The sequence below is a fragment of the Vipera ursinii genome (assembly GCF_947247035.1).
Source record: "Vipera ursinii genome assembly, chromosome: 3".
Lineage (NCBI taxonomy): Eukaryota > Metazoa > Chordata > Lepidosauria > Squamata > Viperidae > Vipera > Vipera ursinii.
This window is the reverse complement of record NC_139516.1, coordinates 182604131-182748309: the sequence shown is the minus strand read 5'-3', so window position 1 is coordinate 182748309 and position 144179 is coordinate 182604131. Positions and strand designations below refer to the sequence as shown.

Here is a 144179-nt window from a genome sequence, read left to right as displayed (position 1 = left end):
GAAATTATTTTTAAAAAAACTTAATGCATACAAATCTCTAGTTGAAGAAAATTCAAGAACAGCAATGAACCGTGGTGGAGCAGAGGTTAGAGCAACAGATTAGCATTTTAAATTCCCACTAAATTTCATGTGTTTAAATCTTAGCTGGTAGTTGAACCCATCTTCCTTTTAATCTTATGCTCTAACAATAAAAGTTCTACCTAGACTTATTTATTTATTTATTTATTTATTTTTGGGACTTATATGCCGCCCTATCTCCCGAAGGACTCAGGGCGGCTTACAACAATAAAAAACAACAATACAAAAATTAAAAAAGAATTAAATAACAGCCCCAAAATAAATTAACTACAGTTAAAAATTAAAACATATTTAAAAACCCATCATCAATCCAGGTCAGCCTGATGGAAGAGAAAAGTTTTGAGGTCGCGGCGAAAGGACCGGAGGTCCGGGGCCATCCGAAGCTCAAGGGGAAGTTGGTTCCAAAGGGCTGGTGCTCCCACAGAGAAGGCCCTCCCCCTGGGGGTCGCCAGCCAACATTGTCTGGCCGACAGCACCCTGAGGAGGCCCTCTCTGTGTGAGCGCACTGGGCGATGGGGAGTCGTCCCCGGTAGCAGACGGTCCTGCAAATATCCCGGGCCTAAGCCATGTAGGGCTTTAAAGGTAAGTACCAGCACCTTAAATCTCGCCCGGAAGACAACCGGTAGCCAATGCAGCTCACGTAGGAGGACTTCAAAATTATTTTACATATAAAGGATGACATAAAAACTGAATTCTGTCAGTTTAGCAGTTAGAGTCATTTTCCAGGGGCTTTGGGCAGCAACATTATGCCAGAACAAACTCTTTTGTCACACTTAAGATCTACCCATTAAGTAACAGCATGTATTTTCCCTGGAAGAAATCTTAGAGGACCTGCATAATTATGGGAGATACTGCATAACAATTCTGTTGGCTGCCACTCTACTGAAATACTCATTTCATAAAATAATTTACTGTTTCACCCAACAACCCAAACCTTTAAGTAAAACTTTAAAAAAATTATTATACATTTATTGCATATTTATTTTTAAATATTTATTGCACACTTATAAATATGGCAGATTATGAAAGCCAGAAATGACTATTGCAAAAATGTTTACTATGGAACAGGTAGAGTAAACGTAAATGTTTGGAGTATATAAAAAGGTAAAAGGTAAAGGTTCCCCTGCACATGTGTGCTAGTCGTTTCCAACTCTAGGGGCTGGTGCTCATTTCCATTGCAAAGCCGAAGAGTCAGCACTTGTACGAGGACGTCTCCGTGGTCATGTGGCCAGCATGAATAGACAGACGCCAAAGGCGCACAGAACACTGTTACCTTCCCACCGTAGTGGTCCCTATTTTTCTACTTGCATTTTTACGTGCTTTCGAACTGCTAGGTTGGCAGAAGCTGGGACGAGTAACAAGTGCTCACTCTGCTACGTGGCACTCGGGATTCGACCCGCCAAACTGCTGACCTTCTGATCGACAAGCTCAGCACAAGAAATGTATGGCTTACTGTATTACTATATTTTATGTCTTCAAATCAGGAGGCTGGGAAAAATTGAGTCAAGATTTCTGTGGCTGGACAATACTGGAACTGGTGACCCCACTCTGATTTTGACAGACCCAGCAAGTTCATAAAACCCTTTGTTCACACCCACTGCAATAACTCAGATGCAAATGTTTTGGTTCTTAGTCTTAATGGGGACCCAAGACCTGCAAGCTGACCTTTGCAATCTTGATGAGTCTCAGCTGTGCATTCTATGAAATTCAGTATGACTTATTTACTGTGCTTACTTTTGCTTGACACATTAGGCCTAATACAGCTTTTGCAACTTTCTGCAGCACAGAATATTTTTCCCTTTCCACAGAAAGGAATCAGCAACTAGGTTGGTTAACCACACAATAGCAGGTGCTGTTTTCATTATTATATAAATATATGTTGCACCCTTTTGCATTGGGGAAGCAAGAAGCAAATTCAATTTTATTCCCATACTTTTAATGGTACTCCAAAGTATGTGGGTTGAAAATGTGGAAATGTACATAGAGAGATACTAATACTCTTTGGAAAGCAAATTTGGTTCAGTGTTTAAAACACCAGACTAGAAAATGGAAGACTGTGGATTCTTGTCCTGCCCTAGGCCAACTGGCTGATTTTGGACCAGTCAGTCTCTCTCAGCCCTAGGAAGAAGGCAGTGGCAAACCACTTCTGAAAAGCTTGCCAAGCAAACTTCAGGGATAGTCTCTAGGCAGTTGCCAGGAATCAAGGCTCACTAGAAGCTCTCTCCCCCTCAAAGATACTTATTTTTACTATAATTAAAAAATACTCATTATCTGACTGTGTCAGAAATATAGCAACAATGCAAAGAGTGGAAAGGCTGCTAGGAATAAGAACTAGTAGGAAATGTTACTTGCATACTTCACCAATGAAGTAATACCATGTGGCATTCTAAAAAGTTTCCCTGAGTGACATGAGCACCTTATATACACTTACTCCAGATATTAAAGTCACTTAGCTGCATCACTGCCTGTACATATGTTATACATGTGAAATAACATGCATTTTCAGCAAGATAGCAGAAAACCTGAATTTGCAACATAAGTTTACAAAGCTCCCAATGTTTAGGGATGCCTAGAGTAACTATGTAAATGCATGGATAGGATTGGAACCTTGCAGACATGATGCAATGCATAATGTATTCTCAAGACATTTTGTTGGGAGTCTGAAATTATTTTATAGCCCAGAGTCTTGGTTTATACAGTATATAATGGAGAGCGATAATAATGATAAATGAGTGATTTACCTAACAGGTAAATCCCCACTTCCTCTTAACTCACTGTGTAAGTCATGGGAAGCTTATAATAAGGAAATGAAATTATTCATTTATGACAACAGATTTTTAACAGAAAATCTTGCCATTTAAAAGGTAATTAAATATACTGAGATATGAAATTAAAATTGATGAATGCAAACCTTAAAGCTTTTTCCTTTACTTTATACTATATATTTTAAATTAAGCTGGTTAAGCCAGACTGATTTTAGCAGAACTGAGTAAACAAAGCATTGTGTGCATTCCTTTTTGTTTGGATTTACTGTATTATCTACCTAGGTGGTGTCAAAATAATTCCTAGATAATATAAGAAAGGGCAAAGAAAGGCAATTGGTATTTAATCAACCAAATATCACAGCAAACCTTTTAAAATCGGGAATACAAATTTGCAATCAATAATAAAAATCTAAAAAGGAAAAGTTTGAAAGACTCCAAGACCTATAATCTTTTATGGATTTTATTATTTCCTTTCTTTTTTTCTGGATTTATGTGAATAATATACTTTAAAAGTAGCCTTAATCCTTTGGTATTGTTGAACTCCTGTACCCATCAACCTTACGCAATATGTGCAACATTCAGAGAAGTTAGGAATTAATGTTTAATAATGTGGCACATATTTTACCTGAGGAGCCAAGTAAAGACTGTGAAGAAGCAACAGGAGCTAAGATCCAGAAGAAGAACTGATGTAGCACCCACTCTTTGGAACATCTTCTCCTCTAAAGTAAGATCTTCCCCCATCCTCCTATACTTACGCAGGAGCCTAAAGACTTGGCTCGACTGGTTAGCCCAGGGGTAGGCAACTTCAGCTCTTTTATGACTCATGGACTTCAGCTCCCAGAATTCCTAAGTCAGCATGACTCAGGAATTCTGGGAGTTGAAGTCCATGAGTCATGAAAGAGCCGAAGTTGCCTACCCCTGAGTTAGCCTGAGGTCTAGATGGGAAGATTTCATGCTGGAGGTGGATGCCAGATTGATGGCAAAATCCACCTCCCCCCCTACTCTGGCTCTCCTTTCATCCATCTTATTGCTTATCATATTGATGAATTATTCTTACTGTGCTCCTTTGTCTATGTTTATTTATCATTCTATTATTTTATAGTTTATAGTTTATAGTTTATTTGATTTATATACCGCCCTTCTCCTTGGTAGGGACTCAGGGCGGTTCACAGGGCATATATAAAAAGAAAGACAATACAAAAATTAAAAAAGGATTAAACCCATGCCCAATTAAAAACAGTAATACAAATTTAAAAAACAATTAAAAACCCATAATCCCCCATCAGGCCAGACCAGCTAATTCGAACAGGTGGGTCTTCAGGCCCCGACGGAAAGTTCGGAGGTCTGGTGCCATCCGGAGCTCCACCGGCAGTTGATTCCATAATGCCGGAGCACCCACAGAGAAGGCCCTCCCCCTGGGGGCTACCAGTCGACATTCCCTGACTGGCGGCACCCTGAGGAGGCCCTCTCTGTGGGAACGCACAGGGCGGAGGGGAGTCGATGCCGGCAGCAGGTGGTCCCTGAGGTATCCCGGACCCATGCCATGTAGGGCCTTAAAGATCGTAACCAACACCTTGAACCTCACCCGAAAGACAACTGGTAACCAATGCAGCTCGCGGAGCAAAGGTGTAACATGGGAGTACCGGGAAACTCCCAAGACAACTCTCGCGGCCGCATTCTGTACCAGTTGGAGCCTCCGAGTGGTCTTCAAGGGAAGCCCCATGTACAGAGCATTACAGTAGTCAAGGCGAAAGGTCACGAGCGCATGAGTGACCGTACACAGGGCATCCCGGTTCAGATAGGGCCGCAACTGGCGCACCAGGCGAACCTGGGCGAAAGCCCCCCTAGTCACGGCCACTATATGATCTTCCAGGGTAAGCCGTGAATCTAGGAGGACTCCCAAGTTGCAAACCCTATCCACGGGGGGTAAGAGCTCACCCCCCATAGAAAGAGATGGAACATTTTGAATGTCCCGGGATGCCGGAATGCACAGCCACTCAGTCTTGTCAGGGTTGAGTTGAAGTCTGTTCCTCCCCATCCAGACCCGAACCGCCTCCAGGCAACGGGACATCACGGCGAGGGCATCACTGGGGTGGTTTGGGGTCGAAAAGAAAAGTTGGGTATCATCGGCATACTGATGATACCCAACTCCAAAACCACGAATGATCTCACCCAGCGGTTTCATATAGATGTTGAACAGGAGAGGCGAGAGAACCGACCCCTGAGGAACTCCACAAACGAGAGACCCAGGGGCCGATCTCTGCCCCCCTGCCAACACCGACTGCGAGCGTCCCAGGAGATAGGAGGAGAACCACTGAAGAACTGTGCCTCCCACTCCCAATCCCCTGAGACGCCGCAGCAAGATACCATGGTCGATGGTATCGAAAGCCGCTGAGAGGTCTAATAGGACTAGGACAGAGGAATATCCCCTATCCCGCGCCCTCCAGAGATCATTCACCAGAGCGACCAATGCCGTCTCCGTGCTGTACCCGGGCCTGAAACCCGATTGGTAGGGGTCCAGATAATCCGCTTCATCCAGGACCAGAGGGAGCTGATGCGCCACCACACTCTCAACAACCTTCGCAAGAAAGCGAAGGTTGGAGACTGGACGAAAGTTGTTCAAAACGGCTGGGTCCAGGGCAGGCTTCTTGAGGAGAGGTCTCACCACCGCCTCCTTCAAGACGGTGGGGAAATAACCCTCACTCAGAGAAGCAGATATAACCGCCTGGAGCCAGCCTCGTGTCCTCTCCCTAGCTGCATAAACCAGCCAGGAAGGGCACGGGTCCAACAAACATGTGGAGGAGCTCAGCCTCCTCATAATCCTGTCCACTTCATCAGGGGTCACAGAATCAAACTCTTCCCAGATAACATTGACAAGACCGCCCGTGTCCTGATCGCCTGACTCTGCCCAGCTGGAGTCCAAACCGGTCCGAATCCGAGCGATTTTATCCGACAGATGTTGACTAAATTCCTCGGCACGACCTTGCAAGGGATCCTCCCTCACCTCCTGATTAAGAAGTGAGCGAGTCACCCTAAACAAGGCGGCCGGGCGATTATCTGTGGACGTGATGAGGGTGGAGAAGTAATTACACCTCGCCACCCTCATCGCTGCGAGATAAGACCTAATATAGGTTCTTAACCGCAACCGGTCGGGTTCGGATCGGCTAGACCTCCAGCAGCTCTCTAGGCCCCGTTTCCGACGCTTCATCTCCCGGAGCTCCGCGGAAAACCATGGAGCTCGCTGGGATCTGCGCCGGGTCAGGGGCCGCAAGGGTACAACCCGGTCAAGTGCCTCAGCGGCTGCCCTTTCCCAGGCTTCCACTAAGGCATCAGCCGAGCTGTGAGCAGTGGAGGCAGGTGGGGACTTTGCTTCTGTTCTGTTTATACTCCTTTCATTTTTCTTCCTTTTTATTATTGTTAAGTCACCTAGAGTAGCCTATGGCAAGACAGGCAGCAAATAAATTTAGCAAATAAGTAAATAATAGATTAGATGAGGATCAGGGGAGAGATGATTTTATTCAAAGTAATATGTGCAGAGTTGGACCATGGACTGAGAATGAGTCAGTGTGAAAATTCAAAGGACAACGAATCTATACCACAAGAGCAAATAAGACAGAGGACCATCAGAAAAACCCTCAGGGAGAATCTCCAAAGATTACTAATATTCTCCAAAGCACCTGAAAGCAGGACAAGAAGCAATGGATGGAAACTAGTCAAGGAGAGAAGCAACCTAGAACTAAGGAGAAACTTCCTGACAGTTAGAACAACTAACCAGTGGAACAACCTGCCTCCAGAGGTGGTGAATGCTCCAACACTGGAGGTTTTTAAGAAGAGACTGGACAGCCATTTGCCTGAAATGGTATAGGGTTTCCTGCCTGAGCAGGGGGTTGGACTAGATGACCTCCAAGGTCCCTTCCAACAACTACTTCTTCTTCTTCTTCTTCTTCTTCTTCTTCTTCTTCTTCTTCTTCTTCTTCTTCTTCTTCTTCTTCTTCTTCTTCTTCTTCTTCTTCTTCTTCTTATTATTATTATTATTATTATTATTATTGACAAAAGAGGGCAGGGTTAATGAGCTTTTTACAGTATATTTTATGTCTTTTACTCTGTTCTATTTTATTCTTGCTTTGGTTGCTTTACAATGGAAAGCCTCTTCTCATTCCCCCTTAACCCATTAATTGGCATTTTAGAAAAGGACAAACCTTCCTCCTATTTTCTTCCTTCTTGTTCTTTTAGTCTTCTACTCTTGAATCTCCTGGCATCCTCAGCATGACTGAATCTTTCACTAGTCACTGAAGACCTTAAGTCCCAAAAGAGAGCTCAACTAAGATTGATGTCTGCAAACTTATGGAAGTAAGAAAGTAGATGATAAGCGGGCACAAAGTTTGAAAAATTACAATCCTTTCTCAGATTACACTTAAAGGAGAAGAATGCTTAAATTTGACTAATGTAAAATGAAGCAAAATACTTTAACAATGGACATAAGGTTATTTCTGAAAAAATAGACCCAAAAGTTAATTTTAACAGTGTCTGCCATTATATACTGTGTTTAAAAGATCTTATGGAAGAACAAGTTATACTGGAGGAATATAAATCTGAAAGTGCATTTAAAAATTACAGGCTACAAGAATGATATGGAAAAAGTTGCTCTACGGGATAATTTAAAGAAATTGGATACACAAATAACAAACCAAAAGGTTGACCTGGATAATTTTCCTAAATTAGATTTACAAAAGAGATTGGAAGTTTGAAGAACTTTGTGAGAAGGGATAATTTTTTTTAAAGTGTTAGGATATTAATTAAAGATTGTTAAAAGAAATTAAAATGGGTTTATTTGATCAAGGTTAAACTAGATATGTTATTATCTCTGGTAATCTTTAATGGACTTTTGTTGACCAAGATTAAAGGATGTGTTTTAAAGGATTTGTTTGTAGACAAGTGATGGGATATTGAAGAAAGAGATGATTTGTGGCATTAAATAGAGAGTGATAACTTAGGAAAATTGTTTATATTGTAGTGATGAAGGAGAAAGATTTCTTAATATATTTATTTTCTTTTTCTTTACTATATTCTTATTTTTCTTTCTTTTCTATTTTTTCTTTTGTGCAGTTATTTTATATTATCTTTTTAAAGTTTGTTTTTTATTATTTAATTCTAATGTTGAATAAAATTATGATAAAAATAGGAAAAATAATTGGTGAGAACAAAGAGTTAAAACAAAAAAACAAAAAAGTATGAAGTAATTCAAATTGAGAAACATCATGTCAGCTTAGGAATAAAAGGAAGGAAATTCATTTTAATCATTATTTTATATTTATTACTGTTCATTTTTATTTGATACATTCTGCTCTAATCACCATGTGATTATTTATTTCATTCACTATAATACAAATGAAAAATACAATTTAAAAAATCATATAACCCAGCAATGCTTGCTGAAGTTGGTTAAAAAAAATTCAGGAACAGAGCAAAAAGGATATGTGTCAAAATATATAGTCATATGAATATCAATATTCCAAACTAAGTTGGGAATCCAAAGTTTTGTCATTTGGGTGGTTTAAAAAATCCAGCAAATAAATTTAAACTGCAGGGACATGATTCCAGTGTTTTTATAAGGCTCTCTCTCCCCCCCCCCTTCTTTCAGTTGTGTCTGATTCTCACACACTGCCTGGATAAGTCCCTGCAATTTTCTTGGCAAAATTGATTGGCCACTCTCTCCTTCCTAGGACTGAGACAGATCCAAAGTCACCACTAGCTTTGAACCTAAGGTGAGACTAGAACTTCCTGTCTCCTTGTTTCTAGCCTGGTGCCTTAACCATACAGCAAACTGACTGTTGGTTATTATCGTATGATGCAGGAAAACAAACAATTAATGAATCAAAGACTTGGGATTTATGAGATTTCTTTTTTGTAAGACTGTAGATTATTATGAATAGTGCAGTTCTGTTTTGTCTGGGAAATCAATCTTCATGTTAACTTCCAGCCATGTCTCTATCTGTCTTTAGGAAAGTCATTATCTCAACTTAGTTTAAATAGTATTGTTAAAAGAACATGTTGTGCTACTAACAACTGATGGAAAAATGTATATAACATTATAAAGAAATTATTATATGAATAATTTCACATAATGATTGAAAACTATGGAGAAATTATATAATATAAATACAACTGACATTAAACATTAAAACAGCAAGTGTTTTTAATTTCAGATCAAGTAATATTTGAAAAACAATGGGTTACAACCAATTGGATTGTACCAAATTAAAAACTGTTTGCATAGTGAAGTTCTCAATAATTTTTTTATGCCCTCACCATACCTTCTCAAAAAGCTCTCAGATCAACTGTACTATTTGGATTATTGTTGTATATATAAAACTACCAACTTCTTTAACAATGTCTACATCTCATTTAAGTACATGATTAAAACATATTTACCTATGATATAATCTTTGGGGAGTCATTGAAAAAATAAAGTGATGGATGCAAGGCAACCTAACAAAACATGTGTCCTCTTGTGTCCAGTGTGAATGCTTAATTAAACTTATTAATAAAGTTGATTAACTTTAGTGGGATGTAAATGCAACTGAGTTGCTAACCTAATGGCCTTGTTGTTACAGCATGCTTGAGTGGGTTAATCTGTGTAAATGTGCCTAATAAAACAAAAGGAACTACAGGTAGTCCTCAGCCTACAACCACAACTGAGCCTAATATTTATGTTGTTAAGAGAGACATTTGTTAAGTGAGTTTCCCCCCATTTTACGACCTTTCTTGCTACAGTTGTTAAGTGAATCACTGCATTTGTTAAATTAGTAACCCAGTTGTTAAGTGAATCCAGCTTCCCCATTGACTTTGCTTGTCAGAAGGTCAAAAAAGGTGATCACATGACCCCGGGATATTGCAACCGTCATAAATATGAATCAGTTGACAAGTGTCTTCATTTTGATCATATGATCATGGAGATTCTGCAATGGTCATAAGTGTGAAAAATGGTCATAAGTCACTTTTTCAGTGCCACTATAGGTTTGAACTGTCACTAAATGAATTGTTTTAAGTCAAGGACTACCTCTACTTCTTAATACAGTTAAACTATGAAATTTGTTAATACAAAGTATATAATCAACATCAAAGAAGCTGGTTTTAGAAGATTATTAGAGAAATGAGAAGACAATAAACTATCAGCATTTATACTTGATGGTATTCTGCTTGCATGTTTAAGGGCAGCATATTTATAAACTGAAGCTGATAGGGAACAATAGCTGGCTTTCCCATAGAAATCTAACGGCAATGTTATCTGCTAGTAAATGTAATTTCAGTATTATAATTTGCTATTTTCTAATTATTATGATTCAGAATGGATAAATATAAATTCAAAAGTGTATAGATTTGTTGACAGTCTTTCTATAAAGGCTTAAAGGAATAACAGTACTTTTACTTCTTTTTAAACTATATTTGCAAGCTAGATACCTCAAACTACATTCTATTTAGGATGCTATTCTATAGTTATAGTCCACATTCAGGTAGCTGGGATTAAATGCCTTAACTGAAGAATCTGGTTCCAAGCAGCTAAAGTTTATATCTGTTCAGAAGCAAGGGCTTAAGGCAAGATTAGCAGTTAATGGTTTGCCAGTTTTTAGTATGATATTTAAACATTACACCAATAAATATTAGAGTTTACTGAGACTTAATTACATATAAGATTATTACTTCAGTCTGCTAGGAAGTACTCAAGAGTAACCAGATTCTGGGACAAATGGAATCAGAAGAACCAAAAGAAGAACGTGGAGATAGAAAAAGAGTCAATAGCAAGAGTTCCTTAAAAGGAAGCTGCAGAAAATTACAAATAAGGAGGAAAAAAGAAAGAAAAACATTATAAAAAACCAGCATGATCGCACAAAACAAAAATCTGAAAACCAGAGAGTAGAGTACATAATATAGATGAAAAGCAAAACAGGTTAAGTATATATAGGTAATGTGGAAATGATATCAGAAAGGTTAAAAGTCAAAATTAGCTGACAAAGAATTCTAAGAAGAAACAAAAGGCTTCTTTGGATATATTATAAATAAAAGGATCACTATATCTGCTACTCAATGAAGACAGCAAAAGGCTAACAGATAACAATGAAAAAAACACCAAAATAAACTAATTCCACAGTTGGCAAATATCTTTCTTATTGAAGCCAAATATTCACTATTTTTCCTGTTAAGTTGACATTTATAATTTCTTCAACATCTATTATACATGACTAACATTCAGATGATTCTAGAAAAAAACAGGAAGCCAAAATTTGTGCTAAAATGCTTAATTTATGGGACTAGACTTATTTACAATGCATGTTTTTCTAAAATAATTTTTTTTGTAGCACTCAGACATCCACTTGCATGAGTCATAGACCATGACTCATGCAAGTAGAAGACCATAATCATGTTACCTCTGCTTCTTTTCAAATATAATTCTTTTATATTTACTATAGTTATGTTATTTTCTCATACCATCGTCAGTTAACAACAGTAATTGGGACTGGAATATCCATCGCTAAGCAAAGTGATAGAAAAATGCAATGTCACGTGACCTTATTGTTTAGCACCAGCTATCCCTGCAAACTCTATTATTATTATTAAGCAAGGTTCACAGTTTGTTAAGCGAGGACATCCTCAAGACTTCCTGCCTGCTTCTAGCAATCAAAGGGGAAGCCAGCAGATAGTTGCAAGTTCCAGGCGGCTTTTAGGCAGACCGTCAAGCTGGTAAGTTTCTGCATCTGGTGGAGAACGGGTGTGTGGGTAACTAATGAGGCATGGAGGGGATGACATGGCTGCTGCTGGGTGGCAGAGAGTGCATGATAGTGCATGGGTGACCCTCTAAGGAGAGCACAAGCTCAATGTAACTGAGGGAAGGTCCATGAAGATGTACAAGTAGCCAGTTAGCTGTGGTGTGAGCACGAGGGGGATGGTGGACAGTAAGCAAGTGTGTACGGATTGCCAGCAAGGCACAATATAAAACAGGACTAGGAGATGGTGTGTGGGTGGCTGTTGAGATGTCATGGGGATGGGTGTGGCTGCTGCCAGATGAAGGACAGTGCAGAAGGAATCTGGGTAAGTGGCAACAAATGGTGTGAGTACAGTGGAACCAAGGGAGGGTGTACAGGTGGTTGGCATGGCACAGTGAGGTTGGCTGCTGCAGCGTGGAAGAGGGTGCACAAAGTTGCAAGCATCCCCAGAGCCATGGTGGGACAAAAAAAAAACCCTCAGAGCCCCAATGCCTTCCTATGTATGGCCAGGATGGTAAGCTCAGGGGAGGAGAGTCTGACAAAGACAATCAAGATCAGCTGGGGAGCAGCAAGGTAGCCATCATAAATTTGAGCTGGCTCAAACTTTTATCACGTGACCATGGGAGTGCTGCAATGGTCAGTAAGTTCAAGGACTGGTCACAAGTCTATTTTTTTTCAGCACTGTCAGAACTGTGAATGGTTGCTGAACAAATGGACATTAAATAAGGACTACTTTATTCTTGAGTTGTCACAACATATAGTTTTTTACTTCTATGGAGTTTCAGGATATTGATTCAGATCAGACAACTTGGTAGCTATGAAAAGTAAACTAGTTGATACAAACTATCACAAATAAGCAATCAATGCTAAATATATTGAGGATCAGAAACACAGATGTTTCAAAATTTAATCTCTTTTGCTCTATGTTTTAGATTTTCAAAAATGAACGAAAAGAGTAAAAAGTAACCATAGATATGATAGAACAATGTACTTGAGTTCTATTAAGTTGACATTTATAATTTCATCAACATCTACTATACATGCCTAACATTCAGATGATTCTAGAAAAAAATAGGAAGTAAAAATTTGTGTTAAAATGCTTAATTTATGGGACTAGACCAGGGGTCGGCAACCCGAAAAAGGAAAAGAGCCACTGGGAACTGGTTCCATCAGAAATAAAAAAAGTGGGAGCCGCGTTGCGTCCATGCATGCGCAAAAAACGTTTCTTGCGCATGCGCGGACGCGCGCAGTTGCCTTTTTTTGTGTGTGTGATGGAACCGGTTCCCGGTTGCGCGACGGCGACGCCCCATCTGCAAAGCTGCCGAAAGTGTCAGCTTTGCAGACGGGCCGCGGCAGCTTTCGCAACAAGCGGGGCTGCTACCCATTCCGAGAGGTGCGCGCGCACCTCCCCAAACCTCCCCAAACGTCGGCAGGTCTCCGTACCTCCGCGCGAACCCGCGCGAAGCTTTTCATCAATCCTAGTAACAGCAACCCATGCATTATTTACAATGCATGTTTTTCTAAAATAAAAAATTTGTAGCACTCAGGCATCCACTTGCATGAGTTAAAGACTATTTAAAAAAAAAGACTCATATCCAAAGCTGTGGGAATATACTGGCATACACAAATGCAGCATGGGGTTGCTCAAAATATAATCCATTAGAAATTAAACAAATTAAGTGTCAACAAAGTTATTTATTATTAGCATTTGCTCATTAAAAATATTTTATTAAGTATTTAACATTATTCCTATTGCAACTATGGTATAGTAACTTGTAACAACTAAGAATTCACCCATCCTAGCCAATTATAATCTTGGATAAAACCACAGATAGGTTATGGAAGAATGTCCTAATAAATTTTCTGATTAGAATACAATTATCTTTGGAAAAGAGGGATGTGGTGGCTCAGTGGGTTAGGATGCTGAGCTTGTCAATCAGAAGGTCGGCTGTTTGGCGGGTCAAATCCCGAGTGCCACGTAACAGAGTGAGCACCTGTTACTTGTCCCAGCTTCTGCCAACCTAGCAGTTCGAAAGCACGTAAAAATGCAAGTAGAAAAATAGGGACCACTATGGTGGGAAGGTTACAGCGTTCCGTGCGCCTTTGGCGTCTAGTCATGCCGGACACAGGACCATGGAAACATCCTCAGACAAGCGCTGGCTCTTCGGCTTTGAAACGGAGATGGAAACAACTAGCACACATGTGCGGGGGAACCTTTACCTATCTTTGGAAATGATTTCATTTTTTTATTAAAGAAAAAAAGGGGGAAAAAGAAAGCAGGTGGAGCTGCTTTATTTCATCACTATTAATCAACTTCAGTTCTAAAGGCTGAGAGTCAGGCTATTGTTGACATTAGAAATAAAAGAGATGTACTACTGAAGGACAATCTTAAGAACTAGGTTTAGTCTGATGGTTGTAGCTCATTTTAGTTTTACATGCAAGTCAAACATTTATTCTCTAATATGTATTGTATGTTATATGCTTTCCATGTTGCTTTCCAGGAAGTAACACATTTGTTTTACATCAAGCTGTCATTCTTGGATAGATAGATGCTATGTAACAGCAAAAGGCGATCAGGATTCATAGATTAATAGATTCTAAACGTATTTTCAAATAGGATTCCAGCAAAGGCTTTTCTCTGAAAAAGTTACTTGTTCCAATTGCAATGTAAGAAACAACCTCTACATAATTATAGACCATGTCAAAGTTTTGTATAGTTCATTAAATAAATCTTTAATTTCCTTCATCCCGCTTGTTATGATTTTTGTTTTGGCAAATATAGTATTAATAATGCTTTAAAACATTTCCCTATTTGCCTTATTTCATCATTTTTTTCTTTAAACTCAGATAAGCAGTTAAGTTCAATTAAATTTCATGCAACAGTCTTTACTTCAGCAAAAGACAATGCATTTCACACAGTAAAATGTGCTAAAGGAAAAACATAGCCTATGCTTCACCAGAAAATAGCTGGTGTTCTATTTTATTTTTTTACTGCCACAAATTCATGAAATGCATGTCCAATTTTCTCTGAATCCTTTAGTCAACATTTAAAATGGTCCATGAACACATGATGCCATCCTGTTTACATCCTCGGCAAGGTACATCATCACACACTCTTAGACTTCTATATGGAGAGACCTGGCCAAGAGTCAGACATGACTGAATGGATAACATTATCATCAACTTTCATCTATATAGTTTCTTTCTACACTTGAATGCTTCTTACCTTTGTAATGTATTATGGACAGAGACATTATAGTAGTTTATACACAATGTCACATTGAAAAACAGTTGTTGGAGAATAGATTTTCACATGCTCTTCCTCTTTGCTGAAAATTTGGGCACACTCTTGAATACATTCTCTAGTAGCATGGGGATAAGAACTGACTGGAGAGAAGTGAATGCCTGGGAATAAATGCCACACCTTTTCTTTTTGCCAAGAATGAAGATACAAGAAGGGAGAGGGCTAAAGCATGAAAGTGCTTTAAGCGGAAGACACCTCTCTTTTTTTGGTAAATGGGGCAGTATGGTTTCACAGCAAAAACACCGTCAAGCAGACGGTGCTGATCCTTCCAAGTGAATTAAATTGTAAGTCCTTGAGCCAGCAGAAAGCTATTTCAAAATGTCATTTGCTGCCCTCACTAGTGATGCTTGTCCTTGTATTTCTTGATTTATAGACAACACATAAAAAAAGAGGATCGGTGGAGGCTGTGACTTCATTTTCTTCTTCTCCCACCAAATATCACCAACCATGGTAAAATTACCACCAATGATTGCTTTTCAAGATGGACAAGCTCAAGGAAGAGGAGCATTAGAGGTTTCACAAATTCTGTCTATTGTTGTAAGATTTATAATCTTGAAACATGTCAAAGTTTGTCTCTGTTATGTCCTACATCCAACAAAATCAGGGCAGGGTTATTTTGAATTTGTTTCTTGTATCCCAAGACTGAGTAATATTTCTGGATGTCCTCGCCTCTCCTCCTCCTTTAATAGTTCATTCATCCTTTCCCTATTCCCAGAGCCAAGTTTATATTCCTTCACCACCATTCTTCTGAATATAAGATGAGGCTGGGAAAGAAAGGACCATTGATATGTAAGTAGACTAATGGCTATGGATATAGGTTTAGTGCTTTTCTGCAATTGTGTTAGCCCCGTGTTGAAAAGCAGTGTAAAGAAAAACTGATAGGCTTGGGGAGAGTCGTTGCTGCTTGACTTTAAACTCCCCTGCTTCCTTGCTCATCAGCTACTGCTCAGGGTGAATCAAGTGTCTGACTAGGTTATGAGGGTGTCTGGTCTGAAAGACCTGGATTCTTCCAGTGCTGAAAGCAGAATGATCCCAGAAGATAGGATCTGGTTTTGGGGAGAGAGGAGTACTGCAAGTAGCCAAAAGATGTCAATTGGATCCTACCACGTGAGGAGGGGAGTCACTTGACTGTATCAGTGACCAAAGAGGACCAGATTCACAATCGAGCTGGAAGGGAACTTGAAGGTCTTCTAGTCCAGCCCCCTGCTCAAGAAGGAGATCCTACACCAACTGGCTGTCCAGTCTCTTCTTAAAAAGAGTGATGAAGAACCTACAACTTCTGAAGGCAAGCTGTTCCACTGGTTAATTGTCCTTACCGTTAGAAAATTTCTCCTTAATTCCAGGTTGCTTCTCTCCTTACTTAGTTTCCATCCATTGTTTCTTGTCTTGCCTTCTGGTGCTTTGGAAAATAAATTCACTTCTTCCTCATTGTGGCAGCCTCTCAAATACTGGAATACTGCTATCATGTCCCCCACTAGTTCTTCTTTACTCTAGACTGACCATACCCAAATCCTGCAACCGTTCTTTATATGTTTTAGTCTCTAGGCCTTTAATCATCTTAGTTACTCTTCTATGTACTTTTCCAAAGTCTCAGCATCTTTTTTGTAATGTGGTGACCAAAACTGGATGCAGTAGCCTTACTACAACTTTATAAAGCGCTACTAATACATGATTTTGATTCTGTGCTTCTGTTTATACAACCAACAATTGTATTAGCTTTTTTAGCTGGTGCCACACACTGCTGGCTCATATTTAAGTGCTCATCCACTAGGACTACAAGGTCCCTCTCACAGTTATTGTTTTTGAGCTAGGTTTTGCCTAATTTGTACTTGTTCCTTTGGTTTTTCCTGCTCAGGTGTAAAAACCTTGCTTTTCTCCACATTAGATTTCATTTAGTTGGATAGGGACCATTGTTCAAGTCTGTCAAGATCTTTTTGGATCCTGAGCTTGTCTTCTGGGGTATTGGCTATTTCTGCCAGCTTAGTATCATCTGCAAATCTGATGAGTTCCCCTTCAATTCCCACATCTAAGTCATTGATGACAATATTGAACAGTACTGGGCCTAAAACAACTCTCTCTCTCCTCTCTCTCCCTTTCTTCCCTCCCCCCCCCTCTCTCACACACACACAAACATACCACCCACCCCCCTCAAATTTCAAAACACAGCTGTAGTAAGGATGGGGCCAGAAGAGACCTGAAAGCTGTGGGATCGTCCTGCCGCCTATGGACATTCACGCCAAAGCAGATACGAACTGAGATTATTCCACAATCTTTTGTTTAGGATGCACAAAAGACAAAAGGTACTACGCTAACAGAATGTCAGGGATCAATTTGCGGGAGGGGGAGCGGGGGTGAGTAGAGAGGAGCCGATCACTTCCACATGTCTCGCGAAGCCTGAATACCGACTAGGACCTGAACTTGCCAGCCAATTCCCTTTGGGAGGACATTCCCCCCCCCCGCCGCCGCCCCGCCCCAGAGTTACACTTGCTCCCATTCTCTCTAATGGTTCTTTCCACTCCTTGACGGAGCCTTGGCAAACCCGCTGGTGGAGTGGAGACTCGAGGGCGATCCCACCTCCTCTGTCATCCAGCTATTTCATCCAGGAGAAAAGCTCCCAGCAGTTCCATCGACGCCCGTCAGCGAGCAAGGAAAATCGCGGGAGGCAGCGGAGGAGCGGTGCAAAGACCGCGCGGCGAGGCAGGACGAAAACGTCTGAGCCGCGCAGTAGATGCGCGCCTTTCGGCGCTTCCTTTAGTTGCAGGTGGAAAAATGCGCAACTCGACCGCAGCCGGGAGCCGAAGGCTTGAAACCCTCCGAAACTAGCGGCGCTCGTTCCAGCCGGAAAGCGAAACTAGTTCGGCCCAGACGGAAGTTCTCGGCGGCAAAAAGCAAGCGACAGGGGCGAATCTGGTTCGGCTCCAAGAGCGGCTCCGGCACGCTTTCCTCGCCCTCCGCTCAACTGATCCCCAAAATGGTCTAAAGACGAGGCTATAGGACGGCTCTCCGGCCAGCCTTTTTTTTTTATTTAATGTTAATTATTCCGGAAAGCTCGTTCAGCTGGCCATTCGCAGCCTCAGCACAAGACGCCGCCGCGGCCAGGATTTTGCACCAGGACCGTAGCGCCATGGACGTGACTCCGGCTCCATCATGAGCAACCGGCGTCCGGCTCGAGGACCATGTCCCATGGTAAGGCAACGGGGCGAATGGCGCGCCTCCAGCCGTCGGGAACGGCGTGCGCCCCGCGCTATTTTGGGCTGGCCAGGCGTCGGCTGACGGACGAGCGGAGCGCCTCTCCCGCCCCCTCAGCTTGTCACCCACCTCGCCTCTGGCCGGCCCGCGCCGTCTCGGGCTACTTCTCCTCAGCAGCTTCGCCGGGTGTGGTGTCAGGTTTTGCGGGCTTCTGCTGTGCTTTTATCCCTTAAGCCTCCGGCGGGACTTTCCCAATTTCTGAAAGAATGAAAGTGGAAGCGCCTTATTCCCAGCACCTCTGGGAACAGATACCCGGAATGTCCGGAGGGGAAGACAAGGGCAGAACAAGGCAGGTCGGAGCGAACCACCCTCGGGGTGGTTTCATTTGGCTCCTGTTAGGGAAGCCTCGGCGGCTGCACACCCACAATACCGAGAAAACCCACCTCTTTCCGACTTTGCCGGGCCAAGTTCCAGCTGCTCCAGCTGCTGCTGTGGGTTCCGCAGACCAAAACCTGAATCCGGGCTTGTATGCGCGAGGCGTTCGCGCTCTTTTTTCCCCCCGGCTTTTCCCTAGCCTTTTTCCCAGTAAACCTTTCCAAAGTAAAGAATTAAAAGGCAATAGCGATGGTAACATTTCTGAAGCGGTCGCGTTTGAGATTAAGTCCTGATAGTAAGCAGTAGATGAGAATTCTGATAAGTTTGAAACAGAGGCCTTTGATTTTCCGTAAATAAATAAAACAGCAACAACAACAGAGGTATAGAGGATCTATAGACATAATAGAGCTTGACCCAAGATCAAACTTCTGTAGATGTTTTGCAAGCAGGTAGCTTCAAATGTCAAATAGAAAACCGTTACAGGAACCGAATTGCCATTATCTCATATATAATCTCGGAAGTTTTCATTCCCTGGAATATTTCTTAAAGATAACATTTTTAAAAAGATGTTCATGTCCTATTAAACTAATATGATAGAAAATCATAGGCTTTGACTTTACTCACATTCTTTATTTTAGCAGAAGCTTAATCTCTGGCAAGGTAAGGGGGAAAAGAGGCTTCCAATGCCTGCTAAAATCTAGGGACTGCCTGTTATCTTCATTCTGCTAAGCTTTCTGGAAGTCATGTGTCTATAGTTTAAGTTTAAGTTTATTGAATTTATATACCGCCCTTTTCCCGTAGGACTCAGGGCGGTTTACAAAGTATCTAAAAACGTTAATACAATACAAAAGTTAAAAACAGTTAAAATAATTAAATTTAATCCCTGAAAAAATATAAAACCCCATTTAAAAACTCTCAGCCTGGGCCGGAAAGCTCAAAGAGCCAGGTCTTCAGGTCCCGGCAGAATGACTGAAGGTCGGGGGCAGTCCTAAGCTCTACGGGCAGCTGGTTCCAAAGGGCAGGCGCACCCACTGAGAAGGCCCTCCCCCTGGGTGTTATCCACCGGCAGTCTTTTACCGGCAGCACCCTGAGAAGGCCCTCCATGTGGGAGCGCACGGGACGAAGGGAACTTGATGCCGGCAGCAGGTGTTCCCTTAAATATCCCGGACCCAAGCCATTTAGGTCATTATAGGTCATCACCAGCACCTTGAATCTCACCCGGAGGGCATGAAGCATGTTTCAGTTTCATTGCATGAGGTTGAATGAGAATTATAAAACTGCCAAGCTCCAGTGTTTGCTTTTAGTTCCCAGAAATCATGTTTGGACTATGCCCACTGATTCAATAAAGTTGCCAGCTGAGGATCGGAGTACTGTATTGCAAAGGTATATATAAACTCTGACTCCCCATTCATTTCCCATTCATTGATGGGATTTCTGCCAGCTTTTTGCTCAATTGCATGTTTATTCATATGCTCATGAATCATATCTGAATTGTTGACTTGGCTCTAAAAAACAATGTGAGGTACTGCTTTGTAGCAGATTGAAATTAATTATTTCTGAATCAGCTGAGGATTGTGTTGATGATATATTTATTTATTTTATTTTTTTATTTTAATTCCATTTATATCCCGCCCTTCTCCGAAGACTCAGGGCGGCTTACAAGCTTAGCAGTAGCCTTCATTCTATGTATATGCCTGCTTATTAGGGCTTTCACACACCCCCTAAGCGGCATTATTACAAAGTCAGCTTAATTGCCCCCAACAATCTGGGTCCTCATTTTACCTACCTTGGAAGGATGGAAGGCTGAGTCAACCTTGAGCCTGGTGGGATGCGAACCTGCACTAATTGCAGGCAGCTGGTGTTACTTAAGGAGGCATTAGCCCACTGCTCCACCAAGGCTCTTAGTACTTACCAATGGATTACCCAGTCAGAGTGCTGTCTTCCTTAGTGTCTTCACTTTTTTATATGCAGGTAGTCTGATGTATGACCAGAATTGGGTCCAGAATTTCCATTGCTAATCAAGGTGATTGTTAAATGAGTCATGCCTGATTTTATAACTTTTTTGGCCACAGTTGTTCACTGCAGTTGTTAAGTGAATCACATGGTTGTTAAGTGACTCTGGATTCTCTCATATACATTGCTTGTCAAAATCTCTCTGAGAAGTTTGCAAATGGCGATCATCTGCTTCCAGGATGCTGCAATCACCATAAGTGCATACATACAAATACATACAAATAAAGACATGCTGGTTGCCAAGCATCTGAATTTTGATCAGATGACCATGGGGATGCTACGACAGTCATAAGTGTGAGGACCAGTTGTAGGTCACTTTTTTCATTGACATTGTAACTTCAAACAGTAGCTATGTCAGAAGAGTAAAAAACTCTATCAGAGGGGATGGATCGTGGTTCATTTTGATGCATGATAAACAAAGAAAACCCGAAGCATATATTCTACTATTTCACCTTTTAATTACAAAGAAACTTGTAAAAACACAGAAAGAACTCATGGCTACATGTCTATCTCACCAGAGAGCACAAAGAAGAGGAAAAAGAAAGTAACTTTTGCTTTGGACATGCGCACACAGTAGAAAACTGGCTGAACATGAGACACTCACCATGGTTACAATGATAAGATAACAAGACTGCTTGCAAAAATACAAACTATACCTTGCTTTACTGAGAAAACAGAAAAAACGCAGTGACATCCCCTTCTGTCAGTAAAGCAAAACTCAGATAAGACACATTTTCTTACGCAGATACTCATGCTGGGCTGCAGGAAGTAGCTTGTTCAGCATATCAGCAATTTGATCATGAGTAGGCACATACTGTAATTTTACAAAACCTTGTTTAACTGTTGTTGTTGTTAGTTGCAAAGTCATGTCCGACCCATCGCGACCCTGTGGACAATGTTCCTCTAGGCCTTCCTGTCCTCTACCATCTTCTGGAGTCCATTTAGGCTCACGCCTACTGCTTCAGTGACTCCATCCAGCCACCTCATTCTCTGTCGTCCCCTTCTTCTATTGCCCTCGATCTTTCCCAGCATTAGGCTCTTCTCCAGTGAGTCCTTCCTTCTCATTAGGTGGCCAAAGTATTTGAGTTTTAGCTTCAGGATCTGGCCTTCTAAAGAGCAGTCAGGGTTGATCTCCTCTAGGACTGACCGGTTTGATCGCCTTGCAGTCCAAGGGACTCGCAGGAGTCTTCTCCAGCACCATAGTTCAAAGGCTTCAATTCTTTGGCGCTCAGCCTTTCTTATGGTCCAACTTTCACTGCCATACATTGCAACTGGGAAGACCATAGCCTTGACTATACGCACTTTAGTTGACAGGGTGATGTCTCTGCTTTTTAGTGTGCTGTCTAGATTTGCCATGGCTTTCCTCCCCAGGAGCAAGCGTCTTTTAATTTCTTGGCTACACTCCCCATTTGCAGTGATCTTGGAGCCCGGGAAAATAAAATCTGTCACTACCTCCATTTCTTCCCCATCTATTTGCCAGGAATTGAGAGGGCCAGATACCATGATCTTAGTTTTCTTAATGTTAAGTTTCAACCCAAGTTTTGCACTCTCCTTCTTCACCCGCAACAAGAGGCTCTTTAGTTCTTCTTCACTTTCTGCCATTAGAGTGGTATCATCTGCGTATCTTAGGTTGTTGATATTTCTTCCGGCAATCGTAATTCCAACGTTTGATTCATCTAGCCCTGCCTTTCTCATGATGTGCTCTGCATATAAGTTAAATAGGCAGGGCGACAGTATACAGCCTTGCTGGACTCCTTTCCCAATTTTGAACCAATCAGTGGTTCCGTGTCCAGTTCTCACTGTTGCTTCTTGACCCACATATAGGTTTCTCAAGAGACAAATAAGATGGTCTGGTACTCCCATCTCTTTAAGAACTTGCCACAGTTTGTTATGATCCACACAATCAAAGGCTTTAGCATAGTCAATGAAGCAGAAGTAGATGTTTTTCTGGAACTCCCTAGCTTTCTCCATGATCCAGCGTATGTTGGCAATTTGATCTCTAGTTCCTCTGCCTCTTTGAAATCCTGCCTGTACTTCTGGTAGTTCTCGATCCACATACTGCTGAAGTCTAGCTTGTAGGATTTTAAGCATGACTTTACTAGCATGAGAAATGAGTGCAATGGTGCAATAGTTTGAACATTCTTTGGCACTGCCTTTCTTTGGAATTGGAATGTAAACTGATCTTTTCCAATCCTGTGGCCACTGTTGAGTTTTCCAAATTTGCTGGCAAATTGAGTGTAGCACTTTTACTGCATTGTCTTTTAAGATTTTGAATAGCTCAGCTGGAATACTGTCACCTCTACTAGCTTTGTTGTTGCTCAGCTTTTCTAAGGCCCACTTCACTTCACATTCTAGGATGTCTGGCTCGAGGTCAGTGACCACCTCATTGTGATTATCAGGGACATTAAGCTCATTCTTGTATAGTTCTTCTGTGTAATTTTGCCACCTCTTCTTAATCTCTTCTGCCTCTATTAGGTCCCTGCCATTTTGGTCCTTTATCATGCCCATTTTTGCATTAAACGTTCCCTTCATCTCTCCAATTTTCTTGAAAAGATCTCTGGTCCTCCCTATTCTATTGTTTTCTTCTATTTCTTTGCACTGTTCATTTAAGAAGGCATTCTTATCTCTTCTAGCTATTCTCTGGAATTCTGCATTCAATTGGGCATATCTATGTTTTTCTCCCTTGCCTTTCGCTTCCCTCCTTTCCTCAGCTATTTGCAAAGCTTCCTCAGACAGCCATTTTGCTTTCTTGCATTTCTTTTTCTTTGGGATGGTTTTGGTTGCTACCTGTTGTACAATGTCGCAAACCTCTGTCCATAGTTCTTCAGGCACTCTGTCTATCAGATCTAATTCCTTAAATCTATTTGTCACCTCTACTGTATATTCAACAGGGATATGATTTAATTCATACCTGAGTGGCCTAGTGCTTTTCCCTACTTTCTTCAGTTTAAGCCTAAACTTTGCAAGGAGAAGCTCATGGTCTGAGCCACAGTCAGCTCCTGGTCTTGTTTTTACTGACTGTATAGAGCTTCTCCATCTTTGGCTGCAGAGCATATAGTCAATCTGATTTCTGTGTTGACCGTCTGGTGATGTCCATGTGTAGAGCCGTCTCTTGGGTTGTTGGAAAAGAGTGTTTGCTATGACCATCGTATTCTCTTGACAAAATTCTATCAGCCTGTGCCCTGCTTCATTTTGTACTCCAAGGCCAAACTTGCCTGTTATTCCAGTTATCTTTTGGCTTCCTACTTTAGCATTCCAATCCCCCATGATGATAAGGACATCATTTTTGGGTGTTAGTTCTATAAGGTGCTGTAGGGCTTCATAGAACCGGTCAATTTCATCCTCTTCAGCACTGGTGGTTGGGGCATAGACTTGGACTACTGTGATATTGAATGGTTTGCCTTGGATTCGAACTGAGATCATTCTGTCATTTTGAGGATTGTATCCCAGTATTGCTTTTCCTACTCTTTTATTGACTATGAAGGCTAGTCTATTTCTTCTGAGGGATTCTTGGCCGCAGTAGTATACCTGATGGTCATCTGAATTAAATTCACCCATTCCTGTCCATTTTAGTTCGCTGATACCTAAGATGTCGATGTTCAGTCTTGTCATCTCTTGTTTAACCACGTCCAGCTTTCATTGATTCATGGATCTTACATTCCAGGTTCCTATGGAGAAAAAATCTTTACAGCATCGGACTTTCCTTTCACCACCAGACACATCCACAGCTGAGCGTCCTTTCGGCTTTGGCCCAGTCGCTTCATTCTTTTTGGCGCTACTAGTACTAGCCCTCTGCTCTTCCCCAGTAGCATATTGGACGCCTTCCGACCTGAGGGGCTCATCTTCCAGCGTCATATCATTTTTCCTTTTGGTACTGTCCATAGGGTTTTCATGGCAAAGATACTGGAGTGGGTTGCCATTTGCTTCTCCAGTGGATCACGTTTTGTCAGAACTCTCGGCTATGACCTGTCCGTCTTGGGTGGCCCTGCACGGCATAGCTCATAGTTTCATTGAATTACGCAAGCCCCTTCGCCACGACAAGGCAGTAATCCATGAAGGTGCTTGTTTAACTACTTGTCTTATATTTTGATAACGGATGTCAATGTGTCTAGACCTAGAACCTGTAAAGCGATTCTCAGATATATAAACCACAGATTCGTTGTCTTCCATTACAGTGATCGGTCGAATCGGCTGTGTCCAGATATCTGTGACTAAAGCATCAAACCACATTAGAGAATTACATGCATCTGAAACACAAGCATATTCAAGCTTCAGTAGATGAACAAGAAACAAAATTCTGTTTATGCAAATGCCAGTAAACAGGACATCCATTTAAAAACAACATATAACCTGAAGTACTTTTACGTGATTTCTTATCACTCGCCCAATCAGAATCTGCATAACAACATAACTCTGCATAGTCAGTATGTGTCGGTTCTAACAATAACTTCATGTTTTTAGTGTGCTTTAAGTATCTCAATAATTTCTTAACGCATGTCCAATGAAACTGTTTTGCCTTGCCTACGTGTCATGATAGATTAACACTAAGTGCAATGTCGGGTCTAGTCCAACTACTAATATACAGCAGCAACCCAATGACTGAGCGATAAAGTGTTTGATCTTCGAACTCAGGACTTGGTTCATGTGCCAAGTTGTGAAAATCGGTTTGGATGGGTATACTCACTGGTTTAGCATCCTCCATGTTGCAGTGATGCAATAGTTGTTCAATCTTATCTTCTTGTGTGAGACTGAACCCCTTCTGAGTTTTGACAACTTGAACACCCAAATAAGTGTTAATATATCCTAAAGACTTCAATGTGAAAAACCTTTGTAAAGCTTTAGTGAAAAACTCACTCATCTGCTTATTTGGACCAATATAAACAATATCATCAACATAAACAAGAACTATCTCATACCTATTATCAGATCTTTTAGTAAACACACATTCATCTGTTTTGGACTTAATAAAGCCCATTGAATTTAGTTTGTCAGAAAGACATAAGTACCACATTAAACCAGACTGTTTCAGACCATAAAGACTTTTGTGTAGAAACTAAGTATCCCCTTCTTGCTGTCAGAAACCTGGAGGGCCTTTCACATAGATTTCTTCATCAAGATCAGCGTGTAGATAAGCCGTTTCAACATCAAACTGGAAAACTTCTAGACCAAGGATAGTTGCAGTGGCTAAGGCAATTTTCACACTCTCAGTCCGCACGGTGGGTGAATAAATATTTGTATAGTCCTCAGGATAACGTTGAGAGAAACCCTGGGCTACAAGTCTGACCTTATACAATGACTCACCATTTGGCTTCTTTTTTAATTCTGTAGACCCATCGAGTGCCAATAACTTTCTTGTTTTCTTGGAGTGCTTGCAGTCGTAAACACTTGAAGTTTCTTTAGACTGTCCATTTCTGCCTGCATTGCCTCAAACCATTTATCTTGCTCTGATTCAGGAAGATGTTTGATTTGTGTGAACTTCTCAGGAGGAAGTGTAATATTACAAATCAAAGGTAAAGGTGCTTTCGTTACTTGCCACGAATACCATTTTGGAGGGATTCCCTTTGTGGTCCTCTTGGAACGTCTCGGAACAACCGTCAATTCTTCTTCCATTTCGTCCTCGTCTTCATCATCGTCGCCAGCGGCAGCATCGGCACCTTGCAAAGACGGAACAGTAGGTTGAGAAGAACTTGTGGAAGGAACATTCGCCTGTGAATCTTGACCATCAGGCTGCGTGGCATTAGCAGCATCATCTCTAGGAAAATAAACTCCAGGATCGTTAGAATGAATCCTGGACCACTCAGCATCTTCCTCAAAAGTAGTGGATTGTAAAATCACTATTACATGATGAGAGTCAATATATTTGCTCCATTTTGAATTATCATCAATACCCATAAATCTCATTCTTTCTGCTGCAGGACCCCCTTTCCTTCTTTGCGCTAAAGGAATATTCACCATAGTGTATGAACCAAAAATATGGACATGCGTGAGATCAGGCTTGTGTCCATATAACATGAAATAAGGGGTCTGATTTATTACGCTACTCCAAGTACGGTTGATGACATGATTAGCATATTTAATAGCCTCACTCCAGTATGGGAGACTGAGGTTAGCATTTTCAAGTAGGCAACGCATCATGGTTTGCAGAAACCCGTTTCTATGTTCTGCCACTCCATTCTCAGCCGGAGTGTAAGGAGCTGAGGTCTGGTGTAGTATGCCATTCTTATGCATCCAGTCCTGAAACCGCTGAGACATGAATTCAGCACCGCGATCACTCTGAATTCTGGCGATGTTAACTTCGTATTGGGTATATACAAGAGCGGCAAAGTCTTTAAAGATCTGAAAGGTCTCAGATTTTTCTCATAGGAAATACATATCCATATCTAGAGTAATTATCAACAATTGTCAAGAAATATCTTTTACCACCAATTGTTGGTGTAAAAGGACCCATTATGTCAGTGTGTACCAAATCAAAAATGCGTGTTGACGGGCGTGTAGCGCGCTTTGGAATTGCTGCTGCTTTGGATTTGGATTTTTTGCAGACAGCACAATCCAAGAACACCTTACACCCCTTTAGATCCAAACCTCTTGCGAACTCTGGCATCTTCTTCAGAACACCGAAACTGTCATGACCCAATCTTCTATGCCACTTATGAATACACCTGTAATGCAAAGATTTACCTGTTAGTGAATTCTCAACATTAGCATATTTATTAGGAACCTCAGGCTTGCCGTGAGCAACCTGTGTCTTATTTGTCTTCCTGTTAGCTTTCAGAGCCTTTGACATAGCAACAGGATCTCTCTCTGGGACATCTCTCACTGGGCCTGCTCTCCCCCTTTTTGTAGCTTGTATACTTGCCTGCTCTTGCTTCTTAGACTTTGGCTTTAAGTAATAAACACCACCAATCAACATGGTTTCATCAACAATATCTCTATCTTTAACTACATAACTTGCCTTTTCAAGATGATGAACCTGGAATTTTGATACCCTAGACAAGTAACTCTGACTAAGCAAATTACTATTAGCTTAGGGTACATAATAAACATCAGAAATATATGCATCGAGCTCTTCAATATAAACAGTTCCTTTTCTTTTGACCTGAATAGGATGATTTGAAAAAGAGTAAAGTTCACGAAGTTCAGGTTCAGGCTCGTGCATCTCTGTATAAAGCTCTTTTCTATAGGTAACATGTAAAGCTGCTCCACTGTCGAAAGTCCAAAGAAGTTGTCTGTCGTACTCTGGTTGAGGTTGTGGATCGTTGGTTAAAGCCAATGTGGCAAGTGGAGCTTGCAGATCATGCCTGAGACCACGACCATGACCACGACCTTGTCGTCCGCCTCTATCTCTGCCTCCTCTGGAATCTGTTCCTCTGGGCTGGTACGTGGCGGGTGCTGGAAATCATTGGGGACAATCCTGGGTGGCATGTCCCACACGATTGCAGATGTAACATCTTGGCATCCTTGGAACGTAGGCTCTTTCACGGAAGGGACGCCTCACTGGAGCTCTTGATGCAGGTGGTCCTCTCAAATGTGGCGCGGCTTGCATAAGTGCCTTTTCTTCAGTTAAAATTCTGCATACATGATCCACTGTGTGTTGAGCAATGGGCACTTGATTAATCTTGGTAATAGCATCTTTCCATTCATAGTTCAATGAGTTAATAATAATGCTGATCATTTGAAAGTCATCAATAGGATAGCCATTTTCACCCAGTTCTCTTCTTATTCCTTTCATTTTAGTTAAGTGTTCTCCAATATGTTCACCAGGTTTTAATTTAGAGCCATGGAACTGGGACAAAAGCAAACATGTAGACTCAATTGACGTAGGCCGATAACATGCTTCTAATTGAGTCCAAATTTGTTGAGCAGTTGCATCTTGTGAAAAGGTAAGCTGCAATTCAGTGTTCATTGACATCAATAATGTGCATGCTCTCTTATTTAAGTCCCATATGTCAGGAGTCCATGGCTGGTTAGGAGGATTAAATACTATGCCATGAGTACCATCTCTACGTAGCAAAAGTCCAACTTCATTGACCCATGCCCTGTAATTTTGTCCTGACTGCTTCAATTTTGAATCACCAGCCAGTGGTACAATAGGAGATGCCTGTTGAGGAACATGCATTTGAGGTACTGGCTGTGCAGGTTGTGCCATCCGGACTTGACCTGCAGGAGGCACCGGTGGCACCTGTGCCAAGAATTGGGGCAGATGCATTGGAACTGCCGCTGGTACTGGTGCTGGCTGTGGCTGCATTTGAGCCGCAATTCAACCCTGGCCAGCAGGAGGTGCTTGCGCTTGAGCTGCTACATTAAGTTGGCCTGCAGTTGGCACTGACCTTTGTATTTGAGAACCCAGTGGTAACTGCACTGGGGCTGACTTGCTGTACTCTGTCTGGGACAGGAACCTGGCTAGTAGCAGTATTAACAGGAATTCTAGCATCATCAGCTTGGAGCAATGATTGATGAACAGACATCTGGCAGACAAAATCGCTCAGATCCGGGCTGGTCTGGACTCTGACTGGGCAGAGTCTGACATAGAGGAATCGGACAGCATGTTATCTGGACTGAGTTTGATCCTGTTTCCCCTGATGATGTGGACAGGATCATGGGGAGGCTGAGCACCACCGCCTGTTTGTTGGATCCGTGCCCCTTCTGGCTAGTTTATGCGGCCTGGGAGGAGACACAAGGCTGATTCCAGGCAGTAATAACTGCTTCTTTGAAGGAGGGTGTCTTCCCTGCCGCCTTGAAGGAGGCGGTGGTGAGACCCCTCCTCAAAAAGCCTGTCCTGGACCCGGCTGTTTTAAATAACTATCGTCCAATCTCCAAACTTCGCTTTTTGGCGAAGGTTGTTGACAGTGTGGTGGCGCATCAGCTTCCTCTGTTGCTGGAGGAAACTGATTATCTGGACCTGTACCAATCGGGTTTCAGGCCCGGATACAGCACGGAGACGGCATTGGTTGCGCTGGTGAATGATCTCTGGCGGGCTCGGGACAGGGGTTGTTCCTCTGTCCTGGTCCTATTAGATCTTTCAGCGGCTTTTGATACCATCGACCATGGTATCCTACTGCGGCGTCTCAGGGGGCTGGGAGTGGAGGCACCGTTTTACGGTGGTTCTCCTCCTATCTCCTGGGCCGCTCGCAGTCGGTGTTGACAGGAGGGCAGAGATCTACCCCGAGGCCTCTTGTTTGTGGAGTTCCTCAGGGGTCGGTTCTCTCACCCCCTACTGTTCAACATCTATATGAAGCCGCTGGGTGAGATCATTTGTGGTTTTCTTTCCACCCCGAACCAACCCAGCGATGCCCTCGCCGTGATGTCCCGTTGCCTGGAGGCGGTCCAGGTCTGGATGGGGAGAAACAGGCTTCGTCTCAATCCTGCCAAGACTGAGTGGCTGTGCATATCGGCATCTCGGGTTAACCAGACCATTCCACCTTTAACGATGGGGGGGTGAGGTGTTACCCCCCGTTGATAGGGCTCGCAACTTGGGTGTCCTCCTTGACTCCCGGCTCAACTTTGAAGATCATATAGGAGCCGTGACCAGGGGGGCTTTTCCCCAGGTTCACCTGGTGCGCCAGTTGCGACCCTATCTGGACCGAGATGCCCTACGCACAGTCACTCATGCGCTCGTGACCTCCCGTTTAGACTACTGCAACACTCTCTACATGGGGCTGCCCTTGAGGACCACTCGGAGGCTTCAGCTGGTGCAGAATGTGGCCGCGCGAGTTGTGATGGGGGTTTCCAGATACTCCCATGTAACACCTCTACTTCGCGAGCTGCATTGGCTCCCAGTTGCCCTCTGGGTGAGATTCAAGGTGCTGGTGATGACCTATAAAGCCCTAAATGGTGAGGGTCCGGGATATTTGAGGGAACACCTGCTGCCAGCATCAAGCTCCCTTCGTCCAGTGCGCTCCCACAGGGAGGGTCTTCTCAGGGTTCCGCCGGTAAAAGATTACCGGCGGATAACACCCAGGGGGAGGGCCTTCTCAGTGGGTGCGCCTGCCCTTTGGAACCAGCTGCCAGTGGAGCTTAGGACTGCCCCTGACCTCCGTTCATTCCGCCAGGACCTGAAGACCTGGCTCTTCGAGCTCTCTGGCCCAGGCTGAGAATTTTAATTTTAATTGGGGTTTTTATTTGTTCAGGGATTGATATATATTTTTTAATTGTTCTTAACTCTTGTATTTTTCGTTTTAATCACCCTGTAAACCGTCCTGAGTCCTTCGGGAAAGGGCGGTATATAAATATAATAAAATAAATAAATAAATCTGTGAAAATGCATTTTGCATTCTCTTAATTTGGTCTTGCATTCCATATAATAAGTCATTTCTATCTTGTAAAACAAATTCACCAGCAGATGGTGCTATAACATTAGATTGAGGCAGCACTGTAGCCTTGCATGCCATTCGAACCTTCTGTTTCCCTTCTTCTAACATAACACCTATTGGTGGTTGTGGCTTAGAAGGCTTGGAAGAAAAAAGCAATATGGCTGACTGGGCTTTGCATAACAGTAGAGTCCCTCTCATGTTGTTTAATCATTGAGGCATATGCTTTAGCCTGTTGTAGCCTTTGCTCGAAAACGTCAATTTGTTCAAAAAAAGTTTTCTCAGAGGTACAAGGAGAATAAAACATTACATTCTGCCCATATTCAGCATGAGCTCTGTGAGTGTGAAAACTTTCCGAGACGGCTGTATTAGAGCTTGTAAAAATAGAAGACGGTGTAACTGACCTTAAATCTTCTTCTCCAAGACGCGTGGCAGAAGCAAGTAAAATCTGTTCTTCGTCAGACTCCTCTCTGTCTGACTCCTTTCTGTCTTCCTTTGGCATCGGCATTTTCAGTAAATTGAGGACAGCAGTAAATCAGCTGAACTAACTAACTAAGTTATCAGCATCAAAAATAAACAAACCAACCTCTGCTACCATGTCAGAAGAGTAAAAAACTCAGAGGGGATGGATCGTGGTTCATTTTGATGCATGATAAACAAAGAAAACCCGAAGCTCAAATAGTGTTTTTGTTTGATGTAGGTTTATAGGAGTTCAAAATGGTACACTAACCCAATAAGAACCATCTTTTAGGTTTATTCTAATCAGCGCAAATACATACAGTTTTCCTCATTAAATCTGGTTTCTATATTGTGTTAAGCCATTATGTGTCATTTGATTTGTTTGGGGTCGGCCATTTGTGGTTTATTTAACAAAAGTTGATTAAATAATGTTTAGTATGCTGAATTTTAATCAGTAGAAGAAAAACAAAAACTATTTGTACTGATCGTACTGTCATTTTTTATTGAATCTTATTGTTGTATTCCCTTTCAATAAATATTGTGTATTCAGATATTCACAGAAATACAATTTGAAGGGGCCAGGATGCTATTATCCAATCAACTATTCAGAGTAGGAATCACCTTAGAGAATCCCTGACATGTGGCTGGCTGAGTAACTGGCTTTTGCTTCAAGACACCTCCTTCAATAATTGTTTCAACTATTAATTTGTTCTAATTATTATCAGCTGACATTTATCTTTTTTAAGGAGATAGGAAGAGAGCATTATTTTATGTCCTGCACTCTGATGCAGCAGAAGCTGACTTTGATTTTCTGTTGTGTGTTCCTGTTAGTAGGAATCTTAGTAATCTTTTCTCAAAACTGAAAAATCTCAGTTCCCATATTCTTTCCATGCAAGATTTAATGTCCAGTTCCTGATCATCTGTTTTGCTTTTGGCTGGATTTTTTTCCAGTTGCCCTGATTATTTCTTAAAATATGGTCTCAGAACAGAAGCAGACTAAAATGGAACTATTACTTCCTGTGATTTGGAAATTGAACTTCTTTGGAAGCAGCCTAAAATTATGTTTGCCTTTTAGCAGTTATGCCATATTGCTGATTCATATTCAGCATGTTATCATGTATAATTCTAATATACTTTCACACATACTGCTCCAAAAGCTATTACTATATGCTTTTCTCAGCAAAATTTATCTCTATTTAATTTCATTTTGTTCTTTTTAGTCTATTTCTTTAACTTTTCAAGATAATTTTGCTTGCTGTTTCTCTGTTATAATATATAAGCTTTGTGATAACATCTGCAGTTCTAATTAATACATGTTCCCTTTCTCTCTTCATCCAAGTCATTCATGAAAATGTGGAAGAATACCGGACAGAGGATCTGAATCCTCTGGTACCCTGCCTGATACCTCATTCTGGTTTGTATATTTGTTTTCAAGTCCATTAATTGTATTAATCAGGAGCACTTTATCAAATGCTTTGCCCATCGGGTTAGGGTTACTAATATACTAGGATGAAACAAAATTAAAAAAACAAATTTAACATGGTATGTTTTGATAGGTATGCTGAATATTAGTAATAATTCCATTAATTTTATTATACTTAAAGAGCAGACAATTTATTGTCTCATCTAAAATCTTCCCATCTGTTGTATGTAGATCCTGCATTTTTTTCACTTTCTCAAGAAAAAGAGATGGTGTTTGGCTAGACAACCAGCAGTGCCTGTGGCTGATTTGGCACTGTAAATTTGAAAATCAAGGTCCTAACCCTAACTGTCAATGCTGTAAATGTTGGATGTTTCCGCTCTGACAACTGATTAAAGTCGCAGCCATTTTCTCTTTTTCCATTTAACATGCCTTTTCTTCTATTTAAAGATCAAGTGCAGAAGGGGTGGGGGGTGGGATTAATGCTGAGCTCAGCGAGCCATAATAATAAACACTGCTTTGTGGGAACCCAAGGACAAATTGATAACATTTTGGCGGGCTGAGGACCTGAGGAGAAAGCCCATGTTTCAGGCTAATTGGAGAAAGTGATTTGTGACTGCTTGTTGGTGGGAATTGCAATTTGTTACTTTGTATCCTGGGGAAGGGAAACTAATTTTGGGTTCAACTATGTAGTGCCGATACTATGTTTCCTGAATAAAATGTTCTTTAAGGAAGAATTCTTGCCTTGAAGTTCTTTGATGGGTTTCTTCTATTGGAACCACGACATTAATCTTATGTTTCTGTCAGGCCTGAGTTGGAATCTTTCTCCGTCCACCAGCTTCTCATAATGGCTTAGTGAAACATATATTTTATTTTCAGAGAAAAGTGTACCTTAGTAGAAATGGAATATTGCTATCTTTTTGCTGTATTTACTGGCCAGCTGATATACTGACCTTTTTTAAATTTGAATTGTGCTTGGCAAAAGTGAGTATGATATGTGATAGCAAAGGACATTAATTTTATTCTATGTTTGTCTGATTTCTATCTCTAACACCCAAGAATTCATTTTCAAAGCTTCTGATGACATTTAATATGCTTTAGCCAAGGACTTTGTTTCCAGTTTATGAAATATAATTTATATTGTGGTAGCACTGGCTTTGCCATCCAGGTAATAAAGAAGCCAAATCTCGCCCATATTTTGCACATGGTCATTTACTTGCAGTCCTTCTCCATAACCTGGATCACATTTCCTGAGACAAAGATGAAAGTCAGCAGAGATTAGTTTCAGTTTCTTGTAGTAAGGAGTCATGGTTATAGGTGGACTACACGTAGCCCTTGACTTACAACATTTCATTTAGTGACTGTTCAAAGTTACAATGGCATTGACTAACTTGATGTTGAACATGTTAACGGCAGCACGGTTACTGGTGGGACAATATTGGAAGAAGGATAGTTTGCCCACTGTAGAAGAATGAGTGTTTAAAGTTTCGAATCTTGCAGAAATGTCTAAGATTTCTGCTTATCTGAAGGATCATTCACAGGAAAGATATATTTCAGTTTGGAGGAGATGGATAAATTATATTCAAAACAAATATGGGACTAAAAAGTACCATTTAGCTTATGAGTAGATTTTAGTGGGATATTGTTATTGGTACGTTGTTTGTAGTTATGTTAAAAGGGAGTTAAAGCGCATTATGAATTTGGTTAATTGTATATTATGCATAATTTTTATTTAGAATATGATTATTGTAACTATAATCCTGTATTTAGCTCTGGGAAGTGGGGGGGAAGTGGGTGGGTTTGGGGTGGGAGGGATTTGGGGATATATTGTAAAATTTTGTTTTTGTAAAACTCTTTAATAAAAAAAAGTTACAATGGCATTGAAAAAAGTGACTTCTGACTGTTTTTCATACTTACAACCGTTGCAGCATCCCCATGGTCATGTGATCAAAATTCAGACTTGGCAACTACTTGAGAACTGATTTGTATTTATGACAGTTGCAGTGTTCTTGGGTCTTGTGATCCATCTTTTGCGGCTCTCTGACAAGCATAGTCAATGGAGAAGCCGGATTCATTTAATAACCACATTGCTAACTTAACAACTACAGTGACAGAATGGTGGTAAAATGGGGCAAAGCTCACTTAAAATGCTTATCAACAGAAATTTGTGTATGGTTCTCCATTCCCTCTATGGCTCTTTGAAACTCAATTGTGTGCTAGAAAGTATTAGTATAGAATTAAGAATTAATTTAGCAGTTCGGGCATAGTTAAGCTGCCAAGTGGGCTTTGGCCTAACCAGATGATTATGAAGGCCTGTAGGGAGATGGAACAGATGTAGAGATTGAGCTTCTCTTACCTGACAGTGCATATGTAAAGGTGTGTTTGAAGCTCTCAGCAGGCACTGGCTGACTGTCGAAGATCCCCCTCCACATGTATTGAGTGCTGGCCAACTAATCATTAAATTAGAGTGACTAGTGTGGGGAGGCTGCAGGTTGCTACCAAATCAACATCCATGGACTCTCTCAGTAGAATGAATCCTAAAAGATGGTTGTAAACCATCTGCTGCAAGAATCCAAATTAAAGCATCTCAGATATTTATCATGTTGAACATGTTAAATTAAGAGATATGTCTAGTTTAATGAAGAGAAGGATGAGGGGTGACATGATAGCAGTGTTCCAGTATGTCAGGGGTTGCCACAAAGAAGAGGAAGTCAAGCTTTTTTCCAAAGCACCTGAAGACAAGAAGCAATGGATGGAAACTAATCAAAGAGAAAGCAACCTAGACCTAAGGAGAAATTTCCTGACAGAACAATTAATCAGTGGAACAACCTGCCTTCAGAAGTTGTGAATGCTCCAACACTGGAAGTTTTTAAGAAGAAACTGGACAACTACTATTGGTACTACCCTTGCTTGCCTTTGCCACAGTCATTCTATTTCTATTTGTAGGTCTTTGTATTTTGTTATCTTCATCAGTTCTTTCTCTTCTATTCTGCTGTCTCCAGGCACTGCCACATCCAGGGTGTTATGTGGCAGGTGCTTATCTGTTAAAATTCTAAAGTCACAGAGCAATTTAACATTTTCATTCTCTATGACTTTCTCTATTTTATGGTCTCACCAATTCTTGCTTGCAGACAAATGATATTTCTTGCAGATCTTCCAATGCATCATTGTTGCTACTTTGTCATGCCTCTTCTTGTAGTCAGTCTGTGCGATCTTCTTGCAGCAGCTAACCAGATGGTCCACTGTTTCTTCAGCTTCTTTGCATAGATAGCACTTGCTGTCTGTTGCTGTCTTCTCAATTTTGACTTTGTATGCATTTGTCCTTAAGGCTTGGTCTTGTGCAGCCAGAATTAGTCCCTCGGTCTCTTTCTTCAACTTTCCTGCTCTTAGCCATTGCCAGGTCTTGTTATTATCTGCTTTCCCAGCTATTTTTTTTAATGTACTGGCCGTGTAGTGCTTTGTCTTCCCATGCCTCCATTCTGTTCTTCATTTGGGCTTTCTTGTAGACCAGTTTGGTTTCTCCAGTAGTCAGTAAGCCTTCCTGATATACTAACTTCATTGCATCATCACCATCACCACCACCACCACCATCATGATTGAATTTATTGTTCATAATGCTAGTAACCTTGCTTAATATTTAAGCAGAATTGACATACCTGTAATTTAAATTCATGTCTAAGTTTCTCGGGCAATTGAAAACAAGTCTTTCTTGCATCTTTTAAAATATTTGAAAAGTGCTACCATAACCCCGTTTTCTCTATTGTCTTTTCTTCAGGGTAGAAGTTCCTTTAGTTTCAATCCTAATAACTGATCATCTTTGATAACTTTTTCTGTACTTGTCCCAAATTTTAAGAATACTTTTAAAAGTGCTACCTAGAACTGGATACAGATCTGTATTTTCTTCTATATATTGAAGATAATTTTTCATTCAAATATACACTTACCTTATTACTTCATTTATATCATTCTAGATACGACAGTTAACTTTATTGATATATTTATTTGAATTTATATAGCTGTCCATTTGCAACAGTGACTGTGAACAGTTAACAAATAATTAAAGCTAAATCATCATCATCACCATCATCATCATCATCATCATCATCATCATCGATAGATGGACAAAAATGCTAAATACAATTTAAAAATCTTGCTAACTTCAACCACCCATAATATAATGGCAACTAATATTCATCTCACAGGACTTCTGTGCTCAGGAAAACAGCTTAAATAAACCTTAAAACTTTCACTCAATCTTTTGATAGGCAAATACTGAATTGAACTTTTTGTGTGTCATGGTGGATTGGGCCACATTATAAATCAGCAAAGGATGAGGAAATGGTACCTTTATTCTTAGTTTTAGGAGAAATTTTGAAAAATAGTGATCTTGGTTTTTAGTTGTCCTGATCACAACAGATTCTGGGGACTGCAAAACAATCTTTGGTGCTGTATATTATACATTTAATTTATTGTGTATTTCCAGTGTAGGTAATCCTCAATTTACAACCATTCGTTTAGCAACTACTGAAGTTACAACACTGGAAAACTTTTTTATAATTAGTCCTCGTACTTATACCCATTGCAACATTCCCATGGTCACACAATCAAAATCCAAGTGCTTGGCAATTAGCATGTATTTGCAACACTTGCAGCATCCTGGGTCATGTGATCACCATTTGTGACCTTCCCAACAAGCTTTTGACAAGCAAAGTCAATGGGGAAAGCCAGATTTGCTAAATGACTACATGGTTCACTTGACAACTTCAGCAATTATCTCTGGCATAAAAGTCATAAAATTGGGTGCATCTTACCTAACAACCACCTTGTTTGACAATGGAATTGTGGCCCTGATTGTGGTTGTAAGTTGTTGATTATCTGTAGCATTGAATATTATGGCATGTTAGCATGTATGATACTGATGCTCATGGTAATATAATGTAATTCTGATTTAGCTTCTTTAAGGTATGTCTTCATGATTCTGCCATTGTTCTTAGTTCTGCTACCAGAAGCCTCATCTTGTAATATGACTGAAATCCGAAATGATTATGAGAATTTTCTAGTCAACCTCATTATTCATCTGGTGGGTATCATTTTTTTTGCATTTTAAACAAAGCTACAATATTTCTTTACAAGACAGTTTTAACATAGATATCTAAAGAAGTGACATGGGAAAGAATTCATATGGAACTTACAGCCATAAATGTCATACTAGTCAAGGAAAAAAGAATACTTAATAAGTGATATGAGGTGATGGGACTTCAGCCTGTCTTCCAGTGCTTATAAATACAGCGATGGAAATGTATATCCTATTGCAGCAGTTCATTAGAATCAATTATTGCCTGATCTAGAAAAAATTACTTGTACTGTCATTTTCCCCCCTCTCTCAAGGCAAATATATGGGCTCCCAAAGTCAGTCTGTATTTCATGTAAATCAAGCTTTGGCCTGATGAGTTTTTATATATGGATTACAATCATCTGAATTCCTAGTATGATATGAAAAAAGGGGCATCAAACAGGAAACCTTGGCATGAACAATGGAATGTACTGAACACTTGTTCAATAAATTGGACCATCTGGCTCATCCTCTCCCTCCTTGCTGTTTTATAAGACCTAAGACTTGATTTCCAAAGTGAACCAAATTCTTAGATTTATAGGACAGAGTAACTTTTTTTTAAATGCACTTGGATTGTGCAATGATCCGGCATTAGTTCTTAGTCCTTTTTCTACAGCAGGGGTGTCAAACTCAATTTCATTGAGGGCCGCATCAGCATTGCGGTTGCCCTCAGGGGGCCGGGTGGGTGTGGCCTGGGTGGGCATGGCCTACTGGGTGGGCATGGCTAGAGTGCATATGGCCTACTGGGTGGGCATGGCCAGCTCTACATCGTTTGCATTTAGGGTGCCTATGGGGGCCTGGGCAGGAGCGGGACAGATCTGAGGGTCTCTGGCAGGAGGAGGGTCTCTGGGCCAGGGCCAAGGCAGTGGGGGCCGTTCCCTCATTGTTTCCAGGATGGCTTCACGGGTCACATGAAACCACTTCGCAGGCCGGATCTGGCCCCCGGGCCTTGTGTTTGACATGTCTGTTCTACAGGATTGAGACTAGACTGAGTAACCAGTCTGCTCCTTATAGTTAGTAAGTAAATAAGTTAATATAGTAAATTAATAAATTAATATAGTACATTTTAAAAAAATCTAGAAATTGCACATTCATCCAAATGAAAATGAGGGAGTTAGTGCAAAGAAACATAAGGTGTCCCCTGAGCTAGTAATTGAATAGTGCTTTATTCCAATCCCAACCAGTTAGTCCTTATTTAGTGACCACCGTTGGGACTGGCAACTTGGTTCTTAAAGCGAAGTGATTGCTAAATGAAAAATAATGTGACCACAACAGTGCTTAGGGTTTTATTTCAGTGTATCTTTCTTTTACCATTCCTGGGAAGTTGCAAATGCGGACATAGGCTGCAAAATTACTTTTTCATTACTGTTATAACTGCAAATGGTCTGTGTCTGAGGCATTTGCTAAGTAAGAATTATTTGTATGATCTTTGCTCATACTGTGTATATGTTATATGCAAAACAAACCCTAAACTACTCCCCATAAGAAATATTTCTCTTTGAAAGACCCATGAAATAATGCATCTATAAATTTATGGGCATTGTTTTGGATATTTAATGTAATCTACAGACCAGCATGCAATGGAAAAGCTTTCTTTGTGTGTGCAGCTTTTTTATTTCAAATATTTATATGTGATTTTTGGCAACTTTGGAGCAGTATTACTTGGTATTGTACATCAAATTAAAACCTCTTCACTTTCTAAGTGCTGGCTCATAAAATTAAGATTCCTACTTTTAATTTTTTCATACTGTTAAGATAGCCTTCCCAGTATGCTGTTTTCTAAAATTGCTGAACAAAGGCAAGTTAACCAGCATTTCTGTGAGTAGAAATAGTGTATTTGCAGGGCATCAGGAATAGAGGATATACTCACAGTAAAGACCTTTATGTTTTTCCATTTTTTAAAATCTATAAATTTTTTGTTTATCTTTTTAGTGCTAATATGTGAGATTTTTAATATGTTTTAAAGCATTTTTATTGGATTAATATGTAGTGATTTTGATACATTGTGCTAAGATTTGTTTTATGTTGCTGCCTGAGAATTGGACACTGGAGTTAAATGTATATATAAGATGCTTTGGAACCTTTCCCTGCTTCACGAGGTTGGGAGATTTTCACAGCAATCTGAGTCATGGTGCAGGGAGATATATAGTAAGAAGAACTGGGGAAAATGTGTTCCTCTTCAGCTCCAGTGATAGCTGGACCAAAGAGCATCCCATTAGCAGGAGGAGATCCACAGCACACTGTCCGTTGTTTTCAAATTTTCAACTTAACTAACAGAATCTATTATTAAAATTTATATGTGTGTGTGTGTGTGTTAGCAAGCCAAAAAATTTACACACACACACAAAACACACACACACACACATATATACACACACACAAACACACACACACAAACACACACACACACACACACACAAACACCCCTCTCTTTTGATCTACAATTAGTATAGAGATTAAAGTACTAGACTATAAATCATGAAACCCCGGATCATAATCTTCCCTTAGACATAGAAGTCAGCTGGGTGACTTTAGGCTAGGCATTTTCTTGTGAGAAAAAATAGTGGAGGAAGCATTGTGCACACTGCCTTAAGTTGTATAATATTAAGGCAGGAAAAACAATCTACTGAATAAATAATAAATTTTAAATTTTATTTCTGCATATTTGGTGCATTCCAAAATATCTGTGTATAATTACTTATTGATAACTTCACTGTTCATATAAAGCAATTTAAATATTTAGAAACAAACTAAAAAATTAATAACACTAAGTTAATATGTTAGTAACACTACATAATTTAAAACTAAAGAGTAGTGTTCAGTTCTCAGACGTAAAATAATTAACATACTGCTTCTTACATCTGATTTTTTTAATAGGAGAGACTCATTAGTCAGAAGATCATATCCAGCTGTAACCAGAACCCCACCAAATGTTACTTTTTACCTGAGGTAATGTTGATACCTCTTGAAGTAATTTTTCTCTAATTTGATAAGCCAATTTATGTAGCAATATGTAATAGGTGGAGGTTGAATCTGAATTTTCAAAATGTAAGGAAAGGATATTTTTGTAACATTTTTCCTAATAATGCATTTTGGAGCATTCATTTGGCATCATTTTGGCTAGTCATGAAAAGATATAGTGCAACTATGAAATATATATATATATATATATATATATATATATATATATATATATATATATATATATATATATATATATATAATATATGTGTGTGTGTGTGTGTGTGTGTGTGTGTATAAACTCATAGTTGCACTATATATATGTAAATAAAGGGACGCGGTGGTTCAGTGGGTTAGGACACTGAGCTTGTCGATCAGAAGGTCGGCAGTTTGGCAGGTCGAATCCCGAGTGCTGTGTAATAGAGTGAGCGCCTGTTACTCGTCCCAGCTTCTGCCAACCTAGCAGTTCGAAAGCACGTAAAAATGTAAGTAGAAAAATAGGGACCACTACAGTGGGAAGGTAACAGCGTTCCATGCGCCTTTGGCGTCTAGTTATGCCGGCCACATGACCACAGAGATGGCTTTGAAACGGAGATGAGCACCGGCCCCTAGAGTTGGAAACGACTAGCATGCATGTGCGGGGGAACCTTTACCTTTACCTTATATATGTAAATAACTTGTACTGGACAAAATATGCCAATGGTTTTACATTCTTTGAAGAATGATGTTTTAGCCACCTGAATCTTTTCAGAAAGGATAATTTTGTAAATCCTGAAGAGGTACCTTATGTTTTGAGAATTATATTCTTTCCAAAAATTAGATAGTGTTCAAATGTGTGGTTTAATTGCTTTTTATTTAATACATTAACCAAAATTTATTTATTTATTTATTTTATTAAACTTACTTTCAGGCTTTGCATAGATAGAAATTTTAATCTTTCTTCATTGCTGCTTCTGTGCAGGATATTCCACATTTCCATACAAAAACGTAATTTTGTTTTGTTTAGAATTTGAAGTGAAAAATTTCTACTTTTTTCTGCTTTGAATTTTAATTGGTAAATAAACAAAATATTAAACCTAAAAGTACTCACTGATTTCTAACTTTAAAATGGATTCCTGCAGTCTTCCACTTATTGTTGAAGCAGTTTTTCACATAGAAGACTAAAGCAGGTAGGTAATGGGACTGGGAAGACTTGATCCAAATCATCACGTGACTACAGAGTTCATTATGTGGCTCTGAGTTAATCTTTCTCAGCCTAAAGCTTCTTTGTTAGTAGAAAACCACAGAGAACAATTAATCATGAATCATTTTTGATAATGAGAATGCCACCATGCCAGACTGAACTGGCCGGGCGGGTACTATGGAAAGCAAGCAGTCCTTCAAGTAACCTAGCCCTATGCCATGTAGGACTTGATAAATAGCAGCCTATAGGTAGGTAAATGCAATGAAGGAAGAGCTTAGCTGAAATAAAGGAAATAGCGGTGTTGTGGTCCTCATTCCTTAAAAAGGCTATACGTCTTAGGCCAGAATAGACTTCCTCGCAGTAGGAGACATAGCAGCAAAACAAAAACAAAAAACAATGGTAACTTAAATTTCATTGTGACAGTACACATGTGCATCGGGGCAAACTTCTGATTAGTTGTCTTAAAATTATGTAGACGTCAATATATTACCTCTATGCCCGTCATTTATTTAAGAAACAATCTCTTGCTATTTTAGGTAGTTTGTAAAAGGTGCTTTGAATAGAATGAAATGCTCTAATACTGGTGTTCATCAGTGGACTCTTGGATAGTTTTAGTTGAAAGAAACTTGTTATACTGCATTTCATAGGAAGCATTCCAGATTAAAATGCCCAGGTAGCTTGACAAAATATTGTATGTTAGCATCAGTATATGTAAATAGTGTGCATCGTGCTGTGTTAACATTTACAGTCTCACTGTATTGGAGAGAGAGCGCTATTTTTTGTCCTTTATTGCCTTCTAATTTGAAGAATAGCTAACTTGGTCATATATAGAACAGATACCCAATTTAATAGAATATATTTCTTTACAGAATACAACCATAACTAGCCTGACATCGTGTCTGAAGATAGAGTCAAATTGTACTGGAATTACTTCTGCTTTAAAGAGCATTATGGGAAAAGTATTTAATTTGACATTACAGATATTAAATAAGGTATGTGTTCAGGAGAGTTTGATTCCTGCCTTGTTCTATAGCTTGATAGTTTAAAAAAATCCAGAATAATTAGAATTCTTGGTACTGACTGATCTCATTGTATATTCTATGGGAAGAAAAGGTATAACTATAATGCAGAAAAGATGCTTATAGTGAGATATATAACTATAATTAGCTGAAATTCATTATACTGAGACATGGCAAAGTTTAGAATACCCAGTGCATTCAAAACTAATTCAAGATATTTAGATTGTAGGATTTCAAGTCCAAACCAAATATTCAAGAGGTTAATAATCACAGGAAGAGAAAACCTGATGGTATATTTTAAAATTCTTACTTGCAAAATATTGGAATAAATGCATTGTAGTAATATGATCTCATATGGCTACCTAAAAAAATACAAAAGAAAACAAAATAGCATATTTTCTTTAAAATTTTCTCATGTGTAAACACTAATTGCCCTCATTCACCTATGAATCCAATATAATAGGTCTGATTTTCCAATGTGTTTTCATCAGAAACTGTCCTAGTCAAATTCTGTCAGTATCTTTAAACTGGCAACAAGGGTTTAATCTTTCTTTTTTTACAGCCATGTCTAACTACTGTTATAAATATTAATTATAAACAGCTTATACATTTATGTTTTAATCTAGAATTATTGCACCTTACAACCCCTCAACCACAGCCGGTATTGTCAGAAATGCAAGAAAATCATCAGAAAATCTAATTGTACCCAAACTTTTTGTTACCTAAAGAATGTTGTTTCAGCCTTGAGTTCCTGGTGGAAGAAGTTTCTTTATCATGATTATCCCCAAAGAGAATAAAGAGTGCAGCTTTTATAATCAAGATGAAACTGTGATATACATCAGACTTTTTCTACAGAAAATTATGCAAATATCCTCTGCTAATGCCTTGGCAAGACTGTTGAATTTGTTCCATGAGTCCTACAATGGGAAATGTTAGAAGAAGCAGGCTGCCAACATATCAAAGCTCTCAAGTGCTAATGACAGTTAAAAAAAATTAAGACAATAGAATGAATGAAATGTTCCATATTTATTGCTTTCTGTTTTACGATATATACATGTGCTGTATATATTTTGCATCCTAAGAAATCTTCACTAACATAAGGATTCCTGAACACATTGTTTTCATGTGGTAGTTAATAGAGAGCAAGGCAGTAGTTTGGGAAATGGTTATGACAAAGGTACAAATAGCTTGTAGGAATTAGAACAATGTATTTAAAATAGTATAATTTCTTTGTTATACAGAAGTTAGAAAGATTTTTGCTGAGGTACTTTGCAAAAATGAATAAATATTAAGGTTTTTTAAAATAAAGCATCAGCCCTGTACAAATGTTTATTTAATACAATACCATTATGCTTGTCTATAATTTGCAATTTTATGCAACTGATTTTTATAGTATTGTTAGCTATAATTATGTACTCTACATATTGCAGTAAGTATTTAACAATGCTTCATTGCAGAGCCTTGGTGGAGCAGTGGGCTAATGCCTCCTTAAGTAACACCAGCTGCCTGCAATTAGTGCAGGTTCGCATCCCACCAGGCTCAAGGTTGACTCATCCTTCCATCCTTCCGAAGTAGGTAAAATGAGGACCCAGATTGTTGGGGGCAATAAGCTGACTTTGTAATAATGCCACTTGGGGGTGTGTGTGAAAGCCCTAATAAGCAGGCATATACATAGAATGAAGGCTACTGCTAAGCTTGTAAGCCGCCCTGAGTCTTCGGAGAAGGGCGGGATATAAATGGAATTAAAATAAAAAAATAAAATAAATAAATTGCAGTGTGTGCTAATTTTTTTAGTTATGGGAGAATATTAGAGGTTGAGGAAAGGTATTTGCTTTATGGTAGAATGCCCCTTATTGACATTTAACAACATAAATGGTAGGGATGTTCAAATGTTTCAATTTCAGAAAACTGTAAATTGAAACATCTGTTTTATGTTCAGGCATGCTGCTCTTAACTTTGTTGGATATATGCTGACCCTGAATCATTCTGACAAATGTTTCATGCCTCTCAAAATAGGACTATATCCTGCATGCAACTCTTAAGAGTCACAGTGTTGAAATAGTTCAAAATATTAAGTCTGCTGTTAATAAAATCAGCTTAAGATCTCATGTTTAGAGATTGAGTGCATTCAGGATTGCATAGTCCTAACCAATTTCAAGAGAAGGCAGAGATACTGGACATGTGTGCACAGATACAGGAAGTACAGAAATCAAAGTAGGGCTCTTCCAAAGCAACTCCAAACTGACAATTCTAAACTTGTTAAATGATTCAAAATGGAATAAATAGCGTCTACATGATTTAATCTTAGAATGTGTGAACCCAAGTGCTGTGTTTGCAAAAATAGACTGAAAAATGAAAGCTCCTTCAGGTCATCTATTGGTGCCTTTATGGACATGTTCTTGTAATTGTCTTGCAAATAATATGAAAATAGCTTGTCATTTCCTTCTCCCAGGATGTTTTCTATGAAGATTTTCAATCATCCAGGTCATGGTTGTCCAAAAGGCAACTGGACTTTCTTGGTTCTTTTTTCTTTGAAAAATGTTTCGTTTCTGAAGAACTAAACTGAAGAAGCTTCTTGGATAAGAAACAAAATGTTTTCAAAGGAAAAAAAGAAAGCTTTGTTTTGGGACTTCTAAGATGTTTTGACTTCTCAGTCAACTTTATGAGTTTCTGGTGTTCTTGCTTAATAGTATTAACTTGTTGGCCCTGCTTAGCTTTTTTCACTTGCCAAGATTCAAAAGAAGATGCATAGCTCTATATAAAGTCAACACTTGAACAGAAAGATTAGGATAAGTGAAGTTATAACTCACAGTTCTCGTTTCTAATTACAATGAATGGACAGTCTTAATTAAACCAATCATAATATTTGAGAGGGAGCAGGGGAATTTGAGAAAATATGTTGGCAGAATTCCCTCTCAGTCTGACAACATCCCTGCAGGATCCAAAAGAAATCCATTTTCTCAAGTTTCTTACTTCCTAACACTTTATTTCCAGAAAGTTTATATGCAGAAAATTTATGCTTTTTTCTCTTACCTCCATTCTATATTTGGGTATGTCTGAAACCTAACATTTGGCTGTTGAACCTTTTTCGGGGAAAAAACCTAATTGATCTGTACAACCTGCAAAGAACTATGTTCTCAAGCATGGCAAGCTACCCTCTTTCTATTCTAAAGTGTACACATTCCTCGTTTATCCTCCTTCACTCATTTAGTATACTCATTCACCAATGAAATAACTAATTTGACTGAAGCCTCAGCCTGTAAACACCATTATCCTTGGAAACAGTGTTGGTTTCAACTCAAACATTTAATGAAAAAAGACGAGGTAATTTGTACCAGTTCTCACATTCAGATAGCCTGCCAAAATATGTTCAGTTCCAAAGAAAAGTACCTAAAATTTTCCATTTTTGCCAACTCTCCTTGACATATCAGGGAAAAGTAAATATTTATTTATTTATTTATTATTGGGACTTATATGCCGCCCTATCTCTCGAAGGACTCAGGGCGGCTAACAACAATAACATACAATAAATACAGAAATTAAGATAAAATTAAAATTAAAGGCCTCTGTATAATAAATTAAAATTAAAAATTAAAATAAATTAAAAATTAGAGTTAAAAATTGTAAACATAATTAAAATCCTTCTCAGTCCAGGTCAGCCAGGTGGAAAAGGAGTGTTTTGAGGCCGCGGCGAAAGGACTGGAGATCTTGGGCCATCCGAAGCTCAGGGGGGAGCTGGTTCCACAGGGCTGGCGCTCCCACAGAGAAGGCTCTTCCCCTGGGGGTCGCAAGCCGACATTGTCTAGCCGACAGTACCCTGAGGAGGCCTTCTCTGTGTGAGCGTACTGGGCGATGGGAATTCGTTCCCGGCAGCAGATGGTCCTGCAAGTATCCCGGGCCTAAGCCATGTAGGGCTTTAAAGGTAAGTACCAGCACCTTAAATCTCACCCGGAGGGCAGCCGGTAGCCAATGCAGCTCACGCAGGAGGGGAGTAATATTGGAGTATTGGGGTGCTCCCATCACTACCCATGCAGCCGCACTCTGCACCAGCTGAAGCCTCCGGGTGGTCTTCAAGGGCAGCCCCATGTAGAGAGCATTGCAGTAGTCTATACGGGAGGTAACGAGTGTGTGGGTGACTGTACGTAGGGCATCTCGGTCCAGAAAGGGGCGCAACTGGTGTACCAGGCGAATCTGGGCAAATGCCCCTCTAGCCACGACTCCAATATGATCTTCAAAACTGAGTCGTGAATCCAGGAGGACGCCTAGACTGCGTGCTCTATCAACAGGAGGTAACATCTTCCTCCTATAATCAAAGATGGAACCTCTTGGACTAAACGAGATGTCGGTACATAAAGCCACTCAGTCTTGGCCGGGTTGAGCCGGAGCCTGTTCTTTCCCATCCAAATCTGTACCGCTTCCAGGCAACAGGACATCACTGGGTTGGTTCGGGGTGGAGATAAAAAGCTGGGTATCATCAGCATATTGATGATACCTCACCCCGAAGCCACAGATGATCTCTCCCAGCGGCTTCATATAGATGTTGAACAGGAGGGGCGAGAGCACTGACCCCTGAGGCACCCCACAACTAAGGAGCCTAGGGGTTGACCTCTGCCCCCCTGCCAACACCATCTGCAAATGGCCCGAGAGGTAGGAGAACCACCACAGAATGGTGCCTCCCAGTCCCAACTCCTCAAGACGACGCAGCAAGATACCATGGTCGATGGTATCAAAAGCCGCTGAGAGATCTAATAGGACCAGGACAGAGGAATAACCCCTATCTTGGGCCTGCCAGAGATCATTCACCAGCGCGACCAATGCCGTCTCCGTGCTATACCCGGGCCTGAAACCCGATTGGTATGGATCCAGATACTCAGTTTCCTCCAGGACCAAAGGGAGCTGCCGTGCCACCACGCTCTCAACGACCTTTGCAAGAAAGCAAAGGTTGGAGACAGGACGAAAGTTGTTTAAAATAGCTGGATCCAATGCAGGTTTCTTAAGGAGGGGCCTTACCACCGTCTCTTTCAAGGCGGCAGGGAAGTACCCTTCACTCAGTGAGGCATTGATAACTGCTAGGAGCCAGCCTCGTGTAACCTCCCGAGATGCATAGACCAGCCAGGAGGGACACGGGTCCAACAAACACGTGGCGGCACTTAATTTCCCCATGATCCTGTCCACTTCATCTGGAGTCACAGGATCAAACTCTTCCCAAATGTTCTCGGCCAAACTCATTGTTTTCCTCTGTCAGATACTGCCCAGTCAGAGTCCAGCCCAGCCCGAATCTGAGCAATTTTGTCCACCACATATTTACTAAATTCCTTGGCCCGTCCTTGTAAGGGGTCCTCTCCCGTCCCTTGATTTAAAAGGGAGCGGACCACTCTAAACAGGGCGGCCGGGCGGTTATCTGCGGACGCAATGAGGGTGGTGAAGTAAGCGCGCTTTGCCACCTCCATTGCCACAAGATAAGATCTAGAAAAGGATCTTAACTGTGTTCGGTCAGACTCGGACCGACTGGTTCTCCAAATGCTCTCTAGGCCTCTTCTCCGGCGTTTCATCTCCCGCAGGTCCTTGGAGAACGAAGGAGCGAGTCGGGACCTGCGCCGGGTCAGAGGCCGCAAAGGCCCAACGCGGTCGAGAGCCTCCGAAGCAGCCTGTTGCCAGGCATTAACTAAGGACTCGACCGGGCTGTGGGAGAGGGAGGTAGGAATCAATCCAAGCGCCATCTGGAACTTATCTGGGTCCATCAGGCGCCTGGGGTGGAACCATCTGGTCGGTTCCGCCTCCTGACAGCAGGGGGTGACGTGACAGAGGCCCAACCGCAGGAGATAATGGTCTGTCCATGAAAGGGGTTGAGATGTTGGAGTAACCCCACCCAGCCCATTAAGCCACTGCCCAGAGATAAAAATAAGATCATCCGTGTTTCCCCCCTCGTGAGTCGGGTCCTGAATAATTTGGGTCAGGTCCATGGCCGTCATGGAAGCCATGAACTCTCGGGCCACCTCCGATGCACTGCCCAGGGAAGGCAGATTAAAGTCTCCTAGAACCATAAGTCTGGGAAATTCAACCGCAAATCCTGAGAGGGTGTCAAGCTGCCGTTGCTATGCAGCTTGGAGAGAGGTATACCAGCAGTAGGCCCAACTGACCACCAGGACCCCACCTTAAGAGGAGGGATTCACATCCGTCTGTCTGAGGGACAGTGGCCTCCCGTGGACGGATGGTCTCTCTGATAACGACCGCCACGCCACCTCCCCTACCCTGAGCCCGAGGTTGATGCAGCATACGGAAACCTGGAGGGCATAAATCAGAGGGACCCCTCCCTCCGGGGCCAACCAAGTTTCCGTGATGCACGCCAGGTCTGCATCTTCCTCCTTGATTAAATCATGTATGAGGGGAGATTTATTCACAACAGACCTGGCATTAAAATAGATCAGCCTGAGCTCAGGTGTCTGCCCTCCCCCTTCCCCAGGACAGCAGGTGAGAGCCAGAGGGTCGGAGCGCGCCACAGCTCGAAAATAGCGGGGACATGATCTCAGATTACGATATGGCCCTCTGCTCATCCATCTGCCGCCATTCCCAATCACCGTGGGGATCAGTATCCCTACCCCATCCCCCTGGGTCCCAAGACTCTCCCCAGCCCCCATATTGCCGCAGCCATCGGCCAACCTAGACTGAGAAAGGTCCGGTAGAATCGTCCTCTCATTCTGCCGGGCCTGACCCTCCCCCCTCCCTAACCCTTCAAATTTTTTTAAAAGAAAACCCAAAAGCCTCTTTTTAGCGCCATGCCACCTCTCGGGGTCCCAAGACCCGTCATTAAGGAAACGGCGGCGCAGGTTGGAAGGCCACATCTGAGAGAGGGAGGAAGTTCTCAGGGTAAGTAGCTCATTTCTGGTGTAAGCCATCAAAAGGTAGAAATAAGAGCAAAGAACGAGTTGGCTGGAACAAACTGCATATTAAATCCACAGAGCTGAAACAGTGGTTCCTGAAAACATGGTCACCCTCTTACAGTGACCAGGATCTCAGGAAACCACTATCCAGCCCTGGGTAGGTCGCAGGAGGAGAGAAATTCTGATGGCTGCTAGAATAGTCTATTGGTGGTGAACTTCGCAGCTCTGGTGATGAACTGTGATAATTCATCCATCTCCATGTCCTAGATATCATCGCGACCAAGGGGCTGTAATAAGTCTCCGGATAAAGAAAATGGAGGAGGGTTATCTCAGATTTCAAGTATGACCCCCGAGATAACCACTATCCCGGGCGCCATCCGGCACGTCCCACCTCCATTTTTAGCTTCAAGTGGTCTCAGATGTTCCCACCCTCCAGACCAGTCCAGGAGGGTTCTAAATGGCGCTCAAACCATATTTACTGTTAAATATTCTCACCACCACCCCAAAAGAGCCATGGCTATGGCTAGAGTCATACTCTAATAAACAAGAATTTATCTCTAACTAGTATATTTTTATATTCCTCCTCTACCTGTCAGATAGCGTTTTAAGTCAATGGGTAATAAAGCTACTCAGCTGCCAGAGTTGGGCAGCATATACATTTAATTAATATCTAATATTAGTAACTCCAAAGACTCATGTTTTCTGAAACAAAAGTAAATCAATTAGAACCAATTAGTCCAGGAAAAAAACCTATTAGGCAATTTCATACATCAGCAAGCTACATTCCATGGAAAGATCAGCTTGTTCTTTGGTCTTAGATTGGCACTCTGTAGATCAAATTAAGATATAGTTTTATACATAAAATCCAGCAAAACAATTTGGAACATTATTATACATATTCACAATCTATTATTATGTTTTCTAGAATTGTTTCAGATAATTGTTGAGGGTTATCTGATAAATCAATATATTCTGAAACTCATTTTTACATGTAAACACATCTGATTCCAGTCAAATAGAATCATATATTATCTCCATTTCAACTTTGTACATTTCCCTTATGGTCTTATGCACTATGTGTATAAATCTTTGATTTGATTGATGATGGAAGAACTGTCTTTTGTTTTGAAGACCAGGATGACATTTTTCCCTGAGGGCCTTGCATTTGTGTGCAAGAAAACAGTAAGTGAATCTGTTGTCTTTTAATGTTGTTATTCTTTAAACTAGCACATATATCCTGATCCAGTCTACACTGGACTATGGATATATATTTGTGCTGTATTCAATGTGATGCATTTAGAAAAGAATGCACAAGCTTATTGCTAGCAATTTCAGTTTATTATATTATGTAGTATTAATTAGATGTCAAATCTTGGTGACCCCGTCAGATGTTCTTCAGGATGATTTATCCTCAATCTGCTGCTTTGTATCTCCTACTTCTGGATAGACCCAAGTAAATATTTTTGTCAGAATCCATTTATATCACATTTCATAAATGTATAGGTAGAATATTGTGCTTATTCTGGGGATTCTGCCATCTCTCCGAGGGGGGGGGGGAAGGATGGTTACTTAGATTGAAATAGGCTATCTTCAAACACCAGGGAAACGTTTGATCTGGGGGAGAGATCTGGATCGCATCTTCATTTACAACTGAAAAGGAAGAAGCAATAACAATAAAAACAAGGAGAGTTCCCTTTCCCACGGAAGGGCCTGACACCTAAGTAAATGATGGGAGCCTGACCAAATGGATGAGGGGAGGGGGTTGAAATGGGAATGCTTTATATATATTAGATTCCGTCTTGTATTGCCACAATCGATTCCATCCTAGTAAACATTTCCTTTTTGGACTAAACTTGCATCCAAGAGTTCTTATTTCCTAAGATGTGGATTGAGGTGGGTCCTGACAATTTTATTGTTGATCACCTATATTAGAAGAATCTCACCAGACTATCTGCCTCCCCTTGGGAAATGGCAGATATAGACCTAAGGATTTGACCTTTGACATTTTGTCCTTCAAACAGACTCTAAAATGTCTCTATTCTTCGTAGAGCCCCTTCCTCTTCAACTAGTGCTTCTACCACAGATTCAAAGTGTGGCAAGATGGCAGTGGTTGTTCAATGAAAGTAATGCCGGCAATAAAGGAAGAAGCTATAAGAAAGCACGAGGAAAAAGAAAATGTAAAAGAAGCATTCATGGCAGACTGGATGAAAGCAATCCGAGGGATTAGGATGGGACAAGGATGATGAAGGGAAAAAAAAGATAATCTCTCCTTTCTTCTCACCATATCCCACCACCTAAAGTGCCAGCCGACCAGCAGCTTCTCAATTATATTTTCAGCCAGTGGCTGGAAAAACAGCTCCAGTTCTGGAAGAGCAATTGTATCCAGAGCAACTATATTTATGGCCAACAAGACTTCAGCTGTCAGTCTTGGGAGATAAAGGGGAAATGAGATGGCAGCCACTTAGGAGAGCCCAATAAAAAACGGGCTGGAACCTCTACCTATATTATGAATAGAGAATAAAAAATGGATAATGTTTTAATATTAAAAATGCATAGATAAAGAATATAATTAATGATTGGTTAGGTTAGGAAGGTTAGTTAAAGTTCGGCTACAACAGAGATGATAAAATTTTCCTGCCAATTGAACAGAAAGAATCCAGGGTGAAATAAATACTGAGTTTTCATAACCAGTGGAAGTGGAAAGAGAGTCAGATAAGTGTCCTGCTTGGAAATGACAAATGGTTATTCTAAAGCATTAATTACTTATGAGAATTTCTTATCTAATAAAGCTCAAATATGTCTAATGTCTTTAACATTGGAAATAATTGAGATTTGCAAGATTGATGTCAGCAGATCAAACTCGGAAACTGAAGACATGCAAGCAAACACTATGGTTTATTACCAGGCTATAGTAACAATCTTCCAGGTCTGAATGCCCTCCCCTTCTTCCTTGCTTTATCTTAATGGGATCTGGGTAGGATCATATCTGAAATTCTTTCTCAACTTACAGTTCTGGGGCAGATTCAGATTTCTTTGATATGTTAGCTTGATTACAGCATTTCCTCCTGCTCCTCAGCACTATTCCTTCTATCCATTATGCTGACAAATTAAACATTCAAAAATTGGAACATTATTGCCAAATTGGAAGATAAATCTGAACAAGAATAGCTCTCTCACCAAATAATGTAATGGAATATCAGTCAGAGCCCTGGGTTCTTGTTCAAAAAAATATCATTTGATGCCCCAATCTCCAGCTCTGCAGATGTTTCTTCAGAAAGTGGAACTAGGACAGGCTGTTCAGCAGAGGTATGTTGTTCCATGTGGGAAGGAGAAAGTAGTTTCTTCAGACAATTTCCCTTCCCCCATTCTACAAGTAGATACAATTCATTTAGTACTAATACTTACCAATTGTTTCTTACAGAGAGTTCAAGTACTTTCAACAAAGTTCAACTTGCGGGAGTAAACAGCTTGCATCTTAACACATTACTATCTTACTAGATGTCTAACCAATACTGAATAAAATTATTATTCTCAAGTTTGGAAATTATTTTACATTGATGAAAATTAAAATTAGTTTTTAATTTTGACATTTTAGCAGCCCCATCATATTCTCAAGTTCTGTTTAGTAAGGCTGTGCAATGTTTCAGATTTCTGCTTCTCTTAAAAGAACTGCAAAATATGAGGGAGCATAAAAGTAGCATAAAGGTCTATAGCACCTTAAATCAGCCACATGTTTTCGATGAAGAGATTGGTGACTTGGAGGTATTGCAGTCAGGGGCAACATTTGTACTTCAAAGTGCCAAAAATAGGTCATATGCTTATTAATATTTAATATTACTGCTTATTAATATTTAGCTTATAATTAGAATTCCAATATTTTTAACATTTTAATAAATGTACTATACATGTGCTTTTTCCTTAAGTAAAAATAAATTTGTTCAGTTTCATTGCTATTTTCAGCCACTTTTCTAACCTTTCCAAATAAGTTTTTTTTTTACTAATTGTCTCATCCATCTGATGATCATTTCCTTTACCTCATCCAAGTCAAAAATCTTGAAGAGGAGGAGGACCAAAAACAACTCTGTAGTATTCTACTTATTACTGTACTTCACTCTGATGAGGAACTGTTTCAATGTTCTCTAACTATGGTTTCTATGTCCACTCAATAGACATGCCATAGTTAATTAACTTCCTACTCAGGATGCTATGATGCTTCTGTGAGGATGAACAAATATGGCCAATCTTTCACAATCAAAAGTTAATTAAAAAATTAAAGAGTGTTGGTTTACTGGTTCTTTTCACGTCTTCTAGGATTTCTTAAAGATGAGAAATTTGGCCAGACGGTTAGCAGTTTTCTTATTACTCTTAACAAGGAATCTATCTGGCATTCAATATGTGAACACATTCAAGGCCAACAGATATTTCCTGTTTCTACCAAACCTGACGCAGTATCCTGTTCCTTCAGTCTGCTCTTCATAATTGCCTATTGAGACACACATTATTTAGTTATTTATATCCTACCTTTATTTTTATAAGTAACTCAAGAAGGTGAACATACCTAATGCTGCTTCCTCCTCCTATTTTCCCCATAACAATAATTTTGAGACGTGAGTTGGATTGAGAGTGTGACTGACCCAGGACACCCAGCTGGCTTTCATATCTGAGGCAGGGTTAGAACTCACAGGTTCCTGGTTTCTAGGCCAGCACCTGGCCACATCCTCTTCTCAGCAAAACTTAAGTTAATATAGGAGTTACTTGATTCTGCCTTTGTTTCCCACTCGCATTTTCACTGAGCAGCCAAAACACTTTTTCTGTTCCTTGAACATACCTGGGAAAGTTAATTGTTGTTTTAATACTTTCAGCTCATTTTATGGGTAATATTTCCCAATACAATCTGAGTTATTTCTACATACTTTTCCTCGGACATTTTTCTTTATTCCTATAGTTTTGTGCAAAGATTTATAATTATGTTTTATTTTCAATTTTTAGGAAATCTCACCTAATAACTTTATTTCCTAATAGCTTTTACTACCAATAGAGACATTCTTTAAGATATAACAATTATATACACAATAAAAGTTTTATTAACAAAATTCTAGGTAACATAGAACAAGCATTTATATAATGCTTTTGTTCTTAAAAGAACATTTAGGAAAACAAAATGTACCTAATCAGAATAATGCTCACGTAACTATTTAGTAGAAATTAGAGTATTGCTTTGTTACAAAGACCGGATTCATTATATTAAGCATATCAAACAGATGCAATAATAAGATGTAATAAAGCACCTGCAGGAACATGTGAAAAGTTTTATAGAAAAAATGTGGGTTCTTTAGTGATTAAGACGCATATTAAGTTACACTAACAGTTAATAGGCAAAGCAGAGTAGAATCCACAAAGTTCCAATAGACCAAGGAAGAACTGAAGTGCATTCTGAATTTTTATAATGTAAGCTCCACCATACCAGCGTATGTTTAAAAAAACAAAAATGCTAATCGACATTAAGATATTAAAAATTGATTTTCACTAATACACATAAAATTAGGTAACAATACAAAATTAGACTACATTTATGAATGCTTTTTAAAGAGAATTCTAAGATATAAATACAATTCTATACCAATTAACCTGTTGTTTTCTTTAAAAATTGCAGTTTGCCATTAGCCAATATACTGAAAAATGGGGACAAATCTTGTTCAAATGCATGTTTAATTGTCATCTGTCATAGCAAGCAGGTTTTGACTAGAATAAAGATACTGTAGCATTTAAAATAAAGCAACAATCCTACATCACTAAGGTAAAAATTGCAAATTGACATGTTTCACTTATATTGTTACTAAATTTAGAAAATTAGAGACATAGAAATAGCGATATTAAATAAAAAATGGATTTGGGGAAATGCACAAATAAATGTTTTTGTGATAAAAAATTACTCTGAAAATGGAGACTTACTAAAAATAGTAACTTAATACTAATGTAGTTGAGTGTTTTGAGAAGACTGTAAGAAATTATAATAGTAAAGACACTCTCAAACCAAAGTAATAGGAAGAAGAAAATTCATGATTGAGTTATCATTTTTCTGAAACTATAGTGTGTCATAATTATTATAAAATATCCAATGTTTTTTTTGTTGATACATTACAGTCAATCAAGTGGGAAATTAACTTAGGCCATGTTGGCCAAGCTCTTAAAATTTAACACAGCCCTGTTTTTCAGGAAAAGAAGTTGATCCTAAAAACATGATTAAATTATATTTGGTAATTTATTAGCAACTCAGTCTTTTTGTATGAAACACGTGAGACGTTTTTCACATAGAAAAATATCTGTGCACAAAAACTTGTTATAACTTTTTGGAACAAGAAAAAGGGTAAAATGCCAATTAGTTAACATACATATGAAACTAGTAATTTCAACTTGCATTAAAAGTATTCAAACAATAAAATTTATGACTGTCAACCAACAAGCTATTACCTAGGTTATCAACCAAGTATCAATATTTCCATATATAACATATTTTCTACTGGAACATGTTCTTTAGACCAAATGATTCAGGGCAAATACTGCAAATGAATAAGAACATTAATATATATATAATACAAAAACCCTTAGCGCTTGAGTTAAACTTTTGATCCATTAAATATTCTCCAACAATATTTCAAGTACACTATCTTGAATGCCACAGTTTTAGGTATCATACCATTTATATACAATATATTTATATATCTATATATATTATTTCACAACAAAAAATAACTGCCCAGAACATTAGTATAGTATCTTAGCGCACATCCTGGTGGGAGTGTAGCAGAGATATTCATACAGCCTTAGCAAGAAATCTATCATTTTACATTACAAGTGTATTCACAAAACCATTCTTCGAACGCCACATTCACAGCAGTATTTTGCAGATTCAATTGGATATTTGGTACCACATTCATAACAGAATTTTGGTAACTGTGTAAGAGAATTTCCCTCGCTGCTTTTTGAACTTCCTCCATTGACAGATGAACAGTCTCCACTGTCGAATCCAGCTCTACAGTATGTCAAGCATTAAAAATTAAAAATAATAAACACAGCAAAGATTAGGCAAAGAAACATATATTTCAGTGATCTCTAAAATATTACTTCCTTTTTTAGTAATAGAGAATGAATATATGGATTTTTAATCCAAGTGAACAATTTCCCCAAAATAAGCTTACACTATAATCCCAATTCTCCTGTGGGATGTCTAGTTTGACCATTAGGAACATGAACACCTTTAATTTCAGTAAGGCTCTGAAGCTATGGGGGGGAAAATGACTTTCCAAAAAACTTGACTAGTTTAAGTCTGGTTCCACATCTATGTGGAGTAGATTAGAATTTTTTACTTGCAGTGCAAGATGTTCATTTCACCAAGAAATGGTTCAATTTCATTATTTTAAACAACAAAAAAAACCTGACCCCTTTATGCCTTTCTCTGTATTTTCACTTTTACCCTTTTCTTTCATCTGCCAATTACTTCATTTTAATTAAAGTCAAAATGTTCAAATATAATTTACCTGGTTGAATAGGTTTCAGTACCAAATGCTTTTCTTTTGTTTGCCATCATACCTGGACCAGTGCTTCGTGTCATATTAGTAGATGCTCCCATCCGTGGTTTCATGGGCCCCCTTAAAAGATATTATTATTAAATGAATTATGCAAATTTAAAATTATCCAGAATTTAGGTTTATACTAAACCTAACAAGTATGGCAAACCTTGATTAGATGCATTCATTTTCCTGTATCAAATTCTGGCACAGCATATTCCATTGATCTGCCTAATTACTCCAGTGATCTTTTCAGTGTCTCCCAATATATAGCTGCTGTAGATATTACAGCATAGCAAATCCCCTTGTCCTGTCCATCCCATTCTTTCCAGTCTTCCCTTCCTTCTCTCTTTTTGCCTTCTCTCAGCTGCTTCTAATGTCCCAGCATACATCCCTGTTCACCAGCAGATTTTGTCCATTAAATCAAGAGTTTATCATCACAATGACAAAATGTAAAGTGCCTGGCACTAATTGATAATGTTTAAGAAACAATCACTGTTGCTAGTATTAATGCAATAGTTTGCTAAATAAAATTTGCAGAATCGCTATCCACTTTTCTGGCATTGTCATTTTATATCATTGCAATGTAATTGTTCATTTAGTGCAGAGGTGTCAAACTGCTTGCCCACGGGCCGGTTGCATCATACAGATGCCGTGCCCACCCCAGCTCCGGCAGTGCAAAAAAAGTTAGGACACGTCACGACATGTCACGTGACACGGTGAGTTTGACACCCATGAGTTAAGTCTTTTTCAAAAATGAAGAATCATACTCTTATGCTATTTAATATAAATCAAGTTCTTTGCTTATCAACACTTTTAGTTGTAGCATAAAAATATTAAGTATCAAATTACTCAAGAAACACAGAAAACCCAAAACAAAGTTTGAGAGATTAAAAAAATAGTTGAGCATTAAAAGCATCATCTGTCTCACTCAACAATCTATCTCAACAAGACAGAACAACTGGAATTTATCCAAACTAAAATTATTTATCACCATCTTCAAATTTCCTGTTTTGATAGCATTAACCACTTGTTGTACAGAAGCTAAATGTTGCCATCTAGAGGATAAGGAGAAACTATTTTACTATTCAATTTATTATCCAGTAGTTTAACACAATCAAATATTTTATTTCAAAGGAGAAAACACCACCAAGCTGGTAAAAGAAATAGGAGGACAATCAAGAGGCTCAAAATTTCTTTATTCAAAAAGTTCAAAACTATAATACCACCACAGGTGAGAAAGCATTAAAAAGATACTGCAAGGGTTACCAAGCAGAGCCAAGCAAAATATCAGAGCTCAATCTGTTTTAAAATGATAGCTGCACTTATAAATGAAATATTTGGGGCTGTAACCTGAAAAAGTGGATAGGCTTTCTCCTCTACCTGCCCCTCACAACAGATAGATGGAGATCTTCTCTTGCCCTGAAAATGTTATGTTGCTGAAAAATTGCACAAGCTATAATATGGAATGGTACAAGAAATAGCAGGAATTACGGTAATTTAAAATTTAATCACTCCTAAGGTGTGCTGCAGGTGCCTAAAAGACAGGTGATACCAAACAACTGACACCATTAAATCTCTTAAAATCATTTCATCCAACTTGTAATGAAAATCACTTGTAATTTTATATGCATTAACACAGCCAATGGTGTCACAGAGAAATGTTATCTCAGGCTTATAAAGAATATTCAATAGCAAACCATTTACAAATTATTCATAGTTGGAATCCATTTACAACCTTAATTCATTAGAACTGATACATTTATAAGACATTTAACAACAACAACAATAATAAAAAGTTGGAAACGACCTTTGAGGTCTTCTAGTTCAAACCACCACCCCCCCGCTCAGGCAGGAAACCTAATACCATTTCAGACAAATGGTTGTCCAGTCTCGTCTTAAAAACTTCCAGTGTTGGAGCATTCACAACTTCTGGAGGCAAGTTGTTCCACTGATCAATTGTTCTGTCATTTTGATATAGTCTATTTAAATAAAAATTTAAATAAGATAATAATAAATAATAAAATATAGACTATTTAAATAAAAACAGGCTTGGTTGCAAACCACAGAAATACAGCAGAGTGGATGACCCAATAAATAAAATACTTTCTATTTACTTTAAAGGTTGCAGAATTCCTAAGAGGTAGAGGGCTACAATTCAGCTTCCCCAGGTTCTGAAGGAAACCAAATAGTGACTGATGATATCATTAGAAGTGGTGTGACCAATTTTTGGCTCTGAGGGAGAGAGCTTAAGAATGGAATAAGAGTAGGAGACCTTTCTAAGGGTAAGATATTTAATTATCTATAACCCAAAACAGCTTTAAGTCATATTTTGAGATATGGAAAATGTGGTTAAGACAACCACATGGACTCATCAAGCCATATCCTGAGTCACTTTTGCTTTCAGAATTCTCACTGCCACTTAAATGGCAACTATCATTTAATGTATGACTATAATTCATTGAAAGGAACACTCAACATTCCATTTCCTCTAATATTCTCATCAAGGAATGCAGACTAGTTGGACTTTGATTACATTATCAGATTTCCATGGAAATGAGAGCAGGTCAAGTATAGTTCTAGAAACTTTCAGCAACTAATTGGCACATTTCTTTTAAGAATATACTTACCCTATTTGTGGACTCGCTTTCATTACATTTTTATGAGCTGGAGAATTCTGGATTTTGTTTCCCACTTGTCCACCTGGAGACAGTGTTTTATTTGCAGAGGAACCTTGTCATGAAAATATGAAAAACAGTGTTTCTTTCACTACAAGACTGACTTTTCACATTTCCATATTTTTATGCAGTCAAAGACCTCAGTGCAAAGCCTAATACAAAAATTGCCAACAGACTAACACGTATAATACAATCATACCTCAAAAAGTTGAGAAGGAGTCCAAGAAAATCAAGTTGATACTCAGGATAATGCCAAATCTGATCTAACTTAATTGTAATTTAATCAAAAGTATTTCCTCTCAATCTATAGATGTTTTAATGCTCTATTTGTTTCACATGAAGAATTACAATTTAGCAGTAGTCTTTAGATGGATCTGGATTTCAGACCACCACTGTTCCCCCACTGTGACTCACTTTATTCAGAAATAAAAAGCAATATTAAGTCATAAGTCTTATTTTAAAATATTTTAAATGGCATTGAAAAATAAGACTCTTGTCTTACTCTTTTATACAAGATTAGAAATAAGATTTCAATGGCTATCTATTTTCTTCTATAGTATTAACAAGCCAGAAGAAGCAATGAAAGATAAGGAGGTAATCAAGACATCAATGTAGCAGTGACTATTCATGTCACTTGTTAATTCATCTCCTAAGAATCTTATGGAGCAAGACACTGAAAACAGCACAATTGCTTTTGAAATTATTCATCTCAGTTTTTAAAAATACATCTTGAAATTGTCATTTTAATTGTTAAGTTGTGGTTGCAGAGAAGAACTTAAAAGGTTTATTATGGCATATAATTACCTCATACATATGATCAGAACTTCATCCACATTCTGCATATTATTTATTTATTTTATTTTATTGCATTTATATACCGCCCTTTCCCGCAGGACTCAGGGCGGTTTACAGGGTATTTAAAACAAGAAATACAAAAGTTAAAAACAATTAAAAATAATTACAACAGTCCCTGAAAAAGTAAAAACCCCCGATTAAAATTAAAATTCTCAGCCTGAGCCAGAGAGCTCGAAGAGACAGGTCTTCAGGTCCCGGCGGAATGAATGGAGGTCGGGGGCAGTCCTAAGCTCCATGGGCAGCTGGTTCCAGAGGGCAGGCGCACCCACTGAGAAGGGCCTCCCCCTGGGTGTTACCCACCGGCAATCTTTTACCGGCGGCACCCTGAGAAGTCCCTCCCTGTGGGAGCGCACTGGACGAAGGGAACTTGATGCCGGCAGCAGGTGTTCCCTCAGATATCCTGGACCCAAGCCATTTAGGGCTTTATAGGTCATTACCAGCACCTTGAATCTCACCCGGAGGGCAGCCGGAAGCCAATGCAGCTTGCGGAGTAGAGGTGTTGCATGGAAGTATCGGGAAACCCCCATCACAACTCGCGCGGCCGCATTCTGCACCAGCTGAAGCCTCCGAGTGGTCCTCAAGGGCAGCCCCATGTAGAGAGCATTGCAGTAGTCTAAACGGGAGGTCACGAGCACATGAGTGACTGTGCGTAGGGCATCTCGGTCCAGGTAGGGTCGCAACTGGCGCACCAGGTGAACCTGAGCAAAAGCCCCCCTGGTCACAGCTCCTATTATAGGTTCATCTGGATCAGCACCATCTATCCTAACTTCTAGCAGCTTAGGCTAAATCTGTCTTAAGTTTTAAATTCCCTCTGCTTAATGAGCTACAAGTGAATGCCTAATTATAAAATTCCAGACAAAGAAAACACACACACACACATGCACACATGTCCATTACTTGGTTGTGGTAAGCGTGATAAGGCTGGTGATGTTATCCCTGCAGAAGGTATCTTCTTAACTGTTGGTGTCTTGTACTGAAATAACAAATATGATATCCATTAAGCTAGTAATTTAACAGGTTAAATAACCTTCCACAATCATGCCGATTCAGTGTTACTTTTCTAGTGCCTCATATTTAAGGCAGACTGCCTATCCTTTTTATATATTACAATTAAAGCATGTTACTTTGTTTTAAATAAGCATGATCACTTCCAACAAAGAGGAAGAAGGTACTGCAATATAACAAGAATAAACCAGTATGACCTGTGCATTATTTGCTGCTAAAACATATCAATTGAACCACAGAACAATGGTCATAGTGTCCAGGAGTTAAGTTCAACACATATAGAGAACCATAGACTCTAATGGTTGTAGAACACTGTGGCAGTAGTTCCACAAGATCTCAAAAAAGAGTAGCCCTTCCTTCCTTCCCTCCCAAATGACAAATATGTAAAGCGTGAGCACTAACACTGAACAATGGGCTTCCACACTAAATTTATATTAATTCTATGTAATAGAATTAAGCGTAAAGTAAAATTGATATTGGACTACATATTGAATGTATGGATTGGATTGGCTAACCTTTGTTTCTTACTATCCCCCTCTGAAGGATGGAAATAACTTTAAACTTAGTGCAAGTATAGGTATTGATGAAATTAAAAAATTCTCCTGATTAAATTATGGAGTCTTCTACTGTAAGGATGCTGTGACAGCCATGAACATGGATAACAACAAATGAGAATTTGTATAAATTCATGGAAAATAAGACTACTTGTAGGTAAATTATTTATGTGACTAAATACTCTGACATAATCTACATAATAAAGAGGACCCTGAAAGTACTTCACAGCAAACAGGGTACCTTTGGAAAATGATTTGAGACAAAGTGATTACACTTTAAAATTTGTTTGCCTTTTTATTTCTTCAATGAAACAGCTAACATAGATTAAAATAATAGCCTATCTGTAATGTTCAACTTCTCACAAAGGCTTATAAAAAGCAATGTGTATGAGTTCTGTATTAATTAGTCCTGGTTTCTTAGCTCCTTCCCAGATTTTGTCAGATTGTTGTTGTTTCTTAAATATTCAAAAGAAATAGAACTTTCAAGTTTTGACTTATTTTAAAACAAGTCTGTTTTTAAAGCATGCTAAATTTAGTAAAGCAGTAAAATGAAAAGAATGAAATGATGGATAGTAAATTTATTTACCTGTTGTCTAGCAGGAGGCTTCCCTTTAACTTCACTAACCACTTTCCCTTTATTGGCAATACGTGCTGCCTGTTCTTTGCAGAAATTGATATGTCGATCAGCTGCATTTTCATTAAATCGTCTCTGGCAGTATGGGCACTGAATATAATCTATATTCAACAGAAATTTATGCAATACAGATATATAACAAATGGGTATTCATTACTTCATTCTCTCAATTCCAACACAATTTTGGTCTCATGATAAACTTAGAATTAATGCCCTCATGTCAATAACATTTATGACAGTTATTTCCATATGTATGTATGTACATCAATCTCTAGAATATATATAAATTATCAAGTTACTGGAGCACTCCATTATTTTCTCTTAACCACCTAGGTTAAAAAAATGTTTTCACTGTATTTTTGTCTACCGTCACAATTTCCAGATCTATGAATCTTATTTCAAAATGCTGAGACTAAGCAGGGAACCAATCAGTTCTCTTCCAAGCAACAGAACTCTTTAAAAGAACAGATTCTAACTACATCCCACCCACTGAGATATCCATTCACCTCTATTCCATGTATGCTAACAACTTTCCACATACGGTACATACATATATACATACACACATACATATATTAATACAACCTGTGTCCATCTATCTGTTTGCAAAGAAATAAAAAGTTCTTGGTAGTTCAGTTTCCTCTGTTCCAATTACAGAAATGCCTGCAAAGTGTTGTGAGGGAATGGTACCAATATTTTTGCAACCACATAATTTTTACAACAGCTTTAGTTTCATACAATATAGGACTCCCATGTGTGTATGGGACGAGGGAAAACGTATTGGCTGATGGCTGGCTTTAGCTCAATGGAACAGTTAGCTGCCTGAATTCCTTTCCTAGGACAATTAATTTGAATAAGGCCTTATTTGTGATCACACATGGGGAAGTGTGGTAAAGCAAGTTAAATCGTTCCTATTAACTGTTGGTTCCTTTCCAATTCCAGGTCTAAAAGGTTTTAGTACGAAACCTCTGCAAAATAATCAATGACAAATAATCAAGGCATCAGTGACTCAGGACACTTTCTGCTGATGTAAATGTGCATTTCCTATATAATAATTTAGAAATGATTCAGTAATGGAACTTTGTGTGAAGATAAAAAAAGAATCATGGTATCAGATATATTATATATAATTAAAGTTTTGTACATAAATAAGACAGATATACAGAACAGACATGATGGGTAGAATTTAATATTTTCCCCAATTATCTAGTAATACTTAAGACTTACTCTCTGAATAAAAAAAAATCAGATATAAAGTATTTCAGATATAGATACCTGTCCTAAACAAGCACGGTGATCAAGTAAGATTGATAGAGCTATGTAATTATTCAAAAATAATACTGCACGAACATATGCTAAAATGTATACATATCTCAAATTCAAGTTACATACCAGGATCATAAGAAGGAGGTGGTGGTGGTGGCAATTTTCCACCTTCTTTAAGAACCTGATCTACTCCTTTGGCTGCTCTTATAGCTGCTATAAGCTCCTCATGCTTTCGTCTCCAGTTTGATGGTTTCTTTGGAGGTTCTGGCTAAGGAGACAACACAGACAGCAGACATAGTTTTGCAAAGTAAAGCGTGTGATTTCTCTTGTACTCAGTACCTGTGCAATAATCTAAATGATACCAGCTAAATAAAAATAATGTATTATTTTTAAGGAGGCTATTTGCAAAACTACACTTACTCTTTGAGAAAAGTACTGTGATAGCAGTTATGAAAGAAAAGTAGGCAAATAAAAAGTAAATTTAATATTCCATGCAAGCTGAACTCCAGGTAAGAACAATGTCTGCTTATAATCACTTCCTTTTCTTAATCACTTCCTATTCTTCTGAATGCTTGTTGTATTTTCCCTGTTGTCATTAAGAGACATTATATAACTGCTGATATAGGAATACACAACTATATTAAATTAAAGCATTAGATCTGCCCAACACCAACAAAATATATCTAGTAGAATTATGTGTTTTGTATCTTTCTCTTACAGAGAAAGTTAAGTTTCTGAGAGGCAGCATTATTCAATAGAACACAATTATATTATCTGCTTTTTTTCAATTATCTTTAAAAAAAACCTTATCACAGAAAATCAAATGCCAAAGTCTTGCATTGTTCATAGCGTCATATAACCCTGTTCTAATTTTCATTATTGGCTGCAATTCTTCACGACTGTCAGCTCATATAATAGCTTCTGTAGTGTGGAAAATAGTACAATCTCCTTCTAGTCAAGCTTGTCATCTCGTTAAGTCAATGAACACATCATGTGTTTTTAATTTTCTTGCAAGTACTTTATAAATTTGCTTCTACCTTCTAAATCTAGCCTATTGCCATGGTATTCCTAATAATATACATTTTCAAACCCATACAATATGAAATCTGAAATCAGCGTTTTGATTTGATGATAAAGATAAGGCCAAGACAAAAGAAGTATTATACAAGCAGTATTCTTAAAACAATTAAGAGTTGATTTGATTTGATTTTGAGTTCCTTAATCAAAGAAAAAATAAATGAGTACACCACTTTGAATAAGTTCCTAAATGCTCATAACATATTTGCAACCAATATTACATATATTTTTTAAAAAATAATAACTACATTTCAGTATTTATGTACTTACCCGTGGTTTCATGGGTTTTACTGTGGAAATATCAGTTCCCTCTGCTCTCTGTCTGCTAGAGTCAAATGCTTTTCTTCTTTTAGCAGCAGTTTTTTGGCAAATGGGAGCATGCTTTTTCTGTGAAATGAAAGTTTTTAAAAGTTGAATATTTATATTTGGATTTTTTAAATTCATTATTAGCTCCCTGTCGTGAAAGAGAAGCAAAGACCCCAGGAGATAAAGCTTACAGGAAGTCCTTAACTTACATCCTTAATTGGACCAGAATTTTGGTTGATAAGCAATGTGGTCATTAAGCAAATCATCATATGATCAGACCTGATTCTATTACCGTTTTTACCATGATCAATAAGCAAATCACCATAGTTGTTAAGTAGATCCAGCTTTCCTGCGTTGACATTGCTTGTCAGAAACCAGCTTGAAAGGTCCTAAGCCACAATCATATGATTGTGGGACGCTGCGTCATAAACACAAGCTAGTTGTCAAGTGCCCAAATCATAACCATATGACAGCAAGGATAATGTGATGATTCTAATTTTAAGGACCGGTCATAACTTTTTTCAGCACCGTTGTAACTCCAAACTACGATTAAACATATGTGTTGTGACTCAGGGCCAGCCTGTGGGTCCGACAGCCGGGTCCGATGTATCGGAGGACTCAGATGTGGGGGAGGAGGGAAACGAACCGGCTGATGATGATTTGGAGACTTTGCAGAGTCCTCAGCCGGGAACCTCTTCTCAGCTGTGTGAGCCCGAGAGTGCGGAGGATGATGACCCACAGCTGGCCCTGTTCAAGGACGCCCGACGCAGGAGGCAGACGAGCAGGGACAAACAAAGAAAGGCTATGGGACTCCTCGGGAGGAGGCACAGGGAGACCACGCCCTGAGCTCTCTATAAAAGAAGTGTTTGGGGAGGGGCTGGTTGCTGAAAGCAACTTTTCCGTTTGAGAAGTCAAGCTCTTGTATTCTTGTAACAGTGTAATTAAAACTTGGCAGAAGCCTTTTGGTCTTGGACGCTTTCCAGACTCTTCTTTTGATTAGGGGTGCGAGAAGAGGGCTGGTTCAGAACAGTTTGCTTTCAGCCACCCACCCCTTAATACTACGATGGAGCAGCTTCTTGCCGAGAATGCCCAGCTCAACCAGCAACTCACCTTGCTGGCCACTCAGGTGGCACAACTGCAGGCTCAGGTACATGCTGCCCCCCCACCCAGGAGGAAATGTCAGATAGCTATGCCGGATAAATTTGCTGGTAAACCAGAACTGTTTCCTGCCTTCCTGGGACAATGCCAGCTTTATATCAGCGTGAGAGCAGCTGATTTCCCCACTGACCGAGATAAGGTGGGATTCGTATTGAGCCTTCTGTCGGGAGATGCAGCTCGTTGGGGCACGCCTCTGTTGGCACAGCCTAGCCCTTTGTTGGATAACTTTGGGGGGTTTTGTGACCATATGCGCCTCATGTACGAGGACCCGATTAAGGCGCAGACGGCCACCCGACGCCTGAAAGCTTTGAGGCAGGGTCAGCGCCCTCTACAGGCCTATATCAGCGATTTCCGGCTGCTTAGCCAGGATTCCGCCTGGAATGAGGCTGCGCTCGTGGATGCCTTTCAGGATGGCTTGTCAGAGGAGATGTTGGATGAGCTGGCCCGCGTGGACATTCCCTCAGACCTGAATGGGCTGATCCATCTTTGTCTGCGGATCGATGCCCGGCTGCAGCAGCGTAAGAGTCGCCGTGCCACCCCACAGACCCCTGCCGCCCCTGTTGTGCGTGAGCCCCCAGTCCAGAGGGAGGAGCCAATGGAGCTGGGTGCCGCCAGGTCCCGTCTATCGGTGACGGAAATGGACAGACGACGATCGGAGGGGTTGTGTTTTTACTGTGGGGACCCTGGACATTTGGCTGCTTCTTGCCCGAAGAAGCGTCAGCGGGCGTCAGTGACCAAGCCTGCCCCGAGAAAGTCCCCTGCTTTGCTATCGGGAAACGGCCCGAGCCCGATCTAGACGGTGTGAAAGATCGGGCGACCCACAACATCCACACCGAGCGACGTTGTTCCGACGGTGCCTGTGAACCTCCACGGCATTTGATTTTGGAGGCACGTCTGATCCTTCCTGGCAAGCCAGAGGGGATTCCGGTCCATGCCTTAATTGACTCTGGGGCTACCACTAACTTTATGGATTCGGCCTTTGTGGCCAAATGGGCTGTTCCCCAGTGTCCAGTGGATCCGCCCATGCTTGTGGAGACCATCGATGGTCGAGTGCTCCTGTCCGGGCCTATCACGGCCGCCACGCAACCCGTGTGTATGGCCATCAGTACCCATGTGGAGGCCATTCAGTTCTACGTCACTTCGGATCTGCACTTCCCCGTGGTCTTGGGACTGGCGTGGCTCCGGGCGCATGATCCACAGATCTATTGGTCTCAGAACTTGGTCACCTTCCCAAGTTTGCAGTGCGTGGACCATACCTGCCATATCTGTGCCGGCCAGGTGGAGGGTTCCCCAGGGGTTTCCTTGCCTCCCGAACTGTCCGACTTTGCTGACGTGTTCAGCGAGTCAGAGGCGGACCAATTACCCCCGCACAGGCCCTACGACTGCTCCATTGACCTAGTCCCTGATGCGCCTCTCCCAGTGGGGCGTTTGTACTCCATGTCGGAGCCCGAGTTGGCTGCATTGCGGGACTTCCTGACGAAGAACTTGGCTCGTGGTTTCATCCGGCCCTCGTCCTCGCCAGTGTCTGCGCCCGTGCTCTTCGTCAAAAAGAAGTCGGGCGAGTTACGGCTTTGCTGTGACTACCGGAAACTCAACGCTATCACGGTGCGTAACCGCTACCCGCTGCCCCTCATCCCCGAGCTCTTGGACCGACTCCGGGAGGCTAAGATCTTCACGAAACTGGACCTGCGTGGAGCTTACAACCTCGTCAGGGTTCGGCCGGGTGATGAGTGGAAGACGGCGTTTGGTACTCGCTATGGACATTTCGAGTACACGGTGATGCCGTTTGGCCTGACCAACGCCCCCGCTGTGTTTCAGCATTTTATGAATGACATCTTTCGGGATCTGTTGGACCAGTTTGTTGTGATTTACCTGGACGACATCCTGATTTACTCCCCGTCGCGTGAAGCGCATCATCAGCATCTCCGTCAGGTCCTGCAGCGCCTCCGGAAACATCGGCTGTTTGCCAAGTTGGAGAAGTGCCAGTTCTACCAGGTGACCATTGATTTCTTGGGTCACTGCATTTCTCCTGAGGGCATCGCCATGGAACCGAGTAAAGTTGAGTCGTTGCAGAGTTGGCAACCCCCGCGTCGCGTGAAGGATATTCAGCGACTTCTTGGATTTGCCAACTACTATCGAACATTCATCCCTGGCTTTGCTGCCTTGACAGCCCCCCTCACCCGGCTCCTGCAGAAGAAGACTCGGTTCCAGTGGAACGCCCCCGAACAACAGGCGTTCCAAGCTTTGAAGGACGCCTTCATGAAGGAGCCCATCTTGAAGCATCCTGACCCGCAACGGCCGTTTGTCGTGGAGGCGGACGCCTCCGACATTGCCATTGGGGCCGTGTTACTCCAGGCAGCGACGCCCAACGGTACCCTTTTCCCTTGCGCGTATCACTCACGGAAATTGAATCCCTCGGAGCGCAACTATACCATCTGGGAGAAGGAGCTGCTGGCCATCAAGGCGGCGTTCGAGGCTTGGAGGCATCATCTGGAGGGGGCGCGGCATCAAATCGAGGTCCGGACGGACCACAAGAATCTGGAAAGCCTGCAGACCGCTCGGAATTTGAACCAACGCCAGATCCGGTGGTCCCTCTTCTTTGCGAGGTTTGACTTCCGGGTGCGGTACATACCAAGCGGGCACAACCAGAGAGCGGATGCTCTGTCCAGGAAGCCCGAGTACACCCGAGTGGAAGACAAGCTTCCGCCCAGGACCGTGATCCCCGTCGAGTCTTTTGCTGCGGTGCGGGAGCCGGTGGATATACGGGCTCGGATCCGGGAGGCGCAGCAGCAGGAGGCGTGGGTGGCTCAGCGGAAGGAAGAGGTGGGGCCAGATTCGCCTTGGTCGGTCACGGATGGACTCCTGTATTATCGTGACCGGCTCTATGTTCCAGGAGGGCCACTCAGGGGACTCGTCCTCAGCCAATGTCATGATAACCCGGCTGCGGGGCATTTTGGCCTGTTCAAGACTCTGAACCTGGTCTCCCGTACATTCTGATGGCCCCGAGTCCGACACGATGTCCAGTCTTATGTCACCTCCTGCGTCCCATGCAGGCAGGCCAAGTCAGCGACAGGGGCCCCGCCTGGTTTACTGCAGCCTTTGCCAACGCCCAAGAGACCCTGGGGGGCTGTGTCCATGGACTTTCTGACGGATCTACCCCCATCCTCCGGCTTCACGACAGTGTTTGTGGTGGTGGACATGTTGACCAAGATGGCGCACTTCATCCCCTGTCGCGGCTTACCGTCAGCTCGCGCCACTAGTCGCATGTTCATCCAACAGGTGTTCCGGCTGCACGGCCTTCCCGATAGAGTCGTCTCCGATAGGGGGGCCCAGTTTACAGCCCGCTTCTGGCAGGAGTTGATGCGGGCGTTGGACATTAAGGTTTGCCTCTCGTCCGCGCATCATCCTCAGACCGACGGGGGTACCGAGAAGGTCATCGGCATTTTGGAGCAGTATCTGCGCTGCTACGTTAACCTGCAGCAGGACAATTGGGTGGACTATTTGGCCATAGCCGAGTTTGCCTTTAACAACTCGCAGCACACCTCCACGCAGATGACACCGTTCTTGGCCAATGTGGGTTATCACCCTCGGTTTTTCCCCCTTTCTCCCGTGGACTCACCGGAGCCGGCAGCGAACGAATTCATGGCGGAGTTACAGGCGATCCATCGGTTGGTGCGACGGCAGCTGGAGAAGGCCAAGGCCGACTACAAGAGGTTCGCCGATCGGTCGAGAAGGGATACGCCTCCATTATCGGTGGGGGATCGGGTCTGGCTGTCCACCAGGAACCTACCATCCACTCGGCCGGCGAGGAAGTTGGACCACCGTTACCTTGGACCGTTCCCAGTCGAGGCCGTCATCAACCCGGTCGCCTATCGTTTAACTCTGCCACGTTCCCTGCGCGTGCCCCCCGTCTTCCATCGGTCCTTGTTGGTCCCCGAACAACCGGCTTGTCCACTTCGCCAAGCGGAACCTCCCCCATCAGGACCTCGTGATGGCGACAGCACCCCCGAGTACGAGGTCGCCAGCATCAGGGATTCCCGCTGGCTGAAAGGTCGCTTCCAGTACCTGATCGAGTGGAAAGGGTACGGGCCGGAGGACTTCACATGGGAAGACGCGACCGCCGTTCATGCCCCTGCGTTGGTGACTGCGTTTCACGAACAGTTCCCATCCCGACCGCATCCGGATCGGCAGACCCGGGGGAAGGGCCCTGCGGTGCGGGATAGTGTTGTGACTCAGGGCCAGCCTGTGGGTCCGACAGCCGGGTCCGATGTATCGGAGGACTCAGATGTGGGGGAGGAGGGAAACGAACCGGCTGATGATGATTTGGAGACTTTGCAGAGTCCTCAGCCGGGAACCTCTTCTCAGCTGTGTGAGCCCGAGAGTGCGGAGGATGATGACCCACAGCTGGCCCTGTTCAAGGACGCCCGACGCAGGAGGCAGACGAGCAGGGACAAACAAAGAAAGGCTATGGGACTCCTCGGGAGGAGGCACAGGGAGACCACGCCCTGAGCTCTCTATAAAAGAAGTGTTTGGGGAGGGGCTGGTTGCTGAAAGCAACTTTTCCGTTTGAGAAGTCAAGCTCTTGTATTCTTGTAACAGTGTAATTAAAACTTGGCAGAAGCCTTTTGGTCTTGGACGCTTTCCAGACTCTTCTTTTGATTAGGGGTGCGAGAAGAGGGCTGGTTCAGAACAATATGGTCCTAAGTCAAGGACTACTTGTGTATTTATTATATTAATTTACTTTATATAAGGTACCCCCAAGGTAATGTGCCTCTGTCGGAGCCTCAAGCCAGTTGGCATAGCCAGGTTTTCAGGCTCTTCTGGAAGAGTAGGAGTGTGGGGCAGATCTCACCTCTGGTGAGAGAATATCTAGAAGGTGATGGCCAGAGCAGAAAACAGTTATACTTTAATTTGGCTACATCTTAAGCACCATTGCTATTCCAAAATATCCTCAGCTCTTGCCCAAGAGAATGTTTAGTGCCATATGACCCAAGTGGCCCAGCATCTGGCACTGTATCGACAATCTCTCTGCCTTTTCTATTCCTGTGATTTCCTTGATAAAACACAGAAGTGGTTTACTCCTGTGCAACATGAAATACCTTCATCGTCACTAAAAGAGATCATTTGTTTCCAGAATCTTCCTATGGGCTATAACCTGTATAAGCTCTTGGTTGCTATAGGTGGGGAGCTGAGATGACTTCATACCTTTGGGTGACTCTGCTAGTAGTACATGTTCTTAGAATATAATATAATGCTCATTCCTCCTGATATCACATTCAAACTGTCTTTAGGGAAGAAGCCAAGATACATACTAGCAGCTTCTGAAATAAGCTCCTGACTTGCAACAGGCCTTACCAATTTGGGTGTAACCCAACTCCCCAAAATGTCAGCTAGGAGCAAGAAAATAACCCAGAACAGCCCCAATAAGAATACCCGAACCACAAAATCTAACAAGGCAACCTGCCATTATAAGGCTGCTGTAAGACTTGAGGGGCTAATAATATATATAGTACTTTCTGCCTTGATCATTGGGTTTATAAATAAGCTATTTGAACACTTACTTCCATATGATTCAGAAAGACCCTGAAAACCCAACATTTATTTATTTTTAATCAGTTCTGTAGTCAGGAATAAGCTGGGTCATTAAAATAATGAATCTATTGGTCCTATAAAAAGATGGGCAAAAAATAGGGATCCAATTCTAAATTACTCTATATAAATAGAAAATCCAATGTTTCACTTGATTGAAAGTTACCACCTCTTCTTCTACACACCTGGCCAGGGTCACCATTATTAAGAACCCTATCTTCCATGTCAAGTTCCTGATAGGAATTCAACAAATGACACCAAGAAGAGCTTCTACAAAGGTCTGTAATAGTAGCATAAATCACAAATACAGATATGATGAACCATAGAGGGAGAAAGGAGGGACAAACCTTTAAGGAAATATTTCAGTGAAATGGATGTTTCATTGTCTGGAAAAACAGAGACTTACCAAGATATTTGCTTGTGAATTTTGATACATGGCAATTTCTCAGTTATCACCACGAGGATGGTGGTTTAATTTTAAACAATATTATAGAGATTATTTTCAACTTAAACAATGCTGAACTATGTATCAGTATAATAAGCCTCTCCCTCATGCTGTCATGATGTTTACTTCTATACCTGCTGCTCTTATGGAAACATGAAAAAGAAGAAGGAAGCTGATGAGAGCAGTGAGGATCAAGGTAAGAGAAGGGGAAATTCACTAAGGAAGAACATTCTTTTAGGGTCTCGTGAGAGGTTGATTATGCCTATATAATGCAATATTCGAAGGCCAAAAAACTGACCAAATAAATGAAAGAGAAAGCATTAGCTTGCTTGGGCCTTCAAATTACACAAAAGAATTGGTAGAAAATACCAGAGCTTCTACTAAAATACAGAATCAGACAAGACTTGGCACTTTCCCCACAAATAAGCTCGCAGCCCCCCTTTAGAGATGCCTTGGATCAGGTCCCTGATGATATGGCTGGAGCAATAACGACTGTCTTGGAGTCTTTCGTTTGGGAAAGGATTTGATTATTTGTGATGTTCCCTGCACTTTTGCAATATCATGTATGGAGTAGCCCTTGTGAAAAAGATCACAAAGGAGGAATTGAAATAACTTTGCTCAACAAGGTTCTGCACAAGTGCAGTTTTTGTCTCCTGGAGACTTTTCTGCAGATTGAAGTGAACAAGCAGTCTTCCTGCTATTGAGGGAATGCTGCAAAGCATAAATTGGCAGCTCAAAGGCTTTTGCATTATTGGGCCTCTTGACAAGGCCAGAGGTAACCAGTTGCTTAACCTTTCCACTCGTCTATACCTAACAGGAAAAAGAAGGGAGAACTTCTACAGCTTCTTCTTAATAAAAAATGGGCCTAAGGTTGGCAGGAAAAAAAGCTCTGCTCTTCTATAAAAAGATGATGGGGACATGTCCTGCCTTTTACATAACAGCATATAACCGCAATAAGATTTAGGACTTATATACCATCCCACAGTGCTTTACAGCATCTCTAACTGGTTTACAAATGTTATATTACAGTTTGGGTCCTCATTTTATCAACCTCAGAAGGATAGAAGGCTGAGTCAACCTTGAGCTCTGTTAGGATCAAACTCCAGGCTGTGGGCAGTTAGCCTGCAATACTGCATTCAAACCACTGTGCCACCAGGTCTCCTATCATTTCTCATCTTGATTTAAATAAATTCATTATACTCATATACTCATACTTACTAATGCAGTTGGAAAAAAAGTCCTTCCACAAATCCGACATGGTAATAATTCTTCAGGCTGTTGTGCATTTCCAGAATCTGGAAAAGAAAGATACATACAATTGTTGTGGCAATAAGAATCCTACTTAATATTTCTTAGCCAACAACAATATGTTGGCCTACTTAAAATAAGCTGTGAACTTGTAGATTTAATTCAGAAAATGGTCTTTAAACATGGGAATACTCTGCATTTCTCACTTGGAAGCATAATACATTTCCTTTTCCAAGCTTTGTCTATAGTAATGATAAATTTATAGTCCTTGGGAAGATTCCCTGAATGTAGGAGGTAGATCAATAATAAATAGATGTGTATAAATAATTTGAAGGACTTATATGATAAAATTAAGGAATTCAAAAATAATAATCTGGAAAGAGACACTCTTTTATTGTATTGTATTCTGCTTGCCAACTTTCCATTTAAAAAAAGAACAATGTCATATGTTTTCTTTTTCTAAAAATTTAGTGATGATTCAATTATGGAGTAGATAGTACTCCATATAATTTTTTTATATAAAACAAAGCATAGCACAGCATTCAGAATGTTTTGGTAATTTTAAATAAACTCAGCAAGAAAATGAAATTATTCTGGAAGCACAAAGTGCTGAAGTCTTTCTGGTCATACTGCGAACAGATATAATAAATGTATTAATATTCATGCATTAAATAATCAACAAAACAAAGGATGAGAAAGTAACTCATTCACATATAATGTTTTGGATTCTATATTGGGATTACTGGAAAATCCATAAAAATAAAAGAGAAAAGAAAAACCACCATTTCCAAGCAATGTTAATAATATCAATATCCAAACCTTCCTGTGGGAGATTTAAAATGACTGTTTCATTATCAAATGAAATTCTTCTATTAAACTTATTTGACTAGAAAACAAAGCTTCCCAGGCAATGCAAAGAAGCTGTGAGTCACAGCTGATTTCCAGAGAAATTTGTTATTTCCCCAAAAAGAAAGTGGAACTGAGCAGATATTACTCAGTTCTGCCAGGGTGCACTACATTCCTAAAAAAAAAAATTTAACAAATAGCTCATACAGTTATTGCTCATATTCAGGGGATCTTGAGTATATGCTTTTTTCTTAGATTTTGAAAATAACATTAAGGAAATAATAATTGTTTATAAACTTATGTTTTACAATGTTAACCACTTATGCAAATAAAAATCACTATTCTTTTAAGAAACTAATTGATACTAATGATTTTCAACCAACCTAGGGGCATCTATTATGTTCTTTTGGCATAATGGTAACAGATAGTACTACAGAATATTCAACAATTTCCATGTGATTGAAGAACAGCAGTACTGTATTTGCTTTCAACAATCTCCTATCTCTGACCTACTGCTGTTGGCATATTTCCAACTGACTGCAGTTTTATTTGCCAAAAACATGTAATCTATTAGGAAGCTAAATATTTCCTTTGTTTTTCAATGATGTAATACAAAGAATGAAATCATGAATGGTCTTATAAGCACAATCTTTCCATATATAGTGATATATGTGCATAAATATAAAAGACACAATTATATTACCTGCATGTAACCACATACATTTTTAAAATGCTATTAGAAATGAAGCTAGAACATTTGCGAAGTTAGATTTTCAGCCATAGATTTCTGCATGTACATATAGAAAAGGAAGCAGGCAAATATTTATATTCATAATGCACAACATAACATGTCTGCCAGCACTTTGAAGTAGTTCAAGGCAGAGATAATAGGAATTATCTTTGGGGACCACACAATTCTTGGCTTATAAGATCTAAGAATACCCTCCCTCACCCTCATAAAAAATGGAAGTGGGAAAAAGAATACCCATTAAAGAATCTTAGGTAATGTTTTAAATGAACCTCAAATTAGAATATATATCCTCAGATTAGAACAAACCTAAGACACCTAATAACAGGTATCTTTAATTGGACAACTGTTATTACACAATAGTTTGGTTTTATGAATTGAACTGAAGTTTGTGGGAACAAACTCAGAAGCTACTATTCTAAATATCTTTTTCCAAAGAAAATAAAGCAGTGACTCAGTTAGAAATCAATCAGATACACTTTTGACCGAAAGGAAAAAATGGTGTTTCAGTAGACAAATAGATCCTGTTCCTCCCCCACTTTCTCAAAGGCCTTCATCCATATGCATCTCTATCTGCACATTCTCAAGGGCAGATAAACTATGAGCTTAGCCATAAACAATTAGACATAAAGAAAGCTGATTCAGAAAAGGAGAGGTAAGCAAGGCCACTTGAAAAAGTAACAGCTCAACAAAACGAATTCTAAGGCCTCTTTGTTTAATTCAAGTAACGTAAATGTATTCACCCCATTACCTCATCAATCCTAAGCTCAAAACCACACATTTTGTCATAACTCAATTTGTTTTCTACACTGATGCTCATCTCCATTTCTTGGCTGAGGGAGCCAGAGTTGTCTGAAGACATTTTCCATGGTCATGTGGTCAGCATGGCTTATATGCCAACTTCAGGATGTTGTAAAACTTGAGAGTTAAATGAGGAAATATAACTTCAAATTTGAATCAAGCCATCCTGTTCAGGAAGTCACACTGGCCTTTTAACAAATATAAGACAGGCTGTCATAGGTACCACAAAGTAATAAATGATGAGTCTTATAAGACTTTGCATATGAATACCAAAATCTCTTACAATTTTGGAAATCTTGCATACATTCTCATTTAATCCCCTCAATATAGTCATCATGCAAACACATACAATGACATAGGCAGGCCAGAAAGCATTAGTGGCCATCAATATATGGAAAAGTGATACGAATACAGAGCCATACTTTATTCAGAAACACACAATCAACTGAAACTCTGACTATGTAATGTGACTGAACATTTCTTAATTAAATGAATCTAACATTTTAATGGTAATACTGTAGTCTGTGTAACAAAAACCCATTCACTGCCTTTTCTCTCCCTTCTACTTCAATTCTCTTCGTCTGAAGATTGGGACCCCCCTCCCCGCTTGGAGTAGAACTGAAAGAAATCTGCATGGTGCAGAAATCTTGAATCAATTCCTTCTATTCCACCATGAAAACTCTTAATATACCATTGGATTCCATGTATTATTATTATTTACAGCAGGGATGTGCAACACATAGCCAACTGTTGATAGAGATCCACAGTACGTGAAACTTAAAACAGATGCTTCTTTTAGGACATTTCCAGATTAATGATAATTTTTCCCAGACAGTTGTGATCATCCCAGCATCACATCCTTTTGCTCTCAGAATTCTATATAATCTGTAATTGGGAATGTCTAGTCTAATGAAGAGAAGGGTGAGGGGTGACATGATAGCTGTGTTCCAATATCTCAGGGATTGCCACAAAGAAGAGGAAGTCAAGCTATTATCCAAAGCAACTGAAGGCAGGACAAGAAGCAACGGATGGAAACTAGTCAAGGAGACAAGCAACCTAGAACTCAGGAGAAATTTTCTGATGGTTAGAACAATTAATCAGTGGAACAACAGCCTCCCGAAGTTGTGAATGCTTCAACACTGGAAGTTTTTAAGAACCATTTGTCTGAAATGGTATAAGGTTTCCTGCCTGAGCAGGGGGTTGGACTAGATAACCTCCAAGATCCCTTCCAACTTCTTCTTCTTCTTATTACTATTATTATCATCATTATCATTATTATGTAGTTTGACCCCACACTATATTTGCTGTACTGTAGTACAATCTTTTTCTGTGCATCACCATAAGAATACAGAGATGACAGGACAAGTTGAACATGAGCAATAGTTTTGTGAACACTAATTTAACCTCATCACATGGCTTCTTTTGCCTACATTTCCATTGTAGTAAGATGCAAGCCCTCAGGTTTCAGGTTCAAGTTTCACCAATTTCAACATAAGATACTCAATGGACCATCTTACATCCCAGAGTTGTGGGTGCTCCTTCATTGGAGGTTTTCAAGAAAAGACTGGACAAGCATTTGACCTGGATGGTATAAGGACTCCTGCTTTGGGCAGTGGGTTGGACTAGAAGACCCTCAAGGTCCCTTACAGCTCTATGGTTTATAATTCTACTTTAAAAGTATACAGTTGAAGCTACAAATACTTAGAAATACAAAATAACATGCATTACTATGCAAACAGTCTTTGTGTTATGTATTAATTTGTTGTATAGAGAGACTGAGTACCACTTATAGCCTTGTAAGTCTCTGGAAGCAAGACTGCATGCAGCCCTGAAGTATCATGTTTGCAGCTCTCCAAGTTTTCTGACAGTACAGTTTCTTGCCATTTTGAAGTGGGAAATTATAGAATAAGTCTTAATATATGTAACTGACTCTCAAAATATGGAAAGAAAACCCTCGACTCCTCCACTCCATTTCTAGCCCACAGATGTGATGTGGTCACACCTTTTTTAAAACTCTTTAAAACCCAAAATGTTAAGTGCAACAATTGCTACACAGATAGAATCATGTATCACAGAGGGATGGAACAAAGGTGGAAGTTTGGCTGCTTTTTTTAACATAAAGACATTTCCTTGAGCAGTGTAGAGTCTGGGCTGCCATTTGCATCCCTGCAGAAAGTTTGGTGAAATTTTACTGGCAGTCGAGCCTTATTTCAACAGGCAGTATGTAGAGGCAATGCAGTGGAACCAGGGTAAAGGCTGCAAAACACTGTTCCAACTGTTTATATGTGTGGAGAAATGGGAAAGCTCTGTATCTTACATTTACTCCAAGTACTGACTAGTTTCTAATCGGAATAAAGAAAAGACAACAGAGGAAACCTGCACAGACAGCTGACAGAAAGATCACCACATCCAAAAGTGACTAAGAATTTTTATTCTGCCTCCAACCTTCCATTTTCAGACAAGGCTGTTGAGAAGGTAGTTGGGTGGCACTATTATCAGAATTTGGAAATTATACTTTTATTGACAGTAAATAAAACCTTTTTTAGCAACTATGTTATAGTGGTTATATGTATTCAAGTTCTAAAGTGTCAAGCTAGATTTCCCTAATTTTATAACTGTGCATCTGATTTAATGTTCCTAAGTAAATAACTTTGTTCAAACTTTATCAGCAGCCTTTTAAACAAATATAAAGAAATGATTGGGGCTTAGAATTTACTAAGATATGAACATTTTAGACCAGACACTTTGGGCACTGAACATTTTTGTTTTTGTATAAATACCTGTATAATCCACAGGATAAACTCTGACAGAGAAGTCTGGAGCTAGACCAAAACTCTGTGGGTGGCCATAAAGAAATAAATAAACAATATAGTTATCATTGACTGAAAAAAATATTTAAAGTTTTTTCAATGCGGGAAGGAGCGTTGTGCACTGAACACTACTGTATACAAAAAAATTAGATTCAAGTATGGTATCTTGAGTTTGGTTTCCAGCTTGCTTGGCTTCGTAGTCTTTGTAGACAGGATTTTCTGAAAACATCACACTAGAATCTGTTCTTGTCCAGCAATAAAAACAATTGTGAAACCAAAAATACCTATTCTATGTTCTTGACTTAGGTTTATATTAATAGTACTTATGGTAATTTGGTCACCTTCAACTGTTCTAATACATTCAAACTCTTCCATTTTTAAATATTAGAAATCTAAAACTTCATTAATACCGAATTTTATTTCACAAAGACACCAAAGGTTAAGTTATGATAGATGTCCCAATGAAAGGAAGCAGGAAACTATCTTCCTTTTAATGCTGGGATTTACGCATGGTTTTAACAGTTGGCAAGTTCATGGTTTTAACCATTTTCCAAACAAAATAGGAGAAAGTACACTCAAAGGTGACACATCTTCTGAGTGTACAAGACATCAGGCCTGCATATGCAAAGCTGTATCTCTGGCCAGTTGTTTTGGCTGTCACACAGTAGCTATTCTTTAGGACAGGACAGGGCCTGGGCTTCCCAGATCACTTGGGTGTGCTTCTGCCCACTCTATTTACCCATCCTGTTTGATGGTATCTTCTTTTTTTCTTATCTGCCTTCTTATTCTCTCCTCTGGCACAACATGAGATAAGGGTCCTAGACTACAATGTTTCATGACATCCATGGTCTTGTGGACACAAAAACTTATACTGAACCCAAGCTCAGCTTTCTGTTTCTTCTGCTGTAATTACTATTATATATATATTCTTCACAATCACAGCAATAATTTCAGGAAGAAACAGAACATATTACAATAACTATCTTGTAATACAATTCATACATTCCACTGTCATCAGCCCTGCTGGGCAGTTAATGGGCACAGTACAAAACATCTGGATGGCATAATATGGTTTAGAGGTGCACTGCTAATCAACTACTTTACATACAGTGGCATATAGTTAATATCAACAGTTCTGAAGAGAACTGAAGAGAAGGCTATTAAAAATATAAATGGGATATAAATGGGATTAAAAAAATGAAAACTCTGATTTAAATTAGTCCCAAATTAAATTCATAGACTTGCAGCATTGTTAGATATACCTGGTGTAATGCCATGATGGGATCAGTTTAACATTCCTTTTCCTTGTCAAACTCAATACTTTAAAAAACAGTTCAAAGCCCAGAAATACTGAAATTAGATCTGACTTGACTCTCTGATATTGAATCAACGTAAAACATGCCAGATTCATAAAAAATGCATTTCTGCTTTTAGTACAAATATTTTAACATCCATGCACACTTAGACTGAAGATACACATTTGGGATTCATTTTATCGCTCAAAGAACTAGATATAAGCATAAATGTCCACATAGTTTTAAACACAAATTTATCTAAAAAGTAATCCTGTGTATCAAAATAACGATTTAAAAGAAGTTTATACAGACTGCTTTTTTTCTGAGTAAGAACACTTTCTTCTGCACTACATATAAAATAAAGAAAACATTATTAACAAGAAAAGCATTGCTGATTTTCATTTAGGAAATAAAAGAGGTAGAAAATCAGTTCAAGCCAATCCACACAAAGAACAACAGAGATGCCAAGGCACTTCAAATAGTGCTGTCATCATCTTCAGCAAGATTAAATGAGGATTCTGTTGACTAAATGTGGTAAGAAAGCTTTGCTAAACCCAATTCCACTATATAGGGTAGGTTTTTAAAACTAACAAAGGGCTCTTTCCAAGAGTAAACCTTAGGCCTTTTCCACAAATGACAATAAAATCTCCTCCTCCCCCCCTTTTTTTTAACTTTGCATCCCTAATTGAATACAAAACCTCAACTGGCTCAAATACGTACTCACATTAAAAACAAGCTTCTCAGGATTTCCATGCTAATATTCATCATACGAGGCGTTCTAGCCCCAACTTTCCCTAGCATCACTTCTGAAAATACATTACAAATAGGCAAAGAAAGAAAAAAAAAAGCGAATTCACAGACCAACCACTTACCATTTTCACGCGGTTCCCTAACCCCCCCACCCCCACCCCGTGACTACCTTGTGCCCCGAGTGCAGTAGCTCAGCGTTTCCCAACCTTAGGAACTTGAAGATGCGTGGACTTCAATTCTGGCTGGGGAATTCTGGGAGTTGAAGTCCACGCATCTTCAAGTTCCTAAGGTTGGGAAACGCTGCAGTAGCTAACAAACTGCGTTAATCATCCAATTAGCACACTCGGGAGTTCAAAACCTGACCTCGGGCTTCATTCAGCGTGACTGACTTGCAGAGTTCAGAAAAAAAGATACGGAATGAATGACATTCATTGGTGGAAAGGCCCGTTTTGGAACTCACCAGCCATCCCTCCAACCCGTCTTCACAAACGACCGCAGGGCTCCCAAACGCCCCGGCATTAACCGATCCTCCGCAGGAGGGACGGGGCAGCGGCTGGAATAGACACCCAGCCGACACGCCCAGGAACAAACGGGCGGGCCCGCCTTGGCGGGGGGGGGGTGGAAATGCAAATCCCTCGGGAGAGCCCCCCCCTCCCCTCCCCTCCCCCCAGTCTTTCCTCTTCAGCCCCTTCCCGGGAGAAGAGAGGCTCCTCCCGCCTTCTGGGAAGGGACTTCGGCATCGAAAGTCCTCCCGCCTTCTAACCTTTCCCCACGTCGCCCCTGCCCCCCCCCCACCCCCGTTCCCGAGGGCCTCGCGTCTCTCTCTTTTCCCGGCAGCCTGGAGCAGCGAAGGGTCCGCGTCTCTTCTCGCAGTCCCCGCCCTTACCCTCCTGCTCTTCCATGGCGCTCCCTGCCAGAGACTCCGGCTCAAGGCCGCTGCTGTAGCAACCCGGCCACCTCCCAGCCGCTAACATCCCCGGCGTCTATTGGTTTCCCAGCACAAGGAGGGGGGTGGGAGGCGGTGCGGCGCCTCACGCAGTGCGGATGGGCCGGACTAGGCTGCGGCTCCCGTCTCCGTTGCCACAGGCAGGGCTTCTTTCTTCTCCGCCGTTGCCGCCCTTTACTTGGCCGTATCTCCCAGGGAACTTTTTTCCCCCCTTATCTTCTGACAGAGTCTTTTTTTTTCCTTTCGCATCGCGCCCAGCAGAAATACGAGACGTTTTATTTTATTTTATTTTATTTGCTTTTCCGCAGGGAGGGGAGGATTCGTAACCGTAGTTAGACGCGATGGCGTGGTGACTGCAGGAGTGTCTTTTGGATCTACTAATGATGTATGGAACGTGAATGGCTTACAGATCAGATGAAGTTAAAGCTGGTCACATTAAAGCAGGGGTAGGCAACCTCGGCTCTTTTATGACTCATGGACTTCAACTCCCAGAATTCCTGAGCCAGCCAAACTTGCTCAGGAATTCTGGGAGTTGAAGTCCATGAGTCATAAAAGAGCCGAGGTTGCCTACCCCTGCATTAGAGCAAGGTTGTCCAACCTTGGCATCTTTAAGACTTGGGAACTTCAACTCCCAGAATTGCCCAGGCAACATGGCTGACAGGGGAATTCTGGGAGTTGAAGTCCACAAGACTTTAAAGTTGGACACCTGTATTGGAGGCTCAGTAAAAACAACCAAGAAGCAAAAAAATAAACATTTTCAGTGAAGGGAAGAACATTACAAAAATATATAGCTTACACCATCATTCAGCAGTGGTCATAGAGTCATTTGGGTCTATGGCCTGCTTGAAAAGGGAAATGTTCAATGCCTTTCTAAAGTGGAGGAGGGATGGAGATGAATGGACCTGGGGAATGCTATTTTGGAGGGCAGTAGTAGTAATAGGCACATTTCTGCAGTCCCACAAGTTGCCACTTTAACTGAGGGGAACTGAAATGTGTCCATCTTGTCAAGAGTTGATGGGACAGGCAGAAACAACTGGAGACAGGCAGAACTTTGTACCGCTTTATTGAGTGACCATATTTTCTTGAATAAAAATAATGGGCAAGTTCTCTAAATTTGATTTTTGACCCAAATTTAAGCTGAAACAAACCTGGTGGGGGGATCTCACAGGGAAACGAGTGAAATGGGTATGCCTAGCTAGCCTCTTTTTCCTTATTCTCTACATTGCTTATCCACTGGCCTCTCTACCAGTCTTCTGAAATAATTCCTTTCCTATTCTTTGTTTATCTCTTGTGTTTTCAAACCTCTACCCTCTGTCAATAAATAGCATTTTAATGCTTGCATATATTGTGAACTGCCAACATTTTTTTAAAAAAAAAATGAGCTTAAAGACAAGAGGTCTGTTGACTTACTTGGATGTGAGAGCTTTGCTTTTCTCCTTGAAAAGGGAAAAATGAAATACAGTGGATAGATATAGTAGAATGATATAGATGAATTGGTTCTATCACTTGAACTCGAATTTCTTCATAATGCAAGTTCAAGGTTAAACCATTCATTATACCAGTGATACAGACATTTGTTATTTATGGGATTAGCAAAAAAAATACACTCGAGTGCCTCGTAGCAGAGTGAGCACGTTACTCATCCCAGGTTCTGCCCACCTAGCAGTTCGAAAGCACGTAAAAATGCAAGTAGAAAAATAGGGACCACTACGGTGGGAAGGTAACAGCGTTCCGTGCGCCTTTAGCGTCTAGTCATGCCGGCCACATGACCACGGAGACATCCTCGGACAAGCGCTGGCTCTTCGGCTTTGAAACAGAGATGAGCACCGGCCCCTAGAGTCGGAAACGACTAGCACGCATGTGCGGGGGAACCTAGGTAATGGCATCATTACCATTTTTGATATTAAAGAGTTACTAGTTGATAGTTAAGATTTAAAAACCATTGGAAACTTACTTGGTAGCATCTGAAAATGGAAACCAAAGACAGTATCTGCCTGCTAACTCTGCATCAGTATTTTGTTGCATTTTTATTACTGTTTGTTTTTTGTCCTTCACTTTAAAGGAGTATCAGAACTGATGAGTTTTTCTCACAGTTCAGTTCTTGTACTTATTCTTAAAGTTGGTAGCAAGGGACAGTATTTGTGAGGGTTTGATCTGTTATTGTATAGTCATCTCTTTTCCCATCTTTTGGTTAAATCCCAGGAAATACATAATGAAAAAACTGCTTTGAGATTTTGTTCCAGAGGAAGCATCTTCTGTCATTTTGCCTGGTATAGTAATCTTGTAAATATCACCAAAAGACATTTGCAAGAAATTTTAATACACTGTATGTAAATGGCATTCAAAACCAGGATTATCTTTTGCAGGGAAAAGAAACATTTTGAAAATTAAAAAAATACACAATGCAAATATCATTTTAAGTATGGAATGCTAATACAGTAAAATGTGAAGTAAAATAAAATATATACAAATATGTCATTGATTTTTTTTTACTGTTTGTTGCACATTGTAAGTTCACCTTTCAACAGAATACACATGAAGGATATTTTAATGTTTACAGCTCAGCATGGGTACACAATACTTACTGTAATAAAAGAACAGATGAATTATTGTTAAGAATGGTCAGAATGAATATTAGGTAAAGGAGTATCTGTTAAGGGGACAGTTGAAAGTGTAGTATATCCTGAAACTACCTTCTGCATGATGGCATCTGTAGTGTCACAATCCAAGCCCTGTGTCGTTTGTACATGCCATTTGATTTTGACCACCATCTGAAAATGGTCCTGGGCTAAAGATAAAGTTGTATTATGGATGTCAACAATTTATTAGTATAGAAGTACAGTTTTTTGGATCATGTTGAAAAGGTGCTTCAAAGCCTTATGAAAGCTGTACTTTTTCATGGCTTCATTCGGCAGTGTTTGAATTACAGGTAAGGAGATACCAAAAGTACATAATTTTGGTTAAAAAAAAGTTGGGGGTAAGCGGCTTTAAAACCCAAGCATTGCACATTCCTAATTATTATCAGTAATTATAATTTTTCTCCCTTCACCTCCCTGCCTTTCTTTACTGATGTTCTCCTCTGTATACGTATAAGTCATTACATCTCCCATGTGCCAACTTGTAAGATCATGGCAATGAACTGAAGTAATGAGGCTTGATGCTCTTTATAATTCAAAAGGTGAATAACAGAATATAGAAGAAAATCTAGACCTAGTATTCCCTAAGGCAGTGATGGTAAACCCTTGACAAATATATCAAAGATGATACCCCCATACTGTTCTAGGTGAGACACCAACATTCATCAACACCCAACCACAACTCCCAACCACAACCCTTCACCTCCCTGCCTTTCTTTACCTGATGTTCTCCTCTGTATACGTATAAGTCATTACATCTCCCATGTGCCAACTTGTAAGATCATGGCAATGAACTGAAGTAATGAGGCTTGATGCTCTTTATAATTCAAAAGGTGAATAACAGAATATAGAAGAAAATCTAGACCTAGTATTCCCTAAGGCAGTGATGGTAAACCCTTGACAAATATATCAAAGATGATACCCCCATACTGTTCTAGGTGAGACACCAACATTCATCAACACCCAACCACAACTATTCTCTAAAGAATTGCCCATTCTCACACAATTTTTTAGGAATGCGAAGACTGCAAGAGAATGGAGTGTCCTCTTATGCACCCTCTGGATCCTCTAGAAGTCATGTGGGAGGGTTGTGTTCTCGTGGTCTGCAGAGCCCCCAAAGATCACAAGCGAACAGGCCCGAACAGGGCGTGTTTTCATGTGATTTTTGGAGGCTGCAGAGGCCAAAGAGCAGTCTCCCAAGTTGCTTCATGAATGAAGGCCTTGTGTGATGTGGAGCTGCCATGGGTAGGCTGCGGGGGCCTACCAACGGTAAGAGAACATCACCTGAAGATAAAGGGTGCAAATCAGTTCTGGGGATCATATACATGAGTGGACTATATTTTTTAAAATAAATGAATATGTAAAGATTGTTTTTCTTTTGTTTGGGGGTGATGGAGGCAGGAGGTGACATATGAGCAGAGCCATGTGAGGCATTTTCTGATTTTTTGACATGCTGAGCCCAAAAAGTTCACCATCACTGGTTCAATGTGTTGTGCAACCCCAGAAAATGTTTAAGCAAACTATATTTGTTTAATCATGAACAAATACATTATGTGCTATGAACATAGATAGCCACAATGACAACAGTCAAAAGTTCAGTGCGTCATCAGATTTGCAGATTTGCAAGATTATGAACAAATAAGCAAATTCTTCTCATTAAATCACAAAAACAAAAAATTGTCAATAAGATGTCTTTCTAGAATATGTTTTTAAAAATAATTTATAATGGTGAAAACATAGTGTTAGAACTCCCCCTGCTGGCTCTGAAAAATAATTCTGCAATTTTTTTTCAGAAATACAGAAAGTTGGAAGTTATATTACTGAACTTCTGATTGTTGTGGCTGTTGTAGCATCCCTGAGATCACACGATCACAATTTGGTTGCTTGCCTGCCAGCCAGCTCAGAATTATCATGGTGAGAGTATCCCCTAATCATGATTGCTATTTGCAACCTTTACTGGTAGCTTCCAACAAGCAAAGTAATGGACTGCCGGCAGGAGGTTGCAAATGGTGATCCCATGATGTGGTACCTAATAACTACATGGGGTTCATTTAACAACAGCAACTGGAACTGCCACAAGTGTCATAAGTTGGTGTGGTTATGGGACATTACCACTGTCCTGATTAGTGGGGTTGCAATTACAATTGCAATCACAATTACTGCCATTAAGCGAGAACTACCTGTTTGTTTTATAGGTTGTTTCACTAAATGCACAAACTATTGCACAAAATGCTGTAATCTGCTGCAGCAGTCTCCAACATTTCCGGCTTTGTGGACTGGTGGGTGGGGAGAAGAGGGGATAAATCTCCATGAGCAGGTGAGCACGTGCAGCTTCCTTTGTGCAAATGACAGGCCCAGCTACCCACTGCTCACACTAATGGAGCTGCCTATGCGTGCTTGCTCATCAACTGAACAGGACGCAGTCCAGTGGTTGGGGACCTCTGATCTATTGCACAATTATTTACAATTTTATTATGAACCTGGCAATGTGTATGTTTATTAAAGTGGCCAATTTTGAGGACCCCTGATTTAAGGCAGCTTGAAATGTGACATGCTTTTACGTGTTTGTCCAAGACTCTCATCCTGTTTTGATGTCACTGATGTCCCTTGGTAGCAAAGGAAATATTGTTAGAAACATACACGTTGCCAGGTTTGGAATTTGTGATCAATCTGTAATTGTTAGGATGTAGTGGTATCAGACGTATGCTTTGTTTTCTGTAACCACTATATGGTTTATACAAAATTGCCTTGCATTCATGAGATATTTAGACCAAGATGGATTTCTGTACACTTCTGTAGCTTTGCTAACAGTGTCTTAAGATCATGTCCAAACTGTGGTACTGACTAGCATTTCTGCTCAATAAATTTTTGGCACTGTGGGTATTCCAAAAAGGACAGCATCCCTGAACTTCATCTTTTTTTTTACAATTACAAATTCATTCATTAAAACCTCTCTTTGGATGGCAAGATTTATAATAAGTTGGAAGAGACCTTGAAGGTCATCTAGTCCAACCCCCTGCTCAGGCAGGAAACCCTATACCATTTCAGACAAATGGCTGGCCAGTCTCTTCTTAAAAACTTCCAGTGTTGGAGCATTCACCACTTCTGGAGGCAGGTTGTTCCACTAGTTAATTGTTCTAACTGTCAGGAAGTTTCTCCTTAGTTCTAGGTTGCTTCTCTCCTTGACTAGTTTCCATTCGTTGCTTCTTGTCCTGCACACTTAACACATTGGCAAACCTTGTAATTTCCTGGCCCTCTAAAATGATAAATAAATTTATAAACCTTTTCCCTTCATGAATAAATCTAACAAGCTCTTCCTTGGTAGCAGTGAATGTGCCATCGGTTTAACATTAAATGGGTTCTTCACTATCAATTATTATCCCATTTATGAATGCAGAGTTTCAGGACTTGTCCTGTTGTTGCCTTCTCAGAACACAGTAAAAAATTTGCATGTGCAAAACAAGAATTCTTACAGGGCTTTGACTCTGCAAGCAGATATACTTTTTGCTCTGGACAGCAAAACATCCATTCACTATTGATTTGATGTGTTTGCTGTTGACTAGTTGATGGCTGCCACGTAAGAGATCCAGCCTTGCAACTCCTGTATGCCAAACAAGTGGGGCAATGTGACTGCTGGTGTCTTCTGGTCTTCAGCTTTATGCATGCAAAGGTGAGTCATACCAGAACTTGGTTCTGTACTTGCTAGACAGTTTGTCTAGGGCAAAACAGATCTGAGTTCTCTCAGGACTCTCTGATCACTACCAAGATTTCCTAAATTATAGATGTATATAAAACCATACATGGAATGAATACTGAAGTTTTTCTTCCTTTTTCTTCATAATGCTAGTACTTGAGATTGTGTACTAAACTAGATACAGGGGACCAGCAGGAGAAAAGTTATTTTCACATAGCGCATAGTTAAATTGCATATATTGCTAGCAACTTGCATGATTTTAAATATACCTGGAAAAGTTCACGAAGAATACTATTTACTGGAAGATGACAGGAAGGAGCTATTTCTTGTTAGTCTTGAAAATGCACATAGTTGGCCACTTAATAATACAGACGTCCGGGACTGATGGAAGTAGAGGTGCAGCTCATACATTTTTATGAGACAAAAGGATGCTGATGACTTCTGGTGGGAGGCAGATCAACCCCCCCCCCAACAACCATTCAAAGAAAACCTGAAAAGAAAACTCTATTTTCTAAGCAATAAGGAGGAAATAAAACAAAGTTAATTACAGTTAACAAAACTAGGGTTTCTGCATTTTAAATTTAGGCCGTGGTGAGAAATTGTTTTTAAAATGCTGCATTTTATTTACCTATTAGATTTTTATTCCATCTTTACTGTTTTTATAAATAACTTTTTATAACTTTTAAAATGCTTGATTCTTTCCTTTTTTCCATATGTTATTTGACAGCTCTCGTTCCATTTTTTTACTTTATTATTCTCTCAGATACATGGTGTATCTTGTTATGGAAAAAGTGCTATTCAAGATAGAACTGAGGCTGTAAGGTCTGTCAAGGAGATAAACGTGCTGTGTAATTAGAAAGACTATCATGCTTAACTTGTTCCCTAGAGGAAGTGGAGGATGCCTGTCTCCAAGCTAGCTGAGAATTCTGGGAACCAAACTACAAAGAACATCCTATTGATGCGACTGCTTTAACAGATGTCATAGATATGCTAGGGGTGGCTTAGTGAGCATACTGCTTAAGTATACAAGTGACAGGCATGCACTATTTCCCAAAAGTGACCCATTCCTGCATGACATATCTCCAAAGTCTAGAAGAGACAAAACTGATGAATCAGTGTTAGATGGGTTAAACATACAGTGCTTGCTGTAGAAGACAAGGCCACTGTCAAGAGCTAAACATTAAATGATGAAGGTCATCAGAATAGAAACCTCAAGTCAACTTTTTGAAAGCAGAAGGTTCTTCAGTCAAAATATGCATATAACTAATGAAATGAGCGTCTATACAAGCAAAGGCATGGAGGAGAAAACTATGCTAATGAGCCATAAATATTCTGCTGGCTGTTATTTATTAACACTAATTACCAAATTCAATGCCAATAAAAGTATTTACAGACCTCACACCAACAATGTCCATGTGACAACTGTAAAATAGTAATATTGTAAAAACAGCCTTGGTCACAACAGTAATGTATGTTTTGTTAACCAATGTTTAGATTTACTAGAAAGCAAGGTTATACTAATATTTTAATAAAATTACAAGTATCTGAAAAGTGCATGGTATTTGAAACAAAGTTGAAAATATGTCCACTTTTTAAATAAAGAAACAAACATTAGGACTTGGGACAAATTGTGATTGATATCCATTTGATTGCCACAACAAAATAACTTTTTACTTTAATATTGATTGAAAAGTGAGAAGACTCCAATTCTAAAAGCTATAATAAATTCTTCATTTTAGGAAGTAGGTCTTTACTAAAGTATTGGAGATTTTATCTCTCACCAGCTAAGAGCTCATTTCTCTTATTTCTCACCTGCTATAAGCTCTTATCTTTTAATATATACTGTGCTTACTCTTATACTTTAGTAGTTACGTAGTTGCCTGAACAACAAAAATACTCCTTAAAGAATTAAATATTCTTGGATTTCCAACTACCCACAAGCAAAGAACTGTACTGAAAAAACACAAGACACACCTGACTATACATTACTTATGTTAAAGGTTTCTCTTGTAAATGAAAGAATGCTGATTCCTAACTAAATGAGCAATTTCATCAGTTTAGTAATTGATTTGATGATCATATGCCCACAACACACGGTGCAGAAAAGAAAAACAAAACCCTAGCCCTTTCAAAACAAGTTGTAGAAAAATTCATTGTCACAGTTGCTTTCATAAGCATTTCAAGAAAGGGCAGTGTGGAGCCTCTAAATTGTACAATATAAAACATTGTAAGTAATGTGGCTGAAAACAGAGAAGCAGAGTTCTTTAAAAACAAACAGTGCTTCCTTTACAAGTGATTTTTTAAATAGGTGAATACTCTAGCCAGACAATTTCAGAAGATCACTGAAGTCATTGTGATACAATCCAATTCAAGCTTCTGTTCAGCTGAATGCTATTTGCTACAAGATCTACATCATTTTTATTTTGTATTTCAATGTGGGCATTTGTTTATGAGATCCATCTGTCAACAAAGTCTCCTAATCAGTAACCAGGTCTCAACCATTACTAACAAAGTTAGAAAAAGTTCTGTCTACTGTTACCACCTGCATTCCCTCTTTTTGTACTGCATTTTGCAGGTTCTGGTAACAAGATTTGTCCATTTTAAATTTATTTTTTGTTCAAGTGGCTTGCTCACAAGATGCAAGCTTTTTTTCAACAGGCTTTTGCAGTTGGAAAATATTTGTACAGTTTTAACTGTTAGTCAGCCTAAAATGTCAGCTTTCTTCTTTTGCTGCTTCCCCCTGGGCTTCCCCAGTTTGTTCAGTGGGGTTTCTCTGTGCATCTTGTTCCCCTTCTGAAAGAAACAAAGATAATTTTTAGTAAAAATAGTATGAACAATGCAGCTGAAATTTGCATATTCCATTATGGCAGATATAGAGGTCTGGGCTGCTTTTAAACAACACTAACTGGTTACCTAAATTTTATATAATGAACCTAAATTATATAAAATGAGAATGAGATTCAAACTATAAAATCAGCCTGCCACTTAAGTAATGCAAAAATGCTGCAGAAGACATTAAATGGGACTTCATTATGTTAGAAATGACTGGATAGCATTCTATAGCCAAAGAACATGCCATTCCTAATGTTCTATCTAAGGAAACTGATTTTAATATTTACTTATTTTATTAGATTTATTTTTTTTATTTTTTATTTTATTTATTATATTTTTATACCGCCCTTCTCCCGAAGGACTCAGGGCGGTGTACAGGGCAATAAATATAAAAACAGAATACAAAAGTTAAAAAACGATTAAATATAATGCCCAAATTTAAAACAATAATTAAAAACATATTAAAACCCCTGCCCTAACCCATCAAACCAGGTCAGATTGCTCAAATAAATACATTTTTAGATCGCGCCGGAAGGAGCGAAGGTCCGGGGCCATCCGGAGCTCAACCGGCAAGCGGTTCCACAGGTCTGGTGCGCCCACAGAGAATGCCCTCCCCCTGGGGGCCACCAATCGGCATTCTTTGATCGGAGGCACCCTGAGGAGGCCCTCTCTGTGGGAGCGCACTGGACGGAGGGAATTTGACGCCGGCCACAGGTGTTGCCGTAGGTAATCCGGACCCATGCCATGTAGGGCTTTGTAAGTCATTACCAACACCTTGAATCTCACCCGGAGGACAACCGGCAGCCAATGCAGCTCGCGGAGCAAAGGTGTAACATGGGAGTATCGGAAAACTCCCAGTACAACTCGCACGGCTGCATTCTGCACCAGTTGGAACCTCTGAGTGGACTTCAAGGGCAGCTCCATGTAGAGAGCATTACAGTAGTCTAGACGAGAGGTCACAAGCGCATGAGTGACTGTACGCAAGGCATCCTGGTCCAGATAGGGTCGCAACTGGCGCACCAGGCAAACCTGGGCAAAGGCCCCCCTAGTCACAGCTCCAATATGCTCTTCTAAAGAGAGCTGTGAGTCTAGAAGGACCCCCAAGTTGCGTGCCCTATCTATGGGGGGTAATAGCTCACCCCCCATTGCAAGAGATGGAATAATTGGAATTTCCCGGGATGCCGGCATGAACAGCCACTCAGTCTTGTCAGGGTTGAGCCGAAGCCTGTTCCTCCCCATCCAGACCCGGACCGCCTCCAGGCAATGGGACATCACGTCGAGGGCATCACTGGGGTGGTTTGGGGTCGAAATAAAAAGCTGGATATCATCAGCATACTGATGATACCCAACTCCAAAACCACGAATGATCTCACCCAGTGGCTTCATGTAGATGTTGAACAGGAGAGGCGAGAGGACCGATCCCTGAGGGACTCCACAAATGAGAGGCCTCAAGGTCGACCTCTGCCCCCCTGCCAACACTGACTGTGAACGTCCCAGAAGGTAGGAGGAGAACCACTGGAGAACTGTGCCTCCCACTCCCAACCCCCTGAGACGTCGCAGCAAGATACCATGGTCGATGGTATCAAAAGCCGCTGAGAGGTCTAAAAGGACTAGGACAGAGGAGCAACCCCTGTCCCGAGTCCGCCAGAGATCATTCACCAGCGCGACCAATGCCATCTCCGTGCTGTACCCGGGCCTGAAGCCCGATTGGTACGGGTCTAGATAATTTTATTTTATTTTATTAGATTTATATACCACCCTTTCCCGAAGGACTCAGGGCAGTTTACAGGGTATTTAAAACCAAACCAATACAAAAGTTAAAAACAATTAAAAAAAGATTAAATCATCCCTAAAAAATAAAAACCCCAGTTAAAAATTCTCAGCCTGGGCCAGAGAGCTCAAAGAGCCAGGTCTTCAGGTCCCGGCAAAATGAACGAAGGTCGGGGGCAGTCCTAAGCTCCACGGGCAGCTGATTCCAGAGGGCAGGCGCACCCACAGAAAAGGCCCTCCCCCTGGGTGTTATCCGTCGGCAGTCTTTTCAGAGGAGCAAATTTAATAACAGACATAAAATATGTGGTGTAGGATGTATGTATTGTTTTCGACATTCATTCTCCCACACTTCATAATTATCGAATGTACCTCAGCATATTAGTCAGTTTAATGGCTGACTTTGAGACATACGAAGGGGATAGATTATCATCTGTACCACTGTTCTTACCTTAGCTGTGTATGTCTATATATACATGTACGTACGTACGTACATACATACATACATACATACATACATACACACACATACAGTTCAGAAGCATTTTATAAGATGTATCTACAAGGAGTTAGTAAAACTCTTATGCAGGGAGAATTTATCTATCACAACTATTAAATCAAATTGTCTCCTGAATTAACCTTGGCTTATGATCATTGCCTTTTGACCCTACGTAGGTTATAAGTAAATTGGCCTATGATCTCCACTGTGGCCATGAATCCTAGTATTTTATATGAGATACTTACTTCCCTGTTCTGGAAATATGGGCTATTCTTATAACAGCTGAGAAAAATTGCATTAATTCATCTCCTGGAAGTGATTTTTTTTTTAAAAAAAATTAGTAGTAATCCTATTTATTCTAATATTGGCCTAATAGCTTATGACTCATCATATCAGCTAAAACTCACCACTAATATAATAGGCTTAACAAACCCTTCTAAGTAGTTTATCCTTCATCTCCCTCTACAACCATAGAAACAAAGGGGCTCCTAATCCTGACGGATCATAGGTACACCAAACGTGCTACCATTTCTAAGCTATGAAGTGTTTATATGTCTGTCTATATGCGTATTCAAATTATACTTGATCAGTATATACAGAGTGTGTGTATGAATGTGTGCTTATCTGTGAGTGTACACTAAGTATAAATTTAATAGTGCATACATATCAAAACCTAAAACACTGTTTTCTAGAATGATGCCGCTTGCATAATTTTCTTTGGATCCTTACCAGTTTTATTTATATCAAGTTCAGATAATTTCAGGGATAGTTCACTAGAATTCCCACTTGTTGAAGACACAAGTATATCATGAAGAGCATTTCTTCTTCCAGTTCTTCCTGAAGCAATGAAATCTGCATATGTAGATTCCACATCAGTCATTGCTAACAAGTATCCTCATAGCAATATCTTAAAGAAAACAGAGAAACACAGTCTCTTTACTACAAAGAAGGACAACCATTTGCAAATGTAATAATAATAATAATAATAATAATAATAATAATAATAGTAGTAGTAGTAGTAGTAGTAGTAGTAGTAGTAGTAGTAATAGAGTTGGAAGGGACCTTGGATGTCTTCTAGTCTAATCCCCTGCTCAAACAGGAAACCCTATACCATTTCAGACAAATGGCCATGCAGTCTCTTCTTATAAAGTTCCAGTGATGGAGTATTCACAACTTCTGGAGGCAGTTGTTCTACTGATTAATTGTTCTGTCAGGAAATTTATCCTTAGTTCTAGGTTGCTTCTTTCTTTGATTATTTCCCACCCATTGCTTCTTGTTTTGTCTTCAGGTGCTTTGGAGAATAGCTTGACTCCCTCTTCTTTATGGCAACCCCTGAGATTTTAGAACACCACTATTATGTCACCCCTGTCCTTCCCTTCATTAAACTAGACTGGAGGTCTTCAAACTTGGCCCTTTTATGACTTGTGGACTTCAGCTCTCAGAATTCCTCAGCCAGACCCCTGAACTAGACAGCAACTATTCTTTGTATGTTTTAGCCTCCAGTCCCCTAGTCATCTTTGTTGCTCTTCTCTGTACTCTTTCTAGAGTCTCAATGTCTTTTTTACATCGTGATGACCAAAACTGGATGCAGCATTCCAAGTGGTATTAACATTTCATGTGATCTTGATTCTATACCTCTGTTAATGCAGCCTAGCACTATGTTGGCTTTTTTTGGCAGATACTGTTGGCTTTTTTGGCAATATACTTGATTTACAGTGAAATTTCATATGAGATGAAGGGTTTGGAGGAGTTTATCCAATAGGATACTGGACATAAAATCCCTAAGCAGTACTAATAATAATTCTTATTGTACCATATACAATTATACTCAATGCTTAATTATACTCAATAGTGACTCTTCTATATACCCTGTCTCCAAAATAAGGGTTGAGACCAGGGCTTTTTTTCTCATAGAATGCTCAGAACGGCGTTCCAGCACCTTTTTTTTGGGGAAAAAAACCTTTTCAACAAGCTGTGTAGCAAAAGAGCCTTGGTGGAGCAGTGGGCTAATGCCTCCTTAAGTAACACCAGCTGCCTGCAATTAGTGCAGGTTCGCATCCCACCAGGCTCAAGGTTGACTCAGCCTTCCATCCTTCCGAGGTAGGTAAAATGAGGACCCAGATTGTTGGGGGCAATTAAGCTGACTTTGTAATAATGCCGCTTGGGGGGTGTATGAAAGCCCTAATAAGCAGGCATATACATAGAATGAAGGCTACTGCTAAGTTTGTAAGCCGCCCTGAGTCTTCGGAGAAGGGCGGGATATAAATGGAATTAAAATAAATAAATAAATAAATTCCTATTGGCTTTCAAAATCCAATAGAGGAAGCTCTATTGGATTTTGAAAGCCAATTGCTGCTGAGCCCGCCAAAAAACCTGGCCAACAAACTTTGCACAAAGAAGTTGTCTGCAGCGAAGGCTAGTTGTCAGGAACTTTGTACCATCTCAACTGAGTAAATAAGAAAGGGCAAGGAGTGGGAGGTGGGTTTTGCAGAGTGCATGTGCACTTCTTCCTTATGCTCATCTGTCAGCCAGCTGGTGGCCTACCCGGTGCTGGACCTAGGGGGTAGTTAGCGTGTGTCTCTGAACCATATCCACGTTGGTCTTTCCCGGCTGTGCGTTCCTTGTGTGATGAAACCCAGACACGGAGCTGCAGCTGGCATTGTTCCTAGAGGGGGACCAAATGGGCAGCGCAGCTGAATCCCAGCGGCTGGGGAGGGAGCTCAGGGAGGCAGCCCGGGGTGTCTGTGTCAGACACCTCACAATCCTGCAGCCCATAAATAGCCACAATGTCCAGGAAGTCCCCCAGCGGGTGTCCAGCTTCCTTGGCATGGTGGGGAAGGCAGGGGGCTTGGCTTGCTGTAGACCAGGCTGCTGCAGGGCGCCGCCGCAGCCCCTATCATGCAGCCGCTGCCCAGGGCCAGCCCCGGCCGGCCGGCGGTATCATGGAGTGTGTTGGCCTAGCCGGCACAGGCGGGCGTCCATCTGGGAGGCGCCGACGGCCCTGGCAGGCAAGTGGAGCAGTGTCCGCCAGGCTCCCGGCTGCCCCGGCTCTTCTGCCATGGCCACTATTTGTAGTCTGGGAAGATGTTTGCGGGCTTCTACACCCTGGAGGCGCCCGCCAGCGGCTGAGCGGTGGGCCGTTCTCGCCGCCGCCCTGGACAGCCTAGCCGGAGGTGAAGCGGGCGGCCCATGGAACGCCATCATGTCTGGTTGTGCGTGCAGCGGCGGCAGATCGCGCAAGAGCAGCTCCAGCTGCACAACTCAGAGCTCTCCAAGCAGCTGAGCGCTGCTTGGCAGCGCCTCGATGCTGCCCAAAAGCAGCCCTTGGGTGGTGGTGAGGTGATGCCAAGCAGTGCTCAGCCGCTTGGAGAGCTCTGAGTTGTGCAGCCGGAGCTGCTCTTGCACGATCCCTTGCTACAAGAGAAAGCAGGCTGAAACGGAGTGAGGGAGATTGCCAGGAATGTAAATCGGCTGATCTGGCGCTGCTGCAATCTCCCTTGTTTCAGCCTGCTTTCTCTTGTAGCAAGGGAAGCTGAAACCGAGTGAGGGAGATTGCAGGAGCGCGAGATCAGCCGATTCGCGTTCCTGGCAATCTCCCTTGCTCCATTTTAGCTTGCTTTCTGCAAGAGAAAGCCGGGCTGCAGGGCCGCCTCCGCAGGTACTGCTCTAACGTGGAGAGGGAAGGACAAAGAGGGAGGGAAGGAAGAAAGGAAGGAATGAAAGAAGGAAGGGACAATGGGAGAGGGAGGGAGAGAGAGAAATAGAGAGAGAGAAAGAGGGAGAGAGAGAGAGGAGAAAGGGAGGGAGAGAGAAGGAGAAAGAAAGGGAGAGAAATAGAGGGAGAGAGAGAAAGGGAGAGGGAAAGAGAGGGAGAGAAAGAAAGAAAGAAAGGGAGAGAGAGACAAGGAGAAAGGAAGAGGGAGGGAAATAGAGGGAGAGAGAGAAAGGGTGAAATAGAGGGAAAGAAAAATAGGGAGAGAAAGGGAGAGAGAGGAGAAAGGAAGGGAGGAAACTAGAGATAGAAAGAGGGAGAAATAGAGGGAAAGAGAAAAATAGGGAGAGAGAGAGAAAGAGGGACAGAGAGGAGAGAGAAAGAAAGAGGGAGGGGGAGAGAGGGAGAGAAAGAGAAGGGGAGAGAGAGAAATTAAATTAGTAACATGATTGTTAAGTGAATCTGGTTTCCCCACTAACTTTGCTTGTCAGAAGGTTGCAAAAGGCAATCACATGACCCTGGAACAATGTGACCATCATAAATATGAATTGATTGCCAAGCATCCGAATGTAAATCACATGACCCTGGGGATGCTGCAACGGTCATAAGTGTGAAAAATGGTCATAAGTCACTTTTTTCAGTGCCGTCGTAACTGAACAGTCACTGGGCGACTGGTGGTACTCGGACATTGCCTTGTCCTAAAAGTGGTGCAATGGATGAAAAGGTTGAAAAGCCCTGTTTTAGTATACCGGTACTATTTGGTTCAGAATATTTTTTTTCTTGTTTTCCTGCTCTAAAAACTGGGTGTGTCTTATGGTCAGGTGCGTCTTATGGTCCGAAAAATAGGGTAGTTCTTGCCTTGCTCAGCAGTGCAGGTTGATCCCTTTCCATCATCCCACCCTTCCTTTCCTCACACAGCCTGTTACTTGACCACAAAGAGCTGCTGCCCAGCACATTAGATTACAATAAATTACTGGTTGACCTCTACCTTCTGGAGTGTTCAGTTTCTAATTTTATGGCCTGCATCAATCAGATTATTGAATGGTGTCTGAAATGCAGCCATCTAACACAGAAATCCAAGCCACATGGAGTGGAGCCTTAAGAGCCAGACTAGAGTTTACAGATGCTCATTTTTCATAATCCTTGGCCAGGAGGCAGAATCATGCATCTCCTTCCTTGTGATCAGAGTTACTGATAAAACACACTATACAAATACACAGATCTGGGTCAGTAAAGAATCCATATAGATAGTCTGACAGTATTTCTTATTTCTTTGAATCCACAACTAATCTTTGAATTGGACAGCATATCACATACCTGTGTCTGATATTACATTTACAGAGTTATAAAATAGACTGCTGTCACTAAATAATTATATGAGATTCTAGATCTATCAGCCCAGTTCATCGCAGGTCTGAACTCCCATGCAGTGAAAAGGAGAGGGGTTGCAACTTCTGTTTGTAGTTATCCACGTTTCTGCACACTGAGATAATCGGCCATCATACAAATACAGAGCCTATCATGCTTTTATATTTATATATGGAACAAAATGTATATTAAGAATTGAATATATAATTGTTTAATTATATAAATAAATATATAAATAAAATTATATAAATAAATAACAAGATGAGAGTTCCGGCACCTTTTTTTTTTTTTTTTAGAAAAAAAGCCCTGGTTGAGACTATCATAAAATGAGGGTCAAATTAAACAATAGATAAATAGTACCAAAGCACACCAAAATAGGAGGAAACTATGTAGCCTACAATTTCATTGCCCAATTGCTTTTTTTAAAAAAAATCTTTATTATTTATGTTATTTATTTTTTACAGTAAACTGTCCAGTCTCACGTAGTTGAGATAGTAAAAAAGATAAAGGAGTCCCTGCTGATTTTTGTCCATTAGTCATTCCCACTATAGGGGGAGGTAATCTCTGTTTCAAGGCCATTGAGCCAGCGCTGTCCAAACACATTTTTGTGGCCATCCTGACATCATGAAGTGCTGTTTCCTTCCCATTGAACTAGTACCTATTCATCTACTCACATTTGCATGCTTTTGAACTGCTAGATTGGCAGGAACTGGGGCAAGGACGGGAGCTATTCTGACTCCAACTGTTGTTTAACGATGTATCCCCTTGCTGAGACCCTGTGCCTGGCCTGTATAAGTGGATACTATCACTGCTGACAGCCTTTGCCAGATAGCAGAAGTTCTCTGGACAGTCATCAAACCTTGAGAGGCTAGTGGTGATGAGCTCTCGGCAAATCATGTATCTGGCGAAGTCAGAGAGGTCTGATCTCTCACTCCTTGGTGCCAAAGAAACTTGTGGGACCCCTTGGGTATGAAAGTTGTCTGGTGAATAAGGGTGAGGTGTACCAGGATAGAATGATGTTGCAAGAGCATTCAGCTGTGGTTTAGTCTCTAAGGCTTGTACTGGCTGTTGATTAAACTGTTGCTTATTGCTGGAAGTTACCTTGTCATTGGCAGGAGGTGGTGCGGTTTGAAGTGTTGATGCACTTGTGTTGTGGATTCGAAGAGGCTCAGGCTTTTGCAGGTTTGGGGTCTCTGTGTTGAGAGTCAGAACAGTGTTGTTCGTAGGAGGTACAGAAGATGGCACTGTATCGTTGCAAATGTTATGCTTTAGCACATATTTACTGGTGCGTTCAACTGGATCTTCCATTTCTGTTGGGATAGAACAATCTGAATTAGTGCTTTCCTTCATTGCTTGTTCAAAGACCTTTAACCTTTCTAGGGCAGCTGCTTCTTCCCTTTCTATTCAAAGAATCTTTATTTGGGATTCCGTCTCTGCTTGGCAGGCCTTGTTCTGAGCTTCTACCTCTGCTTGGCGGGCCTTGCTCTGAGCTTCCACCTCTGCTTGGCGGGCCTTGCTCTGAGCTTCCACCTCTGCTTGATGGGCCTTGCTCTGAGCTTCCATCTCTGCTTGGCGGGCTTTGCTCTGAGCTTCTATTTCAGCTTCCTTTCTGGCAAAGGAAACTTGCACTTTCTTTGCTTCTATATGTGCACAGGCCTCTAACAGCTTGTCACTTAATGTTGAAGTCCTGGAGCGAGAGGATCTAGAAGAACGTGCTGTGAGTTTAGTTGATGTGGATCTATGAGAACTGGTCTCCTGCAGTTGAGCAATACAGAGTTCTGCCTTATCCTTTGCATCTTGCACTAGGAGATCTCTTTGGTGGTTTAGTGCATCAGTCTTGGTTAGTTCTGCTGAGGAGTCATCTATATTAGAGTCCTTTAAGAAGGCTGTGTATTTTGCAGACAGCCGCTGGTAACGTTCATAGGCTGCAGATAGCCGATCTATAGTCTCTCTTAATTCAGCAGGATTATCATTAAAGCACGGCAAAACTGACATGCAGTGTGCAATTCTGTCCCATAGGTCTGACAGATTACTGGAAAATTCATCTCTAATTGTCTCATAGTTTTCTCTGAGTTTCCGTGTTGGTATTATTGTGCGTTTGGGTGTGTGGTCAGAAGCATGATGTATCTGTGTTGATTCAGTAATAAAAGAGTGTTCAGAGCCTTGTCAAGATATTTTTCATGTTTTGCAAAAAATGGGTACTGTCTCTTTAAGAAGACGAATTGCAGCTTAGACAGGGTTTATAACACAGTCCAATGTACAGAAACAGTTTTCAGCATACACAGGAGATGTGCAGTAAGCTTGTGCGACCGTGTGCTTTCACAAGATGGCAGATTGCACTGAGCTTGCTTGTAGATATGACACACATATGGATTGCAGGCTGTAGAAATTCTACTGTCTTGAACTATTCTGACTCCAACTGTTGTTTAATGATGTATCCACTTGCTGAGACCCCTGTGCCTGGCCTGTATAAATGGATACTATTACCTCTGACAGCCTTTGCCAGATAGAACTCATGAAATTACTTTTTTATCATCCACGAGTACCTTTATTTGCATGCAAAGAAGATTACAGCACACAAGATGTAGTAGATGATGAAATGGACAGTATTTCAAGGTCACAGACAGTAATGGTCCTACCATGAGAGCAGACCACATGTAAAAAATGGTGCCAGGGAGTGAAAGAACATTCAGGGTTAAGAAGAAGGAGGAAGTCCGTCACAAATGGGAGGGATTGGCTGAACAAATTAACATAAATGTTGTAGTTCCCAAACAACCACATGGTGGCAGCACAATATGCACTGCATAATACTTTATGGCTGATGTAACAGCACAGGAGCTCACCCTGTTACATGGTGCTGGGTCCTGAAGGTGGGCCTCCAGCTTTTTAGCCCGACAAGTCCAGTGTCTTAACTGCTGAGCTACTGCATCAGCTTAGAGTGGGGCAGAAATTGTATTAAATAAATAAGGTTTTATGATGTGGAGGATTTTGGTAGACCTTCATTGGAAAAGTTCCATATCAATGATGCTATAGCTGAGAAGACTGTCAGCCTCACTTCACAGATCTCACCCCAGGTGAGCAGACATGGAAACTAAATCCCCTGTGCATACTTCAATGACAGCATGTAGTTGTCTATATCAGTGCTTTTCAACATGTGAGCACTGGGCTGGTGGTACATGGCATCGCCTTCCTTCCCCCCATCGTGCTCATGCACCAGCCTTGCTGCGTTGACCCGCTGGAACCTCTCCGTGGACTGGAGCCTGTCAGTGGAGGTTGGGGCCGGCTGTACGCGCCGATCAGCTGACGACTCTGTACGGCCGGCCTTGACCTCCACCGAGGAGTTCCAGTCCACAGAGAGCTCCTGGCAGGTCGATGGCTTCCCGGTGGCAGCCCTGGCCAGTGAGGAGGCTGGGAGGGAGGTGGTGACCCTTTGCTGGGGCTGCCAGGGCTCAAGCACCAGGATCAGCGCTGCTTTGCACATCTTCGGGGCTGCCAGGGCTCAAGCACCAGGATCAGTGTCACTTTGCAGCTGATGGGCACATCTTTGGGGCTGCCAGGGCTCAAGCGCCAGGATCAGCGCCACCTTGCAGCTGATCAGTGCATCTTCAGGGTTGCCAGGGCTCAAGCACCAGGATCAGCACTTTGCAGCTGATGGGTGCATCTTCGGGGCTGCCAGGGCTCAAGCGCCAGGATCAGCGCCACTTTGCAGCTGATCAACACATCTTTGGGGCTGCCAGGGCTCAAGCGCCAGGATCAGCGCCACTTTGCAGTTGATCAGCGCTTCTTCGGGGCTGTCAGGGCTCAGAGGAAGCACTAGGATCAGCACCAGGCTCCAGCTGGAGCTGCTGAGCCCCGAATAAGTACCAATCACCTGGAAAGCAGCACTGATCCTGGTGTGTCTGCTGAGCCCCGAAGAAACACTTATCACCTGGAAAGCAGCATTGATCCCTCCTCACACACACACACACACACACACATGTGCCAGCAGTTACAGTTGAAGGCGTTTCAGCCTTCAACTATGGCTCCAAGTCCTCCACCATTTGGAGAGAGAGGGGGGGGAGGAGAGACAGGCACTTGTGCTTCCCTTCTCTCTCTCTTTCTCTCTTCATGCCGGCTTGCCCCCTAGCAGGGCTCCAGATTGGCCCTGCGCCCTCTCCTCTCCCATCGCCCTTTGCAGGCCTGCTGTAGAGCTAGACGTGAAGCGCCGGGGGAAGGAGCTGTGGAGGAGGGAGGACAGATGGGTAGCGAGTCCCCTCCAAAGTGAGGCTGCAGAGACGCCGCATCCTCCCAGACTGCGCTCCATCCATTGCCTCAGTGCTGCACCTGTCTTCTCTGTGGCCGCTGATGCCGTTGTCCTTTTCCAATGGGTGGGTCCCCGAGGAGGCCGTTGGGCGCCACCCACCCAGGCCCAGGCTCTGCCCCCACCCCGCCGCCCCCGTCTGAGGGTGGATTTCTGGCCTCCCTCTGCATATCTCCGATAAGGAGCAAGACCCCCTGCGCCTCCTGAGGCAGCCAAAGCCTGTGTAGGAAAGAATGATCTTTATGGAAGCAAAATAAGCCCAATTTCGGGACTTTAAGGGCAACTGCAACGGAAGCGTGACTGTGTCTGATACCTCCCTATCTTGGACTTCAGAAAGTGGTTTTCCTAAACCGAGAGTGCCTTGTAGCAAGAGGACATAACGGGGAAATGAGATGGGTTGGGGTGGGGGAGTTGAAAGCACAATTGCTCAGAGAATGGAGGAGAAAAGAAGAGAAGAAGCAGCCCAAAAATCTTAGGGAAGAACTGGAAAAACAAAAAGGTGACAAAAGAAGAAGCCCAGAATTGTCAACTGCTGAGAATGAACCAAGGTTGGTGGAGGAATAAAAAGAACTTCTTCAAATATGATCAAGTTAAAAGAAAAAAAAAACAAGGAAGGAAGGAAAGAAGAAAGGTAGGGACAGTGGGAGAGAGGGAGGGAAGGAAGGAAGGGACAAAGGGAGGGAAGGAAGAAAGGAAGGAAAGAAGAAAGGTAGGGACAATGGGAAAGAGGGAGGGAAGGAAGAAAGGAAGGGACAAAGGGAGGGAAGGAAGAAAGGAAAGAAAGAAGGTAGGGATATTTGCCCTTCAGGGTATAAACAGTAACATGCCTATTGAAAAGTTTGGTTTCCCTCCTGCCCACTCACAATGGTAACCCATAGATTCCCCCCCCCCACACACACAGGCACCCTGCAACCTGTGGGAGGGAGGGACAATGGAAGGGAGGGAGGGAAAGAGGAAGGGACAAAGAAGGAGGAAAGAAAGGAAGGAAAGAAGGAAGGAAGGAAGGGACAATGGGAGAGAGGGAGGGAGGAGGGCACCCACCCCAGTCCCACCCCCCTCCACCAGAGACCCATGGATTCCCTCCACATAGGCACCCTGCAACCTGAGTGATGAGATGCCCCCCCGGCTATTAACTTTGCTTGTCAAAGATACTGGGATACTATGACCGTCATAAGTATGAACCAGTTGCCAAGCATCTGAATGTAAATCACATGACCCTGGGGATGCTGCAACAGTCATAAGTGTGAAAAATGGTCATGTCACTTTTTGCTGTGCTGTCGTAACTTCGAACAGTCATTAAGTGAATTGTTGTAAGTCGAGGACTACCTGTACTTTATCATTTTTTTTCCTTTTTTGGGTCAAGTTTTTGACACCTTGCTGAGCGACTGGTGGTACTCGGACATTGCCTTATCCTAAAAGTGGTACAATGGGTGAAAAGATTGAAAAGCCCTGGTCTATGTAGCATATTAGAGCAGTGTTTTTTGAATTGTGTTCTGTGGAAGGCCACAAACTGGTGCAAGTCTTGAAAGAATAATTTATTTCTTTAAATATACATGCCGCCTAACAACTGTGGGTGGTTCAAAGAGGAAAATAAGAAATGAAAAAAAAAACACAATACAATATAAAATAACATACAAATATGAAGAATAAAATATATGGAGGATAACAAAAACCAGGCAGGAATGAAAAATAAACCCACATAATTCAAATAAGAGTTTTGAATCTTTTCAATTTCATCAGTTAAAGAACTCTATTTACAAATGAAGACATGTTTACATATCTCTTCCCAGACACACATTGAAAGAACAAGAAAAATATACCGTAACCATGTTGGATAAAAAGACCAAAGTAATGTAAGCTTTTAAATGAAGGGGCACTGAAGGTCCTATTCTTTTTCCTTCAACACATCTTGATAAAAATTATAATTATTTATTGATATTTTATTATTTAATCAATATGTCTACTTCTGTTTTCTTTTTTATGAAACAATTTATTTTGTTTCCCTTATGTATAATATATATGCTATGATCAAAAAAGGAAGGAAAAGTTTAAAGTATCCATCTGCAGGGCACTTAAGAATTGGTACCTAAAACTATGAATTGGGTTTAAAACTGAACAGCAGAGTTAAGCTAAGATATTTTTGTTAGTATGGTCCCCTCACTTCCACCAAAATTTCTGCAATTGCTCATACAGGAGGTTATGTCAGCAGCATCTAATAAGCACTTTTCTAGCAGGTTATAGCTATCCCCTCCTGAAGTGAAGGAGTGGAGTTTGGGTTGAATGCAGATATTGGAAATGTTGGTGCCTTTTAATCAGCTTCTATAACCAACTGCTTTCAAATGGAAGAACGCTCTTGAGGCAGACCTGCTCTCTTTACAAGTACTTGGATATTTTTAGCTTAACCTCTTTACTTGTGTGGGTTTCCCCCTCTTGTTTTCCTTTGCTCAAGCACAGCCAAATCTAAAAAAACGCTAAGAGCCTTCATGGAGTCACTAGAACAGTTATTTGATAAACAGGAGGACAGGGATTAGGTACAACATTTTATGCAAGCTAAATATAGCCATATTGAATATCTCCAAGCAACTTATATATAAACGGCATGTGACACAGCCATCTGCTCAAACACACTACTTTAATCTAGTAAAGAACCTAAACTGGGGCTCATGAATTCATTAAAGCTTTCCACAAGAGAATTACCTCAAAAAAATCTTCAAACTAACAAGAGGTTCTCTCATGCATCCATAATTCAGATCTGACAGACCTTTTTCTAGGACAAGGATGAAATGTTCACAAACTGCAAATGGTGATTCTAATGTGAGCCAAAATTCATCATTATTAGAAGGACGTAAAGCTCAGAAACTATAATTTTACCTTTACCAGATCACACTGTTTTATCCCTTAACAGATAGTTTGAGGCTAGTTTGTTTACTGCATTTAAATTCCACTGAAATCCATATCAACCTCAGGGAAACATGCCATTCTGGGACACAAAGCACCAGCGAGAATGGCATGGGCTCTCTTTTTCCAGCACAATGCTGTTTCCAGGCCTAGAGCGGTTGGTATGAGCAATTGCAAGAATTGAGTTTTGTGCAGCAATTCAAAAACCACATTGGTTTTGGGTAGGATCACTTTTATGTTTTATACTTTATTATATTGTTTTTATTACATTTTAGAATAGATTTTTCTTAAAACGCTGCAGCTAGAGGGCAATGTCATAATAAGATTGTTTCATGGCCTCTATAAATTTAAAATAGTTTTTATTTCTTTTTTCTTAAAGTTGCTCCTTTTATCAATTGCAAAAGTGCAGGGGAAAAGGGCATTTTCTTTCTCATCAGTAGAACTGTATATGAGATAGCACCATACTGTTATGGTCTTCTACTGAAACTAAATACTGCAGATACTTTTCCCCTATGTGAAGCATTAGAAAAATTGCAGCTTCAATAGGTGTTGTGTATGATGGTGTAGAAAAGATAGTGAGGGAAGCCAGGGAGATTTGATGAGAACTTGACAGCAGATGGTCTGCTGTTGATGGGGGGGGGGAAGGGTAAGGGAGGAAATAAGATCATATAAAAGTAGAAAAGCCATCGGAATAGGTAGAGAGAAGAGTTATGGTGGGTTATAAACAGAATATAGCCAGAATGATAGAACTGCTAGACAAAAGGAGAAAAGGGCAGAGAGGGGTTTTTTTTGGGGGGGGGGGAACAAAATCCCAGAAAGTGAAGTGAGCACAGCGGGAGGGGTATCACAGGCTACATCCAACCTCCTGCAGCTGGCAAAAAGGCCATGTTTTCAGTCGAGTCTTTGAACAAGGAACTGCAGGTGTGCCACAGATAGCTATTTGAATTGGACCTCAGGGAGGTACCAGTCCCCACAGCCAAACAAATAAGCAAAACAACAGGAGGATTAGAAAATAACATACTCTGTGGCTGATGAAGGGCCTAGAAATAAGACAAGGTAAAGCCCTCATTTTTTTAGGTTCTGGACTGCAGAGGAACCAGTTAAGTTGCACCTTAAGTTGTCCAAAGTTCCTTCTAGAGCTTTAAGATTAATTTTAATTGTTAAAATGGTAAATCATATTAATTCTTTATTAAACCCATGCATTTCAGCAGAACATCTTTCCCATTTTGTTCAAATTTGACTTTTACCATAGTATTAATTTCTCAGGTGATCTGGAATCATGTTCCAGATATGTTGATACCCATACCAATACAGGACAGGCAAGGAAAGAAAGCAGCAAGAATGACAGAAGAAAGGGTGGAGAGGAATGGAAAGAAAGATTTTTGAAGGATTATTTAAGAGATTTTGAACATACCAGAAAAGAGACACGTAAGAAATAATTTTTTCTCACTTTGTCTTCTCTTAAATTAAAACTACCACTAAAAAGCTTGGTTTTCCAAGCTAAAAATGAAGATGCACATCAAACACAAAGAGCTTAACACAGTAGAAACAGTAAAACTGTGAAAGACTATATTTCCTGGATCAAAATCTCTGATTCTTTAAATATAAAGATGTATAATAGTGTGCTACTCATACTACTAATTTTAAATTTATTTATTTATTTAGTTATATTTATATACCGCCCTATTCCCTGAGGACTCAGGGCGGTTTACAGGGAATTAAAAATCCAAAATACAAAAATTAAGAACAAATTAAAAAGTATTAAATTAACCCTGTAGTCAGTTAAAAAGAACCCCTAATTAAAAATTCCTCCTCAGTCTGGGCCCGAGAGCTGAAAGAGCCAGGTCTTCAGGCCCCGGCGGAATGATCGGAGGTCGGGGGCAGTCCTCAGCTCCACCGGCAGCTGGTTCCAGAGGGCAGGCGCCCCCACTGAGAAGGCCCTATCCCTGGGTGTCGCCCGCCGGCAATCTCTCACCGGCGGAACCCTGAGCAGACCCTCCCTGTGGGAGCGCACTGGGCGAAGGGCGTTTGATGCCGGCAGCAGGTGTTCCCTCAAATATCCCGGACCCAGGCCATGTAGGGCTTTATAGGTGATAACCAGCACCTTGAATTTAAAGTTATATCTCACTTTTTCTTTGGAAACCCAAGGAAGCTTTTTAAATTCAATTTAACTCCAAAGCTGAGTTCTGAGATAAAGTGCAAAAGCTCTTTTCCCTTTTCCCTTTAAAACAAACAACAGTGGAACTCTTATATTAGTTTAGTCCAATGTCACATACTAATTATCCCTATCAGACTGTTTGTTTACAGCAATCCATGAAGGTGGAAGCTTACAATAAATCTTGTTTTCATGACCTACATAAAATTGTAATTACTAATGGGCAATGAATATACTTCATCAATCAATTAAAGATGCTTTAAAGCCTTTTTCTTTTCATGATAGCTGCATATTATTATTATTGCTTTCCACATCCAATGTCTATGTTAATTAAAAAATAAAATCAGTTAAGCAAATAAAAATGTTGAAACTGATCCAATATTAAAACAATGGGCACAGCCTTGAGTATATGAATTTAAATACATGCATAGAGAAATCAGAAATCCTAACCCTATGGATTATGAAAATGTCCTACTTCCTTATCCCAATAAAAGATTAGCCACATTTTGTCTAGGTGGTAAGCTGTAATTAATACAAAAATAAAGTGAAAACTTAACTTCTTCTCCTTATGACAATCTGTAGAAAGTGGGGAAGGAGTTCAATTGGTACAAGAAGATGTAACTTACACCAATCATGGAGCAAATGTAAGAGAGCCTCCTTTAGTTGACTTGCTATCAGTGTGTCTGGGAATTTACTCAATATTATGTTACTACTCTGACTAGAATTAAAGATACCTCTTTAAACTCTGTGGTATTTACTTCTTGGTGTTGTCAGTTACTGGGGACTTTATATCTTTGACTGATGAACAAGTTTTGTAGTAAACTTTAGACAATATGCTACTGAGGACAGATATTATAGTGGTACCTTGGTACTTGATTGCTTCAAAACTTTTGATACAAAAATGTCCTGATACTCATCATGTGTTTGGTACTCATCGTGCTGCAAAAGGAAGTGGGGGACAGCCGCAGAGGGCAGACAGGAAGTAGGCCATGCTGGAAAGGTTGCTGAGACAGGAAAAGGGACAGATAGGAAATCTTTTCCAGCCAAAACAAAGGGTTATGTGATAAGCCATATGGTTTGCTTGGTACTAATCTTTTTTAGTACTCGTGCCTCCTGGAACTAATTAAGGATAAATATTGAGATATCATTGTAATTGATTTTAAAATATTTAAGTAGAGAGAGAAGAGGAAACAACCAGAGCTGTCTACCTAGAAATAGTTTATTTTGTGCTGCTTGTTGAAAACACAGGTAAACTTTAGATCAAGATTTAGAAAAAGTATACTTCCATTAAGAATTCTATTAACAACAAGATATGATAACAATAAAAATACAATTCTTGAAAAGACAGAAGATAAAGCTATTTTTGGGAACATTCTAAATAATGAAAATGGCTTTTTCTCTGTTTCTAATGTTATCCCGCTAGCTGCTTCAGTATTTTTTCATTATTTTCTCTATGGATATTGACTATGTATATCAGTGTGTGCCTTGTACATCTGAGACATAGCATGGTGTCAATAAGTAAATATTTTTCAAGTATACAGCAGTAGATAAAGGTAAAGGTTTCCCCTATCCAGTCGTGTCCAACTCTAGGGGGTGGTGCTCATCTCTGTTTCTTAGCTGAGAAGCCAGGATGATTATCCACAGAGGTGCATGGAACGCTGTTATCTTCCCATTGAAATGGTACCTATTTATCTACTCAAATTTGCATGCTTTTGAACTGCTATGTGGGCAGGAGTTGGGGCATGTAATGGGATCCTGGATGAGGGAGTGTCAATGTCATATGTTGTTTGTGCCACACTGCTAAGCCTTGCTACAAAAAATAGCAGCTGAAACAGGAATAGTATTAGGGTTTCCAATGCAGTAGTGTTATAAGCAAGTGCTTATCTTTGCCCCTGTATTTGGAGTTTATCTGACATTCATGGAGTTGATAATTTACCTAGTCGTAAGTTAAGCTAACATTTATCTTGTCATAAGGTAAACAATGCAATATTTATATTTAATTTTGCACAACTGCCTAAATTCACATAAATGCAAACTTTTGGAATGGATACAGTAGAATTGTAAATTCAGTTGTAAATCTAGGATTCCCAGAGTTTTGTTTTTCTAGTATAGCTACAGTCCTGGTTTGAGGATTAAAATGATATTGAGAAATAATTTTTTAAAACTGATATTATTATCCAAGCCCATATTTTATGTTTATGGGGTAGAGATTACAAAATTCTAACTTTCATTTCATGCTTATATTTAAACCAAAAAGAGAGGAAAAGGACACAATGAAGATATTAAAAACTTGAACACATAAATAGATTCAGTATAGTATCCACAATATGATCTATTCTAATTAGCAAATTGTCACTGCACCTCTTGTTCAAATATTTTTGAAATAAAACAGGGATCACCACAGATGGATGGATCACGATGGCTCTTCTAACATTTGAAGGAATCTACTAAGGAGGAACCAGCACATTAGTTTTCTACTACAATACACTAAAGTAGGGGTGTCAAACTCAATTTCATTGAGGGCCGCATCAGCATTGCGGTTGCCCTCAAGGGGCCGGGTGGGTATGGCCAGGGTGGGTGTGGCCTACTGGGTGGGCGTGGCTAGAGTGCGTATGGCCTACTGGGTGGGCATGGCCAGCTCTACATCGTTCTCATCAAGGGTGCCTATGGGGGCCTGGGCAGGAGTGGGACAGATCTGAGGGTCTCTGGCAGAAGGAGGGTCTCTGGGCCAGGGCCAAGGCAGTGGGGGCCGTTCCCTCACTGTTTCCAGGATGGCTTTGCGGGCCACATGAAACCACTTTGCGGGCCGGATCCGGCCCCCGGGCCTTGTGTTTGACATGTCTGCACTAAAGAATTTGTTTAATCTTGTTTTATGATCCAAACTGACATATTACAATATTTGTAAAAGGAAGCAGATTCATTTTTAAAAAGTTGAAGTCAATTCAGTAGACATTTTTATATCAGGCCCATCTTTCAAAACAGGTATGAAGAACTAAAGCTTTTTCTTCAAAAGGAAAGTTAATATACTGAAAGTTTAAGAGAACCAGGAAAGAAACCTTTTTTCAATTCTTTCCAGGAATTAAGCTACTAGAGTGATAAAGAGATTTCAGCAAGTTTATGGAACAGCAATTTAATTTTCTAAAATGACCCCCCCTTTCAGAATTTATCCAGCAAGCTAGTTTCAGAGAAATATTATTCATATTCAATTATTTAATGCAAACAACCACTTAAAACTTGATGCATAAGAAAACTAATTGGTTTGTTGCAGTTTTATGTTAGTTTTACAATTATTGAAAATATATGCAAAATTAGAAGAATAAGTTTTCAGAGAAGACTGCCTGAAATTATTTAAAATGAATATAATTTATATGTATTCAATAAACCATATGAATTACTTTAATTATTTTATATGGAAACTTTGCAAGTGTACTTATAATTTCTCCTAGATTTTTCCATTTCTTTCCAGAAACAAATATTAACTTTCCCATGCTATCTCAAAGGCTTCCAGATTTCTAGAAATGTTATTTTTTGGTGTGCATTTAAACTGGATCCACACGAAACACCGTACTTGCCAACAGTGTGTTTGCTTTGGTTGGAGTCAGTTCCAGTTTATCGAGGTCATTTGAATTTTACCAGTCATTTGAAATTGATCACAACAGACTTTGCTAAGACTCAGTGTATCAAATAACACTACAAAGCCTTTAGAGCAGAGGTCCCCAACCTTTGGGCACTAGGGACCAATTCCTTGGAGAGAAGTTTTTCCATGGACCGGAGGATGCGTGGGCCACAGCATGCCGGCAACCGGTCCCCACTAACAAGCAAAGCCCCATCCGCGAGATGTAGGCTGCCTACATCTCGCGGATGGGGCTTTGCTTGTTAGTGGGGACCGGTTGCCGGCATGCTGTGGCCCAGTATTGGTCCATGGACTAGAAGTTGAGACCCCTGTGTTAGAGGACTCCAGACATGTTAACATTTTATTGAGATATTGTTTAGCAATCTGGATTTTGCTTAGACATAATCCAAGATGTCTGTATGTTTCTGAAGAGATTTGAAAAACTGCCAGAATCAGAAAGAAAGAATAGCCTATAAGTATTGGAATAAGTATTGCTATCTTTCTGAGATATCTTCAAAACAACATAGCCATAGTTCTCTGAGGTTGTTGCCCAGCTTTTATCCAAAATTTGAGAATTCAAGCACCAAATATCCTTGCTTTCTTCCTACAGATCATATTACCTGTTGTTGTTTAGTGCTTTCTGATTCTTCAAGGCCCAATGAATATATTACAAGACTGTCTGACATTTAACCTACCGTACTTCTTGGAGTTCTTATAATATCATATTTGTGCAATCAATGGTGCTGACTTGTTATCATGCCTTCAGTTAATCAGTTCCTGGCACATATATAGATACAGGGATGTTTATGTATATGAGAGCAAAGTCATTTGTCATCAGTTCATAAAAGCCCCAAAGATGACACTGTCACTGCTTATTTGATTCTACCCTAGAGCAATTTAAACTTCGCTAAGCCAGAGAGGAAAAATCCTTTATTAGAAATCCTTAGAGATACATTAACATAATTAATTTAATTTAATTTAATTTAATTTAATTATTTAATTATGGAACTTGTATGCCTCCCTATCTCCCAAAGGACTCAGGGTGGCTAACAACAATATTTAAGGAAAACTAGAAAGAGCTTATACACTTAACAAAATGGTTCTCAACTAGTAATACAGGTAGTCCTCAATTTAGAATCACAAATGAGCCCACAAATTCTGTTGTTAAGCAAAGCAATTGTTATGACTTGCCTCAATTATTACAGCTCAAAAGTGGCACATGCTGGAAAATCCTTAATCTATTTAGACCAAAATGCAAAGATTAGTGGCTTTACACAAGGAGGAATATTTTTGTTTAAATTAATCAATCCTCCTACAGTATTTATAGTTTAGTGTGTACAGTGAAATTATACAGATTTCTCCATTCCTCATGACATACTTTCCAGTCCATCTACACTAGGTCCAACACTATGTATCTGGAGTTTTCAAACTTTGTAGGACTGCTATCCTAATCATATCCTAATCATAACAGTAAAGTTGGAAGGGACCTTGGAGGTCATCTAGTCCAACCCCCTGTTCGGGCAGGAAACCCTATACCATTTCAGACAAATGGCTGTCCAGTCTCTTCTTAAAAACTTCCAGTGTTGGAGCATTCACAGCTTCTGGAGGCAGGTTGTTCCACTGGTTAATTGTTCTGTCAGGAAGTTTCTCCTTAGTTCTAGGTTGCTTCTCTCCTTTGATTAGTTTCCATCCGTTGCTTCTTGTCCTGCCTTCGGGAGCTTTGGAGAATAGCCTGACTCTCTCTTCTTTGTGGCAGCCCCTGAGATATTGGAACACTGCTATCATGTCACCCCTCGTCCTTCTCTTCATTAAACTAGACATACCCAATTACAGCAGCCGTTCCTTATATGTTTTAGCCTCCAGTCCCCTAATCATCTTTGTTGCTCTTCTCTGTACTCTTTCCAGAGTCTCAACATCTTTTTTACATCGTGGTGACCAAAACTGGATGCAGTATTCCAAGTGTGGCCTTACCAAGGCATTGTAAAGTGGTATTAATACTTCACGTGATCTTGATTCTATCCCTCTGTTAATGCAGCCTAGCACTGTGTTGGCTTTTTTGGCAGCTGCAGCACACTGTTGGCTCATATTTAAGTGATTGTCCACTAGGACTCCGAGATCCCTCTCACAGTTACTACTATTGAGCAAGGTACCACCTATACCAGGGGTAGGCAACCTCGGCTCTTTTACGACTCATGGACTTCAACTCCCAGAATTCTTGAGTCAGCATAAAAGAGTCATAAAAGAGCCGAGGTTGCCTATCCCTGACCTATACTATACCTGTACATTTGGTTTTTCTTGCCTAAATGTAGAACCTTACTTTTTTCACCACTGAATTTCATTTTGTTAGATAGCACCCAGTGTTTAAGTCTGTCCAGATCCCTCTGTATCTTAAGCCTGTCTTCTGGAGTGTTGGCTATTCCTGCCAGCTTGGTGTTGTCTGCAAATTTGATGAGTTCCCCATCTATCCCTTCATCCAGATCATTGATGAAGATGTTGTAGAGCACTGGGCCCAGAACAGAACCCTGGGGCACCCCACTACACACTTCCCTCCATGTAGATGCGGTTCCATTGAGGACCACATGCTGAGTATGGCCGGTCAGCCAGCTATGAATTCATCTGGTGGTGATGCTGTCTGACCCACATTTTTTTATCTTATCAAGTAGTAGGTTGTGATCTACTTTATCAAATGGCTTACTGAAGTCCAAGTAAATTATATCCACAGCATTCCTCTGGTCCACTAATCTTGTCACTTGGTCAAAGAATGGAATAAGATTTGTCTGGCATGATCTGATTTTGACAAACTCATGTTGGCTTTTAGTAATGATTTTGTTTGCCTCTAGATGCTCGCTGATTTGTTGTTTATCTTTTCCAGAATCTTCCCAGGTATGTAATTTCCTGGATCCATATTTTCCCCTTTTTTGAAGATGGGAACTACATCAGCTGTTTTCCAGTCCTCTGGTAGTTCCCCAGTGCTCCAGGATCTTTGAAAATATAGGTTCTGAGATCACATCCGCCAGTTCCTTGAGAACCTTGGGGTGCAATCCATCTGGGCCTGGTGATTTGAACTCGTCTAGGCTGGACAGGTGCTTACTTACCATTTTCTTGCCTATCTTAACTTGTGTTTTTATTCTGTTTTTTATGGCACTATTTTTGATAGGTTGGTTTGTTTTTTCCCTTTGTGTAAAGATAGATGCAAAAAATGGATTAAAGAGTTCTGCTTTCTCCCTGTTGCTTCTCACCTTCTTGCCACTTTCACCCACTAATGTACCAATCCCTTCAATTGATAATTGAATTTTCGTGGCTCCTTTGAATAAAATCAATGATTTTATTGTGGCTTGCAGGAAGTTATATTTGTTGCTTATTTCCAATCATTAACCTTTAATCTATATTATAACTGCCTAATATCCTCTAAATCAGGGGTCTACAACCTTGGCAACTTTAAGACACCTGTTGACTTCAACACCCAGAATTCCCCAGCCAGCATGGCTCACTGGCGAATTCTGGGAGTTGAACTCCACAAGTCTTAAAGTTGCCAAGGTTGGGGACCGCTGTTTTAAATTAATTGGAGTAGGAGTTAAAAGCACTGTGAGTCTTAATACTGCTTTAGGCACAAAGTCAACAGGGTCACTCTCAGCCAGAGCAAGGCAGCAAGGACAAATTAGTTCCAAAATTTTGTTGAGAAAATTACAGGGACTTGCCCAGTCCCTTGCCCAGAATCAAGGCTGACTTGAAGGGGTACAGAAACATATACATTACTTGCCACCAGTGGCGTAGCGTGGGTTGTCAGCACCCGGGGCAAGGCAACCGGAAGCGGAAATAGAGGGGCGGGCGGGCGGTGACGTCACGGCACTGCTGAAAAGACGCGCCCCCGCAGCGGCGTAGACTTTCCAAGAAGAGTCGCGCACATGCGGGATGCTTCCGGGTCCCTCTCGAGGGCGGCTGGGCGGGGCTCCGACCTGCAAGAGCCGCTGCATTCAAGCTCGCACGTGAGCCCCGCTAAATAAAGCCACGCATGCGCACGAAGCTAGGCCGGCCGGCCAGCAGGTCCGTCTTCGCTCGGCCAAACCTGCCAGGGCGCCTGCGGGGCGCTTGCGGTTGGCCTGAGCCTGGGCGGAGAGTTGGCCGCTTCTATTTATTTTATTCAGTTTATGTGGCCGCCCATCTCACCTGCCGGACTCATTTCGCTTTGCAAGAAAGAGCAGCTCGAGAGCGGAGCCAAGCCAACTCTGTGCAGCCCTTGGGGCTCCCTGAGCAGCTCAGTGCGAGCGTGCCCCCCCCAGATGTTGCGCCCGGTGTGGCCGGCCCCCCCTGCACCCCCCACGCTACGCCACTGCTTGCCACCTACTGGTGTGTCCTAACTCACAATCTGAGAGCCCCTGCTTTATGTCAAGACCTGTAATGTGTGACAGACTTGAACTAAAGAGATGTTAGACCTTTATATTTTGTTATTTAAATTAAGTCATACAATGCAGCATTCTTTCCTTATTCTCTTTCCTCCTTGGCAAAAACTATGTATTTTATAGGTTATGAAAAATATAAATTAATAGGATTAAAGCTAACACAAAGAATAATTACTGATAGTGCTATCGCAAAAAAGGCAATAAATCAAAAGCTATGTTTGCTTTTATTGATCGTCTCATAAATCATTTGAGGGAAATAAACTTTTTGTTATGCTAAGCTCAGGTTCTAGTATCTGCATGGATAGTCCATGTAGCTTTCTATTTAAAAGTGATTCCTCAAAGCTGTTTCTTTTTCAACTTCCAGTATAAAAGAGATTCTGTTGGGTAAAGGCACCAGACTAGAAACCAGGAGAATGTGAGTTCTAGTCGTACCTTACTGGGTAACTCTGAGCCAATCATTCTCTCTCAGCCCAACTTACCTCATTGGGTTGTTATTGTGGGAAAAATGGGAAAAGGAAGGAATATTAGATATGTTGGCTATCTTGAATGATCTATAAAATAATAATCCTTCAAGTACTAATTAAGTCTGACCATCCTAACTTTTTCCAATCAACCATAATCCAATTGCTAAATAATGATCATTACTTATAGTTATACTTGCAATAGTGGCGAATATCTGTAGCTTTGGTGTAGGATGAGGGTGAAGCTTTGTTCTTTGAACTTTTGTGTTGGTTTCCAAATGTTTCATTACCAGGTTAGGTAACATCTTCAGCGGAGTTTAGGGGAAGCCCTTATAAACAGAAAACTTACACTGACATCCCCTAAACTCCACAGAAGATGTTACCTGGCCTGGTAACAAAACATTCAGAAACCAATCCACAAACTCGAGAATGAACCTTCACCCTCATAGTTATAGTTAAATCACTACCTGGAATGATTTAATTTTGTTGTTAACTGGATTCTCTGGGCAAATGACAAAGACAAAACAAAAAATAGAAGCAATATTAAAAACCCACACACTGAAGAACAATACAAAACAGAAAAAAGGAAACCAGCAGCAGACATACTGTAGATGAGTTGACTAGGAGTAGGGCTTTTTTTGTCATAGAATGCTCAGAACGGAGTTCCGGCACCTTTTTTGGATGGAACCTTGTAGGGTAGGCAAGGCGGGTTGTGTGATGTGTGAGTTCCGGCACCTTTTTCTTTTACAAAAAAAGCACTGACTAGGAGTATGCATATAAGGCGCAAAACTCCCTGAGAAATGCAATTAACTAGTCCAGGGCTTTTAAACCAGTGGTACGGGTACCACCTGTGGTACATTGGCACTTGGCAGGTGGTACGCGACCATCCTAGAAAAGTGGTGGCGGGGGAGGGGAATGAGCTGAACCGGTGGCAGCACTGCACAAGCCTGAGTGAGAGATGGCTGCAGCGCTGTCAGGGCTCAGTGGAAACGCCAGGATCAGCGCTTCTTCGGGGCTGTCAGGGCTCAGTGGAAGTGCCAGGATCAGCACCAGGCTCCAGCTAGAGCTCGGTGGCTGATCCTGGCTGAGGATCTTCTGCTGAGCCCAGAAGAAGCGCCAATCAGCTGGAATGTTGCAGCATCTCCAGGATCTTGTGATTTACATTCAGATGCTTGGCAACTCATTCATATTTATGATGGTCAGTGTCCCAGGGTCATGTGAAGTGACCAAAACCTGCTGCCACCACCCAGCAGGGGGGGAAAAAATAAAAACCAAACAACCCCCACCCCACCCCCACTGCCAATCCTCAACAGAAATGCTCACAATGAAAACCATGGATAGGAGGAAGAGCGCCGCCTTGTGGGCAGGCAGGTGTCTTGCTCAGCTGTGGCTTGGGGGGCACTTTTTTCAGTGCCGTTGTAACTTTGAACAGTCACTAAGCCAACTGTTGTAAGTCAAGGACTACCTGTACTTCATCACTTTTTTCCTTTTTTTTTTTTGGTCATCAAGTTTTTGACATCTTGCTAGGCAACTGGTGGTACTCGGATGTTGCCATATCCTAAAAGTGGTACAATGGGTGAAAAGGTTGAAAAGCCCTGAACTAGTCCAATTGGGATATTATCCACTTTCCTCAGAGAGGCCAATACATTTGAGAGATACTGACTGAAGGAAGGCTGGATTAAAGAAGTGAGTGGGTATTTCTGCTTCAAGAATAAATTAATATGATAGCTCATTAAGATAAGAAGCTTCTTTGTACCTAGATCGTACATGATTTTCTCAGTCTTTTCCTAATTCAAGTAATTATACAGTTAAGGTTTTTATTTATTTATTGCTAGCTGTAGCAATGCCTTTGCTTCTGTTGCTAGGCAACTGTAATATATTTTAACAGGCCTTTTGCTGTTTTCAGCATTATTACATGGATCATTACAGTTCTTCCCACTGCATAGGACAAAAGCCATTCTGAAATTACACTTAGATCACATTGAAAAAACTGGAATCTGTTTAGATGTCTTTTAGGAAACGAGAAACTAACATAGAAATAGAATAATAATGTTATTGTCACTTTAAATGTACATTAATCAGCATACATTAAAATGAGATTTCATTGCATACAGCTGTCAAAGGGTAACCACCTCCAACATATACTGCATAAACCTGACAAAAAATAAATAAATTATGCATATAACCACATACACATACATTGTGGCCCAGAGAAACAACAGTCTAGTTCTGAAAACATTTCTGAAAAAGTACAAACTTAGATATTTCATTTTTAATTAATGAAAATGCAAGGAATACTTTATTAGACACTTTAGCCAGTTGCTAAAGTAGAAATGTTATTAACAGTCTTTACCATTGTTGAAATACATATTCCACCCTCTTTTTGATACATGAAGAAAGCAGAAAAAAGCTTTAAATATTTCATGCCGTTGTTTTGTCATTGTATTCAACAGTATACCTTAAAAATGATGTTTGTTTATGGTATCTAACTGCTTGTTCAATTACAGTCCAGAATTAGGCTCTACATAGCTCTATGATTAACAAATACAAAGTGATTGTAGTCCGTCAGTCCTTTGTAGCTTGTTATTTCTAGAGGCTCAACGTAGATGATGAAAAGTTATGCACTTCTCTGCCTTTTATGTATTGCATCAGTTGTGTTATTAACCTGTCTTGCTCTAAACAGTTGCTCGCCAACACTGGCAGTAAATATAAAGTATGCAAGACAAAATATTGATGACAGCACTAGGACACTAAAGTTCTGAGAAATGAGCAGAATGAGACTGATTTCCTCCCTTCGTTCTAGCTGCCAAGATACAAGCAATAATTGGTTGAATGTACTTTGAGTCTCTCATGTAATATCTGCAGACAAAGCTCCTTTATATCGTCCTGATAATAGCCAGGTGCCTTCCAGGAAATATAATGCAAAAATGGTATGATCTGGTGTTATCTGGTTCCGTTATGCAAACCCAGCTATTTTATATTGTAAACCATGTCTATGATGTGTTTTGCATGAACATAACCAATTGTGCTTTAATCAGCAATCCTTAATAAACCAGGTTTTGCATGTATGAATCCAGGAAGTTATTTCTTCCATAAGGCAGATTTGTTTTAAAAAAATGAGACATGTACCATATCTTAATGTGTAACTTCTTTGTGAAAGAAAAAAATCTGCAAAAATATTGCTTGATCTGAGTTTTTATTTAATACACCATGATATCGACTTAGAATGGGTTGATGAATCAGTTATTTGGAAGAGTATAGGGTCCTTAATTGGACTAGCTTACTTTTCCAAGTAACAGAATTTGCCACTTTATGAGAAATGCACAGATTTCAGTCTAAGTATTTGGTTTTGTACTGTGACATAATGTGTTATCACATTTAGTATTTCTTGTTTTCTTCAGGATAGCATTAGTGAATGCGTCTGGCTTTTTGGAACTTATTGGGAAACATATGTTATTTTATAAAATATTTTGTCAAGAGCCCTTGTGTATGAATTAATTTGAGCAGAAAGATAATTCAGATTAAACAATTTAATATTTTCTAAGCCTCAGTTCAGGGATAGGGGTAACAAAAATTAAAATAAAGAGAAACAGACACGCAGATGTCTTTATACTTCAGTATTCAAATTTGGAAGTGTAGGAAGTAAACTTTACAAAATTCAAAGGATAAACTATGTATATACAAGTGCCAATTCTTCTCAGACTCATATCTTTTCCTAATCACCATTAATTTCCTCTCTACCTTTTCTTTTACTGATTCTGCATTCCCCAAGCATAGAAAAGTGAAGGAGCAGCTATCCTACCCTGACACTTACCAGAAATTAAGATTGTAAAGATTTCTAATGTTGGGGAGCTTGATGGGATACCTACTGGAGATCTTGGGCATAAAATATAATTTTATTATGAACAAGCTACAGGATATAAATCATATGTTGGAATGCTGATTATCCAACCCCTAAAGAAGGGGCAGAAATTAGCACTTATTTGATCAAACCTGTACCTACTGTAAAGCAATGAAATCCTGGTCTCACCCCTTTAGTTGATATTACACCATCATCTTGCCCAATATATTCCTTATTCTGGTGGCTGAATAAGGCTAACAGTCCAGCATTAATGGTTGCTGATCAATATTCATTATTACCAGCTCCTATTATAGTAAAAAAGAAGCAACCTTAATCAGTCTCTTGCTACTGGGATGATAAAGGATTTTAATGTGTGTATACTTCTGAACCAGAAAGAAGTGGCAAAAAAAATGACAAGAAGAAAAAAAGTATTCTTGGTTAGCATGGACTAGAATCTTTCAAATAGCTGGGGACAATCAATCTCCTTGAGAAAGATTACTTATGGTGAACAATAAGAGAGCTAGTTTCTAAAAATCACTAAAAACAAAATGCAGTAAAGTAAATATAATGGACAGAGGTAAATGAGATACAGGTTTGAATTAAGCATCTGGCTGTGATAAAGAAATGCCTGAAGATGCTTCACACTATTTTTTCAGAAGGAAGAATACTTCTAAACATTTGCTTCCTTTGTTCTTCTTACTGATGGACTTATATAGTATGCTAGTGTTCCAGCAATAAAATCTAAATTAATCATATTCTGAGTATGCATTTTACCACCCACTTAGAGGAATTAAAAAGACAAAAGGAAAAAGTAAATGTAAAAAAGATAATCTTTTATTCAGTATTGAAAATATTTAAATATGTTATCATTATTAAAATAAACTTAAGGTGAAAATAAAAATGATGTAACAAGAATATCTATAAACTATAAATAACTGTAAAGATAATTCATTGGCAAGCTTTTCATTAAATCTAGACACAGTATGCCATTTCCTAATTTTAAGAACACAAAGACTTTTCCAAAATAGAATTTTTAAACAAATTTATATCTTAGAGAATAATTTTCTTTGTAATTAGCTAAAATTATCCTATCATACCTCAGTTTGCCAGAGCTAAAAATTACCCCAAAGTGGCAAAATCCATGTTTTAGGAATATAGTTCAATATCACATTATCCTTAACATTTATAAATCCATAAATAATTTTAAAGTAGCATACGCTCTCCAAATAGATCTAGAGGACAGAAATTGTAATATCTTATATAACTATATACCTTCACCCATCCTCCCAACTGCCTACACACACAGACATAGAGAGAGAAGGAGGGGGAGGGCGGGGAAGACTGAAAAACTGATATACTTGAGAATCTGGTAAGTTAAATCATATAGTAGTCAAAATTTAGCTGAAGATATTCTTGGATCTTAGCCTGCTATAAAAATTTTCTCATTAATTTATCTAGCTGCATAAAATATCTAATGGGAATTAATACTGGAATCCCTCTTAAGATACACATTAATCCTGATGTAATGTTCATTTTGATAACATTAATTTTACCTCAGAGACTTATTGGGACTTTAACCATGTCACAAAATGAAGTGTTAGTGAATCAGATATCTAAAAGCACACTAGTTAAGACTAAGGATTAAAGTTCTACATTACTGCTACATGGAATATAACAATAGCAATGTGAGTAGTTTATAATATACTGTATAAAAATGGATACTGTAATTAAATGATTCATTTTGGAAGTGGATTCACTTGTTTGGAATAGCTCAAGTATGGATGATACGTTACATTATTACAGGTGGTCTTGTTTAATGACCACTTGTTCAGTGATTGTTTGAACTTACAACAGTGCTGAACAAGTGTTAATGACTAGATCTAATTTATTATTATTTATTTGTAAAATTTGATGATTGTTGAGAGATCAAAATCTAGGATGACTGCATTACCCCAATCTGTCTCTAATAGATGTTATTGACAGGTTCTCAAGGTTGACTCAGCCTTCCATCCTTCCGAGGTAGGTAAAATGAGGACCCAGATTGTTGGGGGCAATTAAGCTGACTTTGTAATAATGCCGCTTGGGTGTGTGTGTGAAAGCCCTAATAAGCAGGCATATACATAGTAGAATGAAGGCTACTGCTAAGCTTGTAAGCCGCCCTGAGTCTTCGGAGAAGGGCGGGATATAAATGGAATTAAAATAAAATAAAATAAAAATAAACTATGTCCTGGTCTGAAATCCAAGTGCAACAGGTCCGTATAATTTTCTTCAGGGTCCTCTGGAGCTGTAGTCGACCTTTTCAACAACCATACCTAAAAAAAATTGGAAACCGAATAAAAGCATCTAGAACTGTACACATTGAAAGGAGACAAGCAGATTTTTAATCTGTTGCCATCTTTACCGTTTTACCATTTATCTCTAGGCCTGGGTACAAAAATCTTTATGTTCATATGTCTGACAGATATAAGATCCAGGTCTTGCTCTTTTAAATTTTTCTAAGTATATCCAATGGTAGAACTTGCTTGAAGAAGCTATTACAAAGGGAGGTTATTTAAAATTCTGAGCTTGAGCTCGCTGTTTATTTCACATTTTCCATGTGTATTCGTGACAACTTTAAAAAGACTGAATTTTTCACATGCCTCACTATGATTTTAAATGAGTCTTTTTTAATGTACTTATTGTGATCTGAAGCTTGGCAACAAACCACGAAACTACACTGAAATAAATTCAGGAAGAAAACAAGTTAAACTTTCTCACAAATAAATCCTTGGAGAGATTAATCCTTAAGAAGTATTTTCCTGTTTCTTACCATCAGTCAATCAGCTTTGGAAGATATAACATTGCCTTGCTTTAGTTTTGGTTTGGAATTATGAGTGGAGTGAATTATATCATTCCCTTTAGATTAAGGATCTGGTTAAATACATATTAAATACCACAGGTAGTTCTCAAATTATGACAATTAGGACTAGAATTTCTACTGCTAAGCAAGAGGGTTGTTAACAGAATTATATCCAATTTTAACGAATCAGTGCAGTTGTTAAGCAAATCATGCGGTCCTTAAGCAAATACAGATTTCCCCATTGACTTTGCCTGTTGGAATTTGGCTGGGAAGATCTTAAAAGGCAATCACATGAACTTGAGATGCTGCAATATGCTGGTTGCTAAGCAACCAAATTTTGATCACTATGTAAATGCTGTGATGATTGTAAGCACAATGACCAGTTGTAAGTCATTTTTTCAGAGCTGTTGTAATGTCAAAGAATTGCTAAGTAAAGGGTTGTAAGTCTAGGACAACCTGTAATTTGGAAATTATAAATTTATGCCCATGTCCAAAATTGGGTGTGCTCTTATCAATGAACTTTAGTAATTTATGTGTCAGATGAAGAAAATTGAAGCAAATTAAACTTACTTTGAATTTGCATAAGTGTTTCTATTGCAGAGCTCTCAAAGGGATACACTATTTAAAATACAATACAATCACAGTCACATAACAGAAGTAAACCAAATAGTATTATACTCTATCAAAGGCCCTGTAAAAATACATTTTAACTCATCTAAAATTCAGAAGAATCAATGTGTTTTCTCTCAGAAAGAAGTTCTACCTACTGAATGCTATTACAAAGAAAACTGTCTCACAGACTCACCCAATTACTCTCTGTTGATAATGAGAGCATGTTTCTGTTTTTCTCTATGTATACATTTTCTCTTTGAACTATTATGAACTATAGTGAATTCAAACATCCTGGGGGCACTCACAATACTTTCTATCATGTCTTGAATTCTTCCCACTCTGAGGAAGCTGATACTTCTCTTACAAACAAGTATAGCATCTCAGGGGAATGAAGCTTCTAGAAAGATTTTGACTTCTTCATCAAATCATCTCAATTGTGCTAGGTCAGACATGTCAAACACAAGGCCCGGGGGCCGGATCTGGCCCGCGAAGTGGTTTCATGTGGCCCACGAAGCCATCCTGGAAACAGTGAGGGAACGGCCCCCACCGCCTTGGCCCTGGCCCAGAGACCCTCCTTCCGCCAGAGACCCTCAGATCTGTCCCACTCCTGCCCAGGCCCCCATAGGCACCCTTGATGCCAACGATGGAGAGCTGGCCACGCCCACCCAGTAGGCCATATGCACTCTAGCCACACCCACCCAGTAGGCCACGCCCACCCTGGCCAAACACACCCGCCCCCCTGAGAGCAACTGCAATGCTGATGCGGCCCTCAATGAAATTGAGTTTGACACCCCTGTGCTAGGTGATGATAGAACAGATGTCTGCTCTCCAAGGTCCTGAAGTCTGATAGTTGAAGAACTGGGTAGAAAACTCCACCTTCCCATTTGGTTGCTTTTTGTGTACTACTGATAATACATGATACATTTGATCATCCTTCACTTCCTCTCTTCCTCTTTCTTTCCTTAAATTTTCACCAGTTTCCCCATTTACTTTGCTTGTGGGAAGCTTGAAGACAGAAAGTCAGTGGGGAAACCAGCTGGAAGTTCCAAGGCCAAGGCCAACAAGCAAATAAATGGAATGGGACAACTTGCCAGAGCCAACTCGCTGTGGCCACCTCATCATGGCCAACTATCCATGGTCAACTCACCACAGCCAATTCCCCATGGCCAGCTTGCTGCAGAACAACTCATCACAGGACAATTTATCAATTCAATTTAATTATTTAAAATAAATAAAAAATACTTTAATTTTTGTCATTCAGATTTCATTTTGTCCCTCCTTTTACATCCTTTCTTTAATGATTCTATTCCACCGTTTCTTTGATATCAGTGAAACTCTTGTCCCACAGCAAGTTGGCTGCAGCAAGTTAGCCACGTTGAGTTAGCTGTGGCAAGTTGACTGTGGTGAGTCAGCAATGGTGAGTTGGCCACAGTGAATTGTCAGAGTGAGAAAAGGAGCAAGGGTGTGTGGGGGGGCATATGAGTGAGTTGGGAATGGCATGGAGACAGTGTGTGTGAAGTGCCATATAGGTTGGGAAAGAGTGTGAATGTATGCCAGAGAGTTCTGTGGATTGGGAAGGATGTGTGGTAGGTAGTATATTTAGGAAAAGTATCTAGGGATGCACAAGAGTTGCTGTGCGGATGGGGAAGTATGTATGAGGGGGATGGCACAGGTCAACAAGAGTGTGTGGAGGTGATGTGGTGTAAGAGGTTTGCATGTAGGGTATGGGGGCGTATGAAGGGGTCAAGAATGCATGGCATCACAGGGCTATGTAAGAGGTGCCATGCCATTCAATGATGGCACACAGGGGAGGCAGTGCAGGTCGTAAGGGTGTGTGGGGCTGCCCAAGAGAAGCTGCAATCAGTTGGGTTGTGGATTGGGAAAGGTGCATGGAAGTGCACAAAAGGAGCTACATTAGTGAGGAAAGATGCACAGAGGGCAGTGTAGCTCAGAAAAGTGCAATGGTATGCACAAACAGGTGCTCCATAGGTCATTGATGGCATGCATGTGGATGGTGGTCACCAAAGCCATGGGAGTAGCATAGGGAAGTTTGCAGGAGAGTGGCATGGGCCAGGAAGGGTCTATGGGTTTTCCTTCCTCTGTGTTCCTCTATTCTGTTCCCCTTCCCTTTCCAACAGGCAAGTAAGTGGCTGCTACTGGTTGGGGGAGAGAACAAGAGATTGTGAGACTGGCTAGGAAATTGTCCTGGAATTTTGAAAATGAAGATCATGTGATTGCAGCAGCAGCTTAGCCACAGCCAGTAACAATGAAGCAGCCACAACTTTCCCAAAAAGTTTTGACCATGATCAGGAGTCATGAATCCCAGATTTTGGGCACATTCTATAAATCAACCGATTTGAGGTACCTTTGTTCAAAAATTGTTGGCCTATGATGCAGCCTTTTACCAAGATAAAAGTCATGACAATGAGAGTTTTAGTAGTATGTAGATTATCCAACTGTCACTTTGAGGAGATAATGAAATATCTGATGATTCAGGACAGAAATTGATCATCTCATTTTAGTTTAAGATTATTGTCACAAATGGTGCATGATTGTATGAATTAGCAAATTTGAGTGTTTGTGATTATACTGGTAAGAATAACTACTTGCTATGATTATGTACCCTCATTTTTGCCAAGTCTCTAGTTATAGAATTATATCTGCTCTTTTGATTTCATGGCAATTATTTCTGGACAGACTTGCTAAGGAGTTCATTGTCATTCTCATTATACCATAGGATTTTTTGGAGGGAGAAGATTCTACTTTGTATCATTCAGACCCAGTCTGGTCTAATAGTTAAGGCCCGAGGCTAGAAACCAGGAGGGTGTGACTTCTAGTCTTGCCTTAGGCATGAAAGTCAACTGAGTGACTTTGGGTCAGTCACTTTCTCAGTCCATGCCAAGCTCAGTCAACAAGTCAGTTGGTCAATTCCTGTCACAACCAATGGAATAATCAATTTATGAAAGAAAGAAAAAAGCAGACCCTGCACTTGTGGAAAAATGCTAAGAAGGAAAAAATCTTTATGAGTCATTAGTTTCTATTCTCTGGTGAACACAACAATTCCATTGACTGCCCAAATGCTGCGTCAACATCAGCACCTACATACAACATTTTACACAAAGAAAAAGAGAAAAATATTCCAATAATGTATTCTGGTCAGCAAAAAAATCAAATGAAATATGCATAATGTGTGAACAATATGCAGAAATTCATACAGCTATGCTCTCCTTAGACATCAAGAAATTGTTTAGGAACAGCTGCAGCTAAGGGCAGAAGGCAATAAATATATACATCTAATTAAAACTTATTCTATGTACTATATGTTCTATATATGTGCTATGTTCTATAGCACAGGAAAAGTTAGGTGAGAAGAAATCAACTAATCAGTTATGATTTCTATTATTCTGGAGTTCTTTCAAAAGAAATGTTTTAGAGCCTATGAGTTATATTTAATAGCCATGATGTAATAATCAGCATTTATCTTCATTAAAGTAAGATTCTATCAGAATCATGTGTCATATTTATTACAAACACATAACAAGAGATAAGTATTTTTGACCCCAATGATATGAATTCCTAAAACATCTAGGAAGTGGTGTTACATCCTTTCAAATTTACTGAACTTAAAGAACTAATTTTGAGAACCATGTTTTCAATAATACTATTGATTGAATTTATAAGTTGCCTGACTCCCAGCAACTCTGGGCAGTTGACAGTTGTTGGAACATTTGAAAAGCAGAGAATACAAAAAATTCAAAAACGGCACAATGCAAGATGTCAAAGAGAATAAACTCAGAGGAGAAACAGAATGTAAGAAAGGGTTATCAACTGGTTTCTTCAAAGACTTGGGCAAAGAGTCAGGACTTTAAAGACCTTTGAAATACCAATAGGCTGGAACTCATTTGAATTTGTCCTCATTCCAGAGTCAGGAACTATAGTTAGTCCTCGAGCCTGCACATTCCACTCGTAACTCAAAAACTAGTGGGAGTGAATCTTGTACCTCGAACGAGAAAACTCCCTGCTTGTTAAAATGTACCCTGTTAAGTGCACATGAGGTATCTAAGGGTATCTCAGTGTATCTCCTCTGACATCCATTCCAGGCACAAACGGCTTGGAGGACCCCTCCAAGGCCTGGATCCAACCTCTGGAGGCCTGCAGAAGCCTCCCCTGATCTCCGTACCAGGTGCAAACAGCTTGGAGGGCCCCTCTAAGGCCTGGATCCAACCTCCAGAAGCTCCGTTCTGGGAAGCAGCAGCTTGGATGACCCCTGTAAGGCCTGGATCCAACCTCCGGAGGCATGCAAAAGCCTCCCCTTCCCTCTGTTCCAGGAGGCTTGGAGGAGGCCTCCAGGACAATGGGCTCACTTTCTCCCCTAGTGTGGTGAGCTCTGATGGGATGGACGTGGGTGCGAGGGGCCTGGCCTTCTTCCTCAGTTGAAGGCTTCAGGCCTGCTTTCAGGCGGAAAGGAGTTGGGTGCAGGAGCCAGGCATAGAGAATGAAAGTTTCTGTGGTATGAGATTTAGCGCACGAGATCATGGACTCCAGAAACTTCCATTCTCGGTGCAAAAAGCATTTCCAAGCCAACTATTCTCTCCCTCAAAGGGAAAGAAACTGCAGCAGAAAGGATTTTTGCAAGGTAAGTGAGTCCGGTGTGGAGGGGAAAGCAGTTGTGAGGAGTGTATGTGTGGGAAATAGGGTGAATGTTCCAGTACCTCTGCAGTCGCTTGTAAGGACAAATGACTGCCATGGTGCGGCAATATTCACATTTTTGGGACTTGCTTGTAAACACCAGGGGGCACTGATCGCGTATCTTCGAATGCGCATTAAGCGAACACTCATAACTTGGGGATTACCTGTACTACAGAGAAGATGTGCTTCTGGGTTCCGATAGATGGCATCGTTTAACTGATGGAACTCAGAGCACAGCTGACCTTGTCAGGTTGAAACAGTTGGGCTGACACTGTGGGAGACAAGCGGTCCTGTGTAGGGGTTTATAGGCCTTGAATTGAACCCAGAAGCAAAATGGCAACCAATGCAGCTTGCAAAGAAAATGTGTTAAATTTTTGTCAATATATTTTTTTACTAGTTTACTTCTGGATCAAACTTCGTTGTTTAGTCCTAAACTGTTTTCTTCTAAAAATATAGTCATAGAACCTGCAAAACTCTAATCCCAAGTAGCAGTCCTGAATGCAGGCTGAGCAAAACCAATTTACAGCTCCAGGATTTTTGTCAGCAAATATTATTTCCCCCACCTTGATGCCTTGATAGTTTATGAGCAGCTTCATTATTTTGAACTGCATATTTTTTCCTCCTCCCACAAACCACAATAATCACAAGACAAACTGTAAATTCAGCAAAAGATGGTAGCATGTTAATATTTATATGAATTTTGGTCATACCGCCCAACTAATTACCATCCTACTATATAACAACCACATTGCAAAGCACTTATTCTGAATTTATTTTACCCACACCTTTCACACTATAGTGTGAAATCATGGCAGAAGTGTATTTTACCCTGCTTTAAGTTTCTCACACAATTAGATTTAATCTTGCTGAAGTTTGTCATAAAAGTCAAACCACACAAACATATTACAATTCTTATACAAGAATGTTTCGATCACTTTGAGATTAGACTAAACATTGTTCCATATGTCTACCTACAGATAGCTTTGTACAAAAAAACTATGTTATAGTGTTATGAGAATTTGTGAATTCCTATTTTATAACATCATTTCTGTTTAATAGGAGAAAAGTACTGATCAAAATATATTTAAAAACTCAAATACAAATGATGCAGAAATTTTTGAAATTAAAACAGTGAAGACTGACTATAATTTAATGGACTGAATTAAAGATAAATCTATTACAGATTTTCACAAAAGCTGAAACAGAGGAAGGTAGTAACTCTAAAGGAAGCATATTTTACAATGAAAACATAGAATAGTCTCATACCAATCTGCTGGTTCATTGCCACCATTGAGAGGTCTTTAGAATTTCAAACAATAGTATTTCTAGCCTTATTGACAAAGCTAGATATGCTACAACTGAGCTACAACATGTTTAATTTGATAACAACACAATAAAAACCATCCCCAGCATTCTCATGAAATGCTTTTCTGCATGTAACACACTATATTTATTTGGCAGATTCATAAGACAGGTAGTATTTTATATAACAAGGCTATAAGCCATTAGTATTTAAAGAGTTAAAAACAATATCTGGGACTTGAACTTGGGAATCAATTGGCATTTATTTAGAGTATAGCAGTGGTGCATTGAAATCCATGAGTCTACAATGCTATTACAGAGTAGATATTTGGCTGCCTAACATTGCTAGCTTGTTCAGTTCATGCTTGTATACTATCCAGGGTGTACCACAGGGGGAGAACTATCTCTGCACAGAGTTGCTAACAGCATTCTGCAGAAAAGTTGGTGTCAACTGGGGCTTTTCTCCTCCAATTTTGCCTTGCAACCAGACAGGTCTGGCACCACTTAGTTCCTTGCTTTTGCATGAAATGCCATTAGTTTTTTCCCCATCAGAGTGGTACCTATTTATGTACTTGTATTTTGCACATTTTTGAACTATGTTGGCAGGAGCTGCGGTTTGTGATGGGAGCTTATTCTGTCACATGGCTCTAGGACTCGAACCACTGGAGTACAGAAAATCAACTTTCTCCAGTTGGCAAATCCAGCATATTTAAGCCATTGATCCACATGCTTCTAATCAATGGCAATTAACTTCACAGTTACCTTAGCCCAGACATGTCAAACACAAGGCCCGCGGGCCACAAACGGCCCGCCATATGATTGAATCCGGCCCGCACAACTCTCCCAGAAATTACAAAGGTCCGGCCCCCACCACCTTGGCGCCGGCCCGGCTGAGCACCTGCTCAGTAGGAGGCAAGTGCTGGTGGAGCCCAGCAACATTTGCAGCTCATTAGCCCCTCAACAGCTCATTGGCCAGAGCCCAGGCAGCCTCCTCCCAGTTCCAAAAAAAAAGTGGGACTAAAAAAATTCAATCGATCAATTCAAACTGCTCACAAAAAAAAAAACAACTCTCAAAGTTCGAATTGATTGAATGAACTTCTTTGGTTTGTGGGACTGCCTACAAACTTCTTTGCTTCTTTGGACTGCACGTGGAGTCAACGGAGGAAGAAACAGGAGGAGTGGAAAGGTGAGTGGGACCTTTTTCTACTTGCTGTGTGGGTGGGGGCGGACTTGAGGAGGCCAGAGAAAGAGCCGCTCTGTTACCTCTGCTGGCATGCTTTGGCGTTTCATCTCCTCGTTTGGGCGCTGCGGAGGGTGAGCCGAGGCGCCCGGCCAGATCCTGCAGTGCCCCAGCCCAGACGCGCCCGCGGGAGCTGAGCCGCTTGTCTCCTCGTTCGGTCGCTGCGGAGGGCGAGCCGAGGCGCCCGGCCCGATCCTGCAGCGCCCCGGCCCAGACGCGCCCGCGGGAGCTGAGCCATTAATCTCCTCGTTCGGGCGCTGCGGAGGGTGAGCCGAGGCGCCCGGCCCGATCCTGCAGCACCCCAGCCCAAAAGCGCCCGCGGGAGCTGAGCCGTTAATCTCCTCGTTCGGGAGCAGCGGAGGGCGAGCCGAGGCGCCCGGCCCGATCCTGCAGCGCCCCAGCCCAGACGCGCCTGCGGGAGCTGAGCCGCTTGTTTCCTCGTTCGGGCGCTGCGGAGGGCAAGCCGAGGCGCCCGGCCCGATCCTGCAGCGCCCCAGCCCAGACGCGCCTGCGGGAGCTGAGCCGCTTGTTTCCTCGTTCGGGCGCTGCGGAGGGCAAGCCGAGGCGCCCGGCCCGATCCTGCAGCGCCCCAGCCCAGACGCGCCTGTTGGAGCTGAGCCGTTAATCTCGTTCGGGCGCTGCGGAGGGCGAGCCGAGGCGCCCGGCCCGATCCTGCAGCGCCCCGGCCCAGACGCGCCCGCGGGAGCTGAGCCATTAATCTCCTCGTTCGGGCGCTGCGGAGGGTGAGCCGAGGCGCCCGGCCCGATCCTGCAGCACCCCAGCCCAAAAGCGCCCGCGGGAGCTGAGCCGTTAATCTCCTCGTTCGGGAGCAGCGGAGGGCGAGCCGAGGCGCCCGGCCCGATCCTGCAGCGCCCCAGCCCAGACGCGCCTGCGGGAGCTGAGCCGCTTGTTTCCTCGTTCGGGCGCTGCGGAGGGCAAGCCGAGGCGCCCGGCCCGATCCTGCAGCGCCCCAGCCCAGACGCGCCTGCGGGAGCTGAGCCGCTTGTTTCCTCGTTCGGGCGCTGCGGAGGGCAAGCCGAGGCGCCCGGCCCGATCCTGCAGCGCCCCAGCCCAGACGCGCCCGCGGGAGCTGAGCCATTAATCTCCTCGTTCGGGCGCTGCGGAGGGCGAGCCGAGGCACCCGGCCCGATCCTGCAGCGCCCTAGCCCAGACGCGCCCGCGGGAGCTGAGCCGTTAATCTCGTTCTGGCGCTGCGGAGGGCGAGGAGCGGCTCCGCTGCTGGGGGCGCATCTCGGCCAGGCCTTGCAGGATCCAGGCCGGGCGCCTCGGCTCGCCCTCCGCAGCGCCCGAACGAGGAGACAAGCGGCTCAGCTCCCGCGGGCGCGTCTGGGCTGGGGCGCTGCAGGATCGGGCCGGGCGCCTCGGCTCGCCCTCTGCAGCACCCGAACGAGATTAACGGCTCAGCTCCCGCGGGCGCGTCTGGGGTGGGGCGCTGCAGGATCGGGCCGGGCACCTCGGCTCGCCCTCCGCAGCGCCCGAACGAGGAGACAAGCGGCTCAGCTCCCGCGGGCGCATCTGGGTTGGGGCGCTGCAGGATCAGGCCGGGTGCCTCGGCTCACCCTCCGCAGTGCCCGAACGAGGAGATTAACGGCTCAGCTCTCGTGGGGGCGTCTGGGCTGGGGCGCTGCAGGATCGGCCCGGGCGCCTCGGCTCGCCCTCCACAGCGCCCGAACGAGGAGACAAGCGGCTCAGCTCCCGCGGGCGCATCTGTGCTGAAGCTCCTCTGCCGGGCTTCTTTCGCATGCAATTCTGGGCCAGGTGCTTCTGAGGGCAAGCAGAGGTGCCTGGCCCGGATCCTGCAAGGCCCCGGCCGAGACGCGTCCCCAGCAGCCTCAGGCAAAGTAGCTCGCATGCAAAACAAGCCCGGCAGAGGAGCTGGAGCAGCTCCGCTGCTGGGGACGCGTCTCGGCCGGGCCTTGCAGGATCCAGGCCGGGCGTCTTTGCTCGCTGCTCCGGCTCCTCTGCCAGGCTTGTTTCGCGTGCGAGCTTCTTTGCCGGCCGCTGCTGAGGGAAGATCTCTGGAGAGGAGCATAAGTTGGCAGGGAAGCTGCATGAGGGAAGGCTGCTCCAACCAGCCAGCATCCTTTCCACGCATGAGTGGAAATGGGGTTTCCCTTTCAAGAAGGGCCAGCCTCCCTCATGCAGGACTGGGAAGTGCTGCTCCCTGCCTCCTCTTGCTCTCCAGAGATCTGTCAAGGCAGAAGAAGGAACACACACACACACACACACACACACACACACACACACTCTCTCCAAGCTTGGAGACTAGGAGGCTATCTACATTTGAGCTAACAAACTACCAATCATGCCTGGGCTTGGGAAGAAGGCCCTTTCCATCCTCTGCACATGCTTGGCTGCAGATGTTTGGGGAGGTGAAGAGCTTGTGGGGCAATGAGATGTCCCCACATCAAATTAGCTGGTGCAACGTGTTCTCTCCTGACCTAGGCATTTCGAGTAAGCTGCGCTGAGTGAGCAGCATTGAGCTGGCCACGCCCACCCGGTCACGCCCACTTGGTCACGCCCACCTGGCCACGCCCACCCGGCCCCCTGAAGGCAACCATAACGCTGATGTGGCCCTCAGTGAAATTGAGTTTGACACCCCTGCCTTAGCCCAAATCCCAAGTTCCATTAAAGTAGAAGTAACACAATAAAATAAGCATGCCAATAAATCCATATTCATAGAGCACAACTACAAGGTAAGTCAGAAGGAAAACTAGCAAAATAACCTTCTCTGTGCTCGCCTGCAGTTGTCTCAGTTTCTTAAGTACAATGTACAATATCTACATGTAGTTGACAAGTAAATTAACTCTCAAGCATGACATAGTATACTAAGTTGCTTAAAGGTAGCAAGAAAACATGAAACCACTACTCCACAACTATATTACCTCCTTTTTAAAATGAAGATGAATAACAGTTTTTCACACTTCTACACAATCTCTCTTTCTGAATGCTATTATTGGATTTGGTACTCATAAACTGCACTCTGAATTTGTAACTTATCTACCTGTCCACAAGCATCATGAGATGGGCTGTCACCTGAAATTTACCTAGACTGAACTTATAGAAGAAAAAATGCACAATTTTCACCTTAAGTCTCTGGTTCTATATATTAACCAATATCAACAAATGACCAGAATAGGTGAGAAAATCAAGTTACTTAATTTTAATAACAAGGACCCTAAAAATACATAAGTTTACTTGGTATACTATGATATTCAAGGCAGCTTTGTATTTCAACTTTGTGGTCTCTTTTCTGTCATCCCTGATTTGATTTCGGCTTCTCCATAGCTGTATTTCTATAATGCAAAGTACAGTTTGATATAAAAAGTGTCCTTTTTTGGATATTCTGAATTTTTGCCTATCTTTGACATTGAATATTATCAAAGATAATGAGTCCTAGTAATATATAATGAGAGTTTGAATAAAACAATCAACACTAAAGTTTGGTGCCTGTTTCATTTTATAAATAAAATAATCTAACAATTAAAAAAGCCATTGTCCTGTAGCTTTAATTGAGAATGTGTGACTGGCCATATAAATGACTCAGCAGAGTAGGGACTTGAAACTGAATCTTCTTTGTCTAAGTCCAGCAACCCTACATTACACTTGCTCCACATATTAGCTGTGGCAGGCCACTTATAAGAAAAGGGTAAAATTCAGACACGTTAGTCTTTCCTTAGAAACTAGGAACACAGCAAAACAGATGAAGATGTCATGAGACTGATAGAAAAGGGCTTTTCAACCTTTTCACCCATTGTACCACTTTTAGGATATGGCAACATCCAAGTACCACCAGTCACCTAGCAAGGTGTCAAAAACTTGATGACTCAAAAAAAAAAGAAGGAAAAAAGTGATGAAGTACAGGTAGTCCTCGACTTAAAACAGTTTGCTTAAGTGACTGTTCAAAGTTACAGTGGCACTGAAAAAAGTGTCCCCCAAGCCACAGTTGAGCAAGACACCTGCGTGCCTGCCCGGCAGCACTCTTCCTCCTGTCCGAGGTTTTCAATGTTGTGACCATTTCTGTTGATGATTGGCAGTGGGGGTGGGGTGGGGGGGTGTTTGGTTTTTATTCCCCCCATCTGCTGGGTAGTTGCAGCAGGTTTTGGTCACTTCACATGACCCTGGGACACTGTGATCGTCATAAATATGAATCAGTTACCAAGCATCTGAATGTAAACCACAAGACCCTGGAAATGCTGCAACATTCCACCTGATTGGCACTTCTGGGCTCAGCAGAAGCAACAGGATCAGCGCTGAGCTCCAGCTGGAGCCTGGCACTGATCCTGGCACTTCCGCTGAGCCCTGACTGCCCTGAAGCGCTGATTCTGGCGCTTCCGCTGAGCCCTGACAGCCTTGCAGCTCCAGCCATCTCTCACTCAGGCTTGTGCGGTGCTGCCACCGGTTCAGCTCATTCCCCTCCCCCGCTACCACTTTTCTAGGATGGTCGTGTACCACCTACCAGGTGCCAATGTACCACAGGTGGTACCCATACCACTGGTTGAAAAGCCTTGTAATAGAAAGTAAAATCTTTCATATTGGCATACTGCCTGATCTTTCTTATGGTACATTGATACTATATAGCAATAGCATAGCACTTACTCTTATTTACCACTTCACAGTGCTTTACAGCACTCTCTAAGCCAGGGGTGTCAAACTCGCGGGCCGGATGCACCATGTGCAGTCCATGCCCATCTGCAAAGGCAAAAAAACATCATGACACATCACCCAATCGAGTTTGACACCTATACTCTAAGCAGTTTACAGAGTCCACATATTGTCCTCAACAATCTGGGTCATTTCGGGCACTGCGAAAGGATGGAAGGCTAAGTCAGCCTTGAGCTGGTCAGGATCAAACTCCTGGCAGTGGGCATAGCATGCACATAATGGGGAAATTTTTTTTTATGAAAACCAATGCTCACATGTAATCTTTCATGGTATTCTAACCCAAAGCATATTTCATTTGTGTGCATCTAGAGTTCACCCCTCAATCATGGCATCATATTTTTGAAATAACCTTAGCTCACCTCACTGATAAGACCATAGGAATTTTCTACATGCTGTGCAACAATTAAAACGCAAGGGTTCCATATAAAGACTGACAACCCTGGGTTTGTTTCTTTACAGCAGAGTTCTCCAACCTTTCTGGCCTTTTGTCTCTGCAGAGCGGGGAAGAGGGGATGGTTCTGCATGAACGGTGTTCATGCCCACTCCACTGCTAGTGCAAACGGAGCACATGTGCACACCCACTACTCACCCACTCCTTCCATGGCCCAGTTCTGACTGACTCAAGGTCCGGCCTGGGCGTTGAAGACCCCTGCTTTACAGCTTCTCTTTTCATTTTAGAATTGAAATTTGCAATTTAATATGCCTCCTTTTATTTGAGCTTATGCATTCAGGACTCTCATCCTCTAAATTCACTCTATTTTTTTCCTCACCTCCTTTTTAACTATAAACTCCCACAGAACACCCTAGTTCCAACAAACGTTTCATTATTCAAATATCTCAGCTAATAATAAATTAAAGAGATTAGCTGAATCACGGTGTATACTGAAAAATGAAGGACAATTAAGCACAATAGCCAAGTTATACTCGTCAATATAAGCTTCCATTATAAGTACCTATTTTATTTTATTTTAATTATTTAGAAAACACAGACCTACATTAAGGAAAGTAAATCACAAACAACACTTTTTTGGTATCAGACCAAGCTTTGTAATAGTCTATATGTAGAGGAATTTCAGGTCTTTGGCCCCATATAAAGAAGGTTAAGACACCTGAAGCATATATTTATGGACGTGAATCACTTTATCAAAATAACTAAGTAATGTGACTTATCCTCTTTGGATTAAAGAGGGCTAAAATTATGAAAGAGGGTTTCACCAATATTTATTAAAAGAATAGTAAAATGTGGTAATTAGTCAGTATTAGGAATGCCTTCCAGTAAGCATTTTCCTTTTTCTAGTTTTGCTAACCAGAACAAATTCTGTTTGTTTATTCCTGATTAATTGCTTTCAACAAACAGAGGAAGCTTCCTTGATGCTCAACAGACTATTGGCATAACACATTTCACATTGTGGCACAAAGTGCATTTTCAATCTGGAAACAGTTTCATTAATTGAAGGGAAATCATCTAGACAACCACCAAGGGGTGGGGACTAATCCAAATGCTTCCAATATTGAAAGCATCCAACAGTAAATATGGGGGCTGCTTCTTGGCACATTTTCTATAATTGAGCACAGCTAGAATCAGGAGTCCAGAAATCTTTATAGAAAAGCAGCTGGTGAGAATCTCTATGAATTGAATTATGACTTCGTTAAATATAATTAAATGGATGGTAACCAACCCAGAGTTGACAAAATTATTCAACTCAGGACTAAATAACACAAACGTGGCAATCTTATATTTGGCAGTGCTTTCAGGAATTCTTTTCAGCAGATTAAGTCTGTTGAAAAACAAAAACAAAAACAAACCCGATGAACACTAGAAGGCAACAAAGAGACACAGAAGCCAACTCTCTGCTGCTCTCTAGTGGTCATCTGACTTTATGCAGCACAGATATGCTACCGGTAGTGCCTATTCAGCACCAAGGAGCACGCCTCGCTCTTAAAAATGTATTGATAGCTTCCTTCACAAAACGTTGATCCTGTTTTGAATCGAGTAGGTGAAGCACTGCATATCTAATAAAGGACACCATATATTCCATTGCTCGCTTCTATTCAACAAATGCATTTAAAATTATATTGCTAAACCATAGGTCTGGGGATCACATTTTTGAGAACAGCTTCTTGAACGCATGCTATCAACCCACTCACAGATACTTTATATCAACCAGCACTGCAAATTTATGTGTATGAATTAAAATGGCTGCTTGTGCAGGAGAAAAATGGAGGTAAGGTAACCTTTAAGAGCAACTCTCAGGGTGGCAGCAGGAAAAATGAAGAAAGCAGTGGGGCAAGCAACAGTGAGATCGAGGAGGAAGAACGACTCCCTGCCCCAGCCCCGAAACTTGAACTCAATCCTTCCCACTGTATATAGCCTTTCTTTCTATCAACGTAGAGCTAACGTAAGTCACATATTTTACGCTTCGGAGCCGTCCCGATGGAGCTTATTTCTTTCTGCCTGCCGAAATCCCACGGGCCACCTCAGATGCCTTTCACCGAAGCAACACGCAGGTTGTGAGGAAGCGCAATCCAGAATTCGCCACACTGACCTTCTTCCTCCCGGCTTTCCTCCTGCCGCCGTCCGTCCGACTCGCGACTATTTTTAGGCAGCCGAGAAAACAAGCGCTGACCCCTCGGGCGCGGGGAGGCGCCTCTACGCGCGAAAAGGCCGGGCTCTGCCTGGGGCAACTCGCCGCTGGTGCGGGGCGGGGGGGAACCAGCCGCCGTCCCCTACCAGAGAAGAGGCGGGCTGGCCGGAAGGAGCCTGGCGGGGACCCCGGCTTGGATTCCAACAGAGAAAAGCTCCTCCATTAGCTCCCGCGAGCCGCTTCCCAGCAACCCCACAACGCGTCTTTCGAGCTCGGCGAGCACGTTAAGGAGCCACATTCACACGCCTCTGGCCAATCACGTGCTACGCCCGCCGTCCCGTCCCTCGCGGGCTCCGTTCCCTGCCACCCCCACCACTCCCATCCCCATCCCCATCCCCCGCCGTTTGGTTGCGTCTCGGGAGGAGAGCAACGTGCGCATCGACTCACCTTTCCGACGACCGATTCTTTAAAGCATCTGCTCGGCCTCTCGCCGCCGCCGGGCGGTTGTTTTCAGCAGCTTCTGGCCGAGCCACCCCCTGCGGCTGAGGTTTTTAAAAGAACTCCGGGGAAGGAAGGTTCACCAGGCAGACGCCCGGGGGGACTCCTGCTGTCAGTCATTCCCCAGCATACAGCTTGCAGCTGCTGATTCCAAATTCACGGCAGTCCTGCTGCATGAAGTCATCTGCTGCTCCTCCCCTAGCTTACCGCATTCAGCTTCCACACGCGGAGAGGAGGGGTGGCGAACAGGGTTTTCCTCCCCGTGGAAAGCTGGATGGGTCGAGGATGAGCGTTCCGGTATTTCAAGGTGACGAGAAGTTCGGCGTTTCTCTTGAAGGTTCGCATGTACCACCCGTCCTTCTTGGAAATAGGGAGCTCTTGGAAGGCCAAGGGAAATTCCCCACCTCCCTGGGCTCCGACCCCGATTTAGGAGGCTGAATGGATTCTCCCACTCACAAGACTAGAACGCCTCTTCCCCCCCCCTCCCCTAATTTGTCTCAAGGGCCGTCTATGCTGTGCAGAAGGCTTGGCGTTTATATGTGGAGAGGGAGCTCCAGCACTGCCGCCTTCCTTTGGACGGAACAGGCTGGAGAGCGATCAAACGAAAACCTGGTTTTTCTTTTGCTTTGCAACGCGGTCGGGGGGGCGGGAAACAAGGCAGGGCACAACCCTTTCCCACTGAAAAGTCTCCTGGAGTCTGTGCAACTCCCCTTTCTTTCCTTTCAGCTTCTTATGGCGGGAAATAGTTTATGCGTATACACACACATCTACATATATAAAATACTCAAATACACCGGAAAAAATTTCTGCTTTTGTTTTGGCATTTCTTCTCCACTTGCTCACCTGGTTTGAGCCATTTCTCCCGCATATTCTTTCAGCTAATCATCCAGAAAGGATTAGACAATCAGCGGTGGCACATCTGCATATTTGCTGCACCTGCTTTCACATTCCAGATGATCTTAAGTGAGGCAGGAAGGATTCTGTTTAGCAAGAGCACCATCTATGGAAGAGGTCATCTTCCTCTTGAGGTGGAAGCATTCTGCTGTCAAAGGGAATAGTAGAATGAATTGTCTATGAGGGATGTTGCTTATTGATCTAAGCAATATTGCTTACTGGTGTCAACTCTTATCAACCAACAGACAGATTTTCTCCATGATGATCTCTCTGTAACCTGATCCTTCAGGTATTCCAATGGTGTATCCATTACCATTTTTCTAACTTGCTGCTGGTAATCTTTTTCTTCTCTTTCCTTCCATCTTTCCCAGCATTAGAACCTTCTCCAAAGACCTAGATATTTGATAATGTGTTGGAATAATTTAAACCTGGTCATTTGTGTCTTGAGTGAAAATTCTGGTTTGATTTATTCAATGATACATTTGTTTGTTTTCTTGGCTGCTCAGGGTAGTTTCAGCACTATTTCCCAACTTCAATATTTAAAAAGGCTTAAAATTCAATAAAGTTCTTTTTATTCTACTTCTTTAAAGCCAACTTTCACTTTCATAGAATATTGCATAGCATACCACTACTTGTACAATTTTGATCTTTCTAAGTATAGATACATCACAGCATCTGAATCTTTTTAAGTCTTCATGGCTGGTCTGCCAAATGCTCTAGTCTGCAGTGTTTCTGGATTGCTTAGTCCAGGGGTAGGCAACCTCGGCTCTTTTATGACTCATGGACTTCAACTACCAGAATCAGCTGAGTCAGGAATTCTGGGAGTTGAAGTCCATGAGTCATAAAAGAGCCGAGCTTGCCTACCCCTGGCTTAAGTCTTTTACAGTTGATGGCTAATCGTAAAAGTCAGAGGTTGTCTACTAATTCAGTATCTTCTTTGTCAAATGATGGAGTTATACTTTCCTTATTTGAGCTCTCAAACTAAGAGGCAATCTGTTATAATATGTCATGTCCTAATATTGTACATTCCATGACTGAGAGGGGAGCTATTTTCCAGCACAATAATATTTTGGTCACTAATTAATATGGTCACATGATATCTTGCTTTTTGATTGCATTGCTTAGCAACCAAAATTTTGGTCCCAGTTGTGGTTATAAGTCAAAGACTACCAGCATATGGTTTTACACATGACCATCAGAAGGCAGTGTATTAGTAACTTCATCTTCACTGGTATTCATCAAGTACATACAGCTGTTATAGATAATGTAAGATCTTACGTGGTTTAAATCCCTTTACTAAGAACTGAATTCTTAGGCTGTGTCCCTGTTGTGTTCTTAGATCAAAGAGTATTGGATTTATTGGATGATAATGGTAGAGCAAGGGGGTAGAGAAGTTTTGCTTAAGGGACAGCACAAAGTTTTGAGTGATGAAAGATGCTGGTTATCTCCTTTAAATCCCTGCATGGTCCTGGTTACCTGCAGGATTGCCTCTCTTCTAGGGTTGCTGTCAACATCTGCCTGCTTCAGCTTCCTCCATTAAACAATGCCACTTGGTGGGACCTCAAAGTTCTGTCTTCTATGTCATGATATCTGCTTAATGGGAATTTTCCCTTGAGTTATACAACTATTTTTAATTGCTTGCAAAAATAGCAAGCAATTAAATTATAATTACTAGAACTTTGTACTTTGACAATAAAGGTTTATTATTATTAGCAACTGTATATGCTATGCATATTCTGCATTTTGTGTTCTAGTAATTATCACGATGGGGCTTAAAGCATCCAAACAATGAAAGAAAAGGTATTCTGGAAATACAAGCTCATAAAATAGAATTTCACATGAGATTTAATTTTGAACCAGTTATGTCTTCAGCAGTTTGGAAGGCCTGAAGACAAAAAAAGAGAACATTGGTGTCTTAATTCTTTTAATATGTGCTCTCAGGAAAGGAAGTCTGAACATTTTGATCTTGTTCACTCCAATGACATAATTATGTCACCAGCTGCACCTCTTTTATCTCCCTGGCAAAGAAAATAGAGAAAGTTTATCTATTGTGTTGCAGAGTCATTGCTAGTCGAAATAGACTTTACTGAATCGCATGATACCATAGAATTGCTACTGGGAATAACCATTTGCAACCATGTTAGAGTTCTTAAAAGGCCCAAAGGGTGAAACCTGCTATTTTAGTAGCTATTTTTAGAACTTCACGTTACCACTTTATCATTGGATCAATATACAAAATGAGTTCCTGACAAAAAGGTTTTATGAATTTCCTCTATTTACTGCTGAAAGCAGACCTGGAAGGGCCATTCAATAAAAAGGAGTGTTTATATGTGTGTGAGTAAGAAAAAGGGAAGAAAAAGTGGCAGAAATAATAGTTGTGTGTTTTCAAATGTTTTTTGAGGACTTCATAACATCTATAAATGTAATATGTCAAATCTGGTGAATAACAACACTCCTGTGAAAACCAAAGTTATGTGAATGCAACTTTTCCACTAATACACTAGTTCCATTGAGCAACTCTAAAGATAAAAACAAGGAGCAACTGTGTTTCGAAGGAGAAGTGAAATGGAAGAAGAGCTTTTAGCTAGCCTTTCATTGGTGCTGTAGCCAAAAGAGCCTTGGTGGAGCAGTGGGCTAATGCCTCCTTAAGTAACACCAGCTGTCTGCAATTAGTGCAGGTTCGCATCCCACCAGGCTCAAGGTTGATTCAGCCTTCCGTCCTTCCGAGGTAGGTAAAATGAGGACCCAGATTGTTGGGGGCAATAAGCTGACTTTGTAATAATGCCGCTTGGGGCCCCCGAAAGCCCTAATAAGCAGGCATATACATAGAATGAAGGCTATTGCTAAGCACATTGATTTGTGCTTAGATTGTAAGCCGCCCTGAGTCTTCGGAGAAGGGTGGGATATAAATGGGAATAAAAAAAAAAGGTGGAATCCACTGGGGAACATCAAGCCACACAAACGCACTTAAACACACTTTTTGAAGTTATTCATGTAGTATATGATTGTTTTTGATGGTCTAATTTCAAACACTGTTTTGAAAGAGAGTTTCCCCCATATTTTATTTCATATTTTCAGCTGCCTCTTGTTACAGGATCTATCTAAAATACAAAAACAAAATGACTGCAATAGTAAACAAATAAGGTCAAAGATGCCAGACTAAGCTGAATGGAGCACAGCAACAAAAACTACAACTTTAGTTGAATTTGGAATGAACCAATCCAATTTATTTCTGAGCTTGAAGGTGTGATAGGTTGGATTAAATGAATAGGCTGAATTTTTTCTGATGTACTTTCTGAAATATTAACTGTATGTTAGTTGATTAATCTTATATGACATATGCAAACAGTCTGTTTCCAGAACATTATGCTTTCCTCACAGAATGGGCTGTTCTGATCACTTTTGAAATGGTTCATCCATTTCCAGAAATGTTTCTGGTAAGAGCTAATTTGTGTAATCAAGAACAAAGTGGAGAACCTCTGACAATCTTCACATGAAAAAGATTGATGAACTGATTATGGTCTATTGGTGGATCACTCAAACTTGGCATCTTACAGGAACATGTTAGGGAGATTATTGATATTGTTTGATATTTATGTATTTATCAAATTTGCATTGGGAAGTTTGTGCAAGATGGTTTCCTTACATGCTGATGGCAAAGATGGAAGCTTCAAGACCAACAATTGTCATACTATAAGAATGAAGGCAAGGAATTTTTTCAGTGATAATTGATGAAACAATAGTTCATGGAATATCATAAACCATCTGTGAAAAAAAATCATAGGTGGAAAACTCATGATTACAACATATATTTGAAGTACCGGTATCTTTAGACATTCTAGATCAGTGTTTCTCAACCTTAGCAATTTGAAGTTATGTGGACTTCAACTCCCAGAATTCCACAGCCAGCATATCTGTTCTAGGTAATTTATCTGGTGTTCTATATCAATGGTACATTATTTTATAAAAGTCCACTTTAAGAGTATAACATAGTATAAATTTCAGTCCTTTCAACCATATATTTTCCTACTGTTCCATCTGTATATTATAACTAAAAATTTTAGCCTACTTTATCATACATTCTTTCACTTCTTTTGTTTCAAATTTCAATAAAAAATTACAGCTAGTCCTCCACTTATGACTACAATTGAGCCCGAAATTTATGTTAAGTGAGAAATTTGTTAAGTGAGTGTTGTCCCATTTTATGACCTTTCTCTGCACTTATTAAAAGTAGCATGTTAATTGAATCT

General features: G+C 41.1%; 2 protein-coding genes across 4 annotated transcripts; both read right to left on the bottom strand.

Annotated features, from left to right (window-relative positions):
• Positions 1-54787: 54787 nt before the first annotated feature.
• ZC2HC1A (zinc finger C2HC-type containing 1A) lies at positions 54788-82381 on the bottom strand. Of its 2 annotated transcripts, none has more exons than XM_083359522.1 (9): positions 82349-82381; positions 74183-74259; positions 65737-65853; positions 64516-64657; positions 63076-63224; positions 61828-61903; positions 60028-60130; positions 57368-57478; positions 54788-56862 (listed from the first exon to the last, which is right to left on the bottom strand). In XM_083359522.1, exons 1-9 carry the CDS (start codon positions 82362-82364, stop codon positions 56691-56693), a joined length of 963 nt encoding a protein of 320 aa, XP_083215648.1. In that variant the 5' UTR covers positions 82365-82381; the 3' UTR covers positions 54788-56690. The 2 variants fall into 2 exon arrangements, with proteins under 2 accessions (XP_083215648.1, XP_083215649.1); XM_083359523.1 differs by lacking the exon at positions 82349-82381 and adding an exon at positions 81923-81979.
• A 5749-nt stretch (positions 82382-88130) lies between these two features.
• Positions 88131-139104, bottom strand: PKIA (cAMP-dependent protein kinase inhibitor alpha). 2 transcript variants are annotated; one of them, XM_083361155.1, is made up of 3 exons: positions 138985-139104; positions 94566-94743; positions 88131-91531 (listed from the first exon to the last, which is right to left on the bottom strand). In XM_083361155.1, exons 2-3 carry the CDS (start codon positions 94714-94716, stop codon positions 91452-91454), a joined length of 231 nt encoding a protein of 76 aa, XP_083217281.1. In that variant the 5' UTR covers positions 94717-94743; positions 138985-139104; the 3' UTR covers positions 88131-91451. The 2 variants fall into 2 exon arrangements, with proteins under 2 accessions (XP_083217281.1, XP_083217282.1); XM_083361156.1 differs by lacking the exon at positions 138985-139104 and adding an exon at positions 138499-138544.
• Between the last annotated feature and the right edge of the window lie 5075 nt (positions 139105-144179).

What these genes read in the sequence shown, in the direction of transcription:
- ZC2HC1A (XM_083359522.1), bottom strand. An exon ending in ATCACGCTTACCACAACCAA is followed by an intron (nt 60,131 to 61,827) that starts GTAATGGACATG and finishes TTTCATGACAAG; the next exon opens with GTTCCTCTGCAAATAAAACA. An exon ending in ACTGAAACCTATTCAACCAG is followed by an intron (nt 56,863 to 57,367) that starts GTAAATTATATT and finishes GACATACTGTAG; the next exon opens with AGCTGGATTCGACAGTGGAG.
- PKIA (XM_083361155.1), bottom strand. Translation starts at nt 94,716, where the DNA reads ATGACTGATGTGGAATCTACATATGCAGATTTCATTGCTTCAGGAAGA. An exon ending in ACTTGATATAAATAAAACTG is followed by an intron (nt 91,532 to 94,565) that starts GTAAGGATCCAA and finishes TGTTTCTTTCAG; the next exon opens with AAGGGGAACAAGATGCACAG.